At 33.5% G+C, this 144,179-nt stretch overlaps 1 pseudogene; it reads right to left on the reverse strand.

Annotated features, from left to right (window-relative positions):
• Nucleotides 1-89,384: 89,384 nt before the first annotated feature.
• Nucleotides 89,385-90,235, reverse strand: LOC112918360 (chromobox protein homolog 3 pseudogene; annotated as a pseudogene).
• Between the last annotated feature and the right edge of the window lie 53,944 nt (nucleotides 90,236-144,179).

Below are 144,179 nucleotides of genomic sequence, written 5' to 3' on the forward strand. Positions count from 1 at the left end.
TTTGTCATTTCTAATTGCTGAGTAATATTCCATTGTATACATAAACCACATCTTCTTTATCCATTCATCTTTCGATGGACACCGAGGCTCCTTCCACAGTTTGGCTATTGTGGACATTGCTGCTAGAAATATCGGGGTGCAGGTGTCCTGGCGTTTCATTGCATCTGAATCTTTGGGGTAAATCCCCAGCAGTGCACTTGCTGGGTCGTAAGGGAAGGCCTATTTTTAACTCTTTGAGGAACCTCCACACAGTTTTTGATTTAGTTATTCTGTATTTTTATATATGTTGGTGTATGTTTTCACTGGGTGAGAGACACAAATTATTTTTTTGATTTACATTGCTCTGTTAATTGCCTGTAGCTTACACTTCATAATTGTGATTATATAGATATTCACGACTGGATATTGTTTGGAATTATAAATGCTTCTAACACATTACTTTTGGTATTAAAATTACAGCTCTAGATTTTTAAAACAACTTTATTAAGGTATAACTGACTTCATGAATTAACACTGTATAATTTTCCTAAAGTTTTGTCAAATGTACACATGAAACCAGCATCATATTACATATACACAGAGAAACATACCCATAAATATACTGGGTATATACACACACACACACACACACACAACATTCTGTGTACACACACATGTTTAACTCTTATAGGCATCATAATATCTGTGTGATCTGTAATTACTGTGTGATTCCCCTAATCCTTTATGGTGATTCTTTCCTCATTCTGAGATGTTTTCCTCACAGGAGACTGATGAGTATTCTGCTGAACACCTGAGTGGCGTCTTTAGCTACTTTAGCATCCTCTCTCTGCAGTTATTGTCCCCCCTCCTCCTGTGTCCTGGGTACTTTAGCCCTTTTTCTTTTTCTCCAGATTCAGCTCCATCTCCTCAACTTCCATTGGACTCTTCCTGGGTTCCCCTTGTACTGTGTCCTGAAAACTCTCAAGGCAGTAAGGTTATGCAATGGTAGGACTTACCATATTTGCTTTCTGTCTCCCAGGAATCACTGCCCCTTGTCTGGATCTTTTCTGAGCTCTAATATCTGTGTTTCCTGATTGCCTCTGGTTTCAACATATATGCTTCATGACTATTTCTGAATGATTCTTTCATTTGATGGGCACACATTTGGTTATAGTTTTAATCTGTTCTGTAGCTTCTTTCTGGAGATGCTTTCACAAATGTCTTAAGTTTGGTTACTATTTTCCACTCTTTTCTTTTCTCTTTTGTAATTTTTTGGTTTAAGTTTGTACTAAGGTGATTATATTCACTTAAGTAATATTATATATATGTATATATATATATATAGAGAGAGAGAGAGAGAGAGAAAGAGAGAGAGAGAGAGAGTGGAAGACACTTAACTATGTAATATTGTAAAAATCAGAGATACATAAATCCAAAAACCAGAAAAGAGAATACACTTTCATGAATCTTACACTTTAGTGGTAGGAAAAAGTCAATAAAACACAAGCAATCAAATATAGTGGTGTTAGTTCTATAAAAGAAACATAATGAAGAACTAGAAGATGAAGCGTATTGTTGATATTTTGAAAATGTTTTTAGAAGAGGTGCATGAATGGCACAGTTGGTTGAACATCCACACCTTGGTTTCAGCTCAGGGTTATGATCTCCGGATTGTGAGGCTGAACCCAGCATTGGTCTCCCCCCTGGGCATGGAGTCTGCTTAAGACTCACTCTCCCTCTCCTTTACAACTCCCATGTGCTTTCACTCTTTCTCAAATAAATAAATCTTAAAAAAAAAGGAAAATGTTTTTAATAAAAAAAAAACTATCTTGTAAGTTATTTGGAGAGTACTCATGGTTATTTTCAAAAGAACGAAAGTCCCTGAGCTTATCTGTGAGAAGGGTATTACAGGAAGAGAAAACTTATATGAAGAAAGTACATTAATGGAACATGAATAACAGTTTGGGAGTAGTAAGGGAACAACTTTAGCTGACATTAGTGTTAGCAAATGAGTGTATATTGGAAGATGAAAGCATATCATTAACAATGAGAAAGACTGTATATGCATTCATAAACCAGTGTAAGAACTACACATTTTATTATTAATTAGAAGGAAAGCCATCAGAGACTTTTAAGAATAGAAATGGTGTGATTTATTTTATATTTATATTTCTGAAAGCCTTTCAAGATCAGTGGAGAAAAATAACTTGAGAAGCAAAAAAAAAAAAAAAAAAAAAAAAAAAGAAAGAAAGAAACATGTAAATATTAACAATGAAAAATTGCATGAAGGTGGCATGGGCTGAGGTGGTTATGCTATGAGTAGTGAGAATAAACTGAATTCTAGATACTATATTAAGGTAGTTCCAAACTCTTATGATGAAATGAAGGTCAGAAAAGAGAGAAGTTAAGGATGATTCCATGGTTTTTGTTCCAGTTTAACAGGAAAAAATGAGTTGCTGTTTACTGATATGAGAAAGGGTGGAGAGAACAAAGTTTTACAGTGGTGGAATTAAGAGTTTGGTTTTACAAATATAAATGTGAAATAAATTTCAGACTTCCAAGAGTGAACCATGCCTTTGGTTATAAAAATCTAGTTCTAGGGACACACAGTCTAGAAATACAAATTGGAATCATCTGAATACAGATGGTGTTCATAACTATATGACCAGAAAAGATCATATAAGAAGGGGGCACAGATTAAAAAGGAGAAATAACCCTTAGCTATTTATTTCCAAGAGTGGAGACAGCACTCTCTAGAGCCCAAAAGAATTTCTACCAATTCTCCTTGAAGTTTCATATATTTCTGGTGTGTGTGTAGTTGAGGGACTGCAGACTCTGTGGGTTTAAGCAGTTGTTTTAATATTTACTTACCTCTAAATGACAGCAAGTGGCAGTTTTGGATCTGCCCATAATTTAGTACCATTTTCCACATTTCTTCTCTAAGGATAGCCTCCTGGAAAGCCTTCTGCATGCTATATTCTGTTAAAGACCACCTCCTCTTTTATGGAATTCAGAGTAACTGTTGCCACCAGCCTCAGATGCCACTCCCATTATTGCAAACACGACACTGTTGACTTTTGGTTTTGCTCTTCATGAAGTGTCATCAATTTAGACAATGACCTTGGGCTAATTGGATACATGCAGTTGCATGTATGTTCCCTCAGCATCTTCATACACCTCAGTTAGATCTTCAGTAATGTTGACAGCCCTTCCTCATGAGTATTGATTTGCAGTGACAAATCTCTCATAGTTTTAAAGAAGTTAATTTGCAAGTCTGTTACTCATTATTCTTGCTGGTTTGGAATAATTTTAATAACCTAAAATTTCTGGAAAAGTAAGCATGGACTCTCAATGGTAAATATGTCTGAGAAAAAAAAATATTTCTTGGTTCACAATGAAAGTATTTTTCTTTAACTTTCCTGAACATGCCTGCCCTTTCTATTACCTCTCTAGCACTAAAAAAATATTAACTTGAGTTGACCTTAACAATAGCCTATAAAAGTGTACAGTTTACTAAAATTCTCTCTAACTTGACCTTTGCTAGGCTTGGTTAAGATGGATTTTTGGTCCACCTTTTAGATTTTTGGGTTTTTTTTAATATGAAATGGCCTTGTCATCCTCCATATAATTTCTCAAGAGTAACATTACCAATAGTTTCCTGAGAATGCTTTTAAAAATGGATTACCTCCAACAGATTAGTATATTTTCATTAGAATTTACAGAGACTTTGAGGTGAAAGATTTAAGCTCCACAGCACAACAGGTATTGCATTTCCTGACAATTATTTCATGCCTCAGGTTGTATGAGGCATGGAGCTAAAAGACATGTATTTTTGTTATTTTTTTCCCACGTGACAAGTTCCAGATTTTAAAAAAATTTCTCTGACTATAGAATAGTTTCTTTTTAATAAGAAGAGATTTAAATAAGGATAAGGCATGCATTTTCTCCTAGGTGAAAAAGAGTCATGACTACATAACTGTCAGATAACATGAGAACTGAGATTTTCATGTCTTAATGCAATAATCCACCAAATAATATGTATTGATTTACTTTTTGCTTTTAAACTAAACACTCTTAAAATACACCTTCCAATTTGATGCTTACAAGTGCTAGCTGCATTTTGTTGAGCTAGCTTCTTAAATCTACTTATTTTACTAATTCAAAGGGAAGCGCTGCTTTCCTTAACCTATAATTTGCGTATTTTGCATCTAATTGGTTTCAGTTGAGTAAATATATGTTTGTCCTTATAGTGTTAAACACATAAGCTGTAGTGTTTATGCTATGTAAGTGTGATTAACTTGTGAAAAATTCATCAAGTGCCCTGAGATCTGCACAGCTTATTTAAAAATTATGTATAAGGTTTTGAAGAATAAAAATGATTTGACAAGTAGGCAGCCCACAAAGAAGCTGACACATAAAGGGAAAAAGATCAAACAGGAATATAGCAGGCATATTCTCACTGTAGACTGCAGTGTCTGGTTCCACTCCAAGGGGGTTGAAAGAACAAGTAGACATGAAATATAGAGAAAGAAGACAGACATAACTCTCAAGGTGGAGAAATAAAAGGCCATTTGACATTCAAAAATGATTTTTTTAAATTTTATATTTTGACATCCAATCAATAAACTCACCTCAGTTTAACTTAGTTAACTGAACACAACTGCTGTCTTAAATCTTTGGAAAGCAATAAACAAGAGCACATCAAAAAGACATTTCTGCTAAGTATTATTAATCTCTGATTTCAGATTTTTTCAAATTTCCCATGACATAAAGGCAATGGCAAAAAATTACATATTCAAGCCCCAGAGTGCCAGTTTACAGCTTTTTAATTTTTAAACATGATTTAATATATTTTTTCAATTTTACTATGATGTCAACTCTTAGTTAAGGGTTATAGTCTAACCAAACACTGCATGTAACATTTTGACTTTTTTAGTTTTCTTTATTTGCTTATCATTCATTATTTTAAATTTCAATATTCAAGAGCAGCCCGGGTGGCTCAGTGGTGTAGCGCCACCTTCGGCCCAGGGTGTGATGCTGGAGACCCGGGGTCGAGTCCCACATCTGGCTCCTTGCATGGGGCCTGTTTCTCCCTCTGCCTGTGTCTCTGCCTCTCTCTCTCTCTCTCTCTCTCTCTCTCTGTGTCTCTCATGAATAAATAAATAAAATCTTTTAAAATATTAAAAAAATAGATTTCAATATTCAAATTCATTTTTGTTTAATTTTTAAAATATAAGCCCATTAAACACCTATGTGCCATTGACTTTATTTTTGATTTAATCATTTTGAAATGCATGTGTAAAACTATATGAAGATGACACTAGGGCAAGTAACCCATAGGCAGTGAAAACAAAATAATATTAAACTGAAAATAATAAGAACTGAGAATAGATTGCCCTTTTTAAAGATGGTATTTTTAACCACCTTTAGAATAGTGTTTTTAATGCAGTGGGATTCATACATGAAGAGATCCCTGAATTTTTATCCTTTGATATATAAATCTTAAAGAAATAATACTTTCTGGGTAAAACATCAATAATTATTAAATGACTGCAATAGGAAAAGGGATAAATATCAGAATTTCTGTATTTAAGAATATGTATGTGCTCTTTATATTCTGATAATGCTGACAAACTGCCATCCCAAAAGGCTCCAATTAGTCATATTTCTTTCACTACATATCTTGCCTCTCAAGTAGTTAGATTTTAATGTTGGTTTAATTTGCATAATCTTGATACATTTTAAGTTGATAAATATTTTCATATTTTTGTTGGCAGTTCATATTAGTGCCTGTGAATTGACTATATATTCTATATTCATTTTTTCCAATATATTTTTTGTCCTTTGTTTGGGTAATTAACATTAATTAACTGGAGAACCATCCATTTTCATCTTCAAAGATTTGCTTCAGATCATTTCTTATTCAATATCTTCTTTTGTTTTTCTCAGTTCTTCATTTTTATCAAGTTTCACAAAATGAAAACATAAAAGGCTTCGTCTGTATTGTTTATTTTGCAATCCAATAGTGTTTTGACTAAATATAAACACTCTTTTCCTACCTGAATTTTCTAAGCCCATTATAATCCATTTTCTTAGTATACTTTTGACCTTCTATTTTTTCCTTTGCGAATGATGTCACTCTCTCTTTTACAATGATGTGACCTTCTTCCTTTTTCATCCTACTTAATTTTTGCTATAATAGAATTGAAAGCTCACCAAATACTTCTATTATGAATATGAGGGGATACTTTGATTAGATTATTGAAGTTATTTTTAGTCTTTTGAGTAAAGAGATATCTGTACAGTTTTCACTTCTCTTTGGTGACCAACTATACAAGACTACTTATAAAATTAGAGAAGAAAAGCTTCTAACATTGTGTTTACTTTTTAAAATTTTCTAGTTCAAGTATAAAATCTAAAATAATATTAACACACATTTTCTTTTCTATTTTTATTTCCCCCCTTTGCAAACTATGCTTTTATTTCCCAAGATAACCTTTTTACATTTATCTATATTCAACTTTCAGGTTTCTTTTGTAGTTAATTGTCTCTGGAAGTATGATTGCATTGATTCAAGATTCTACCCAATTTCAAATTCATATCTGCTTCCAATCAGTTTTAATTTCATTTAAAAATGTCCATTCTTTAATTAGATAAGGTTTTTTTTTTAGTATTTGCTACATATCGAGCAAATGTCATATTTTAATTTTGATCAGATATTATTTTATTAGACTAAGAAATATAAATTAGTTGATTTTTTTCAGGCATCTTAAAAATATAAAAACTTGTAACATATTTCTATGAGCTTAATTATTTAAAATGTGCATTGAGCAGTTAGTATAAGGAAAGGCAATAGAACATTCCCTCTTCCTGAGAGATCTTCGCTAAAATAATCTTAGTTTATGCATTTTTTCACTTAAGATTTATTAGGATAACACATCTATTTCTCCTTTGCTATTCACCCCTGTCCTCCCCAAAGTTCAATTTTGAGATGAAATTCAAAAGTAGGCTCAATTTTCTTAGGAATCAATATTACCATGAGGAGTATGTATAGATATCCACTGGGAGAAATGATCCTTGGACTCTTTTTGTATGGTTTCTTTTCCTATGACTGGATGAGAGTAGTGAAGGTTTCCCTACTTTGGTTACCTCTTTGGCTTTCCCTTTTCTATCTATTTTGGATATCTAACAATGGAAGTAGGATTACAAAAATTGCATCTTTATGATTTTTTTAAGATTTTATTTATTTATTCATGAAAGACACAGAGAGAGAGGCAGAGACACGGGCAGAGGGAGAAGCAGGCTCCATACAGGTAGCCTGATATGGGACTCCAACCTGAGAATCTGGGATCATGCCCTGAACCAAAAGCAGATGCTCAACTGCTGAGCTACCTTAGAGTCTCAAAAATTGCATCTTTATCTAATGTCCCATTTCTGTCATTCCTATTATTATCATACAGATCAACAGATTATTGCATCTGTAACATGCTTTTCACATTGGTTGACTTTTTATTCTAACATTGTAACTCAGAAAAATATGTAGGGTTTTTGTTTAGTTTTTAACCTCCAAGATATTCTGTTCTTCAGAAGCCTTCATTTCTTAACTTATGAGGTCTGAGTGACAAATTTTCAATGGTTCCTCAAAAGAACCCATTGTGCATTTCATTCCCTCTCTAGAACTTTCTACGCAAGTCAGCCTTTGTTGGACCACTAATACTCCATGGCTTCTCCATCCTTTCACTAGTAAAAGATAAACCACCATCTCTATTTCACACTATCATTTCGGTGGGTAAAGCCAGACCTACATTCAATGTTTCAGAAATTCCTTTACTGTGTAAGTCCATATTTTAGGATATAGGTCATGTTCACACTTTCTTAGGTTCTTTTGCAGGGGAGTTTCAGGTATGTCACCTTGACTCTTATTGGCTGCAGTATATCTGGGCTAGTACTGGGAATTAGACTCAATGATTGCAAATAATAGACTTATCAATTATGGCAGTAGGAAAGAATGTTACATCCAGTTTTCAAAAGTTTCATTTTTAGCAGTAGGTTTTAATTAAGTACTAATGATGTTAACAATGAATGTGGTTATGTTAATCTTCCATAGAACAGCAACCAGGTCTTTGTGGACCCGTTTTATCATGTAACTTTGGATAATAACTGTGTAGCCTTTAATTCTGTTTTTGTTTTGTTTTGTTTTTAAGATCTCATTTATTTATTCATGAGAGATAAAGTCAGAGACATAGGCAGAGGGAGAAGCAGGCTACCCACAAGGACCCTGATGGGGGACTCCACCTCAGACCCCGGGATCATGCCCTGAGCCAAACAAAGGCAGACCCTCAACCACTGAACCACCCAGGCATCCCCCAATTCTAGTTCATTAAGTTTTGGCAAGATGCTATATGTCATCCAATATCTTTTAAGAAGATGACTTTTCTGTTAACTTAGCCAGAGTTAGTTTATATTACTTCAATTAAATTCTCTTTTGATAAAATATTGAAATTTTTATTTTTAAAATTGAAAAATTATAACATTATCAACTTTTATATTAAGGGATAGGATTTCAAAATAATTTTATTTTTAGCTTATCTTTACATGTTTATAAGAAATAATATTTATAAATATAAATATAAATATATATATATATAAAGTAGTTCTTTATACATGCTGATCAAAAACTCCTATATCCGGAAATGTAATGAATAGGTCATGAGGATAAAGATATAGCATAGAGAATAGTCAGTGATATTGTAACAGGGTTATAAAGTGACAGATGGCAGCTGTACTTGTGGTGAGTGTAGTATAACATTTAGACTTGTTGAATAACTATGTTTTATACTTGAAATTAATGTAACATTGTCTTTCACTAAACTATGCTTCAGTAAAAATTTAAAAATAAGATAAAAATAAATAAGATAAAATGTATAGAATAAAAAAAAATCTGAAAAAAAGGTCATAAATCTATCCCTGCTGGAAAAGTCTTCCAGAATTAATAAGCTAGTACAGAAGCTCAAAGATTCTGAGTCTTAATATTTGGACAAGTGGATGAAATGTACTTTACAACACAAATGGAGAACAATAGACTTAAATTTTAGTCTTGATTTTGTCACTAGTAAGCTGTATGTCCTTTGGCAAGACATTTAATTTTTCTTTTGTGTCTACTTATTTTCCTAGGAATGGATCTGGTTAGATGACATCCTCATAATAGCCCTTCATTTAAATTTCAACATGTTAATACAAATTTCTAAAATAAATTATGTAAATACAAATATCAAACATATTGAGAGTTTTAAAAGTGAATTATTAAAGTGAATTTCTATGTTAAATAATTCTTAACTTAGTGAGCTAGCCAAAGAGCCATTTGCAGAATGGTCATTAAAATGAAAAAAAAAAAAATGACCTTACGTTACTACTATAAAAACTCACGTGACTTCATTAAATTTCCAAAATTCAAAGTCCAGTTGATTTATAGACTCTTTCTTCTGCATATTTATTGCTAGAACACTGTTAATTCACCTTTAACAATACACACACACACACAGTTGAGTGTGTCTCCTAGCAACTCCTCTTGGCAGTATGAGTGGGATGGCCTGTCTCTTTACTCACTTTCACTTTTCCCATCTGCACCAGTTTCTCATGTGACAATTCCTCTCCCTGGGATTCTGGCAACCCCAATCAACATCAGTTGTTGGAAATATTATCATAAGAAGAAGGAAAAGAAAGAAAAGCTCATTTCCTTAATGTACAACAGTTAAAATTTTCAAGTTTTAGCTAATATTCAAAGACAAAATAAGATAACATGCTTTGACATAGCAATATGAGCCTTTTGGACAAGCAAGACTTCCCTTTATTGCATCAGTGAAATCTCAGCTGACTGAATACTCTTTCTTCTTTTTATTTTTCTTAGGAGAACGTAAAGTTCTTGAAATAATCACAATGATTTTTCTCCCCAAGGTTATCCTTATTTTGCTCATTTTGAGCCAGGAACCACTGAGATTCCTATTTGTGGTCCCAATTTCAATTTCACCAGCTGAAACATGAGTCATAATATGACTAACTTTCTTTAGTACATTGGGAATTTCATTTCTCCCAAATCCAATGCTTTCATATGCCCCAGTTTTGCTGTTTTCACTACCAAGAAGCAAAGTATATCACCAAACTCATGCATATAATACTAAGAAAACTCAAGCAAATCTCATACACAAACGTGACTATCATAGCAGGTTACACTAGAAATCAGTGATGTTCAGCAGTGGCGGTGTCACTAACTAGAGGGCATTTTGAACATTTGCGGGAAATCCTTGGCTTCCACCTCCTCCCCAAAAAAGTCAGTTCTCATATATACTTTTCATAACCATAGTGATTCCAAGTATAAGTCTTACAAGATTGGGCTTTCAAATGTAATTTATACTATTATATATTGCATTATAAATTGCATCCTACTGTATTAGTCCTTTCATATTACAGTATTTTTTTAAGATCTGTTTATTTAATTGAGAGAGAGAGAGAGTAAAAGTGGAGGGAGGAGCAGAGGGAGAGATTCTCAAGCAGATTCTCTTCTGAGTGCAAAGCTCAACCCCAGCCCACTCCACTATCCATGAGATGATGACCTGAGCCAAACCAAGATTGGCTTAACAAACTGAGCCACCCAGGGGCCCCAAATTATAGTAAAATTTTGAAGTCTGTTGCTATATTGTGATAAGAGAGAGAAATCTTGATTAAGCTGCTAATTAAAGCATTCATTCCTTCATCCATTCACTTATAACAATACACATCTTGTATGCAACTATGTAATAGTTGCTATTTGAGACACTGAGGATACTACAGTGATAAAAATAAAAAGGTAGCCCATGGCTATAGAACTTTCACCTTCTAGTATGGTAGACTAATAATAAAAATAAAGTTTAAAATATAAGATACTGATAAAGGCTATAAAAAAATGGAGCAGTAGCCCACACTCTACTACCTAAAACTAAGACTCAAGTATGATAAATTTTACCTAATTTATTTAATTTCTTGTTTTCTGGAGTGGTAGAGTAAGTGTGCAAACAAAACAAAACACAAAACACTTTTAATTAGAACACAAACAACAAGAAACTTTTATTCTAGTTCTATCTGCTATCCTTTGTCCTGGAAGTATAGTGGGAAGTAATACCTGTGAAATAAACAGAGACACCACATTAGGCAAGAAGAGTCATTGGATCATAATGTTGGGATTCAAATAAACATCATCAGATAGAGGAACCCCAACTTGGGCAAAAATGGCTAGGCCTAAGCATTACCATCTTGCTCAGTCATTAGCTAAGAGCCACTCTGAGAAGGCTGTGACCTTGGCTTGAATGGTGAGGTGAATTAGAAGAAGCTAATATATGGAGGTTTGTCAGGTACCCTATTTCTCATGACTAGATGATGAATCTTCCCTTGAAAGAGAATTTGAATGGAGTTCCTTATTCTGCCAAACTCATCTCCTGTAAAATTTAGAAATGTATAATGGTATGCTTACCAATCACCAGTATTTTTGTTTATTTGTTTTATCTAGGCTTTATAGTAGACTGAATGTCAATCAGTCAGACCATCAATGTCTAATGGAATGAGCCTATATTCCCTACTCTCTCATGAGCATGTTAATCTACATTTGTAACTGTTTTGTTCATTTCCCACTTTTTCAGTCTCCTACTTTTCTCTGTATTTCTCTACCCCCCATATCCTGTATACTACTGCATTTTTTCTAAATTTGCTTAGTCTCCAGCAGGTGAATTGTTACTACATATCCCTGGTAGGAAACCTCTTAATAGATACCCAAAGCAAAAATTCTATTTCCCTTACTAAATCTTGGGGCCTGGGAGGTAATTGAGAATTATATAATTATTTTCCATATTATCCACCATAAAACTTTGTTTTTCATCTTCATTTGTTTAATTTTGGCTTTGAATAAAGTTTAGAACACAGGTGACAGTGGAAACATTTCTTTCAGGCAATTCTTTCTCTACTGCAGGTGGCCCTGACCTTATTTCCTGGAATATTTTATTTTTATTTCTCTCTGCTGTTTTTTCCTTTTCAGCAGGTCAAGTTGAATTTTCAAAACTTTGATGTAGTTCTTCTCCCCTACCTTATGTAGACCTAACACAGTCTTTTGCAGCTTTTGACTGTAAGATAAAAATTCATCCCTAAGCTGACTTCATTGTTCCCAGAATTTCTGAAATCATCTTTTCTAATCTCAACTAATTTTTTTTTCCAGGACCAATCTCTGAAGGTTTTTAGCCTACTGACCATAATGTTCCCTCTCATTAAAGACTCTTGACTTCTCAAGTCAGAGCATTTGAATTATTTTTAGTAACACTCTATCTCTTTTCTTTCTTTTTCTTTTTATGAAATTGGGTCTGTAGAAGCTTGATTCAGATGTTCTTGATGTAAATCTGGGTGGCACCATTTATTTCCTATATAATACTCCCATCATTTCTTCTCTTTTTATTAATAAGTTCTACCACACTGCCAGAGAAAGAAAGAAAAGGACACTTTTTAGGGATTTTATCTTTCTTCATCTTTATCTGTCTTCATTTTACTCACAAACTTATCTAACACAGTGAATCTTCATTAAAATTTCCTAGATTCCTTATTAAACGTGCACATAACTTGTCCTTTTGCCAAACTTAATGAACTGTATCACCACAGGCAGGGCTTGAGAAGCTGTATTTTTCAAAGTATTCCATATGTTTTTGTTTGTTTTTTGTTTTTGTCCTAGTACCATCATCAAAAAAAAAAAAAAAGAAAGAAAGAAAGAAAGAAAGAAAGAAAGAAAGAAAAAAAAAAAGAAAGAAAGAAAAGAAAATAGGGCTTTGTGTTTGATTACTCCCTTTATTGCACTCTTGCTTCTGGTGCTTAGAGATGGGGTGAGGTTGGAAAGGTGTCTGAGCTCCCCTTAGAGGCCAAAGATGATAACCATACATTCCTATCTAGAATATACTCTACTGGCTCACATTTAATATAATTTAGTATTCAATAAATTATCTTATTTGGAGTCTATTAGTCCTTTATTCATAAGTGGGGCTATATCTGATTTTAGAGGAATTACATTTGACAGGTGCGCACTTTAGAGTGCTAATAATTTCACAAATCATTTGGGAAATTATCCTTCTTTGACTATATTTTGGGAGAGTTCATGTAACACAAACAAGATTTGTTCCTTTAAAATTTGAAATAATCTATAAATCTGGTCTTACTTTTCCTATAAGGAAACAAATGCAGAGAAATATAGACAGGGAGAATAAAGAGTATTTTAATATTCTCACATAGAGAGATAATTATACTTCTGCTTAGTAGATGATCAGATATATTTCTAAAAGGTAAAAACACTGACTCCTTCAAATTTTTCAAGAAAATACTAACAAATAAACTCCAACAATATATAAATGGCATTTTATACCAAGTAAACTTTTATACCAAGTGCAATTTATGTATTAATATAATACTTTATATCAACAGATTTAAAAACAAAAATCACATTTTTCCATTTGATCCAGAAAAAGCATCTGACAATATCAAACAGCCTTTCAAGAAAAATATGTTCAACAAACTGGAATAGAAGGGAAGTTTTCAACCTGATAAAGAGTATTTGACAAACACTAAACAACAAAAAACAACCCACGGGTAACATCATGCTTAATGGTGAGAGACTAGATGACTTCCCCCTAAGATTAGGAGAAAGAGAAGAATGTTTGCCTTTGCTGCTTCTATTTAACATTGACTGGAAGTTCTAGCCTAGATAATTAGACAAGAAAAATAAATAAAGGACATCCAGGTTGGAAAAGAAGTAAAAATATCTCTCTTCATAGATGACATGATCCTTTATATAAAAAGTCCTTGTAACCCACTAGAAACATATTAGAACTAATAAATTAGTCCCACAAGACTACAAGATATAAAATCAATACACAGATCAATTCTATTTCTACACATTCCAAAGAATAATCCAAAAATAAATTAATAAAACAATTTAATTCACAGTAGCATCAAAAGAATAAAATACTTATGAGTGAATCTAACCAAAGTACAAAATTTATGCTCTGAAGACCATAAGACACTGTTGAAACAAATTTTTAAAATATTTAAATAAATGGAAACATATCCCATGTTCAAGAATTGGAGACTTAAAATTGTTAAGAAAGTAATATTCTCCAAAATGAGCTACAAATTCAACATCATTCTATAATGTTGCCTTTTTTGTAGAAATTGGCAAACTGGTTCTACTATTATATGGAATTGCAAGGGACCCAGAATAGCCAAAAAAATCCTCAAGAAAGGACAAGTAGGAAGCCTCACATTGTCCATTTCAAAACTTACTGCAAAGAAATTTAGTACAAATTTTACTACAAAGCTTACTGCAAATCAAATTTTTGTAGCACTAGAAGAAGAGACACATAGATGAATGACTAGAAACGAGAGTCCAGAAATACATGCACATATGCACACACACAACTAATTTTCAAAAATGCCAGGACAATTGAATGGGAGACAGAATAGTTTTTTCAAGAAATGGTTATGGGACAACTGGAGAATCACTTGCAAAATAATGTTAGACAATGATGTCATTCCATAAACAAAAATTTACTCAAAATGTAAGAACTAAAAGTCTAAAACGCTTTGAAGAAAACATGGAATAAATCCTCACAACCATAAATTTGAAAGTGCAGAGGAGGGAAATCTATAGAGATATAAAGTAGATTGGTGGTTGCTTTAAGGTGCTGCTTAGGGATATTGAGGTTCTGAGGCACAATAGGTAAGGGGTAATAGATTTCTTTTGGATGTGACGAAGTATTCTAAAATTGTGGGTAATGTTTGCACATATTGTGAATGTACTAGGAATCACTGAATTGAACACTTTAAACAGATTCATTGCACAGTATATGAATTGTATCTAAATAAATGTATTTTAAAAAGCTAAGAAATTCTTCATGGTATGATCAACGAAATGCTGTTTTTTTCCAATGATGCCATCCTCAATTCTAAATTCTTAGTTGCTATTCTATTTAAAAATCACTGCCTTGATTCTCATTCCCAAAGTCTATTTCCCAAAGAATCTGATTTCATTTATGTACCTGGATAAAAAAAATAGATATTTATTAATTCCTTATGGTTAATTTATTATGATCATATACAGCCATAATGCAAAAAGGGATACTAAAATAAAATAAATTATGCATATCTATTTACCTTATCTTCAGGGAGTATAAAATAAAAATATAATTATGTGATTTCTCTTAAAATATTTTAATAGATTTAAGGAAAAAAAAACAGTAAACAAAAACAAGGAGCAAACAAGTCATATGACCATGTATTTCAAAAAACCAAAGCTATTATTTTTCCCAACTTAGTCCTCAAACTGATAATCTCCTTTTCATTAGTAAAATATAAATCATTTATTCAACACATCTAGATTTATGAATATTTTCAAACTCAATGTATTTGATATTATAAAACCAAGTAAATTATGAAGCCAAGTAATTTGATGCTGAATTACAATTTGTATTTTTTTTTGATATTTATACAGATACTTCATATAGATCTAGCATAAAAAGTCAGAGAAGATTCATTCATAATCCATTTTATTCCTCACTACAGTCATTGTGGCAATCAAGTATTATGCACCATCTGTGAACAAAGAGTTGTTTCTTTGATGAGGTGACAATAATTCAGTAGAGATTAATTTCAGTGGTCTAGAGACTTGGTTTGTCCTCTTTTGATAAAATTTTGAAGTACAAATAGAGAAATGTCAGTGACAAATATATATGCTCTTTGATTTTGATGAAGGTGATTTTCTTTTTCCCCATAGTCTACGCTTTCAAAATTATGCTTCTTGGAACCAAAAGACATAGACTTCCAAGAATATTATTGATATTATACTCAATGGTTCAGAACACTAAATTTAATTAACCTCCAGTATTACAAATGACTCAACTGATAAAAATACAGCTTGCATAACTTTCTTATATTAAGTGTTGTGAAACTTAATATCCCTCCTAAATTCTGAAACTATGCAGACTTAATCATCCATTGATTATCATAAAAGCAAGAGGTACACTAATATATTATGGATCAACTGTCTTCCTAGAAAATGATCAATATTGTTTTTCTATTTAGTAAAAATGGCAAGTGCAATATTTTAACCTATCAAATTTTCATATTTTTATTTTGGAATTGTAAGTTTATTTTAAAATGCTAAATGAATTAATTTCACATATTAAAGTGAATTTTCGATTTCATAATTCTTTGTTACTTCCTTTCTTGACACGTTTTTGCAAGTTCTGAAGAGATAGTTACAGATATGTATTTCTAGGGTGAGAGTTTATTTCTAGGTTAACTAAGAATACAACCCTCCCTGACTCCATTTATAATACTCATTTTGTTAGCATCTTGGAAATTCAATATCAAGAAAAAATAATTTATCTTCAGAAGAAAAAAACCTTACTAAATTGTACTGTAACTGAATAATATTTTCTTATGTTTATGACTAAATTCTAAATTGAGCTCTTGAATAAAAGAAAGAATGTTTCACCATAAGCAATATGAACTGAAACAAGTTGAAATAATTTGTTTAGATTCTGTAGAGCATCTTGGAATAAATTTTCTTCTTGTCTTGTTGCAAGAATAATTTCTATACTGTTTATTCTGTATATTTAAATTTTCAAAGTAATTGCTTTTTAAATTTTTCTAATTTATTCATTATAACACTAGTCATTTCAGTTTTACAATTAGAATTTTTAACTAAAGCATAGCAAAATTATTCCAAAGAGCATTAATCTCAGAAATATCTTTTAATTTAATTTTTAAATGTACATGCATGATTCTATTTATTTTATTATGATAAATGTATCCCCAAAAATCATATATGAATTAACTTTAAGAATAGTCATCCTAGCATTAGAGAGAGAATAATGATATATACTAAGTGGTCTCCTAATTTAATAAGATATCATAAATCTTAAAATGCAGTATAATCTGATTCTTACTGCCTGAATTCAAAGCTTGCCTCTACCACCTTATAACTTGGCAGCCTGAAGCAAATTAGTTAACTTGTCTGTTCATTTTCCTCATTTAAAAAAAAAAAAAAGGATAATAATCAGTAGGATTAGTATGAAGATTAAGTTAGATTAATATATATAAAGTGTTTTTGCAAAGTGGCTGGTATAAGTGTCTAATAAGTATTAGCTATAATTATCAAAGCAATGAGACAGATATATGAATATTAATTTTTAAACTTTGTGTAATGTAAGCTACATAAGGTTTCAATAAACTGAGAGCTCTTCTTTTCTTTCTTTTCTTTTCTTTTTTAAAAGATTTTATTTATTTATTCATGAGAGACTTAGAGAGAGAGAGAGGCAGGCAGAAGGGAGGAGCAGGCTCCATGCAGGGAATCTGATGTGGGACTTGATTCCAGGACCAGAGGATCATGCCCTGAGGTGAAGGCAGATGCTCAACCGCTAAGCCAACCAGGGGTCCCAACTGAGAGTTTTTTTAGGGGATTGTTTATCATAGTTCTAATTTGTTCTATATTAAAGAGAAAGGCAGGCCGTGTATATTAAAATACATATGATGAACAAATGGCATTTAAACTAATTATAATATTAAATGAGAAATCAAGAACCGAAAAGGGAATGATTATTTAATTTTTTTAAAAAAAGACAGAGAACTTGAACCAAATTATGCTTAAGACTCATGTTCGTTCTCATGATTTCCCAAGTGTATACCTTGAAAAAGGAATAGATATTGAGGAAATGTGTGATGTAATTATTCATTCTAAAATGTAGCTAGCTATTACATCTAAAGAAGTATTTTTGCAGAAAATGTCAGTAATGACGAGGAAGCTTGTTTACAGAAAAGTTTTCCATGATTGCAAAGAACTTGGTCAGCCTTATTAATGTGCCACAATTTGCCAGTTTGAACTTACATGTCAAATGAGAAGCACAGAAGATTTATTCAACCTGAAAAATGTATGTTGTCATTGCAGAAACCCTTCAAAAGAAAATCATAAGAGGAAGGAAAGGAAGACTGTGAGGAACAGTGTACTATATATAAATTAATAATAATAATAATAATAATAATAATAATAATAATATCATGTGTTCTGGATCAAATTATTGGGTCACTGGATTTTTGTATTTTTTTCCTCTTTAAATTGGGTTGATGATACCTATTTTGTAGCTATCTAGTGATAAGAACTGAGATGGGGGTTGGGAAGAGTGGAGAAGGGTGAAGATTATTTATACTTTGAAAATTAAAATTAATATATGAGAAAAAATTAAAACTTAATTAAAAATTATAATGGGGGAGCAGATGTGAGGAGAAATGGAGGCAAGACTTCTATTCACTTGAAAGTTGTGATTTATACTTCTATTTGTTTATTCGATTGTCACATTCCCATTTTAATTCAGGATTTCTCTGGCCCTAATTGTCATCCCTACAGAAATTTTTAAATGGTGAAAGCCATTTTTTTCCTTTATTTAATCCAACTCACATTGTTCCACTATTTATTTATTTTTTTAAAGATTTTTTTTTTTTAAAGTTATGAGACAGAGAGAGAGAGACAAGTAGAGGGAGAAGCAGGCTCCATGCAGGGAGCCCAACATGGGACTCGATCCCTGGTCTCTAGGACCAGGCCCTGGGCTGCAGGCGGCACTAAACCGCTGAGACACATGGGCTGCACTGTTCCACTTTTTAAACTACAAAGCCTAATTCTGTTTAATTATATTTCAAAGGAATTCTATGAGTGGTAAAATTTCAACAATCTCTTGAATGTTTGAAATGTTATAGTTGGTGAAGATTATTTTTGCTCTTTAATTTGAAATACATATCTATGTCTATGTATCATATTTGTGATCTATAAAATACATATGTAACATATATTAATAGAACTTATAAAACATACAGAAAGATATAATATGATGAACATCCAAGCACTCATTACCCAACTTCAATAATTATTAATATCTTAGTAATCTTTTTCATTCAGTAATTTCTCACTGACCCCACTAAAACCTCTACACAAATTTCTACTTTCTAATTTCCCCAGAGTATTTCAATGTAAATCCTGCACATTGTGTAATGTCAGCTATCATTAAACTACTCTACTTGATAAGAATATTTTTAAATATACATAATAACCTGGCCATTTTCACATCTAATAAAATTAATGATGCCTACTTAATTTTTTGTTTATGCAGTTAATATTCAAATTTCCCATCTTGTCTTAGAAGTGTCCTTTGATGTGTGATTTTTAGAATGAAAATATAAACTTGATCTAAAATATTACGTTTGGTTTTCTGTTGCTTGATTCTTTCCATTGTTTAATAATCCTCCTTCCTTTTTTGTTCTATTTATTTGCTGAGGAAACTGGATCATTTGTCCTTTGGAAAATTTGCATTCTTTTTGGTATAATTTAACATGTTCTCTTTCTGAAACTTTAATTTCCTTTAAACTGAGTTGTGTACTTCCTATTGCATCACATCGCAAAAAACATGTCTGATGGGGATCCCTGGGTGGCTCAGCGGTTTAGTGCCTGCCTTCAGCCCAGGGGTGATCCTGGAGACCCGGAATTGAGTCCCTCGTCAGGCTCCCGGCATGGAGCCTGCTTCTCCCTCTGCCTGTGTCTCTGCCTTTCTCTTTCTCCCTATGTCTGTCATGAATAAATAAATAAAATCTTAAAAAAAAATGTCTGACAACATGCATTTAGTAAAACTAAGCTCAATTTATAGGTTTAGTATTATCAGCCTAATCCTTCCACTATAAAACTAAGGGTTTTGGCATTCATTCATGATTGCAGAACTGAAAGATGGCTCTGACTCAATTGCAAATTCTGGAATAAAATTAGTTGTCTCTAATTCGGAGTCTATTGTCAATTGAATAGAAATTAATTGAATTGTCAGTCTTCTTTTTTTTTTCTTTGTACATAAGCTTTTTAAAGTATATTTTTATACTCTTGATGCTCTAAAATTCAATCACTATGTGTCAAGATGATTACATGAGTTTTTGTTTCTTGTCATCTTGACATAATCCATTTAATCCATTTCTTATATTTGGAATTTTAAAACATTATTTTTTTGTATACTATGTTATACCATTTTCTCTTTCTTTTCTTTCTAGAGTTTCTTTTTCACTGTTTCCCAATGTTATCTACTAAAATGTTTCCTCATTTTGATTTCCTGTAATTATTATTCATTGACATAACCAGTTATTATTAGTATTTGATGATAATGACGATAGCAAATATTCCTCTACCATAAGATTAACTCTTCCATTTATCTGGGCTTTCATGTTTTTTATTATCACAATATTTTATTCATAGTAATAATAGTAGCTAACATGAGAAATTCTATGATAAATGTTTTATACGTTCTTCCCTATATTTAATAAGGAATTAATTTCAGTATTATTTACTTTTGTGTTCTCAAAAAATCTATCTTATGTGTGATATTTGATAATATCTGAATAATTTTATTAAAATGCAAGGGACAAGCTCTGGACTCAAGTAATGAGACAACATTATCAATAGAGAAAGTTGAAACTGGTGAAATGGTAGGTCTATGGACGTTATTTGTGTCCTACTGCTTGAGGACAGAGTTTTCATCATGTCTATGTGGGCAGCTAAAAACCTGTTTCAGTAGGAAACTCGGAACAATTTTTCTTTCTACTTGATGTCTTTGTTTCACAAGATTGGTCTCTTTTACCAGTGAACTAGAGAAGCTGGTAAAAGGAGCTGAGTAGACTATATAAAGTAATTCAACTCCAGGGTTTAGGGGGTAAATTCCAACTTGCTCTAAGATTTTTAGGTAATGTTTGGGAAAGGGTAAGAACTGCTTCTGTTTCAAGCATTAAAAAAAATTCCTTTGCATGATGCGACTGCATCATCCATTCATCAAGGTAATGATTTATGACAAAAGTATTAATAATAAGAAAAGCAATAATAGTATATGTTTGTATGGACTTTTCTTCTAGATATTTAGGAGCTAGGTAGATAGCTGGCTGTAGTTAATACAGGTGTCTGATTAAGGATGAATTTTAGCTATATCCAAAGTCTGTCTTTCTTTCCCCTAAGCTATGACTTACATTCTATAAAGTGAGGAAGTGGAAAAACAAAATATTGCAGAGTTTGGCTTACTTGATTCCAAGCCATTTGAGGTGGACCTGGAAGAAATGAAAAATTATAATTCCTCATTGTTAGAAATATACCAATATTTGTTATCGGAAAGGAATAATCTAGCTTCACCAAGAAATATAACCAGCCTAAATTAGAAGAGAAAACTAGTCTTTTGACAATCAGAGGTTGAATCTAAGCCAGTAATAACCTGAAACCTGATTATCTGACAAAGTGATAGAGTTCTATTAGAAATATCTTATAAACTAGATATTTATTCTATAATTACTGCAAAAGTCTATAGTCATATAAGTGCCTCATTTTATATGCATTATAGTAGGGTTATATGAATTTGATTCCCTGTAGTAAAATAGCTTGTTAGTCACAATGTCTCAGAATGTATTAAAAGAAATAGATATTTTAGAATACCTGAGCACCTATACAGTATTTACTACAGGGGTTGGAGGGATGAGATTAATATACATAAAATAATTTTAAAATAAAGTATTTTGAATATTATTTAAAATAGCAATGGAACAGATAGCACCACTTAATATTCTATCATTTGGTTCAGAATGTATGGAAATTAATTACTTTAGACTATCAAAGAAGGCAAAGAACACTTTGTGACAGGAGAGTAATCTGAGTCAGCTCCTGAAATATGGTTCAGATTTGCATTGATTGAGAAGGAAATGGAGACCAGTGTGGCTCTGTTATAAGAAGACTAAAAAGCGTGTTCAGATAAAATGGTTGAAACATTTTACCTTAAGTGTATATAGTATATATTTTAGACTCAGGGCTCTGAAAAGATAATTTAGTCTTCATTTTTGAAAGCCTTGAATGTCAGGTTAGGAGGGCAATTTATCCTGTAGGCAATAGGAAATAACAACATTTCTGAGCAGGGTCATGATATGATAGAAGGTTCATTTTAGGAATATTGACATTTCAGAAGTATGAGAAATGAATTGCAAGATGGAAAGGGAATGGTTCTTGAGGAAGAATGAATGAATGGTTCTTGAGGAAGAATCTATGCCAGAGAGATTTTAGCCTGTACAGGAATTATGCAATGCCTTTTTTAAAACTGCTAAATAACCATTTAGGCTTGCAAAGATAACATAGGTAAGTGGGAAGCAGAGAATTAGGAAGTAATCCTAAAATTATAATTGGTAAGACTTAGTCACTAATTGCAATCACTAATATTAGCCTTCTAGTGACAGTAATAAAAAGTAAAAAATGGGATCATTTCATGTCCAAAATATATAATTAACCTTTAAAATAAAAACACTGTAATTTTAATAACATGTTTTATTACCTCTCAAGTTTAAATAATGTGCATATCTGGCAAAGGCATACAGATACCTTTGAATGTTCTTTTCTTTTAAGGGGTCCACATTGATTCTATATTTGATATGGATAGAGAAATCCTTTCAATAGTTTGTGTGGTTTCAAGAAAATAAACATTATAATTTTCACTGGGTTGAGGAAAGAAAAATTATCCTTTTTTCATTATGAAAAAAATACATTCTCTGATGAAGTGAAGACTATTTTGTTAAGAAAATACAATAGACTTTCTCATTTGACATAAAATACTAATAATGGAATGTAGTTTAAGTAAGTAGGAGAAAAACTCTTTTAATAGATTACCTCTTTTATGAGGTCCCCTTGAGATTGTCAGGAAATATGTAAAAGTATCTTAGTCTAGCTTTATTTACTACACAGACAAAAAAGCAAATTGCACTAAAAAATATAAGCTTCTCAGGATTCTCAGGACATTGATGTCAATGCATGTCACATGTCATTCTCTAAATCTTTCCCAGACCCATTGTCAAAAGTATCATACCACGACATCCATAATTACAGAAGAGTCTATCTAGGATTGTTAAACTGCATAATGTACTTGTTTTTTTATTTTTTTTATTTTTATTTTATTTTTATTTATTTATTTATTTTTTTGTTTTGTTTTTTTTTTTTTTTTTGCATAATGTACTTGTGAACGGTATTCTTCCAGGGGCCCACAACACACAACAAACACAACAATAATGAACCTTATATATAATATAGGAATGTCTTCCCCTGTTACAGACATTGTCCCTTCAATTGAGTCCTGTGATTGATTCATGGTCCATTTTTGCTATAGTTGTCTTTGATTTGTACTTTAACTTTGTAATTAGTTAGGTATCATTTTTTGCTAAAATATATCATACTTGGTATACTTTTTAATCTCATAAATCAACTCTCAAAATATATCCTATGCAGTCATTATGCATGATGTTTATGATCTTGGTTCAAAATAACAATTCAAGTACATACATTTATGTACATCCTCCTTTTGGAAATACACACTGAAATGAGAGAAGGAATAAAAGAGACAGGAAAATTTTTAATTGATTTTAAAGAAATATAAAAATAAGTAGTATATCATGGGATCCATAGGTTAGAGTCTTTGATATATTGTTTTTTTTCCTTTTTTAAAAAAATAATGATAAGTTTACAATGAAGATCAAAAAGTTCAGCACTTGTGTATATGAAGAAAATAACTCATAAGTGAGTTGATAGGCTCCCAGCAGAATCACAAACAAACTAATTACCTTAAAGGCAGAGGCTGCAAGTAAGGGAACCGATAGGACAATTTGTGAAAACAAGGCACTCTCAATTACATGATCACTTTTGGAAGAGCTTCAGTGCCTAACAGATGGTCACACAGGGTCTAAAGACACACTGATTCAATCCTGGTCTCTATTCAGCATGTATAAAATATAGAGGAAAGCAGGTTATTGCCACTGAATTCTCCAATAAATGACGGTTATGCTAGTTAGAGAAAGGGGGTCATAGCCCACCTAACTTCTTTTTTTTTTAAGATTTTATTTATTTTTTCATGAGAGACACACAGAGAGAGACAGAGACAGAGACAGAGACAGATACACAGGCAGAGGGAGAAGCAGGCTCCATGTAGGAAGCTCGATGTGGGACTTCGGCATCACACCCTGAGCCGAAGGCAGACACTTAACCGCTAAGCCCCCCAGATGTCCCACCCACCTAACTTCTGACTGTACAACAAATGTAGAAAAATAAATCTCTAAGATGGTGGCAAACACCCCCCATTTTCACAGGTTATTGGAATGACTTATCAAACACAGAGAGTCCTGAGATAGCTAGCTAAAGAGTACAGGATAAATTTTGATATAGTGGATAGGCAGATAGTTAAACTCTCCAAATGACTTTAAGAATGCAGCATGCCAGTTCACTTCAAGGTAAATTTAGTAAGAGCATCTTAAAGAAAGGGAAAGCATTACATGTCACCCTGGTCTTTGAAGGCACTCCTGCAAGGTCGAGAAGTGTTAGGGCAAAGGAGTGGCAAACAATAATTACAAAAAGAGTAAAAGCATAGCTTTCCACAGACATAAAACTCCCTGTATTTACCTCCCTAATCTTCACATCTAATGAACTTTCACTATAGAAAGTAAAAATCAAGGGTATAGAAATACTCAACATTTTTTCTTTGGCAAGAACTAAAGCAATGCCTATGGAAACCTACAGTGTCTCTCACTATAACATTGACATTGAACAAATATAACTGTTATGGACTGAATTGCATCCTCCCAAAATTCATCTGTTGAAACCTTAACCCATGATGTGAACGCAGTTGGAAATAAAGACTATATGGAGATAATAAGATTTAAGTGAGGTCATAAAGGTAGGATTCTAATCCCATAGGCTGTGTCCTTCTAAGAGGAAAAGACCAGATCTCTCTCTCCATGCATGCAGAATGAAAAGCAATGTGAGGACAGAAACATGAGGCAATCCAGGAATAGCAGCTTCACTAGGAACTGAATTTTCTGGTACCTTGATCTTGGACTTCTTGATCCAGAACTGTTAATACACTTCTGTTGTTTAAGCCATCAAGCCTGTGGTATTCTGTTATAGCAGCCCAAGCAGACCAATATAAGCCTCCCTCAGAAATGATAAACATTCAAAATAACTAAATAGAAATATTCAATAGAAAACAAATCTAAGAAATGAGAAAAAAAACATATGCAATGAAAAATATCTACCACAAAAAAAAAAGCAAAATGTATGAGAGAGTCTGTGTATGTGTGTATGTGTGCACGGGCACATGTGCATGTGCACATTAAGGGAAAAAATACAGTAGGAGAAAAACTAAGAAAATATAATATCTTAGAAAAAATAAGATCACTTTAGAGAAGGGCATTATTATCTATATCAAATGTTATGAAGAGTTTGAGTAACATCTGAACAGTTTGACACTAAATTTTTAACATGAAAGTTGATAAACTTTTAGCAAAAACATTTTAAATCAAGCGAGGAACATGTGGAAATACAATGAGAGAGTCTAGAAAATTATTTCAAAGCCCCTTTTCTGTAAAATATACTCTAATAATGGGATTATAGTAGGAGGAAGCCATGATGTTAGAGGATGGCAATTATTTTTTAAAAGGAGACACTGAAGCATTTTGTTGAAGTGTACGTTCCAGAAGTAGGTGAATTTGAGACTGATCATCAGCATGAATTTCTAATGTACCTTTCCGTATCACAGAGGCTGGAAAGCTAAAAATGTCATTTCCCAGTCTGTCTTGTAGACTATTCAACATGGGAATTAGGTTCTGGCGAAGATATGGGTTATTTGGGAAATCAAATTAGAGGAGGCAGAGGTCATCCTCAGGCTCTTTCAGCTATTTTCTATCCAGCCTGACCCTGGAGACAGGGTTTTTCTCCAGCAGTGTTCCATGGTCAAGGTACAAGCACCAGGAATCTAGAGAGGCAGTGGCAGGGCACTGCAGCAAATGTAGCAACTACATTTCATTTTGGTCATTGCTGAGGCTTTTTCTGGGAGTCTTCCTTACAGCCAAGACCATTATATGGTCTTCTTTAGTCTTAATTAAAATATCTTTTCTTTTTCATGCCCAGATGAAGGTTTCATGGGAACTAGGCATATATGTAAATTCAGAGACTCTTATTAAGGAAAAAAATACAAAAGTGTAAATGCAAAATTAAATATGAGATTAAATTATATAGAATAAGAAAAAATTTCAAATTATAAATTTTAAAAGCTAACAAACAACAGTCATCACAAAGTATAGAAAGAATAACATTACTTTTATTTTTTAATGATTTTATTTATTTATTTGAGAGGGAAACAGAGAGAACACAAGTGGGGGAGGGGAGGCGGGAGAAGGAGAAGCTGGTTTCCCAGTGAGCAGGGAGCCCTACACAGGGCTTTATCCCAGGACCCCAGGATTATGACCTGAGCTGAAGGCAGACACTGAACCAACTGAGCCACCTAGGTGCCCCAGAAAATATTACATTACTTTTTTAAAATTTTCAGTTGCTTCACCCACTTATTTTCTTTCCTATATTTTCAGAAGCATACATTTTGATTACTTCTTATGACAAGAACTTTGTAATACTTCCATAGAGGTAATAGAAATAATTCTTTTCTACCTTTAGCACGGTTATTTGAATATAATTTTTTTTACATTTCTGATAGTTGTATACCATTATTTCACACAAAGTCCTATCCATTGTTTGTATCACTGCTATAGTTTTGTGTCTTTCACAAGCAAAAATCCTAATATTCTATCTTAAGCAATTTGTATCAAAAATAAATGATGTGGATATATTAAGTGATGACATATGTCATATATATGCAGGCAAATGTAAACACACACATTTATAATTTTATATGTTGCATTATCAAGAAAATTTCTGAGAGAAAAGAGCTTTTACTTTGTTTACAAATCGATGGGAAACAAATATCACTCACACTTTACACACAATGGTCGAAAGATTCTCTCTCTATATATTTCAACCATTGTTTAATTCTATTGATGTAGGAACAGGGCTAGGCGGGAAAGATAAGGGAAAGACCCAAGAGTCAGGCTCCTGCCATCCCAAGAAAACAAAGGTAAGACAGTAAAAACAGAAAAAATAAACCTGGCTCCCTAGACCCAAGACGTTAGGGAGTATCCCCCTTTGATGGCTACTAAGTAGTCACAGAAACTCACTAGACTAAAAAGACACAGGTCATTAAGGTGTTATCAACCATCCCTGCTCAAACCACAGAGGCACAAGAATCTTAAGGCCATGGGCTAATGACTAGGCTCACAGAAATCCTAGATGTAGAGAAATGTCATGGAGAAAATATTAACCAGAGAGAAGGGAACACCTCCTTGGGCTCATGACATTTGCAAGAACAGTTTGTTTGTTATTATGATAATTACAAGTCCATCTTATTTGTTCTAAATATAGACATGATATTTACAAATCCACCCTGATATTGACAAAAAGTTTACCAAGTTCCCTGGTCAGTTTCCTACAAAAGACAGACCATAAAAGCCCTCAATGGCAACCCAGTCAGGACCCCTTTCACTTTTGAGAGCTTTCTCTGTTTCTCTGCTTAATTCTATTCTATTGTTTTGCTCACTTTCTATTCTCTGCAAGTTTTATTCTTTGACTCCATAAGACAAGACCCAAGCTCTCCCATATCTCACTATTACTGCATTTTCCTAGTGACAGAAGCCACGGTACTTGTTCCTATCTTGACATAAATCCTCACCTGAAGAACTACTATTCCTGTGACCTACAGTTGTGTGGTTCCAATAAACACCAGTCACATGTGACAATTTGATTTTAAATTAATTAAAGGCAATTAAAATTTAATTCTCAAATAGTTATATTTCTAATGCAATTGACACATGTGACTAATGGTTTCAATATTAGACAGTGCATATATTAAATATCCTCATCATTGCCAAAAGTCCCCCTGGACAGTGCCAGCCTAAAGGGTTCTACTAGACCTCTCCATGCTGGTTCATAGTCATCACCTTCCACCAGGCACATCTAGCTGCTGTAAGTATTGTTGATCTCCTTTCCATCCGTTATCTTTCAAATTATAACATTTCCCCCTTTTCGCTGCTATATCTAAATATTTCTTATCTGGGATGCCAGGGTGGCTCAGCGGTTGAGCTTCTGCCTTTGGCCCTGGGCGTGATCCCCGGGGTCCAGGATCGAGATCGAGTCCCACATCAGGCTCCCTGCATGGAGCCTGCTTCTCCCTCTGCCTATGTCTCTGCTTCTCTCCTTCTGTGTCTCTCATGAATAAATAAATAAAATCTTTTTAAGAAATTAAAAAATTAATATTTCTTATTTATGTATATGGTTATTTATTTGTATAGTATTTTTTTCTGTTCTTTTTGTGTATGTATACTTCTATGTGAGAGACCCACAGCATGATCTTGAATACGGCCTGGTATATATTGTATGTAGAAAAATATCTTTAAATGAGTAAAAGAATGAAAGAAAAAAAAGAATTTATTCATTATTAGCTTGTGATCCAAAAATAATAGATATTACTTCCAGATTAAAAACATGGTAACTAATAAAAATGAGGTAATGAAGCATATATCTGGTAGTAGAGAAAACTGAATCAGCTTAAATAATCAATTAAATAGGTTAAAATATGAATTATAAATTCAAACTCAAATTTTAGTTCCTTTTTTAAATACACAAAGAAGCAGAAAAAATTATTATTAATTTTATTCATCCAGAAATTGCCTTGTTGTTTTATCTGATGAGTTTTTTCTCAATGCCTATCTTTCTGTGCCCATTGCTTGGTATCCTCAGCAAACTTTTGCTATATTATTGATGTACTAAACAAAAGAAATTGCATGAATAAATAAAACAGTCATCCCTGTTCTGTTTACAAAATAATACGTACTTAAAATACTGCTAGAATAAATCATCTTTCTTAATTAGTATTTAAAAAAGAAAAACATTTCAGTTATTCTGCATCTTTAATTTGTTTTCAAATTTGGAAAGATGTTTTTATACATATCAAAGCCAGTTAATCAATCTATTTTCAGTTAGCTCACCTAAAGGGAAGAAAGAAAAAAAAGAACTTGTCCGAAGTTTTCTTTAAACTCTCATTCTATCTATGATGAGATGGCCCCTATTCAGTCTGCTATATAAGAGAGACATTGAAGTTAGGCTGTTGTTTACATCTACATTTGTTTTTCCTGTGTCCTTTCCTACATTCATCTCACAATGATTTCCTTACTCTTTCAAGGCCAAGAACAAAAAAATACTTCCCCAAACAAATCAGACAGATAAAATGAACTTTTCTTCCATCAGTACAAACAAAAAAATATTGTATCTCCATTCTGTCTCTTAAAATTTTGCTACTTGTTAGGAAACTTTACTCTAGATTGTGAAAATGGTAACGAATATGTCCTACCCATCATTTATTTCTCAGAATCTGCACTTAGCCCTTAATTACTACTACACCAAATACTAATGCTCTAGTACTATAACAAATATGTGTTCACATATTTTTAAAAGACAAAATTGTCAGAAAGACAGCTTTATATTTAATAAAAACTTCAGTACATGATAAATTTAATGATGTATTTAAATCTGCATGTGAAAACTTTCACTATTATTAAAATAATTTTCTTGCTTTGAAAATGTCTCCAAATATTGTATTTCTATGACAAACTTTAGACAAAGGACGTTATCTCTATATTTTCTATGAAGTATATTTATTCATTCATTACTAGAAAGTAGGGTGAAACTGCATTATTTCAACTCCCTATTTATGGGAATTGCTATTAAAGTAAAAACATAGGATACACTATTTGGAAAGATATTGAAGACATTGACATATTCTCCTTCTTGACTCACTGCATAAGAAACTTAGTTGCAAACAACACAGTATTTATGCCATTTGTGGTTAAGAGAACTTAGGAATTCCATTACATGAATGTATTGTATTGTTATTACTTTTATTGCTATTGAAATATAAGCTTTATTTTATTTTTAATGATCATTGATTGACAATTTTTTTTGAAATTTACTGGAGACCTAAATTTTTAATGTAGAGTTTAATCAATGTAGAGTTTAATCAAATTAAATCAATATTTATTTTTAAAACAGCAAATATATTCTAATGTTCAATATTTATCATCTTGACTATGACACATTAAATCATATGCAAGAGAAAAAATAATTTAAAAATTCAGAGGTTATTTTCACTCTTATATAATATTTACTTGTAGTGTGAATTTGTTAGAGAAGGAAGTTGCTGCTCCCCACCAGGAGTTGATATAACCAGAAATATATTTTTTTTTCATTTTTTTCTTGGTAATTCACTTTTCTTTCCTCCACAACTACTAGTTTATATTTCCTAGGTCAATTATTTGCTTGGCACACCAATATATTTTGCTACTTTCAAATCCCTCAGCACATAATTCTTCTAGAGTACCTGACATTGATAATCTACTACTGAAAGTTTTCTTTGTCACCAGCTGAAGGAGATGGATAAGGAGAAGGAAGCTGAAGCAAGACCAAACTCAAACTCATTCATCTTCCACCCTATAAGACAGAGTCATTTTCTCATGAGTGCTTTAATAAATGTGATTTTAATTAGAGTACACTGTTTCATAGAATCTGTACAATATAGAGATAAAAACTATGCCACTGTTTCTTAGTTTGATTTAAATAAGCAAAATAATAATCAAAATTATGAAATGATTGGAAAATAGAAATTTTAATTTACAGCTTAAATTTCATTTTCATAATATCTGACATAGAGTAAGACAAAATTAAATATTCAAAGGAATAAATAAAAGGAAATTTAGGGAGAAAGAAAATAAAATATGTATGTTTAAGCTAATTTCATGATATACATTGGTAATTCTATATGGAAACAGTTACTACTAATTTCTGCTTAATAATTATTAGACACAATATTGTTTTCAAAATATATATTTGTGGCTACTTCACATTTACCTGCAAATCTTTATTTATATATTCGTAGTCAGGGATGGTGAAAAAAGCAAAATAATGTGAATGGGATATTTTACATAGAGGTCGTGTAAAATGTGTCTCCACTGATTGAATTTTTTTTCTGATGCCTGAAAATTTTTTTAGTTCATCCAGATATTATCTTATCTATTTAAAATATTATGACATTTGACATAGACAAAATAATAACATATACTACTGATCCATACTTATTTACTGTGTGACACTAAAGAGTTAGGAAAACCTAATTAAGCAGATCCCATTGTGTTATCACCTAAAGTACTTGGCTGAGATTACAACTTTGCATTTAATCCATAACTTGCAAATTTCCTAACCCATTCACTGCAAGATACTTCAGCTAGATACCAAAATATTTTATATTTTATGCTTATATTTTTTGCTTTTTTAAACAATTTTTATGAACATTATTTTTAAAAAAGGTTTTCTAAAGATTTTATTTATTTGAGGGAAAGAGAGTGAGAGAGCAAGCATGTGCAGGGCGGAGGGGCAAAAGGACAAACAGACTCCCCACTGAGCAGGGAGCCCCAGATGGGGCTTGATCTCAAAACTTTGAGATCTTGACCTGAGCCAAAAGCAGACAACTGACTGAGCCACCCAGATACCCTTTTTTGAACATTCTTATAGATGTCTTCTAGAATACATGAGCAAGAATTTCTGTTAATCATAAAGCTAACATTGACACTGTATGCTAATTATGAAACCAGATGAACTCCCTAAGTGTGTGTACTAATTTATAATTCTATTAACAATGTACAAAATTTATTATGGAAATCCATATTTTTACCATTTGCTATAATGAATGTATTAATTTTTGTTATTTAATGGAATTAAAATTATATTTCCTTTTTAATCTTAATTTAATCTTTAATAAATTTAATTTCTTGAACACTAATTTTTATTTTCTTGATCAATAATAAACATTTTTTATGTTTAATTACCATGCACATTTTCTATTTGTGAAATGAATGCTCACATATTTAGCTCTTTTCGACAAGAAAACGACTTGATTAAAAGTTGAGTGAAAGATCTTAACAGATACCTCACCAAATAAAATATGCAGATGGCAAGTAAACATAGGAAGAGATGTTTCATATCATATGTCATCAGGGAAATGCAAATTAAAACAAGAATAAAATACCACTACACACTTATTAGAAATGACCAACATGTGGAACAACACTGATGAAGAAGTGAAGCAACAAGAACTCTAATTCATTGCTATTAAGAATGGTGGGCAGCCTGGGTGGTTCAGCATTTTAGTGCCACCTTCAGCCCAGCCTGTAACCCTGGAGACCCAGGATCCAGTCCCTTGTCGGGCTTCCTGCATGGAGCCTGCTTCTTCCTCTACCTCTCTCTCTCTCTGTGTGTCTCTCATGAGTAAATAAATAAAATATTAAAAAAAAAAAAAGAATGGAAAATGGTCCAGCCACTTTGGAAGATAATTTGAAAGCTTATTACCAAACTAAACGTACTGCTATCATCTAATCCAGCAATAATGCTCTTTGGTATTTACTCAAAGGAGTTGAAAATTTATGTCCACACAAAACTTGCACATGGATGTTTATAGCAGCTATATTCAAAATTGCCAAAACTTTGCTTTTCCCTCTAGCAAGGCATTAACATTAAGACAATGGGAAACTTGATGAAAAATGTCACACATATCCCACCGTGGGCGGGGGTCCTTTGTGTGTTATCAGCTTGTTCTTTGTCCTTTTAAAATCTCCTTTTTCCCTACCTCCCCCATCTCCCAGGCATACAATCAGCCACCCCTCACAACCCCAGTTCAGCAGCTCTTCCTGCCCACAGGTCCTGTCCCTGTGCTTCTGTGCTTTAATAAAACCACCATTTTGCACCAAACAAACAAAAAACCCAAAATTGCCAAAACGTGAAAATAACAAAGATGCCCTTCATCTTTTAGGTGAATGGATCTTTCATCCATTAGGTGAATGGATAAATCAATTCCAGTACTTCTAGACAATGGAATGTTGTTCGGACCTAAAAAGAAAATGAGTTATCAAGCCATGAAAAGATGCAGAGGAAACAAATGCATGTTAGCAAGTGAAAGAGACCAATTTGAAAAGACTGAATACTGTATCATTCCAACTATAGGACATTCTTTTCTTTCTTTTTTGAGATTTTTCTTTTATTTTTAAGCAGTTTAGGTCCACTGCAAAATTGAGGAAAGTACAGAGATTTTCCATATACCCTCTTTCCTCAGACATGCAGAGTCTCCTTCATTATTAACAATTTCCACCAGTGTTATATTTTTTCAAATGGATGAACCCTATTGACACATTACCATCAATCAAAGTCTATAGTTTACATTGCAGTTCACTTTTGGCATTACACATTGTAGGAATTTGGACAAATTTGTAATGAATGACATGTATTCAAAATTATACTATCATACAGAGTATTTTCATTGGTCTATAAATCCTCTGTGCTCAGTTTATTTCTCCTTTCCCAGTAACTGCTGGTGATGGCTGATCTTCAGTCTCCATAATTTTGCCTTTTCCAGAAGCTCATACAGTTGGATTTAAAAGAAAGCCAGGTATTCAGATATAAAATGTTACAGAGAAACAAAGATGAAGATGACAGCATATTTCTCATTAGAGTTGATGCAAATAAGAAGATAGTGGAGCAAGTTACTGAAAATTCAAAGGAAAAATCTTTCTACCTAGAATTCTATAATTACAGAATATGTTTCTGAAGTAATTGTTGTGCCCAAGATTGCAAATCCGAGAAACCACCAAGGAGCTGACACAGATGCAAGTACATGAGGGTTTATTAACAAGCTCGAGCTTAGGTCCAAGTATACCCATCACAGCAGAACAAGGACTTGGACCCCTAGGTTAAGAGGTGTAGCAGTCTTATAGGGGCCCGTGGCCAATGAGATTGTAACACACACAGAAAGTTGCACAGTCATGTGGGTGCACACGCAGGTGGCCAATTGATTTACAATTCACCTATAGTGACCGTTTGAACTAGCCTATCATTCTGGTCAGAATTGGCGCACAGGTTTGGCAGGCAAAAGGGGGTTTACTTACATTCTTTGGTGGCTAGGGGTTCTGCATTCCTATATGAGCTGGTTTCTGGTAAGGGTGTGCTTAGTGGCTTGACCAGGGTGGGGGAGTGCCTTAAGCAATAAGCAGGTCATGTGGGAGTTATACGTGTGATGATGGGTGTAGCACAAAATGGAGTTAATCTTGCTCTGCTTGTCTAGGGGTAGGGGAGTTTTGTTAAATACCTTGGGTCCCACAGTAATGAAAAAAAAAATCCTAGATAAATTAAATAAAAGCTGAAATAATTCATTGTTAGAAGATCCATAGTACAAATAGTGTTGAGACATTTCTTCAGGGAGAAGGGATAGGATACTAATTTCTTATTATTTACATACCTTAAAAATCATTGGCTGTACAAATGAAAACTATAACATAGTGTGGGATTTATAACATTTGTAAAAGAAAACTATAGGAAATAATAGCACAGATCTTAGGATGGGAAAAATGAAATTATATTGTGAGAGTCCCTGACTGTGCTTAAGGTGATATATCACTTGAAGGATGTTAAAAGATATATGCCATACATCCTAAAGCTATCACTAAAATAATAATCAAAGAATAATAGCAAATAAATTTCCATAGTAGATAAAATGCAATCATAAAAATACAAAATTGAAAGGAGGGCTTAAAAAGAAAATAAGAACACAAAATAAAAGAGACAAATAAAAACAAATAGCAGCATAACAGATTTACAATCAGCCGTATCAATAATCACAAAAAATATAAATGGTTTAAATTTAAATGTAGAGCTTGAAAGATTGAATGAAAAAGCAAGACACAACTAATGCAATCCATAACAAATAAATCTTAAATATAAAGAATGATGTTTAAATTTTTGCATAAAATGTCTTGCTAAATCTAAGTAAAGTGAAGCTAGTGTTACCATATTGATATTGGAAAAAATGATTTCAAAGTAAATAATATTAATAGAGATATAGATCATTTCCTAATGTTATAATCAATTTATCAAAGGACATAATAATCTTAAACTCTACCTACTAAATAAGAGATTTTCAAAAAGCATTAAACAAAGATAGATTGGTAAGCAGAAGTAGACAAAACCACGGTATAGTTGGAGATTTCAATTCTCCCAATAATCGACAAACAAGTGGACAGAAAATTAGTAATGGTATCAAAAATTTGCATGATACTACCAATCAACTTGAAGTAATTGAAATTTATAGAATAAATGTCTACTCCACAACTCGAGAATATCCTTTGTGTGTTCCAGAACAGACAGCATATTTATCAAAGCAGATCACATTCTGGACCATAAAACACAGTCAATAAGTTTAAAGGATTCAAGTGATAGAAAGGATATTCTCGCCACATACAATTAAATTATAAATATTTAAAAAGTAATAATATGCTTTTATATAACCCATGGATCAAATAACAAATCAAAAAAGAAATTAGAAATTATTTGGAGTGAATAAAAATGAAACACAATATGTCAAATCTTGTAAAATGTGACTAAAGCAGTACTTAGCAAATGTGAATACTCGCAAATAATACACAGTATTAGCAAAGGACTCAAGATCAATAGCCACATCTTCCACTTTAAGAAATTAAGAGATAAGCTTATCAAATACCAAAATAAATATAAGGAAAGTGTAAATACATATGAAACAAATAAAATACAATAGGAAAATTTAATAAAACCAAAAGCTCATTGAAGGTCAATAAATTGTGATAAACCTTTAGCCATACAGGCCAAGAAGAGAGAAACAAAACACAAATTACCAGTATAAAGAATAAGAAACATTATAGATTATACATTCATTAAAAGGATAACAAGAGAATGTTATGAACAACTTTAAGGCAATATATTCTACCACTTAGATGAAATGAAAAAAAAATTTAAAGGTTTTATTTATTTATTCATGAGAGACACACAGAGAGAGAGAGAGAGAGAGAGAGAGAGAGAGAGAGAGAGGCAGAGACACAGGCAAAGGGAGAAGCAGGCTCCATGCAGGGAGCCTGATGCAGGACTCGATCCCAGGACCCAGAATCATGCGCTGGGCTGAAGGCAGCGCTAAACCGGTGGGCGACCCAGGATGCCCTGCCCAAAAATTTTTATGAAAGACTCGAACTACCTAAACTTATGAAGAAAAAAATCTGTATCTTCGATAGCCCCATATCTATCATATGAAAGAAACTGACATTTTAACTAAATCCTTAGTTCCCTTAATATAAGGGAAGCTACAGGTACAGATGTTGTCTGCTAGTTGCTACTGCCAAGAATTTAAGAAAGAAATCCTATGAAATCCCTGCAAAGTTTTCCAGAGATGTGAAAAAGAGAGGAAGCTTTCCAAATTACTCTAAAACAGTATTACCTAACTATCTAAAGCCAACTAAATCACTGTAAGATAAGTAAACGCAGTTAATACCCTTCATAGGATTAATGCAAAGATTCTAAACAATTTTTAACATAATGAATTCCACAATGTATATACTAAAAGCAAAACACTAGAACCGACTATAGTTTTTCAAATAAATGGGATATTTTTTAATATTCAAAAACCAATAAATGCAATTCACCACACTGAAAACTTAATAAAAAGAATTATATGATCTTCTCAAGATATAGGAAGTATTTTACAAAATGCAACCTATTATAATACATTTTACATAGAGAACAGATACAGATTTGAAGACAACCTACAAGAATTACATTTTAAATATGAAGACAGGTAACTTAAATCCAACATTCATTCCTGATAAAAGATCTCAGCACAGTAGAGTCTGAAAGGACTCCAATATAAGATAAAGGACATCTCTGAGTTAAGATCATACAAAATGATGAATGACTAAATGCTTTTTTCCCAAGATCACATTACAAGAAAGATGTGAGCTCTTACCACTTCTATTCATCATTATACTGGTATTCTGGCCAATGTGATAAGGCAAGGAAAGGAAAACTACAGGCACAGAATTTGAAAGAAAGACATTAAACCATATTTATGTGTCTATTTCAATGTTCAGAAACTTAATTTCCTGATTTACAAAATTATTTTGCAGTATCTTACATGAATTTTGTTTGATCCAACATAATTCTGCTTTTTTGTCTATAAATCTTATGTGGTATAAATAATGACAAATATGGGGAACCTAAGTAGTTTAATCAATTAAGTGTCTTCCTCAACTTGGGTGATGATCCCAGAGTCCAGGGATCAAGCCCCACATCGGGCTCCCCGCTGAGAGTAGAGTCTGCTTCTCCCTCTGCCTCTGCCCTTCACCCTGCTTGTGTTCTCTATTTCTGTCAAATCAATCAATCATTTTTTTAAAAAAATGACAAATGAATGAATCATAAATAGCATGACTTTCAAGATGTGAAAAGTTCAGAAAATGTTCAACACACTTAAATATGTATGATTTACTGTATCAGTATAGAAGACACCGTCACTATTCTTTCGTAATAAAAACTGAAAACATTTTTAAGGATTTTACTAACTTTTCATGAGACACAGAGAAAGAGGCAGAGGCATAGGCAGAGGGAGAAGCAGGCTCCATGCAGGGAGACTGAGGTGGGACTTGATACCGGGACTGCGGGATCATGACCTGAGCCAAAAGCAGATGCTCAAACACTGAGCCACTCAGGTGCCCCCAAAACTGAAACTTTTAGTTAGCAAATACCTTCAAATTACTTGTAGAACTTCTCTTAAAATTTCAATAGCCTAACACTTATTTTCTGGAATATCTGAGTAGGTATAGGTAAATTTGTGTCATGACATTCTTAAGTCTGACATTAGTATTTCTATTGTTAAAATAAAATGGAAATATTTGTTTTGTTTTGGTAACTGCAATATTTATATTCAAGCATCCTTTATCTGTAGAGAAGACTATTCAGTAAATATACTAGGATGATTTGGAGGAAACACTAGGCAATCTGAAGAACTAATGGAATGTTGTTGGGAAAATGACAGCTAAAGAAACAAATTGGAGCTGTCAGCATGGTGGTGATAATGCAACTGCAAACTAAAATGGGAAAGGTCAGATAGAATAACAAATAAGGGCAGAGGATAAGTCTTACTCAGATTTAGATACAATAAAGTGTCACTTAGCACAGCTGGAAACATGCTTTGATGGAAGATTGCAAATATTACAAGGAGAGGAATAAGAGATGAAAATTCACCTGGTCATGGATGGGAAAAAAATAAAGTATTTTTTTTTAAAACTAAAAATTTGCTCTAGGTCATCTGTAGATGATTTTCATAGTGGAAGTAAAATTAAATACAGATTTAAGTGGCCGACCACTTTCAAAGAATGAGCGGTAAAACAGATGATAAAACCATGAGCAAAATTACTCAGCAATACTGGAGGAGCCATATTTTCTTTGTTGTTGTTCTTCCTTAGGTGAGGGTCCGTATGAAGATAAAAGACATAAAGTAAAAGGCCAGAAAGAATCAATATTCACATTTAATGGTAAATCTAATATTTAAAACTTTAAGGGTATGTTTCAAAAAGATCGTTATTTCAATTGGTAGGGTGATAGCTTCTTAAGTAAGTTGATGCTCTCCTCCATATTCACTGTTAAGTTCATATTCAGTTGTCTGTGGTTATATAAAGAAAAAAACATTGTAAAGACATGAATGAAAAGCTCATTTTACTTTGTCATAATGGAATACAGGGATTCTTTTTTAAATTAAAAAATATGTAACATATTCATTCAAGTTTTTAAGATATTGGCTTGGTTGTGTGTGTGTGCGTGTGTGTGTGTGTGTGTGTGTATGTGTATGTGTGTTTTGTCACCTAAAATGTTATAATCACACTCAAGAAAAGATCCTGGGAAAGTCTTTGATAATTAATTTTAGTGATAAAAGAAGACACTGCTTTTAGAAAAAAATAAAGTGCCACTAGAGAAAATGTACGTATATAGAAAAATATATTTTAAAAGACATTGTGATGCATGAGACAACTATGAAAGTAAAGATGAAAGCTGTAAATAAAAATATAATTTCTTTGAATGATGATATTTTTCCTATGGATTCTTCAATAATCAAAGCTTGCTAGGATGCCTGGGTGGTTCAGAGGTTGAGCTTCTGCCTTTGGCTCAGGGCATGATCTTGGGGTCCAGGATCAAGTCCCACATCGGGCTCCCTGCATGGAGCCTGCTTCTCCCTCTGCCTGTGCGTATCTCTCTCTGTGTCTCTCATGAATAAATAAATAAAATCGTTTTAAAAAAATGCTTGCTTAGGACTTGTTTCAATGCATAGAACCATCCCATTCTTATCAAGGAATACCCAGTAAAGTTTAGAATGATGACTTACTGTCTCTCAATAAATGGGTTTATTGGGCTATTCTGTTTCACTTGATCTGTTGAAACGCTAGAACTGTAGGCATCCCTAGGCTTGAGGGTGGGTTTAAATACTGCTCTAGGCCAGAGACCTGACTTCTTGTCAATGACCTTGTCGCATGGTTGCTTGGGATGCTTCAGAACAATAATGAATGGGTTCCAAGAAGAAACCTTCAAAAAAGGAGCATTCCAAGAGAGAGAAAATAAAGTCAGCCAGGCCAAGTAAGGGAATACATATGGCAGAGAACTTCCCAAGAGCCTGGTCATCAAAGGATACAGAGAATCTCCTATATTCACAATGACAGCATATATAGACCTAAAACAATAATTTGACAAAATCCAACTTTCATCCTTTAAAAATAGACTTAATTTTGATAAATATGAAGTTCCTGCAACCCAGATTGATGAATAAAAAAAGTGATCAATCTAAGGAATACCTCTGTTTATAAAGGGAAGGAGGACTGGCACAATGATAAAATGAAACTCATTTCTACATGGTTTTACAGAAATCTATGCAAAACATTCTGACTGACAGGTCTCTGGAGGTTTGTATGTGATCTTCCAAGGCAAATATTTTAAACTGTAACACTTCATTATTTTTTAAAAGATTTTATCTATTTATTCATGAGAGACACACACACACAGAGAGAGAGAGAGAGAGGCCAAGGCACAGGCAGAGGGAGAAGCAGGCTCAATGCAGGGAGTCCGACATGGGACTCAATCCCGGGTCTCCAGGATCACACCCTGGGCTGAAGGTGGCACTAAACTGCTGAGCCACCCCAGCTGCCCTGTAACACTTGATTAGATGTGACATTTTGATGTATATGTTTAAAACTTTTGTTTGAGAATATATGTATATAGATATGATTTGTAGTGATATGTTAAATTCAATCTATTAATATAGAAAACTTAAAACTCTATAGACAGTCAAAAATCAAGACAATATACAACACCATGCCAATTAAGCAGTATATAAAACACATCAAAAAACAAGTAGAAAGGGAAGGATCATTTAATGGGATATTAGCCAGCATTCATGGTTGAACACATTAGAAATCTGACTCATTTAAACATTAAAAGAAATGTATAGCAATGCAGAAATGCAGAAAAAACTACAGAAGTTGGCATGGAAAATAGTGCAGGAAAAAGAAGGGAGTAATAATTGGGATCCAGTGAGGGCACAGCACCTCTGCTCACAGAGACTGCAGTGCTGCCGCCCTAGGTGTTGACTCTGGCACCTCCATCATGTTTGCTGCCACAGCCTCCCTGAGGCCATGGTATTGTTTCACTGCTCATTGCACTGTGTTCTGTGTCTCTGGTTGTTACAGGCTTGATTCAAAGTCTGGTTTGCTCACCCCTACCTATGAAGTGTGGTGGCCCCTTCTTCCTAACCAAGACTTCATAAGAGAGAAATGGGGCTTTATGGCTTCTTTTCCTGTCTCTGATACCTCCTCTTTCACTGGACCCAAAAAAACAATTAAGCAAATGTACTGTGAATATTTCTCTTTTTCTGGAAATGTATATCATCAGTCTAAAATTCATTAAAAATTCTCCATAAATTCAATTACAATGAATAGCCTGGTTTCATAAGCTATTTCTTCATTTCTTTTTTTAAAGACTCTATTTATTCATGAGAGACACAAAGAGAGAGAGAGACAGAGACAGAGACAGAGACATAGGCAGAGGGAGGAGCAGGCTCCATTCAGGGAGCTGGACCTTGGACTTGATCCCCAGACCCTAGGACCACGCCCTGAGCTGAAGCAGATGCTCAACTGCTGAGCCACCCAGGCGTCTCTACAAAGGTATTTCTATTTTAGTGTGTAAGGTCAAGAAAAATTGATCAATTGGACAATCAGATTAGCTGGACATTCCTTTGTGTCTTATAATAACATTGAGGTTCTGTCTCATAACTAACTACATAGCAAAAAGTGAAATGCAATTCAGAAATACCAAGAAAGTTGAGAAAACAGAAATGCAGCCTTTATTTTCCATAGACTGGAAAACTTGATTTAAAAAACACATGGACACTAAAAACAAACAATAGCAAACACATGGGAATGCCCTTAAAATTTTAGTCATTAAGATTATTTTTAATATATCTAAATATGAGCAACTACAAAAAATTTCTCTCAACTGGAAAATTTTTTTTCCAATTAATGTGTCTCTAAAATAATGTTTTATGGTATTTTTTTTTCTCATGCATGTTTAGATGAAATGATACAACAGAATAAATATTACTGTTTTAGGTTACTTTTGAAGGCATTCAGGGCATGCACTTCAAAAAAGACCACTCTGGGGTCTTTTGGGGGTTATTTTGAACTGAAGACAGTTATGAGCTCCAGTATAATCCATGTCTGCCTGAAAGCAGAAAATAAACATTCCCCTTATGGATATTTAGCCCTTTCCTCCAATTTCAGTACTAAGAAGGTTTGACAATCTCATCCCCAGAAATTAGATGGCATCCAGAAAGTCCACACAAACAAACCTTACTAATTCTAGCTGTTATTCTCATATATTTGCTACCCTCGCTGCTCAAAATCCTTTCCTTCATCCTGTCATTTCCCTATAAAATTATTGTTCTTTCTGAAGATGTTATATAAGCCCCAAGTTCTAACTACCCTTTTGAGTACATGAGTTTTTTCCACATAATGAGCACGCTGTATGTGTTAATAAACTTGTATTTGATTTTCTCTTGATAATCTGTCTTTTGTCAGTTTATTCATAAGGTCTAGTCAGGGAACGTAGGAAGGTAGAGGGAATGAGTTTATCCTTCCCTCCAGTTTAAAGGTAGATCAGTTATAAAATCACGGAAAGGATGCATTGTAAAATGCTTTAAAATAAATAGCATCAAAATGTATGACCTTAATTTAATTATGTGGAAACATCAGACAACCAAAAACAGAGGGAAGTTACTGGCCAGTGCTATTTAGAAGTGTCAAGGTCATAAAAGAAAAAAGGACTAGGAAATGTTCCAGTATAAAGGAAACTAAGAAGATACGACAATTAAGAGCCTTTAGACACAGTAAAAAGACATTAGGGAGACAAATGACAAAATCTGCATATGATCTATGAATTACTTAATAGTTTAATATCAATGCTATCTTTCTGGTTTTTATCACTGTACTCTTGTTAAATCCATGTTAACATTTGGGGGAGCTGGATAAAAGACATGGGAATTCTTTGTACTAATTTTGCAGCTTTTCAATAGGTCTGAAACTATTTCAAAATTAAAAGTTAAATAAATCAAAGAATAAATGAACACAGTATACATATGTATGATAATTTGTAGCTGTGTACCTCTATGAACAGTTACTTTTTTCTTATAATTATGTTAAATAAATGAGTAAATTGGACTGTGCTTGACAAAAACATTCTGCATATTGATGTAAACTTTATTCTGGTGTCTCTAATTTTCAAAGAACTCCAAATCAGTAGTAGATACAATTAATGCTTTTTCTACAATCAGACAATTTCACTTATATTTGATGTGAAATACAGGTAAATATATTTTCAATAATTTCAATAATTTTTCATTCATACATTTACTTTCAGTAAATTTTTTAATGGCAATCATTATAAAAAGGTATAAAAAACTAACCATGAGCTTTTATAAAAGAAGGCAAAAAATAAAAATATTTCACTTTTAGGTCTTCATTTCCCATAAGATAAATTCCAAACCCCAAGTGAACAGAAGGCTGAAGAGAACAGAGAACGGAGACCAAAGGATAAGCATTTGTGATCTGACAGGAGAGTTTAAGAAGCCTGGACCAATGCGATGGACTATTCTGAGGATACAAACAATGGAACAAATGAGGGTACTATTTAGGATGTAAAATTTCTGAAAACTGTATTTTCCCTAGAATGGAAAAAAAGATTAAGTTTGTTTTCTATTCCTCAGTTTGTATAAGGACAGTTTGTTGTATTCCATTCTGACATCAATACTTGAATTCTGTGCCTTTTTTTTCTATTTTCAATATTGTTTATTAAAAATCTCAGGCATGAAAAATCTATATCTAGTTCACAACATAGCTAATTAAAATTCCATCCTCACATGAGTATTATTTGTCCTCTTAAAGGTTCTCCTCTGTGTCCTTTACCGTGGGTCAGAGGAAACTGAAGAAGACCACTTACTATGTAAGTAAAGGGTCAGTGCACATTTGGGCTGTGGTCCTCCTCTGTTGATTAACCTCACTGAGTTACCTTGCTGTCCTTTGTCTTGGGGAGGGCCCCCAATTGCTTGTTAAAAACCTACAGATAATCTGGTGTAGATCCTGTTTGACAGAAATCCCTCTATGATGAGGATACCCCTGGGAGATTCAGCTGCACTTTCTCTCTGACGCTATCTGAAGGGTCATGCTGTCATTCCTTTGATTGCCTCATTTCTTTGTCCCATGCTGTGGCAGTCTGGCAAACTGGCAGACCCACTGCCATGTCACTTCTGTGACTTCAGGACCAAGAAATGTTAGTATCTTGTATCACATAATTTGAGGACATAAAAGAATTTGGGGTCAAGTAAAAACTGCAACATGCCCTCTTCCATCCAGCCACACCCTCTGCCTCTCTCTCTTCTTATTATCTTCCCTCTTCCCCTCCATACATAGGGGAACAGAAGATGTGTTTGTAAAGACTCCCTTTCACTGAATTCCACTTAGAAAGGGTAAGTTAGCTCATCTTCCTTGTTGCTTGGGTATAAAATCATCTACTGGGAAAACCTTCTCATTTCCCACACAACACTCTATCTTGGTTAAAGAATGAATCTTTTTTTAAATTCTTTTTTAATGTGCAGTGAATTCCTATTTTGCATTTTATTCTCATGTGTAGAAAAAGAACTATAATAAAGTGGCATGGGTCAATTAATATTTAGTGAAAGTAATTTTTACTTTGAATAGTATTCTAGTGTTGAGGTAAAATGACAGCACTGGTTCCCCTGTGTATTTTTGAGAAGAATAGTAAATTTATCAGAATATGACTTCCTCTTTTAGCAACTTTCCATCATTCCTTCCATTGGTATTCTGATTGGATTCCCTTATCCTCTCTTCTCACACAATGATATGAAATGATCAAGGGAAATCCTATTCTTTGAGGTTCAACATCCTACTCCATTGCAACAATTGAGATTTAAATGTGGCAATCTGCTAGTATCATGGAGATGGAGCAGGATTGCTAATAGTTAACCACCCATTAGTAGGTTTATCTGGCAGGTGTTTGTTTTCACAGTAGCTGAGTTTTATTTAGTCTTGACTCATTGAGCCTGAAATGCTTAGAGACACTTCAGGGAACTTAGCTCCCTGCTGTTCAAATGACAGAGCTCAGTAAATGAGTTCCTTAGGTAGATGCTAGCATATGCTGTTTTAGATTGCATGATTACATTTTAAAGTCTTACCTCTCCCCCACCCAAAAAAAATTACAAGAATAGGCTTTAAAATGACAATGAATAACAGTAGTTGATAAGAGGACCTAATAATTTGTGAGCTTCATATTTAGGATATTTAGGAACCTTAACTATTCCAGATTTTAATATTTAGTGTCTTAATCTTTTTCTAATATCCCCACATTTGGATACTCTAGGACATACCAATTTATTCAGAATTAACAGACACAATTAGATATCATGAAATAATTAATATTTAATGTTTGATGGTAACGAATATGACCTCTCTGAGAATGAATGAATCAATATTCATGTTTTAATGCTGCTTAATTTTTTTTTAAAAAAAGGCTAACTACATAATTAAAATTAACAGAAATATGAGCCTTTATGACATGCAATAGCATAGAATTGGGAATTATATTAAGAAATCCAATTGGAAACATTTCCTTAGTAAAAATCAGAAAAGTAAAATATTTCTTTAAATCATTTTGCCTCATTGAGAGGGGAGGCTGAAGAATGTCTTTACTTGAATAAATAAGTAAAATTGTATGAATCACTTTATATATTTAATTTTTTTTTCAATCAGCATTGTTGTGGGATGACTGACATTCAATCAGCTGCATACGTTTAAAGTGTACCAGTTGATGTATGGCATCTGTACACCCCCATGAAACTAATATATTGAACATGTACATCTCACCCATGTTGCCTCATGTCCTGTGTAACCATTCTCCCCTCACATATCTCCATCCCTCCCATCTCATTCACTGGAAACCATCCCATTTTCTAAACTGTACAACAGTTTACATTTTCTGGAGTTTTATGTAAATGGAAGTAAACAGTGTGTACTTTTTGGTCTGGATACCATCATTTAAATATACTTACATTTCACATACTGAATAGCAATGTGTGACTCCCTCTTCTCCAACAATTATTGTAGTTATTCTTTAAAATTTGAGTCATTAAAGTATGTTGCAGTATCTCGTTATGATTTTAACTTGCATTTCCCTAATACCTAGTGTTGTTGACCCTCTTTTCAAGTGCTTATTTATCATCTTAATATCTTCTTTAGTGAAATACTTCAAATCATTTGCCAATTTTTAAGTTGGATAATTATTATTTTTTTTCTTATTGAGTTTTGGGAGTTATTTATATACTCTGGATATAAGTTTTGCTAGATATATGATTGTACTTTGTTTTTGTTTTATTTTGTTTTACAGTCTGTGGCTTATGTTTCATTCCCTTAACAGCATCTGTGCAAGAAAAGAAAGTGTGAATTTTGATGAAGTCAAATATTTTAATTTCTTATTTGTCTAATTCAATTTGTGGTCACAAAGGTCACTCCTATATCTCCTCAAAAGTTTTAGAAGTCTAAAGTTTAGATTTTCATTAAGTTCAATGATCCATTTTGAATTAAATTTTTTTATATGTTTGGAGGCATAGAACAACGTTTATTTTATTTCATACTTTGCATTAGAATATCCAATAGAACAATCTCTGTCTTTTAATAGGACTATTTAGGCAATTTATATTTAATGTGATTATTTATAAGATTAGGTACAAATCTATCATCTTAACTGTTTTCTATTTATCCTAAAGATAAGTAAAGACAGTTTTGTTTTCTTTTTTCCTTTTACTTCTTTCCTTTCTTCTTTTTGCTTCTTTCTTAATATTTCTCTTTTGCTTGAGGTTTGGCCTTCCTGAGTCTCTATATTTCCAGTTTTTATCATATCAATAGTATTTCCAGCTATATTATTTTAAAAATGTGCTCCTTCTCCTACAATGATTGGATATTGTAGGATGTTGAGAAATCAAATCATTTAATCAAGAGTTTCATGGGCCTGGCAGAAGTGTAACATGGAATAATTAAATAATATACCTCTTGATTAACTGGAAGAAGGAGATATGTGTTGAATGTAGTCATAAAGGGTATAGTGAAATAAAAGAAATACACTAGCTCTGGTTATACTAAATTTCAAACTCTATTCATAATGAAGGTCATCTAAATAAATAGATAGTAATATATAAGTATGAATATTTATTTACTTATTTATTTAAAAATACACACACACACTAAAACCACAATTGACTCAAGGCACTCAAACAGAATCTCATGGCTTCATGAGAAATAGTCTGTAAAAGGTAAATATGAAGGGCAGTTGGACAGGAGGATGAAAATTGGTGAAAAACTTTACGGTATACCTCACTGTTGTCTTCTTCTCATATACCTGTTCAATCCATTAGAAAATTCTTTTGATTCTGTCTTAAATATAAGCAGATTCCAGCCACTTGGATCTGTAATTTTGTAAATTATCTCCCTACTTCTGCCCCTACCTCAGTCAGTCTCTAGATTAGCACAGAAGCTAGTCTTATTTTAAATTCCAGCTAGGGGCACCTGGGTGGCTCAGTGGTTGAGTGTTCATTCACCTTTGGCTCAGATGATGATCCTGGGATCAAGTTCCACATCAGGATCCCTGCAGAAATCCTGCTTCTCCCTCTGCCTATGTCTCTGTCTTTCTGTGTCCTTCATGAATAAAGAAAATCTTTAAAATTAAACCAATAAAAAAATAAGATTCCAGTTAGATATCACTTTCCTCTAATCAACACACAATTCGTTTAGTGAGAAATGTAATATTTTTATACAAATGTATTTTTTATACAAATAAAAAAATATTTTTTATATAAAAATGTAATATTTTTATAATGGCCTATAAGGAAGGCCTTAAATTAAGCAAGTTGTAGGTCTAATCCTCCATGACCCCTTTTACCTGATATTTTGCAGCTCACTTTCTCTGTTCTTAGTATACTTGCTACCTTAATATCACTTATAAATATCCTTGCCCACATGCACCCTTTTTAAGAGGTTTATGCTGCCATTCTATTTAAAATTTGCTTAAAGGGATCCCTGGGTAGCTCAGTGGTTTAGCGCCTGCCTTCAGCCCAGGGCGTGATCCTGGAGTCCTGGGATCCAGTCCCACATCAGGCTCCCTGCAGGGAGCCTGCTTCTCCCTCTGCCTGTGTCTCTGCCTCTCTCTCTCTCTCTCTCTCTCTCTGTCTCTCATGAATAAATAAATAAAGTCTTAAAAAAGTGAAAAAATACAGTAATATAGAACCTTTATAAGAGAAAATAAAAATAATATAATGTACAGAAAGGCTATGATTGAATTTTAATAAGTTTTGATATATATGATGAATCAAATATTCAACATAGAATGAATTAAAGATGTAAAAAATAATAACGTGTATAAGAATAAAACTAAAACCTGAAAATAAAAGCTAGAGAGACTAAGAGTATTTTTGAGATTATTAATAGCTTAAAAATATATAAAAATAAAACTTTAATAATCTTATTAAAATAAGGATTTAAAGCAATAACGATAAAATAAATAAAACAAAATAAAAATTATTGGAGTTTAATAGCCCAGATTTTGGAACCAGAGATATTGTGTTAAACTCTAAGATTTTAAGTCCCCAAGCAGTAAACCTAAGTTTCTAAGACTTGGGTTCTCACATGTAAAAAAAAAAACCAATAATAATAATTTCTAATTTAGAGATTGTTAGGATTAAGTAAATAATGTATCTTACAGATATAGCACAGGATTTGGCATATAGTAAGTTTTCAATTAATGGCATCTACTATTAGAGTGAAGGATGGACTGTGGATGCCAATATTTAAATTCTGACACAATGACATCCTTGAAAATATATTAATATGTTAAACCAGTGTATATAAGTTTATGCAGTGAATATATCTATCTATATCTATCTACCTTAAAATTTAAAAATAAATGTTAAATATTAGCAATCACAGACTAGGACTACTAAAAGCTTGAAAATATAAAAATAAAGAACAGTAAAATGGAACCTGTGTCTTATTCCTTTTGCCAATGGATTCACATCACCAACTGCCAAGAGATAATCTGATGTGAACATTCAACATTCGCACTTCTCTCTCCTGTTAATAAAGAACATTCTTCATGCCTCCAGCCAGCTCCTTCCAAGTGACACAGATGCCCTCATTCTAGGTTCCCCATTGTGTCCTATTGCTTAAGCAGTCCTTTATTTCTTGCTTTTAAAATATGTGGATGTGGTTGGTCATTACAGATCATTTCCTGGGAGGACTATCATTGCATCCAGCAATCCTCTACTAGTCCTTAGCACTCTCAGAAACTTAAAATTGCCTAGGGAGCTTTAATCAATCATCCAGACAAGCAAAACAAACAAGCCACAGTTGCCAAGCTGTACCAGAGGTCAATTACATCAGAATCCCTCTGAATGAAGTTCAGGCAATGTTATACCTTAAAACTTCTCAGCTGCTTTTCAACCTCCATTGAGAATCTTCACTTTGTGTTACGTATGAGCAATCTTCATAGTCTTTTTAACATTTGACTTTAGATGAGGTTAAACTATTTCTGTTTTCATTTATTTTTCCTCTCAGAGCTTCTTTGCCCAAATATGTACACAGTGTGTGTGTGTGTGTGTGTGTGTGTGTGTATTTTTTTACTGTTTTTTACTGCTACACAGTTTCTATTTTTTAAAGTATGGCAGAAAATATTGCACATCTCAATTCAACTCTCAAAAACCCCAGCAGAGCAAATCTAATCTACTACCCATGGTGTCTCTTTCTTCCTCAAAAAGGCAGAATGAGGCATCACAAAATAGCTCCAAAATATGCCTTTGTTGATCTTTTCATTCCTCTGCCTACATTCCTGTGACCTTTGTTCCCTGAATTCAAGTAATAATTTTATTCAAGCACTACTATATAAATTTAACATATGAAAAGAAATGTATTTCTGTAGTCCAGGTGGACTTTGGCAAAGTATTTGGGGATGGAGGAGGAATTGTTTCTTTGTGGACATTTATGTCAGTCGCAGAAAATATGGCAAAACAGCTGTTTGCCGAACCACTCAATTCCTATCAAGACTTTTTTTTTTAAGATTTTTATTTATTTATTCATGAGAGACACAGAGAGAGGCAGAGACATAGGCAGAGAGAGAAGCAGGCTCCTCACAGGGAGCCCGATGCGGGACTCAATCCCAGAACTCTGGGATCACGCCCTGAGCTGAAGGCAGATGCTCAACCGCTGAGCCACCACCCAGGTGTTCCTCAAGACTTAAATATATATATGGATCTCCAATTAAATATGGCAGCTACTGATCTAACTACAGTTCTAGACCAGGCACAATAAATGAACTGCATGATTTCACCATTTCAAAAAAAATGAAACCTCTTTGATTGCATAGTCTCTCAACATAAAATGTACAGAGCTGATCAATTTTGAATAATGGTGCAACAGTCTCAATTCACCTGTTCTATGATTACCTTCTTGGCATCCTAATTTCATCTCATAGTTCTTGCCAAGGCCATTGTAAAGTTTACTTGTAGCTTTATGGAACAGATCGCAAGCCCCAGCGTGTGTGTAGTGGTTTCTAGTCTTGACTTCATATTAAATCCTGTAGGGTACTTCAAAAAGAAAATTTGGACATCATCATAGATTAAATGAGAAAATGGGAAACATTGGGGCTAGGGCATCAGCATTTAGTCCTCATTTTCTTGCTTTTTGTCTTTTTCTTTTTTCTTTTATTGTAAAGCTACTTCTATCATTCAAATGTATCTCTAGGACAAAGTCATTTAAAATAGTTAAATTACAATGAACAAGTTATGTTCCAAATATATATACATTCCAAGATAGGTATATATATATTTTTTCATATGAACAACTCACACAAGTGCTTGCCCAAGTCATTGGGAAGATTTGGATGCTTAAAGAGACCATCCCAATATTTTCTTAGTGGAGGGTAGGGGATCATAAATAAATTTCCATAATTACAGTCCAGATAGCCAGGATACATAAAGCTGAAATCATCTTTTTCTGATGATTGCTAGAAAAAGCACTAGCAATTATGAAGAAAACATCAGTAATACTGAGCATCTCTCAACAGCACTGCTAGAAAAGCCAACTTGATTTCAATTCTCATAACTATTGCAAAGGTTGACCAGGAAGTACAGGGTTATAAGAGGTATGCCATAGATTTCTTCAAAAGATTAAGATAAACTGGTACTTGTTAAAGTGGATTTCAGTAATAATACTATAAGATACTTCAAATTTACAGTTAAAAAAGAAGAAAAAAATGAAGATGAAGACTTAGTAACCCATCTCATGTATTCTATGCTCTTGTCTATTTCTAAGAATGAGTCTTTAGAAAAATTATTTCAAAGTAAAGAAAGGTCTTTTAGGAACAAAATATTTAGATTTAATATTTTCTGAGTACATGTGCAATTTATTTAAACTTAAATGTTATATATATGTGATATATATATATATATATATATATATATATATATATATTTTACAACTTTGTTCCACAAATACAGCATACATTTGCACATTTAAATATTTTAGCTGTATTGTATGTCAGGATTGTAGGACAGTAGTATGGGTAGCTTATAAAACTTATTTAGCAAGAGACTACTTGATCTATCTGCTTGATAGATCACAGGTTGATCTATCTGATAATAATAGCTTAACAAAAGAAATTTGATCTATGGATCTAATCTATATTGGTTATTATTTTATCACAGATCAAAATGCAATTCTATGATAAACTTAATAGTCACATTCAACTTGTTCATAGGCTGGGACTGGAAGAAGCTACATATTTTTTTCCTCAGCAGATAAACATTGAAATTTTGTTTCATTCAATAAGAATATCCATTGTTGGGATGCCTGGGTGGCTCAGTGGTTGAGCGTCTGACTTCAGCTCAGGTTGTGATCCTGAGGTCCAGGGATCCAGTCCATCATCGGACTTCCTGCATGAAGCCTGCTTCTCCCTCTGCCTGTGTCTCTGCCTCTCTCGTGAATAAGTAAATATAATCTTAAAAGAAAAAAGAATGTCCATTGTCCTCACTTAAAAGTTCTTACTTAAATATAATGCATGTAAAGAAAAATGACATAAATCATAACTCTATATAATATGTTGTTTTGAAAATTAATATGCCCATGTGTCCAGCATCCTCATCAACGACATGATCATATTTGCAACCCAGAAGCCTTGCTCATGTCCTCTTTAATACTCCTTACCTCTCATCATCCTTTAGAATAACCTAATTATACTAACTTTTAAAAGAATGAATGAGTTTTGTCTGCTTTTTTGTGTGTTAAAAATGAAATTGTTAAAATTGTATTATATGTTGTGTGTTTTCTTTTGTTCAACATTAAGTTTGTAAGTCACTGTACTTACTGCCTATAATTGTAAATTATTGCTGTATAGAATTCAATTCAGTAAATTACCATGATTTCCATATTTTACTAAATTTATCTATTTTACTGTGGTACATGTTGCATCATTTTTTAAAAATAACTTGAATCAAGTCAGCATTGAGGATACTCCGTATTATAATAAATTAGTATGATAGAATGATAAGTTGTGAGCCTAGGGCCAAGTATACCACCTTGAATCATCAAGTTAGAAGTTTTGGGTGCTCAATATAACTTAAGACATGAGCCAAGTTCAGAGTTTTGCAAGGTAGGTAAAGGTTGGGATCTACATATTGGAAAGGTAGAGAAACCATGTGTTAGTGTAAGTAGACTGGAAATCTTTGTTGCCATTTGTGCCATTTGTCAAGCTAAGACAGAGGTAGGAGAGAGGGTGGTGAGGAAATTCAAAATATTATTAACTAGAATTGGAATCCAGACGAGAGATCAAAAAAGGTTTCAGTGGAAAGAGAAATATCAAGTCAGATCTGGGAGTTAAAATCAAGCACTAGGGAACAAGCATGGGATAGAGTTCCCAGGTTGGTAAGAAATGGTCACGTTAGAGTTGAACTACAGGTTATAGCACTTGATTCTAGAATACAGTCTTCCTGTTTGCTATTTTGACTTTAAAACGCTTTCCTGGAGTGAGGAGACAAGATAAAGGGATTTTCGACAGTCATTTTAGTTGGCCCATCAAATCTGAACAAGACAGGTGATTTTCCCAGAGAGCTAAAATTTTGTAGAATTTTATTTTAACTTGCCTGTGCTTAGTTTCTTCTGAGACACTGTATTTTCCTTGAGAATGAGGAAATGATTATTTAAGCTAGTCTACCTCCCATGATTCCCACTAAACCCAAGTGAAAGTAATGTATACTTTCTCCCCTACTTCTGTATCCTGTGTCCACTTCTTCTCCAGAATATTGGGTAGAAAATGTTGAAAAGGAACAAATAACACTTATTTAACTGATGTCCCTTGGCTCTCATGCCTAGCTACTTGTTAATTTCTGATTTTAACATTTCTGGATGCTTCAAATACATACTTTAAAATGACACATAAGTATAAATAAAAATAGAAACATAACCGAAAAATACATATAAGTAACAGCATATAAATATAACATTTAAAATGTGCATTTCACTCCTCTGGCACTACAGTGTCATTACTTTTCTAGTATATCTCTTAAACAAAGAAACACCTACATACTTTACAATCTAAGTCATTAGCCTAGACAGCCATATTTACCAGAAGTCTGGATTATATATTTGAATACAGTTTTTTTTTAAGATTTTATTTATTTATTCATGAGAGACACAGAAAGAGAGGCAGAGACATAGGCAGAGGGAGAAGCAGGCTCCATGCAGGGAGCCCGGTGCAGGACCCCATCCCAGGACCCCAGGATCATGCCCTGGGCTGAAGGCAGACAGTTAACCACTGAGCCACCCAGGCATCCTTTGAATATAGTTTTTGTTTCGTTTACATTTTCTCCATCTGTTCTCTTTATCAGTGACTAGTTTTCTTTAATTTCTGTAGTCTTTAAATCTTTTCTTCTACATTTATTGTAATTAATTTTGATTCTTGTGTCTCTGTAATCTCACTTTAAAAATCTCATTTTATTATATTAGTAGCTTATTCTCTGCTCTTATTTTTTAAATCAATTGTGTTTATTAAATTCTTTAAAGTGTGAAATGAACATGGATTTGTTTTCCTTTTAAAATTGTGTTTTATTCTTTATCAGATTGTTAATCCCCTTTTCTACTCTCTTCTTTTTTCATTGTAGTATATATTTGCCTATTTGACATTCCGTGCCAGTGTTAACAGCATTCTTGTTTTTGGCATTTTGCTTATACTTAACTTGAAGGTTTGTGTCCAAGCACTCAATTTGCTTTGATCAAGATTGAGCACCTTTTTGTCTCCCTTCTCATCCCATCTGAGGGCTCTTACTGTTCTCCACTGGGCAACAGCTTGAGGTCTGGGCTTTGAGCCTCATTTCTTTTATAGCAGTTAGGGCTAACGAGTCAGGAGGAAGAAGAAACTTCTAGTGGTATTGCATTCAATCTTTGTCATAGAATCTAGGCTCTGTAGTTTCTTTAGAGCTTTTGTTTATCATTCATATCAGGATATTTTTCCCAAAGTGGGTTATATGCTCTATTCTGGTGTCCAGGCTGAGCTCAGCCTGTAGCTATTTACACTATTTGTTTTGAGCACTAGCCCATTGTGAGCTAACATGCTTTTTCCTTTCTGTCCTAAATCCAATAATGCAAGTGATAAAACATTGGAATGTTATTCTCAAGAATTTTAGATAGAATTTTCTCCATGTTGGCTATTCATTCTCTCAGTCTACTTCTTTTCAGATTAAAATAAGTCTGGAAGAATAATAAGGATTTTTTTCTACTCACCTGCTTTTCCCTTACAGCCTCTATGGAAAAGGGCTGCTAGTTTAGGAGCTGCTCAGTGTAAATTGTGCAGAGAAAATGTGCTACTCGACATATTCTTGCCACTTCACGCTGAAAGTTACTAATCAAAAGTCAGCACTTAAAGCCACTTAGACATCCATTTATGTATCCTTCATCAATTATGCTTTCCATTCTCCACAATTACTACTGCAAATATTCACTAGCATTTCAAACTTCCAACCCATAATTACCACTCCTGAGAAGATGGTCCTGCTTTTTATTTTACAGAAAACAATCAAAGCCATCAGAATACCTTTAACTTCTTTCTAAGTAGCTTATTTTTTTTCTACAACAAGCTCTTCTTCTATATTCCTTGTGCCAATAGAAGAGCTGATTCTCCCTTTGTTTAGAGCCTCTTTCTTCATCAACACTCTGGAGCACCTGTCCCCTTATTTATTCAAGAAACCTGAAGGTAAAGTTTTTACATACACATAAACTCTTATGTGTACACATGCTTGTTATGTTATATCATATATACGTGTGTGTGTGTATATATATATATATTTCATCTTCATGTCATTCTCCAATTTTAGTCACTTTGTTGAATCATCATCATTAAAATACCTCAGTAATGCTCATCTTTAAATATCAGAATGGCTGAAATTAACAACACAGGAAACAACAGATGTTGGTGAGGAGAAAGGACACGGAGAGGATGTTGGTGGGAATACAAACTGGTGCAGCTACTCTGGATAATGGTATGGATGTTCCTCAAAAAATTAAAAATAGGGATGCCTGGGTGACTCAGGGGTTGAGCATCTGCCTTTGGCCCAGAGCGTGATCCTGGAGTCCCAGGTTCGAGTCCCACATCAGGCTCCCTGCAAGGAGCCTGCTTCTCCCTCTGCCTATGTCTCTTCCTCTCTCTCTCTCTCTGTGTGTGTGTTTGTGTTTCATGAATAAATAAACAAAATCTTTAAAAAAATTAAAAATAGAACTACCATATGACCCAGCGATTGCACTAAAGGACACAAAAGGATACAAAAATACTAATCTGAAAAGATAACATGCATCCTGATGTTTCTAGCAGCATTATCAACAATAGCCAAGTAATGGAAAGAGTCCAAATGACCACTGACTGATAAATGGATAAAGAAGATGTGGTAATAACACAACATAGACACACACACTGGAATATTACTCGGCTATCAAAAAGAATGAAATCTTGCTGTTTGCAATGAAGTGGATGGAGCTTGAGAGTATTATGCTAGGTGAAATAGAGAAAAACAAATACTATATGACTTCACTCATATGTGAAATTTAAGAAACAAAACAGTTGAATACAGGGGAAAAGAGAGAGAGAGGCAAACCATAAAACAAAATCTGAACTATAGAAAACAAACTGAGGGTTGCGGGGACAAGTGGTGGGCTAAATGGGTGATGGGTTTAAGGAGGGCACTTGTGGTAAGTACAAGGTGTTATATGTAAGTGATGAATCAGTAAATCCTACATGTGAAACTAATATTACACTGTATATTAACTAACATTAATTTAAATAAAATAAAAACTTGGAAGAAAAAAAAGAGTATGGCGAGGAATTCTCCTCCCTCCACTTGTTCAGAGTCAAACTTGTAAAAATAGCTGTCTAGACTCTAGCTTTTATGTCCTCACTTCCTGTGGCTCCCAGTCAGCAAATGGTTCCAATCTACCACTTCCCTGGAAATTCTGTCATAGGACAAACTAATTATTCCTCCTACCCTTTCATTCAATAATTCACTAAGTAATTTTAATGCAATATCACAAATATTTCTGAGATTCATTTGATTTTCACGACTCCCATGATCTTTGTCTAGGCCACAATTAGTTTTCATGCAGAAAATTACCAGAGCTGAACTCTTTTATCATTGGGCAGGTTCACTTTAAAAATGTTACCCAAAAAACAATTGAAATGGACTTCAAATAATGCAAATCTAATAGGTCTCCCCCCTTTTAAGGATTCATTCATTCCCTATTTCCCTTAAAATGAAGTTATCAACCCTTAAACAAGGCCCTGCAAGATTTGTCTTGCTGACTTCTCTAGCCTGGACTCTCGTCCTTTCCCTTTTGCACACTATGCGCTAGCTACAATAAATATTTTCAGTGCTTTTTAAATACAGTGTATGTTATTTCCATTAAGGCTCACTCCTCCCTTTCCTCTTCTAATATGAAGGTGCCTGTGATAGCCTCCACTCCTCCTCAATAAATGTGAATTAATACCCTAACCTAAAAGCATTCTTCCTTGATCATTAATTTTGCTCTGTGTTCAAAAATTCCTATGATTCTCCCTCATATCTTTAGTTACATTTTCTTGTCATTATTTTTCTAATGTCCTTTTTTTACATTTTCTCTACTATTTTCTCTCTATTATATCCCAATAGCCACTACAATTACTGAAATTTAAAATACATTTCCTAATGAAAAGAGAGAGGTGGCCATGGGCAAAGTTGAGGTCTAGGCAGAGAACATGTTCAGCTCTGGAGCTCACCTGTCAGAAATGTGTACTACCATCTGAGATGTGAAGAATGGATGGAGAAGCAGGCAGGTCAGGTGAGCCAAGGGTATTCCTGTCAAGTCTTTCATATCCCTGCACCTGCAGCTCCCCTAGGCTTCCTCCCCCAGGCAACTTTTCTCAGTGGAGGCTGGGAACCCCTTGCATCAGAATCACATAAGATATTTGTTAAAATTCGAAATCCCCAACCTCACTATCTTCTAAGTAAGACACTCTGAACAGGACCCTCGAATCTAAACTTTAAACAAAAGCCTTGGGTGACCATTACACACTCTAGCTTTAGACCAAAAAAAGGGCTTCTGACCTTAACTTATGAGATATAGGAAAAAGAAATGGCTTCCACTTAGTTTGAAAGGAAATAATATCCTCAAAATGGCCAAGATTCTCTAAACTTTCAGAGGAATCGTTTAAATGTAATATAGTTGAGGATTACAGGGAATTCTTAAAAAATCAAGCAGCATTACAAAGAGGAGAGTGAAGGAAGATGAGAATAAAAGGAAGTGGAAGAATGAGTCAGAGGAGAAGAAACAAGAGTAAGAGCAACTGTAGAGTATTAGGAATATTTCATCCTAGGTGTTCTCTGTTTCACTTTCCCAATTACAGATATATGTTATTAATATTAAATTATGATTAACTATATTATACAATATTATATAAAATATAATATATATATACATAATCTTATCCCTTTAATTACATTTCTTTAGAATTTAACTGGCCCCCAGCTACCTTACTTGGATTTGGGCACTTATCATTTATAAAGTTAAATGAGCTAACAATTCTTTGCATCATATTTGCATCTTACTAATTATCCATATTAATCTCAAATATTTGTGCTGTATAAGTTTTTCTGAAGGTCCACAAACCAAAGACATTGGGAGCAGAATCTTTTTTTCATAGTCTTTTTTATTTCACACCACAGGCAGCAGTCCTTAGTGCCTACACATGAGATTGACCTTGCACAGAGGAAAACTAAACAAAATTAAGTGACTATTCAGGAAGGCATTTTTTTTCCCAATCACTGCAGCTTCTAAAGATCAGTATTTAAGAAGTGCCCACTAATTTCTTCAGGTCATTTCACTAAGTCAGTTCCATATTTTAACATGGCATAATCACAAAATAACACAAAATTTTATTCTTCTCTGTTTTCAATGGAAAGGGTAAGGATAGGTGAGCAGTGAATTTTCTAAAGGGAGATAGAACATTATGCTTTAAGCTTGAATAATATGCTGCTGTATTCAATCAGTTCCCAGAACCCCGAATGAGAGTCAAGTAGGGATGGGGGGCAGAGCTCTACCCACGGGGGTGACTCCTCAGCACACAGGGAAAACTGAACTGACTCATGCTTTGAGCCGGAAGATTATTACCTGAGGTGAAAACCTCTGCAGGGGATTTATTTTCCATCCTTTATGCCAATCTTAAAAATTTTCTGGTTCACGTTCTCCTTAGGACATTCACAGGTGCTGAAATTACTGCAATAGGAAGTCTTCAGTATTCATGAGAAATAAACCTTCAACTACAAAGAACTGACCAGTTATTAATATGAGCATATTAATGCAATCAGAAAAACTCAAAAAGAAATCTAAAAGTGAGAAATAGAATGATTAGATTTTACATGACCTTTTCTTTAAATAATCATAGGGAAATGTGGGTGAGAATGTATATAATTCTAACATCTATGCAAATTCATAAGTATAGAAAGATAATTTTAAACTCTTCTCTGAATTCTATAAAGTTTTAAAAGCTTTATGTATTCCTGTGTACATGTGTATTTATTTATCTATTTATTTATGTATATTTGCAGTTACTTGGGTGTTTATAAAACTTAGGCCAAAATTTTGACCTCAATTTTCTGGTAAATCACCCCTATATTCAAGTTAACTTATTTAAGTAATCAACTTTTTTAAGTTACTTTTTATTGGGATTACTATACATACTTTCTATCATCTATTTATCTATCATCTATATATCTACCTTTATTTCTACACACTCACACACATACAGACAAGCATCTTGAAATCCTAGTACCAAGTGTATTTTTTGTTAGCATTTTGATGTTTAGACTTTCTGTTTTTTACATAAAATGCTTTTAATTCTTCAAACTTATGATTGTATTTTAACTCTTTTAGAAACTTGCTTTAAAATATCAATTTCCAAATTTTATGCATTTTAAATATTCTTTAAAAAACACTTTTCGGAGAAGCCTGGGTGGCTCAGCGGTTAAGCACCTGCCTTTGGCTCAGGGCATGATCCTGGAGTCTCAGGATCAAGTCCCGTATGGGGCTCCCTGCATGGAGCCTGCTTCTCCCTCGGCCTGTGTCTCTGCCTCTCTCTCTGTGTATCTCTCATGAATAAATAAATAAAATCTTTTAAAAAATCGCTTTCAAAGTTTATTCCATATTACAATTTATTTAATTGCAATTATTTAACCATGGGGATCCCTGGGTGGCTCAGCAGTTTAGTGCCTGCCTTTGGTCCAGGGTGCGATCCTGGAGTCCCGGCATGGAGCCTGCTTCTCCCTCCTCCTGTGTTGCCTCTCTCTCTCTCTCTGTCTATCATGAATAAATAAATAAATAAATCTTTAAAAAAAAAACAATTATTTAATCAGTCTCCTTACATTGGAAATTTTTATTCTTTTCAGTTTCCATCACGTTGCTATAATATATAAATATATATTTTTATATACACACATACATAAACAAATTTGGGGACAGGTTTTCAATAATTTTCTTAGAATAATTCACTTCAGTTGGTACTCCCAGCAGCATTGTATAATTTCTTCTAGGTACTGAAGAGTAGTAAAAAGTATCCACACATAACTCAGGTACAAATCTCACTACATTGTTGAAATTGTGTCTTTCTACAAAATCATTATTTTAATTTTTGTATCTTTGCATACCAGTGATATAAAGCATTTCCTCATTATTCTCTTTATTTCTATTATTTATGTGAAATACACCTTAAAAATCTCCACCGTTATTTACTCAGTTGTTTCCAGATATTCACTCCCATTCCTTGTTTGTCTTTCAGTTTTATGTAATTATTTCCCAAACACAATTTTCCTATTTTATGTAAACAAACATCTCTGGATATTTCCCCCCTTTGACCTTTAAAATGTTCTTTTCTCCTGGAAATTGCATTGATATTAAATAAGTAACTAATAACTCTATTCAGGTCTTTGCTAATTCTATTCTTTATGATTTCATGCAGGACATAAGTTGTGAGAGAATAGAGTTAGAAATGCCATTATCTGAAAGTACTTATAGATAAACACTGATCACCATTGATGTTAGCATAATCCTCTCTAATGGTACATTCAGATATTTACAGAAATGTCAAATACTTGTCAGGGAGGGAAGCACACAGCAACCAAACAAGTTAGATTTTAGCGAAAGTCAATACAATTCTCAGAATAGATGCCATCATCTAAAAAACAAGTCTATTAATGTTATTTAGACATAGCAAGGAATTTAGGATCCAAAGGGGTTGGTAGTTCTAAATTACAGTATAGGAGCAACCATTTAACTTACCTTTTCTCATCTTACTTTGGTAAAGGTATGTACTAGGCAAAAATACCAGGATTTACAAATGGATTCAGTACACTTTTAGGAACCTAAGTACTTAGTTATGCTAACCAAGAATAGGTATTGCTCTCTTTTCAATATTTAAAGAAGTAGCTAAGCTATCTCAGAATTTTTAGGCAAGAGTGGAGGTCAGACTTACCTTCAAGTAGGCTAGTTGATGGTTCTAGCTATGGCAAATCAGAACTTCACATTATTTTTTATTATAATCATCAGGGTGAGAAGTCCCAAAACTGTAGTATTACTTGTGCTCAGATCAAGTGAATATTGGTTGGTACATGTAAGAGATATTCTGAGGTTATTTCTGGAAATAGGAACTTTGATTCCAAATTAGATAGACTGAGACTTAATCTGAACTCATAAAGATGAATTCAATACCATTCAAATAGATGAACATAGAGGAAGGGCGGGGGGAGAGAGAGGGGGAGGCAAACCGTAAGAGATTCTTAATGATAGAGAACAAACTGAGGCTTGCTGGAGGGGAGGTGTGTGGGGAGTTAGGCTAAGCAAGTAATGCGTATTAATTAGTGTAACGAGCATTCGGTGTTGCACATAAGTGATGAATCACTGGATTTTACTCCTGAAAAAATAACAATATTACACTATTATTAACTAACTAGAAGTTAAAACTTGAAAAAAATACTATATATTTAAATAATACATAGATTTTTTAAAACTATATTTCAAACCAAGAGTAGAATTGAGAAAAATCGTTCACCAAAAGTAAAGTCAGAATTTCCTTGAAGATAAAGTGTGTTTGAGTGGTCTGGAATACAAGTAGGTAGAGGACTGAACTTTGTTCTTTGGACTTGACAGTTTTTAAATAAGACATAAGTGCACTGTCCCAGTAGAGTGCATACATGAGAGATGGTGAGAATATAGGGAATGTAAATGCACAGGTCTTTTATAGAGAAACTAAAAAGAAGAAGTTAAGGCTGAGAGTAGATGATAACAAGGTGAAAGAGCATCAAAGAGTTATCTCTCTCTGAATGCAAATATACTGATGAGGTATCACTTTCATTACCTCATCGGTACTTTGCTTCACTTCCACTCAAGTTTCTTCTATCATTTCCCTTGTCCCCATGCCCTATTGTCATGCCCTGTTGTGAAAGCTCCAATCCTAAATCCACCCAATTATCTACAAATTTTTGTGCATAAAAGGGATGATGACAGTTATTGTGGAAAATAATGCATATCATGTAGAGAAATGGGATTCTAAGAAGGTTGTTGTATTAGTCAGGATTCTCCAGAGAAACAGAACAAATAGCACCTGTGTGTGTGTGTGTGTGTGTGTGTGTGTGTGTGTTTAGGGAGAGAGAAATTATCAAGAACTGGTTTATGTGATTATGAAAGCTGACAAATCCCAAAACCTTCAGTTGACAAGCTGAAAAATCAAAGAAGCTGATGGTATAGTTCTAGTCCAAAAGCCAGCAGACTGAAGACATAGGAACAACTAATGTTTTGAGTATGAAGGCAAACAAACAAACAAACAAACAAACAAAAACAATATCCAGTTCAGACACTGTGTGGAAGGCAGGCTAATCTGTAAACAGAGTAAATGTCAAGCTCACTAAGAACAAAACTATATGCCTTTCCCATGATGGAAGCAGTCCAGTATAATCAAATTGTCACCAAGTAGTTGGCTGATCACTCTACAGAATGGTGCCATATTGAGGACTCAGTGCTGATCTCTGCTCCTGGTGGACTGGGCACTCAGCAGAGGCTATATCCAGCCTGAGCTTGGTGAGTGGAAGTTAAACCCATGAATGACCTTCATTCCTGTCACAATGGACACTTTGTTCATGAGCTTACTGACTGATGATGAGTGTGGTTAGGAAACAAGACTAATTTCCATAAAATGGGCCATCTTACTGACTTTATTTATTAAAACTGTCCTCTTGGAATCATCCTTCTGTGAACATTTAGAAAGGACACAATTATCATCATTTACAAAGGATACATTATCTTGCCCATTCATAAAGAGATTTATGAACTTTCCTCTTGATAAATTTCCTTATCAACAATTTTCTAGCCATGTTCCTATCAAGTCCCTGACCAGTCAAACCGTTGGCCACAGTACGGCCACAACCGTGATCTCACAACTGTGAGATCAAGACTGGATCTAAACCAAGATTTGGACGCTTAACTGACTGAGCCATCCAGGCACCCCAATATCTCTTTAGTTTTAATACTAAAGTCACTTTATTTTGGACATCTGGCTGGCTCAGTTGGTTAAACATCTGCCTCTGGCTCAGGTCATGATCCCAGGATCCTGGGATACAGCCTCAGATCCAACTCCCTGCTGTCTGTGGGGAGCCTGCTTCTCCCTCTCCTTCTGCCTGCTACTCCCCTTGCTTATCTTCTCTCTCTGTCTCTCAAATAAATAGAATCTTTAAAAAAATGAAGTCACTTTATAATTTTTAAAGCTAAAACAAGATGTTAGCTCTCTTTTAGATAATCAGTTGAAGGTATTTTTTTTTTTTTTTAGATTTTATTTATTTATTCATGAGAGACACAGAGACAGAGACACAGGCAGAGAGAGAAGCAGGCTCCATGCAGGGAGCCTGATGTGGGACTCGATCCCTGGAACCAGGGATCATGGTCCCAGCCAAAGGCAGATCCTCAACCACTGAGCCACCCAGGCTTCCTGAAGGCAGATTTTTTTTTTTACTAACTCCTTAATATATGTCATTTTATGTCTTCATTGTACAACTATTTGAAAAATACCAGACTTGATATTAATTTATCTCTATTAAATTTTGCCTACAAAGTTTCTCTTCATGCCAAAAGATTGCCAAGGTCTTTATAAATAAGATCAGATTCGCTTTTCTAATATAATAATTGCCTTCTACAGCCTTGATATCATCTACATATTCAATAATAAAGTTTTCTAAGCCATTATCCTAGATGCCAATGAAAGTACAAGATAGAACACACTGGTTGGGTCTAAGCCCTATGTGACCTTGCCACATTCCATTTAAATCTTACTTCTGATTTTCAAAACATATTAATCATTAATCAATCACTGGATTGACAAGACACCTGCACATAACTCAATTCTACCTATGGGGAGTCTCATGACCCTTAAACTTTCACATCCATGATCCCTTCTACATCTATTTCTGTCAAAACGACATATTTCACATCTGCTGAATCTGCATTTAAAAGAGACAGCATATCTATGATCATGCACAGTGGTCTGTACTCAGAATCTGCCCATTTTAATTACAAGTTGAAATATGGATATAATTGGAAAGTGCTTCCTATTTCCTTCCTTTATGTTATACTGGTGTCACTAAGCTATGAAATCTATCAAGATCAATTATGTTATCATCCATGAGCTATATTTCAGAAAACTTTTGTTATTGCTATGATTTGTACATAAAATACCTAACTTTAAAACAATTTTATGTTCTATCTATATGCAATGATGATACCTATTGTTTGTGTTGCTTTAGATTTTATTTTTAGTATCCGTGTTCCTCATTTCATTTTTAATATTCATGTTCCTAGTTTTAATTATTTCCTTCTCATTTTGATTCATTTCATAGCTTTTATTTTTACACATTTGTATATTTTAGAATATTCTGATAACTTTTATCTTTTTCTAAATTTCATTTTATAATGAAATTATGTAAGTTTTATAAGTTTTATAAGTTTCATTTAATTAATGTTTTATTTCACTGATTTTCATCTTTCATCTTCCATAATTTTAAATCAGCTCAAATTTGTCACTGAAAATACTATCTTTACTATGTTTTTACTTCTACTTTTTCTCCCTCCTATCCTTTGTTTTAATGGTTGCCCTCAATTATTATTATAAACTTTTAAACAAACATATTTAGGCATTTTATACATAATCATTATTTGAAGTTTTTGTCTACTTGTTTCTAAATTATCCAGACTTTTAGGGGTCATCTTTCTATTTAATATTGAGTAAAATCTGAATATTTTTATGTAAACTGAAAAAAAATCTGAATTCCATATATCAGGTCACAGAACTCCCTAGTTTCCCAAGTATGTCTGAGGATGCTAGATGAACTTATATCACATTCTACAAATATACATGACATCGTATGAATCCGTCTGAGTTGGTATCAGCTGAGCACACAGATCCAAACAGGACTTTTGACATTCTGGTAACTCAGGTTTGCAACTACTCAATTGGTACTACTTATCTAAAGGGATCATTCCTTTTATTCATCAAAGCACAACTCAAGTCAGCAGTGCCACTTAAAATGTATTATGACTATCTCTTTGCCACATTGTCAAAATGTATATTTTAACCCATACAACTGATTTCTGCCATATGTATGAAATTGATTTAATCTATGTTAAAACTATATTTTAAGACAACATAGTAGTTAAAAATAGAATGAGGGGATCCCTGGGTGGCTCAGTGGTTTCGCGCCTGCCTTTGGCCCAGGGCGCGATCCTGGAGTCCCGGGATCGAGTCCCGCGTCAGGCTCTTGGCATGGAGCCTGCTTCTCCCTCTGCCTGTGTCTCTGCCTCTCTCTCTCTCTCTCTCTCTATGTCTATCATAAATAAATAAAAATAAATCTTTAAAAAAATAAATAAAATGAACAGTGTAGTTATATTTACCTGTTCTGATATCTTCTTCTGTCACTTAGTAATTCAGAGACCATATTTAATTATCCAACTTCTCAGTGCCATAATTGATTTTTCTTAAAATTCAGCTTTATTGGGGTATAGTTGACAAGTAAAATTGTAAGATATTTAAAGTGTACATCATGGTGATTTGATATTGTGAAGGAATTACCCTCATCTAGTTAATTAACATAGCTATCATTTTCTTTTCTTTTTTAAGGCAAGAACATTTAAATTCTATTCTCTTAGTAAATTTCAATTATACAATACAGTCGCTGTCACCATGTTTACATTAGATCCTCAGACTTCTATCATCTTACACATGAAAGTTTTCACCCTTTTACCTGTCTCTCCCTATTATAGTCCCCAACTCTCATGATCGCATGATCGTGACAACTATTTTCTACTCTATATCTATGACTTTTTTTTTTTTTTTTAGGTTTTGCTTATAAATAACGCCATGCAGTATTTATCTTTCTCTGTCTGGCTTATTTCACTTGGCATAATGAAAAACTGTGGCAATGCTAATAAAATTTCTCCCCCCATAGTACTGGATAGACAGTAACTATATATTGTTAATACTTTTCACAGATTCAAACTGTAGGAAATATTATTTAGTTGATAAGGATTTATTTTCCTGCATTGTAAAACTAACCTTACAGACAAGGATACTGTGCACGGAATTTCTAATAGTCACTTTGTTTTGGCCTCATTACTGCCAGAGTAGAGGTTAGGGCAGGGAAAGAGATAGAAACAGTTTTGTTCAATTATGTGTTTATAAGGACATTAAATCAAATGAAGAAAGTAAGAATATCAATAATGAATTCAGTTGCTCATGGTTTAAGTTCTATGAAATCCATGTCTTTAATAATCAGTCTTTAGTTGGTCTAAAATCTAGTGTGATAACCAAGCAAATATATGTATTTTTGAGCATTATTTGTTTGTTTAAGGTAAGATGAGATGTTCATATCTGGCCCATATGTTGCCTTTGATTTTGTAAGTAACATGGTGAATACTGTTTAATCTAATTTTGAAAAATGTAAAATTTGTATACCTCTGTAACCATTGGGTACAACATACTTTTCTGGATAATATCAATTTCCTTAGATCAAATAGATATTCCCAGATATGCTGAGATAGTATCCAGGTTGAGGACACAGCTTTGTATTTTAGAATCAAGAGCTGTTTGATACAGAGGAACTAGGCAGTTAAAACAAAACTTGAACTATTATTAACAAAATTATACATTCTTTGTTTCCTTAAAATTGTTGGGAAGAACCTGTGTATTTAAAATAGGGCATAACTACTAAGTTCTATACATTATTTGACAGCCTCAATTTTAAGTGTTTCAGGTTGAGCTAAGCTAATGATCAATGAGGAAAGATTTTCTTAAAAAAAAATTAAATCTCAAAGCAATACTGATACTCTTTCAATTATATAAATGAGAGTCACTAATTCTTTGAAAATTATTAGGCTATTCACTTAAGTTGACTTAGGCAGAGAAAAGCCTTCTAACCATCAGATCTCTTTCTGTGCGGTGTAAGACTATAGAATTACAGCCACTTTCAGAGACTTGAAATTAATTTCAATTCCATTTAAGGAATATAAATATAAATATAAATATAAATATAAATATAAATCATGAGTTCATCACAAAGTGAATTAGAACCTGAATACGTGAGGCTAACTGAAAGGGAGAGGATGATGTCCAACCAAGGGGTCACAGTGCAATCAGTGGTAGATGATGTCTTGGGAGATGTGGGTCAGGGGCTGACCTCCATAGCCCCAAGTGTGAGAGGAGGAAGCCGGGCTCCATCAGGAACTCCTGCCCTCTCCAAACAGAAAAATTCCCCTGAAGCCAAAACACGTACCAATGGCAAACCCCAGCCTGGTCTCACAACTATGGATCTTGTTAATGTTCCACCAGTTTAAGCTCCAGAACACCCAAGAAAATATTTGACTTGCTGTGCATTTCCTTAGATCATGACAGGTTTAGGTTTCTGTACCTGGACACTACAGAAATAATTATCCTTAAATACCCAAGGTCAAAACTAATTATTTGGAATCTTGAAAACCTTTTCATTTATTGTCTTGATGACACTTGTATCAAGGCTCTGCTTTCCCTTTTAGGATCAGACAAAACAGATTACTACCATTGTGGACCACTTCGATATGCATCCTTATCCATTTATGTCTCAAGGCATTGGCATTGGTCCAATATTTTAAAGACTGTACTATTCTGAACCTCTACACATAGGGGAACTTCAACTAAAATGTATCTCTTCTCTCACTCGCTTACTAAAAATAAACACTGTTTTCATAGTATGCAAGGTTTTTTATTTTTTAAGATTTTATTTATTTATTCATGAGAGACAAAGAGAGAGAGGCAGAGACACAGACAGAGACAGAAGCAGGCTCCTCGCAGGGAGCCCGAAGCAGGACTCGATCCCGGGACTCTGGGCCCCTGAGCTGAAGACAGACTCTCAAGCGTTGAGCCACCCAGGCATCCTGTTGCAAACCTTTTACAAAAGATTTAAATATATATTTAAGGCAGGAACCTTAATGCATTTAAAAATTGGGCTTCACTGTTTAGATAGTGAACATTTACTGGTGTATGATAAGCAGAAGTTATGCTTAAGAAAGTTTGCACTATCTCCAATGGGGAAGTTGAATTAAAAGAAGAAACTGCTGCAAAAAAAATTTAAATCTTTAGGTACTAGTTCCAATTCAGTTCCTGTGAATTCTAGTTTTAATCAGAACTCTAGCTTTTAATCCTCTCCCTATGGAATTTATTCTTAAGATTATTGATGAGCTCTTAGTAGCAAAATGAAGTTCATTTCTTCAGTTTTTATCCTGTTTAATATTAGCATAGCATTTGTTTTCAACGTGTTTTTCCTTCTTCCAATATCCATTTGATCACAGCTTTTCTTATGTTTCATTTTCTAGCTTTTTTTATCCTCCCTCCCAGTTGTTCTATATCTCTGCCAGCAGTTGACATGTTTATTTTTTAATTAGTAGGCTTTATTTTTTAGAAGAGTTTTTAATTTATAGAAAAATTGAGTGGGAAATAAAAAGTTCCCATACAACATCCCTCTCTCCCAGTTTCTCCTACTATTGTGATCTTGCATTAGTGTAATGTATTTCTTACAACTGGCAAGCCAATGTTGATACATTATAATGAATTATTGATACATAGTTTACATTAAGTGTCATTTTCTGGTTGTATATTCTATAGATCTTGACAAATGTATAATGGTATGTGTAGTGGTAGATACCATTACAGTATCGTACAGAATAGCTTCGCTGCCCTAAAAATCCCTGGGTTCCATTGACTCCTCCATTCCTCCCTAGTAACTTCTGGAAATCACTGATCTTTCACCATTTCCATAGTTTTGCTTTTTCCAGAATGTCACATAGTTGGAATCATACAATATTGAATCTCTTCAGACTAGCTTCTTTCATTTATATATGCATTATAGTTTCCTCCATGTCTCTTTTATGACTTAATTAATTCACTGCTGTTTATTGCTTATTAATATTCCATTGTATAGATGTATCACAATTTGTTCATCCATTCAACTACTGCAGTGCATCTTGCTTCTAAACTTTGGCAACTATGAATAAAGCTGTTGAAAAACGCTCTTTTCAATCATCAAGTCTTGATGTTCCTCGGGGTTCCAAACTGGTTTCATTTCTTTTTCAATTATTTACTTTCCCTTGATGAGATCATATATTGTATCACATTAACATGTCACAAATCCTGTATCACATGAATTAATTAATTAATTAATATTAAATACATGTCACAAAACATGCATCACAAAAAAACATGTCAGTGATTTTAAACATAAGTTGCTTTTTAAATATTTTCTCAAGTTTTGTATCCTTGATATTTCACCACCGAGGAGTCCTACAGGTATTTCAAAATCAATCTATCCAAACCAATACTCAACTTTTAGCTGAATCAGTCCCTCAGTCCTTATTTTTCAGATATACTGGATAACCAGCATTTCCCCAGTCACCTAGCAGAAAACTAGATACTTTTTGACTTTCTCCATCCCCATCACATCATCCATATTATTTCATTTACACCTTTACACCTTTCTGTTCACCCTTATAACATCAGACATAAAATTACATAATCTTCTAAGGACATACTCATGTTTCAAGTTTTGTTTTCTTAACTCTATTAATCCAATATATGTGTCACTAGATTTGTCTTCTTCTTTTTTTTTTTTTTTATAAATTTTACATTGGTGATACAGGTCCCCTTTGTTATTTGATTTCTTTTTTTTTTTTAAAGATTTTATTTATTTATTCATGAGAGACACAGAGAGAGAGGCAGAGACACAGGCAGAGGGAGAAGCAGGCTCCACACAGGGAGCCCGACGTGGGACTCGATCCTGGGACTGCAGGATTACGCCTTGGGCAGAAGGCAGGCGCTAAACCGCTGAGCCACCCAGGGATCCCCTAGATTTGTCTTCTTAAAATGCAATTATATTCATGTTGTCAGAGCGAACGCAATATTGCTGTGATGGTGTTCTTGAAAATAGGCAAAAATTCAAATTATTTATTCACTATAAGGGCCTTTATTATCAGACCTAAGTTTCAGATTTGATTCCCACAACTAGCTCACAACGACATCAAATTTCTACAAATCTACGAGGCCTAATTCTTTCTACTTTTATTTTTGCATTTGTTCCATTTTATTTCCCCTACTGGAACATCTTTCTCACTGTGTCTCCCAGCAAAATCTTACTCCTCTGTTAAGAATCATTCTTTGAAGCACTTTCTGGGAATTTCCCCTAACTCTTCAGACAGATTATTATTTTACCCTCTCTTCTCACAAAACTCTCTTTTTTTAACATATGTTTCTTTTACTTTTATCATATGCTATTAAAATTGTTTTAGAGAAATGTTTTTACCACTCTATAGCATTTAGTTCAAGAGCCAGAATCCTCATCTTTGTATCTTCTGAATTTGAAGCATATAAAAATTCAATAAATAAATATTGTCTGAATTAATAAGTGACCTAATTAGACTACTGAAATGAATAACTTAAGCCATGTATAAATAAGGGCCTATAATGGAGAAAATTTGGTTACATCCATATGTGTACACACACACACACACACACACACACACTTAATAAACTGTATATATATATATATATATACAGTTACTTGAGCATCAAGTCTCCATGTAATAAAATATAAAGTTCTTGACGGCAATGACTGTCTTGTTTATTACTGCTTTCCCAGTGCCTAAAAGAGATTATTTAATATTAATTAATTAATTAATTAATTCATTCATTCATTCTCTATGAAATTATTTATTGAACACCTACTATTTACCAGGCATAATCCCTAACTGCTCGAAGTACAGAATAGAGCAGATGATGATCCTGCCTGATGAAGCTCAGTACTTTGTAGAATAAAAGATAAATAAGTAGCATGCATGATGGTGAGAAGTTCTACAATGAAAGACAAAGTAGATTAATGAAGATAAGTACCAGGTTGATGGAGTGTGGGGTTGTTATTTTTGAGGTAAGAAAAAGCCACTCTAATAGGGGAAAAAAAAAGAGTTGAAGGATCAAGACATGTAGATATTCTAAAAAAGTATTCTAAAGGGGTCAGAAAACCCAGTGCATAGGCCCTGAGGTGAGAAAGGCTAAGAAAGCTGGAAGAAACCTCTGGAGATCAGTGTGACAGATTTAGGAGAGGGGTGGGGATGAATTCATGGTTTATGGGGTTGGGGCAGATCATTCATATTTGTTAGATGCACTTCTACCCCCCTTCACTTGTTAAAAGCAATCCCAATGATCTTAATAAAATGCAAACTGGAACATGTCAAGACATTCTTTCAAAGCCTTTGTTGGCTTCTCATTATTTAGAGAAAAGAGAAAAACTCTAAATATTTTCACAAGACTATGCATATATTATAATCTATTTACCTCCAAAAGCTTAGGAATAGCCACCCTTACTTTTACTCTCTCCTCCCAGACAGGTGAGTCACTTTTCCATGCTTCATGACATTTTTTACCCCACCTCAGGAAAATTCTCTAAGATACTTTTTCAGTCTAGAACCCTTCCTTCCCCTGGCTACTACCTATGCATCCTTTAGTTGTGACCTTAAATATTACTTCTTGGGACAAGCCTTCCTAGTCACTCAATTTATGACCACTTGTAGCAACCAGTAGCTACCTAATTATGTGTCAAATGTTAGTTTCTTTCACTAGTCCATAAACTCTGTAGAAGCAGGAAGAGCATCAGACGTAGAATATTACCCTAGTACCTAGGAAGATCAATTATACTTTTGCACAGACAGATGAATAAATGAACAAGTGATGTGTTTTTGTTAAGTAATAAACTAACAAACAAAATACAAATTTTATATAGGCTTTCAGGGTTTCTCTGGTAAGTTAATTCTCAAGTCTTGACTTCTAGAGTAAATTCTGATTTCTCTCATGCCACCCTTGTGATTCCAGTGGAAAGAGAGAATCACCCTAGTGATCTGAAGAGCACAGAGTTTAAAGATACAAATCTTAATGATAATAATAATAATAATAAATAATAGTGATAATTATAATAATATTATCATAGATTTGTTTTATTTTCCTAAGCTTGTCATTAATCAGCTGATGACTTTCCACACCTGAAAAGCACATTTTTAAAAAGATTTATTTACTTATTTTAGAGAGAGACAAACATGTTGGGAAGGGGGGTGCAGAGGAAGAGGGAGGGAGAATCTTAAGGCAGATTCCCCACTAAGCACAGAGCCCTACTCAGGTCTCAAGCTCATGACTCTGAGGTCATGACCTTATCCAAAATCAAGAGTCAGACACTTAATGGACCAAGCCACCCAGGTGTCCCTGAAAAACACACTTATTATATTCATTTACCATAGTTTATGATAAGAACAATCTATACTGCTTAATTTCCTCAGTCTATGGTCCATAAAGAAACCTTGAAGACTCTTAAAGCTCAGAAGAATGAATATAAAAATAGTGGCATGAGCAATGATTAATCTTTTCAAATGCTCTGTTTACCATTTTCTACCAAGAGCCTGAACCACACAGGTGCAAAATGAGCATCTGTAAGATAAATATTTTAAATGGGTTAATGAATTTTATAACCAATTCTTTGAATTTGGAATCCATATATGTACTTCTTTTACCTAAGACAGAGATTTATTCTGTTAAAGTAAAACCTACTTGATTCAAAATAGAAAAATCAATGCTATCTTTTATAGTTATATTAAAATGCTTAAAGAAACTGATTAAATGTAAAGCATAAACCTTCTAGGTATTTTTATTTGTGAAAGTCAGAAATCCATTGTACTCCATTTGTAAGAATTCTAAGGTCTATTTTCTGTTAGTATTTTGCAGATTTAATTTACCCAGAGTGACCCCACTAAACAGTGATTTACAGACTCACCAGTATTATAAATTTACAATAATTTCACACAGATTTACACAATAGCAATATTATCAGTCACCCCTTCCTTGAAGAACTATTTCGAAAAGTGTAAGTCAATGACTTTAATGGAAATATCTATTATCATTGAGAAAACTGTTACTGATTTCAAATAACATATACTCCAGTCCATATGTAATTCATCATTACTATCTAGAGCTTATAGATTTATAGACATAAATGATCTCCAATTATATATATCAATGGAAGACAAGATATGCCCATATTTGTATGAATTCTGGGGCAGGCAGCTGTCAAAAGTTCCCTTCTAAAATTCATTTGTCCAGCATATTTATTAGAAAGGCATATTATGGTAAAGTTTCCCCACAGCTTTTTGAAGCCAACTAGAGGCATACTTTTGTTCTCCTGACGAATTTGTACATCTGGGTAGAAAGGTGGGGAGGTTGCTACACAAATACAAAATAAACAGTATATCTATTTGCAATAAAAAGATATTGAAAGGCACTTTTCTGCTATATGTCTTCTTAGAATTTTTTTCTATACGAATAGCCCTGACTAAAATATGAATAGTTCTCATTTATGCTGAAAACAGACATGTTGTCAAAAGAACTAAATCAGTCCTTTATTTCCTTATTTCATATAAAAATTTTCATTTGCTACTTTCCTTCCCTTGAGCCTCCCAGCCTTGTCTCTAGTTGGATTAGAACAATTTCAACAGAAGAAAAAAACTTTAAATTTGGCAATAAGAAAGGTTTATGAAAGTTGCGATATTATTTTTTTCTGTTTTTCTGACTATCAATCCTCAGAACTTCTCTTGATTCTATATCTCTCTACATTTCTGAATCACAGAGGTGACTTTATTCATATATCATTTTTCCATTTGTACCATGAAATGTTCTTTTTTTTGTTTTGTTTTTTGTTTTTTTTTTTCCCTAGGCTGTCAGAGATTTTCACTTGAATCCCTGTTCATTTACTTGTTCTTTGTTTCTTAGTGATATAAATTGAATATTTCTTATTTATTTTATAATTAAATCTATAGGAAACATGAATCACTCAGCACACTTGGTTAGTATTAAGCTGTGAGTTGTTCTAACAAGTCATAATTTAACTTAAATCTGAATTGTCCATGAATTAAAATATTGTTCTAAACAAAAAGGTCTGTTTCTCCAAGATAAAGGAATCTTAATTTATATTTATATTCTCATGTCTGCTATTCTTGCGGCTTTCAAAAAGCTGTGAAACTTTCCCTGAGATATACTGACATTCTATGCCTTGTCATATCTTAGCACAAAGACCACTCTGGTAAGATGAAGATCTTGCTGCTCTAAAAATACATGACCTCAAATTTTAGGGACTAAGTCAGCATCTAGATGTGTTTTATTGGGATTAAATTGCCAATTGTATCAGGAGTTATCAAAGCCTGAAGATGCTCAGTGATAAAACACAGTGTGGATGGATGTTTAGGGAAGATATCTGGGCAATAGCAAAATGGAGATCTCTCCTTATGTGTCAGATTTAGGAGGAACTCTAAGAAATGTCTGTATTTTCTGATATATTAAAACTTTAACATATTTTACATATGCCATCATTTTATGCAGAAGCACCATATACAAAAGATGAAAATGATGCTGTCCTTCAAATTGTATACTCCCATCCATTTACATCTTTCTTGGTCTTCCTACTAGTCTTCCCACAACCCTCAGGCTTGTTTCAAAATTATTTATTTCTATCAAACCCTTCATTTTGCTGCAGAAACAGAGGGATTAAATGACACAGTTATGGTCTCACACAGAGACAAAAATATCCTTTTCCTCTCTTGTCTGTTTAAATCAAATCAAAACAATCACCAAAAAGTAATCAATGAAACAGTTAAACTTAAGAAAACCCACCAACAAACCAAACAAACAAAACCAGTCTAGTTCCTAAGCCCACAGCTCTGGAGCCAAACTGCTTGAGTCTGAATCCTTTCTCTGTTACTTACCAATGGTAGGACTTCAGACATTTACTTAAGTTCTTTATGTCTCAACTTCATAATCTGTAAAATGGGGCTAATAGAAATACTTTAAAGTGTTTCTATAAAAATTAAGGGTTAATATTTGTGACTTTTAGAATATCTAGTACCTACTGTGCATTACACAGTGCTTATTAAATACTTAAATTGTGAAATAAAATATAGAAAAGTACATACATCATATGTGTCTCATTTAATAAATAATTATAAAGAAAACATCTATGTAATATGTAAACAAAGCTATTAGAACACTGACAGGACCCCAGAAACATAGCCCTCACTCTCACCACAGATCTTCTCATGAAAAAGTTTTCCCTCTTCTTTGAAGAATTTCTTGAAAACTAGTCAAGTATCTGTTATTATGCTTTCATAATCAATTTCTTGCTTTCCCCTATATCTTTGTTACTTATGTATGCTTCCCTAAATAATATGGTCAACTTTTCCTATTCCTGAAATTTATATAAAATCAAATCATATTGCATCACACTATTTTGAATCTCACTTAGCTCTGGAAATTTCATCTTAGTGCGTTTTGTTATTCTCATTGCCATATAGCATTGAAAATATACTTTTAGTTACTTATGAATTTATTGTTATTAGGCATTTGGGTTATATCCAGTTTTGCTGTTATGTACAAGATTGCTATAAATATTTTTGTCACATGACACTGGAGTACATATAAGAATGAGTGCATTTATTAAACAATGTAGTAGGCATTTTTCTCAGTTTAGTAGGTAATACTCAGCATTTTTTTCCCAAAGTATCTATACCAATTTACCCTTTCAAAGCAGATATATGGAAGTTGCCATTACCTAATACTTACTGATTGCTGCATATAAACTTCTCTAAAACTTGAATTAAAATCACAATTGTGATTTATTATCTCTCATGTTTTCTGTAGGTAAGGTATTAAGTAGTTGGGCAGTTTGGGCTCAGGCCTTCTCCTTAGGTTACAATCAAATGTCATCTGGAACTGGAGTCTCCTAAAAGATTGCTAGCGGTGAGAAGATTCACTTCAAAACTAGTTTAGTCACATGGCAAGAGAACGGGTGCTGGATGCTAGCTTTGTGCCTCAGTTCCATGTGGGCCTTTTCACAAGACTGCTTTGAATGTCCTGGGAATGGCATGGTGACAAGAATGAGCAATCCAAGACAGCAAAGTGGAGACATCAATGCCCTTTAATACCTAGTCTCAAAAGATATAAATTACTTCTGCTATATTAGTCACATAGGTCAGCCTTGATTCAATTTGGAGAACATCACAAAAGATAATAATACTAAAAAATACCAAGATGGCTTGTTGGGGGCCATATTGTAGGCTGGGTACCACACTCCTCATTCTTCCAATACTTAGTATTGTCAGACATTTAAATATTTTTGATGTTTTAATTTGGATTTTCCCGATTCCTAATGAAAATAAGTATTTTTACATGCTTATTGGCATTCATTTTTTAAATATTTTGGGCAGTAAGTAATTTTTTGTTTATTTCTCTTCTGTGACCTTATATATCTTGTTATATATCTTGTTATGTGATGAAGTGGCTGCTTCTAAGGCAGTTCTTTAAAATAGTGTGACAAGTTCAAATCTCATTTTTTTCATTCAAAGCATGGACTGATAGACAAGGTTTTCTAAATAATTTTAATTTCTATTGTCTGCAGGGCTGAAGTAGTTGACAGCCAAGCCTAAAGCTGTTTTATACTAATCAATGAATTAAAATATCATTAAATTCCTATTTTCTACAGATTTCTTATTAAAAAGTTTAGGAACAGGGTAAAAAAGAAAGGGAACCAAAGACCTGTAATATAGATTCAAAAATACTCACAGCATTAACAAGCCCCACTGAGCATGCCTTGAAAATAGAGCAGATCCTCCTCTTGTCTTGTCTGAGAATGCTGTAACTCCTTCATCTAAGAAAATTACTTTGCAATCGACTTCAAAAACCAATTCTCCTCACTCCCCAAACCCACAACCCCTAATTTTCTGCATACCTATTTCTAGAGATAGATTTCAATGCAGTTTTTTGGGGACAGAATGCTGGATGATTATTGTGTTTCCATGTTTCCCCTTACTGGCACTATTATACTCAAGCATTCTGATTCTGGCCAGCAACAGCATAAGACTCAGAGGTATCTAGAATTTATGTCTATTCTTCTCAGGCAACTAATAATAAAGAAATATCCATGAGGCCATACATGTAGTTTGAGAAAAGGGTGATAGTGCAGTAGCAGGAAGTATACTAGTAAGGTGGATGACATTCTTATACAGCTTACATTGGCTTTCACACGTGCTAAACACATACTTAGAGACCACTTCTGCTTGTAACATTTTGATAAGTAAGTTTAATACGTAGCTAAGAATAAGTTAATGAAGGGCAGCATAGGTTTCATCATCAACTGGTGCCTTATGGTCACACTTTCAATCTCTGTGAGTGTCAAGCAATGTAACCGGAGATTCTTCTCAAAATAGGATTTCACTTCCTGAAGAGAGCATTGCAATGTTTAAAAAGTCCTAGGCACCACTGCAGCAACTCTCCCAAGGTGCGCTGGCACATATTTCAGACCTTATATAAATCTACTGTAGATATTCTAAGCATTGGATCAGATCCATTGAAACTTCAGGGCCAAGTGACAGATGATTTTTGTGCTTCTGTTTACATATATGGAGATGACAGCAACCAGCATAAAAATAAGTACAAACAAAGTGCTAAGAGATATATTTATTTATTTCAGTAAGAAGTTATATTTGTTCCAGTGTGCAGTAATTCATTGCTTTCCTATTGAACTCATCTATCTATAGCAGTGTCCAACTAGAAGATTAAGGTGAGATCACTTCTACATTTTTTAAAGCTTTCATGATGAGGTTAGTATCTGAAATATCCTGAGGAATATGGCATTTCTTTTCAATTACTTTAGTAATAGAGCTCCAGAAACTTCCATGTGATATTGCTCACCACAATATCATTTACTCAAGAGGAAAATGTAAAGTTTCTCTCAATGCTGGGGAGATATTCCAACACTACACTGGGAAACAGGAAAAATAACAGATAGATGATGTAGGGGCTATGGTCAAGCCGATTTGAATTAAAACTGTACCTTCTAATCCTTAAAATTGACACTCTGAATGGTAAGTCAATGTAAAATGCCATTTTCATAAGGAAGTTGTAACTCAGAGCTGCTGTTGAGTAATTCCTGCAAAGTCTGGGTAGCTTTCTTTTTCTAGTGCACAGTTACTCCAATAGTTGGTCACGGATGCTTTTGAGGAGAGCAAAATTAAAGATTTATAATAAATATGGCAAAACATCTCCTTAAAAACATGAGGCTTCACTTCATTGGGTTCTGAGATGTGAAATGATCCAAGTACAAGAACTGCATGACCTGTTCTTTAGAAGATCAAGTTAAAAGGTATTTATTAATTTCCATCCCAGAAATTCCATGATTGATTAAATACTACCAAAGAGTGTGGGCGTTAGATAATTCTGTCTATCACATTAGTCAACCAATTTCCCTCTCAGTTATGTTGCTTTTGTTGCCTTCCACTCGCATAGGATCCTCCCTACTAAGAGAATATTTCCATGACATTATCTCCCCTGAGGAGAAACTGTTAATAAATGGGATTATGTTAGTTTATTCCGTAAATGTGTTAAATGATTATTTTGGTTTTCAAAACTAGTTGTATACATTTTGTAGTAAAAACAAATAACCACAAATTCAGTGGCTTAAAACAATGCAAATTTATTATCTGAGATGGGTCTCACTGTGCTAGAATCAAGGTGTTTGCAGGACTGCATTCCTTTCTGGAAGTTCTAGGGGAGAATCTGTTTCCTTGCCTTTTTTTTAATGTATCTCCAGGCTGACCCCATTCCTTGGCTCATGACTCTCATCCTCTATCTTCTGACCCAGAAAAATTGTATCACTTTAAACTTATTTCCATTATCACACCTCCTTGTCTTAAGCTGACTCTGTCTCACTCATTCTCCTAAGCAAACTTGCATTTACACTAATAGGTCCTACCCAGAAATCCAAGATACTCTCCCTATTTTAAAGTCATTTCATTAGAACCTTATTTTCATCTGCTACCTCAATTCTCCTTTGCCATGTAGCTTAATGTATTCATAGTTTCCGGGACCAGGACACAGACATCTTTGTTGGGTTTGTTATTCTGTGTCCATAACTGTATTAATCAACTACTTCTGACCATTCAATAATTACATAACAATATATACTTTTAGCTTGGTGAGCATACTTGAGAAAATAAAACAATTCCATGACTAACCCCATTTTTGACATCAAGAACATCACTTACTTCTTAGTATGGTTTTGTTTTATTGCACATAGAATAGCTCCTTGAACATTTCATGTGACTGGATTGCTATTTGTTTAAAGCAGTGGACTATATTTTCACAAACACTGATATCAATTTCTGTCCCCTAAGTCAAAGACTTCCCTTTTCATTTGACATTTGCAATAAAAACTGTGGATATTATGCAATCTTACTCTTTTCCCTCTCTACCTTGTCCTTCTCTGGCCATTATAGGGCAGAGTTAAATAATCCTTTTTATGCATATCTAAATTATATTGGCCATACCTCCGTTATGTCATTAATCCACTGAATCCTATTTTATCCCCCCTTTTCTCCTGTTAATTAGTTTTTTGATCTCAGAAATGATGCATTATTCACCTATCTAGTCACATGTTCTAATATTTCAGGCTGAAGTTAACAGAGGCTTAACTTCTGCAAAAGAATAAATCAGTTATAGAATCATTTATAGTCGACACAAAAGCAGTGCTGTAAATTGAGATAGTGATACAAAATATTTATTTTTAAGAGAATGGAAGTATATGCGTTTATTGTTTTTATAGGAGTTTTTTGGAATTAGGTAAAATATGCCAAAAATAATTGAAAATAAGGAAGATAGCTGCCAAGATGGAATAATGCTCCGATTTGTACAGAGCTTTAGAAAGAAATTCTCTGTGACACCTGTTATTTCTACCTGAGATGGGTTAATATTACTTGAATGTTGGGGTTAATGCATTTGAACCTTCTTTGAGTAAAATATCATTATCTTGCAATATAGTTGAACCTTTTTGAGTTAATTATCATTATTCTGCAATTTATATAACAAGGCTTCATTTACTAATGACAATCAGAGTAATACTCATTAAAGGGAGAAATCTCTAAAATTAGAATATTATTGATCAAACTTACATTGCTATTTCTAACTAATTAACATTGATCACATTCTGGATCAAATAACATATCACAAATTGTTTCATAATGGCCCCAGAATGCAGATATAACCCATTTAATTGTTGACAGAAAACAATGATGTTTTCTAAATTCTTAATTATTTAATTGTCAACTATTTTTTGGTCATACAAATGATGCAGGAATTGCGCTTTCCCAAAAGAAAGTAAGTGATGACCATTTATGGAAGATTTTAGTGATTACTTCCAGTAGCTTAATTCAAATGCCATCTTGTAGTATATATAATATATTGTACAACCATCAGAACAAAATAAATATTTATTGACCTATTGTACTTCTGGTTTCCTCTCCAGAACGTAAAAAGCTAGAAGGAACACCCACTCTTTCAATGAAAAAAAAGTTGAACTAACTTCAAATTCATGACTTTTTTTGAATTCACCAGAAATCAGTAAGCTGACCCCAAATCAAAGGAGACACACTGCCTACAGGAGAAGAGAAGCTACTAAAATTCACCCAATAAAAGTAGACACAATCACACACCAGCAAGAAGGTGCTGAAACTGTGAAACCCTTGGGGGATGCAGAAGTTGGGAAGCATTTGGACACTCGCTTGTGTTACTTCTCCACAAAACCTGCCAGGGATTCACTGAAAAGATCAAGAGCCCTGAGCTGTGCTGATTATGGTGCAGATCTGAAGAGGGGAAGGGAAGCCATACAGTAAGAACATGTAACGCCTACTGATCCTTAGCCTTTAGCTTCACACAAAACACAGTATGTGCAAGAAAGATTGATGCGGCTGGCTTTAGTTGATGAGCACTTATTGCAGCTAAGGGAAAAGGAAGGAGTCCAGCAAGGAAGAGGGAGGGGTAAAATACTGAGCCCAAAACTCCAGGCAGGGAAGGAAAAGGAGATCTAGAAAACCATACCCTCAGTAGCTAGGGACATGGTGCATGCCTGAGACAAGAGTCTTAAAATGAAGAACAGAGACGACTTTCTCCTATACCACCACCAGGCCAGATGGTTATCTGCAAAGACAGCAGCATGCTGCTACGAGGACAGAACAACATACAAAAATACTGTCTCAGAGTTACAGCATCATAGCAGAAAAGGGAAACTTAAAATTCAAAATCAAGCAAATTTTGCTCTGCAAAGTCACCAAACACTCTTGGTACAAGGTCTCTGGAAATCAGATTATGTTGCATGAGGGAAACCATGGAAGAAAAAATCTCAAATGCAGCCAAACTCCTAAACTGGATTAATAAAATCTCCTGATCCAAAGCCTAGCAGAAGGAAAGTTGTGACTCTTTTGAGGCATATAAGGCATATTACCCCAAGGTAAACTGCTCTACATAACATGTCTGATTTTCAACAACAACAACAACAACAAAACAACAACACCATATTATAAGGCACTCAAAAGACAAGTAAAAAAGACAAACAAAACAAAACAAAATGAAGATACTCTCAAGAGTAATCATGATAAAAAAAAAGAAGAGTAATCATGATGACCACACTCAGACATAAGACAAATGCTAGATTTGACTAACAAAGAATTTAAGATAACCATGATTAATAAATGCAGACCTCTAATGGAATAGGAGGATAACATGCATGATCAGATGGGTAATTTCTGTAGAGAGATGGGACTTATAGAAGAATCAAAGGAAAATTGTAGAAATTAAAAACACATAATGGAGATAAAGAAAGCCTTCAACAAGTTCATCAGCACAATCAACGCAGCCGAGGAAAAAAATCAGTGAAGTTAATGATTATTCAATAGGAATTACCCAAGCTGAAACACAAAGAAAAATGTCAGTACAGGGAGAAAAAGCAGGACATCCAACATCTGTGAAACTATGTCAAGTGTTTTAACATATGCGTAATTGCAACTGCAGGAGCAGAAAGATGTAAATGGAGAGATGAAATATTTGGAAAAATAATGGCTGCAAATTTTCAAAATTTGTGTTGAGTCCAGCTTCTGTCTAAACATATGTGACTTTTCAGACCTGATCTTACAAAGACTTTACCTGGCAGGCTTTATAGGGTAAATCTGCTCTCTCCACATCAGATTTGATGCACTACAGTCTCTGAAAGTTTGAAGTCAGGACTCACTCAGCCTCTCTGGCTGTCCATGCTTTTATGTGTGTCTGCCTTCCTTGTCAAGGCCCCTTTATTTAAGGGTTTTATCAGGGAAACTTGAACATATTTTTCTCCACTACTTAGTACTCAGTACTTTTTTTCCACTCATGGCTCATTCCCCTATTCCTTCCCCTGCTGCCTGGGTCCAGAAGACTGTAGATTTATTTCTTCAGCACATTTATTTATTTCTTCCTCCACAGTGAGAAGAACCCCTTGTCTGGGCTGATCCACCTGACCCTCAACTGGCATACTAATCCATGGGGGAAAATGGAACAGAGTATACTAAAGAACAAGTGATTAAAGGCTTAGTTGTTATTTCCATTTTGTCTTGTTGCTTTAATCAATTACTCTAACATCTGGAAAGTCAGCTCTGTCTCCAGCTCAGCTGAATTCCAGATAAATGTCAGACATGAAAACACAGACTCAAGGAGCTGGGAAAAAACAAAACAAAACAAAACAAAACCCAAGAAGGATAACTACAATATAGCAAATAAGCAACAGGCTCAGACTGAGGCATATCATTGAAATATCCACAAACAAAAGTAAAAGAAAAAACTGAAGGCACTAAGATAAAAAAATATGTTACACCAGAGAGAAATGAAGATAATAATTATTACAGGTATCTTGGCAATAGTCACACAAGCCAGAAAACAAAGGTATGACCTCTTAAGAGTTCTTAAAGAAAAAAAAAAGTCCACTTACAATAAACCTAGTGACATTTTATTACAAAAATGAAGAAAAAAATAAATTCTCAAGCATCTAAAGGATCCATAGTAGCAGCCCTACTGCAACAATAAATGTTAAAGAAAATTCTTCTGGTAGAGAGAGTATGATACCAAACTTAAACAGATCAAAAAAAAAAAAAAAAAAAAAGAATGAATGATGCTTAAAATAAACTAAAAGAAGATAAAATTAAAATTAATTTTCTCATTTTAACTGTTCTAAAAGAAAACTGCTTAAAGCAAATGTAGGAGCAATGTATTATGTACATTTAGTACATTTATAATAACAATGTATGTTCTGTATGTATGTTCATAACATATCCAAAAGTAGAGACGATGAGAACAACAGCATGAAGGAAGAGGGGAGTAATTAGGAATATAATATAAAGTTGCTATTCTCTATGTAAAATTCTCTATCATTTAAATTTGGACCTTGGTAACTTAAAGATGTATATTCTAAACCCTAGGCAATCACTAAAAACATTTCTTAAAAGAGATAAAAATAATAAATCAATACATTTTAAAAAATAATAAAAAGCGGCACCTCGGCTCAGTGGTTGAGCATCTGCCTTTGGCTCAGGTCATGATCCCGGGGTCCTGAGGTCAAGTCCTGCATCAGGAAGTTTGTTTCTTTCTCCGCCTATGTCTCTGCCTGTCTCTCTCTGTGTCTCCCATGAATAAATAAATTTTTAAAAAATCATAAAAAAATGCTTAGCATGAGAAGACAGAAAAGAAAGAAAAAATAAACAGAAAAATAGGATAGAAAATACCTACAGAGTAATTCTTAATATAAATTTATAATCACTTTAAATATAGATGATCTAAACTCACCAATGAAAGGACAGAGCCAGTCAAGTAGGATGTAAAAGCAATACACAATATATGCTGTATACAGTAAATCCACTTTAATATGAAGACATGGGTTAAATAAAAAGATGGATTAAACTATACCAAACAATCAACAACTAAAAAAACAACAACATCAACAACAACAAAACAAACCTGGAGTAGTTATATTCTTAATATAAGAAGTTAATATAACTTCTGAATAGGCATAGTATTAAGAATAAAGTAGTACATTATGTAATGTCCCATTTCATTATGTAATGAAAAAAAAAAGGTTAATAATTCTAAAAAGACACCACAATTCTACATGGGTATGTCACTAACAATGAAGCTTCAAAAATACATGGGACAAATCTGATAAACGAAGATACATCCACAATTAGAGCTACAAAATCCACACCTCTCTCAATAATACATAATATACAGTAAATCAATAAAAATGTAGAAGCTTGTCAACAAACTAGAACAACACTGTGCCCAAAGCAGAGCACATACCCTTTTCAAGTGCATAAGGGTATTTCTCCAAAAAAAATAATATTTTGAGCCATAAAACAAACCATAACATTTAAAGAGATAGAAATCTTACAAAATATCTTCTGAGACCGTAATGGCATTAACCTAGAAATCAGTAAGAGAAAGATAGCTGAAAGATTCCCAAATGTATGAAAATTAAACAACCCACTTCTAAACACCCCTGGTGTCAAATGAGATTTCTCAAGGGAAATTAAAAACAAATATATGTAAATGAATGAGAATAAAATAAATATGAAATTTATGGGATTCAGTTGAAACAGTGCTTAGAAGGATATTTACAGTATTAAATGGCTTTAATAGAAAAACAGAAAGTGGAACTCTCTCTTGATGTGTTAAATGTGTAGTATAAAGATTTTTACAATTGGGTCCAAAATGTTTATGCATCTGTATCTCCATGATTCCTCCTCAAATCCTATCCCCAAACTTCCCATTTTCCCCCTTCCATCTCTATGGCTAACTAGCCAAACTATTTGGCACCAAGAGGAGTTCTACTCCGGGCCATTTCCTTTTTCATATGGTGTGTGACTAGATGAAATGCTTGAAGTGTTGCTCATAGAAACTCTGTTCCCTTCAGAGACCTTGGTGTGGGGCTATGGTACAGAAGTGTGTTGTCAGCCTAGACCCACATATACAGCTGACCCTTCTGTAAATCCAATCTGACACTTTTTCTCTTATAAGACTTGGCCTTCAATGATCGCTCGTGTAACTGTGAATAAGAACTAAGGGAGAAGCACAAGTGAAACACTGACAGGTGATGCAGAGATCTGGACACTTGCTCATGCAGTTTATTCTTGTCCCCTGGATACATTCATGTCTACTTTTGCATACATCATTTCATACCTTCATATCTCATGATGTATTGCTTCTGGAACTATTCAATCTTATAACCTCATAGGTATAACGTCGACTAACTCATTAAGAACATGGTCACATGATGTCCCATGGTCAAGATGTCACCTATTTTTTTCAAATGATCTACAATTTCCCGTTACAAATATCTTGTCCTCTCTTTAGAAATCTAGGGTTACATATTGTAAAATTTGTGCTGGAGCTCACCATAAGCTCTGCAGAGCAATTTTTTCCCCATGAAATATACTTCAGGACATAGTGTTTAAGGATATTCTTGGTGCACTCAAAGCTACTTGCCCACTGTGTCACATGTTAAATGTATCAAAATCATATTACTAAATGTGAAATACACAATCAAAACTCCAGAGAATATCTATTTAGCATTGTATTTCCTTCTAGGTGGTAGAAATCACAGGAAGCAATAGCATACTCTTTACTTTGGGGTAGATATCCAGAATGGTCCAGATCATAAGATTCCAAATCTTCAGAGAGTTACATAATAACTTCTGGATAGTATGTATCTTACTAAAACCTCCAGGATACTAGCAAACCTTGTTTATCTGGTATAATTAACATGATATCACCAAAAATAGTAAATAATTATGATGCTTTTTGTCATGTCCAAAGAACCTAATTCCCTTTAGTCAAGAGTGTGGTGGTAGGATGGAGTCCTGGCAGGTATAACCAAGGCTATCAGTAAACTTTCTCCTTGCCCGTATGAATGTAAACCACATTCTAGGCTCCTTTTCTAAGGATGAAAATAGTGTATTCATTAACTCTGTTGTGATCGCCCCACAAACTGGTCCAAAACCAGTTGAGAGGCCAAGACTGATGACACCAAAAATCACCAAGGGATATGCAGAGATTACCAAATTATGAAGATTTTTGAGAATAGCATTGTTCTTTTTATTTTATTTTATTTTATTTTATTTTATTTTATTTTATTTTATTTTTTATTTATTTATTTTTAAAGATTTCATTTACTCATTCATGAGAGACAGAGGGGGGTGGTGCAGAGACCCAGGCAGAGGGAGAAGCAGGCTCCCTGCAGGGAGCCCAACATGGGACTGGATCCCGAGTCTCCAAGATCAGGCCCTGGGCTGCAGACGGTGCTAAACCGCTGAGCCCCCCAGGATGCCCATTTTGTTCTTTTTTATTAGTTTAAAATCTCTTCTTAGCTCTTCATGTTTTATTATGATCTTTGTCTATTCTGTCATCCTGGGTTTTTTCCTTATTAGAATGTTTACTAATAAGTTCAGAGTTTTGTCTCAATGTTTCACTAAGAATGTGTATCATTATTAGAGGTTGCTCTCAATCTAGTTTTTAGTTTTAATAGTACAATATAAAGATTATTTCTATTTGCTGTCAATGATGGAATAACATTTTATTACATGAATATAGGTTGCCTTCCATTTCTCATATGCATGATTTCACAGATATTTATTTCTGCAAAATTATACTGTAGATACAAAAATTTGGATCCAAAATTTAAGACTTTTTTTTTCTCTAAATAAATTGAAATGCTTCAGGAAGAATATTCATAATCTTTAATTTTTTTTCATGTTTATTGTCATGTGTGAATTTAACCCCGTATATATAATGTAAATTGATTTTAAATTTTATGTAAGAATTATAAAATGTCCTCTTATGAACAACGCGTCCAACCTAAGAAGCATACATAGTTTATAAATGTAGAGCCCTCTGTGGCCTCCTTCTGTATTGCATTATCCCCTTAATTTTTTTTAATTCAATTAATTAACATATAATGTATTATTGGTTTCAGAGGTAGCAGTGATTCATCAGTCTTGTATAACGCCCAGTGCTCATTACATCACGTGCCCTCCTTAATGCCCATCACCCAGTTACCGCATTCCCCACATTTCTCTCTCCTCCAGGGACCCTCAGTTTGTTTGGATTAAGTCTCTTATAGTTTTTCTTCCTCTCTGATTTCATCTTATTTATCCCTTTTTAATTATTCATTTTTAATGCTTGAAGTAACCATTGTCCTTAATGTTCTGTTTATCTCTCCCTGAATTTAATTTATAGTTTATTACAAATGGATTTTTTTTTGGTCTGAAAATGTCATTTTTATTTAAAGCACAAAAATCGAGACATAACATATACATTTGTACATGGGGAAAAAATACCAGAAAGTTTACAAAACCTTGATCACTGCCATGTCCTTCAGTGACTCTGGGGCTGAGTGGGCTGGCAGTCCACAAGCCGTGTCGGACTTTGTTTAATTTGTACATTTTTGAACAGTAAATTAATTGAATAATACAGTGTGTATTCTTCTGTGGTTTTCATTTTTTTCACTCTATGTTATGTTTGTCAGAATTATCCTTGCTTATGCACCTAATTTCCATCTATTTTCACAGCTGTTCAGCATGGTACAAATATTCCCAAAATGTCCATACTTTTGTGACTGATGAGCATCCAAGTTCCTTACACTACTGTAATTACAAATATTATTTCCATAGCATGATTTTACATTTCTCCTATAACAAATATACAAAGATTTATTTACTCTACATACCTAAAGGGTTGATCTTAGGATCATGGACTAAGCACAGTTTCAATGTACTCAATGTACAAGATAATGCCAATTGCTTCCCAATAAGATGTATCGATTCATATTCACATCACCAGACTGCAACATTCACACTGATGCATGCTTTTGTTAATACTTGCTGTTGCCATGACTTACTATTTACAATTAAGTACTTTTCCTAATTACTAATAAAACTAAGCATCTTTGAATATGTATATTGTCATTTATGTTTCCTTTTCAGTTTTCTGTTGGCCTGCGTTTGGATCTCTTTGTCTTTAGTGTGCTGAAGATGGGCTGTGTGCTAGGAATGTCTTTTTTTTAATTATATGAAAACAGATGATGCATATGATATAAGGGTCCTGAGATTATGTTCTGTAACAAGTATATTAATAACCAACTAAATAAGACAATATCAAGTATTCATAAAAATTTTGTAGAAAATTAGAATAAGTTAAATCAGGATAATTATAGATATTACTTACTGAAAGGGAGACAGGGAATAATAATTCTGAGGGCTGAGGTAGATCATCAGTAATTCTCCATGGGCTAGTGAGTTTTAAAAATTTTTGTTTATTTAAGGAATATAAAGCTATTTACTGACCACTGTCTACCAGCATTTACAATAAATAAAACAAACAAGAGTTAAGTAACTTTCTGATTACTACAAAGTTAATGTTTTTCCTGCTTAACCAGTAGCTCAAATCCTGACAAGATTGAGCCTACATGTAAGGAATGAGTTGGGGTAAAGAAAAAATATGCAGAAGATTACAGAAGTTTTTTCACTCATTTATTCTAGCAGGTACTAAATTGGCAACATTTCTAACCATCTGATTATGATTAGGTTCACCTGAATGAAGTCTTAGATAAGCCATGGTCATGACCTTTTAGTCAATATAGCACAGGGATTTCAACTTCTTGTAAAGGAAGTTTCACTAGAAGAATGTCCATTTAACTAAGTTTTGCATATCCAATTAAAACAAATCAGAACTTGTCTAGTTTTCTCATTTGGGTGGGGAGGTTGTTGGTAGTGACAGAATTTTCATTTCACAGATCTTGCAGATTAAGTTGCATTATTTAAATGACTGTAGATATGAGGGCACCAGGGTGGCTCAGTCAGTTAAGCATCTGACTCAGTTTGGACTCAGGTCATGAATGACCTCAAGAGTCATGAGATTGAGGCCTGCATGGGGTTCCACGCTCAGTGCAGAGTCTGCTTGAGATTCTCTCCCTCTTCCTTGGCCCCTCTCCCCACTTGTGCTCTCATTCTCTCTCTAAAGTGAAATAAATGAAATCTTTAAAAAAACAATTGACTATAGATATGGATATGGGCCTGATATAGCTGCTTTTAAATTGTCCAAATTAAATTGTCCAATTAATTACAAAATTTGAAAGGCTAAGGCTTCAGGAAAAACTTCAATTTAACTTTAGATGATTTATTTCTTAGATTGCTGAAAATGACAGCATCTCAGAATCACAGATTTATCCATAGTTATAAAATGCTGTTTTTGTTTTGGTGAATGTTTAAAAAAGAAAAGAAGAAAGAAAGAAAAAGAAGGAAATAAAGAAAGAGAAAAGTATAGAAAAGGAAGGAAAAGAAAACTATTTACATATGTATTTTTATACACACACACACACACACACACACACACAAAACCAAATAAAGAAAGAAAAACACGGGAATTAAACACAATTTGATGAACAACTATGAAGATTTACCCAAACATTTATAAAAGATGTTTTCTAATGCAAGAGAGTAATACACAATGGTCTGAAACATTTTTTTCTGATAAATGAAGCAACTACAGAAAGCTTTTATTTGTTCAAAGTAACCAGTGCTATATATGCAAAAAAACCTCCAAAACTCCCCCAATACTACTTCAAAATGAACATATCAAACATGATTGTCATTAGAATGTTATTTCTTCACACTAATAATAAAAATCCAAGATGCAGATTTATATATATATATATATATATATATATGTATATGTATGTATACATACATATATATGTATATATAGCAAAGGCAAACAATTATTGAGCTTTATCTTCTGGACAAGAATGCCAGGTTAGTCTCTTTTCATAAAAAGGCAATTACAATTTAAGGACACTTCAAATATGCCTCTCTTGCTAGCACCAAGTCAACCTCATCTGAATCTCCTCATTTTCATGAGAAACATTAATTCTCCACTGCCATCTGTGGCACCAATTACTAGTTCAGGATCAAGACATTTAACAAAGCCTCTTGTTTTATCAGAAGCATCTCTTTTCTTCTTCGATTTACTATCATCAGACTCACCGTCAGATAAAGATTGTCTTTTTGTACCATCTTTTCTGTACCGTTTTTTTGAGGATTAAGAAATGCTTCAGGGCGCCTGGGTGGTGCAGTAGGTAGAGCATCCGACTCTTGATTTCAGCTCAGGTCCTAGTCTCAGGGTGGTGAAATGGAGCCCCTCCATAGCTACAAGCTCAGCATAGAGTCTGCTTGAAATTCTCTCTCCTTTTCCCTCTGCCCCTCCTGCTTGTGCTTTCTCTCTCTCTCTCAAATAAATAAATCTTTAAAAAAAAGGAAAGAAAATAAATGCTTCAGTTCACTGGACAATCTCAATTTTCTTCAGGTTCCCAAGTATTGTCAGTACCTGTAAATCTCTTCTATTTCAGGAAATACCCCACCTTACCATTCACTACATGTGAACCCACTACTGTTTCCATCACAAATTCTTCTTCTTCTATTCTTTTACTCTTTCCATTGTTTCTTTCCCACTTTTTGCAACATAGTTTTGTTGGAGGCTATTTTTGTTGTAGATTTGAAAAGCTATTCATTCACCACCTCCGTGCTGCTCCAGGTCCCTGGTCTGTGACATCTCCAGCACTGTGTTCCTCATGCTCTAGCCACTTCCCATAGTTTAGTTAAAAATGTAAGATCTTATTACTAGTGCTAGATTTTTTTAATTCTTCCTCAAACAAAAAAATGATACTTCTTGGTTCAATGTGTATTAAAAGCAAAGATTCTGCTTTTCTTACTCTATTCAGTTATTTAGTATTCAAATATCTTTCTTTAATTTAATACATATCTGAATAACAGGTTGAAAATTTCAATTACTAGCATCTAATAATGATGCATATTTAATTTTATGTGGTACTACTAGACCAACATAAGTTGTTTGTTCTTCCAAAAGTTCATGACCAAGATTTATCATAATGTAAGTAAATAAAATATAGCCTCATTTTTTTCATGTAGGTATAATACATGGAAAATTGCATTACCTAGCATGCATGGCTACAAGGTCCCTTTCTTTTTGTATTCTGGTTTCTATAATGTCATAGTGTGTTCTGTGTCCCACAAGTTATGATTTTTAGAAGTAAATACTAAAATGGGAATTTGACCTACAGAATGTTTATGGGGAATAAAGAGCACTGGGCAAAGGAAAAAGCTGAACTGCGATGCAGGCTCAACAAAGCCTTGATCAGTCATATAAGGGGAGATTTGGAGCACATATAGCCCATCACAAAAGTCTCACATTGGGCCAAAATAGTGAGTGAGGCCTTTGTGTTCCCACCTCAATTTGTCATTGAAGGTGAGATGCTCAGTTGGCATAACCTTTATATATGAGTCTCTGCAGGAAAGGTATATCCTAAAAAAGAAAAAAAAAAAGAGAAAAAAAAAGGAAAGGTATATCCTGGTGGTCAGCTAAAGGCTGTTTGCTGACAAGTAGGGTAATAATTTCCTTAAAAGAAGATCTAAGGAGTGCATTTCCATGTCCATTCCAATGTGTTGTTACAAGTGATATTCTAGGTGAAAAATTGTGCTTCAAGAATCAGTCAGTATGTGAGGACAGAACAGAATCTCAAGATAAAGGCAAAATTTTAACTATGTAATATCATTCTGGCCAATTGAATGGATACACTTCCAGTTGTTCCTGCAATAAATAATAATTTCATCATATAGAATCTTAACATCATGGTTAAATTTTTTTCTCCTTGGGATCCTTGGGTGGCTCAGCAATTTAGTGCCTGCCTTCATCCCTGAGTGTGATCCTGGAGTCCCAGGATTGAGTCCCACATCAGGCTCCCTGCATGGAGCCTGCTTCTCCCTCTGCTTGTGTCTCTGCCTCTCTCTCTCTCTCTGTGTCTCTCATGAATAAATAAATAAAACTCTTAAAAATAAATAAATTTTTTTCTCCTTTAATTTCTTTAGATTTTTGCTTCACTGTATACTTTTATTTTGTATTGCAAATGGGTATAACACCAATTTGGTTTTTTTTATTTTAACAAACTTAATAGTATGTGCCTTAAGACTTTTATTTTATTTTGCAATGATGACATGAATAAATAAATTTTTATTAATTATTCTGATTCTTGAACAGTCATTTGATATCAAGATTCCAGTTCATCTTTCATCAATGAAACGAATTTCTGAATTACTTGATTTTGTTTTTAGTCCCTTCACTTGGTTTAGTAAGTACTTCAAATGTCCTTATTTTATAGGTTTTGGATATCTTCAAACACCCCACATTAATTTAGAAAAACACACTGGAATTGAGATAGTCTCAATAATTAAAAAACATATTGGTAGGAATAAAAGGATCCAAGTCAGAAAGTGTTTAAACCTCTAAACTGAGAATGCTATCACTGATTGCTTATTCACCTAAAGCATTCAATTTAGGAACTGGACTGAACCTCATCCCCTTATCACCCTACCCTTTTATGAAACCTTCAATAGAATTTTATACCCAGCTAAAAAATATCATTCAAAATTAAAGGCAAAATAAAGATATTCATTCTTTTTCCTTCTCTCTCTCTCTCTCTCTCTCTTTTTCTCTCCCTCAACAGACAAGTACAAGCATTAGTCACCAGTAGCAAAACACTACTAAAATAGTACAAGAAGTTCTTCAGGTTGAATAAAAAATAACCTCACATGGACTGAAGGAGGCATAAGAATAATTAGGTTCGGCAAAATGGTAAGTAAATGAGTAAATATAAGATACAAAGATAAATTGCATGTTTAAAGCAATAAATCTCAAATATTAACATGCACCAACACCATATATAAGAATTCATCTACACTGCAACATTGCTAAAGATGACAGAATAGAGACACAATATTATTATCAGTAATATGTCCATTCAAATTGTGAAATTTATATATCTAAAACCAAATGGATGATTCTAATTATTAGTCTACCAATAATCCCATAAATTAAAGATATTTAGTTAAGTTAATCAGGTTTACAGAGAGTTGGTATATTTAATTTGTGTTCCATAGTCTCTTTGGATACAGCATAATTCGGCAAATCTGTTTATGGTCCATAGGTCCCTTTATGTAAGTTTAAAGAAATAATAGCATGAAAGCATCCAGGAAACACTGTTAGTTTATCTTATTAGTGTGGCACAAAACATCCATGCTCAATACTTAAATAGCTGGTATTAGGAACAATATTAATATTTAGTTTTACAAGTTACACTTCACCATACTTATATTTACTCTCCTTGTTTACTTTCTTTGAAAATAAGATTCTACTTTTTTTAAGATAGCATACTTTACAATTTTTCTAGTCCATAACTCTTTAAATAATATTTAGGACACCAAATGTATAGAATGCATGTATATTAAATATTATTAATCATTTTTCTTTATATATAGAGAGGTGAACTCTAAAACTTGAATAGATCTTTCATAATAATGATTCTTATTTGCAGTAAAGTCATCCTGATACAGACCCAGATAAAATCATTACATTCATTAAAAACAAACATAATTACAACAACAACTAAAGATAGAACTGGTAGTATTTTTTGAAACTTCAATTTTTGATGGAATTTTAAATATATTCCCAATTTAATCATATGATTAATACTATGATGTTAGTATTATTATTCTAAATATTATTATTCTAATTCTGTTCCTAAAATAATTGAGCACTAAAATGTTAAGTAAATTCTTTTGGAGCTAGGATTTATGTATGAACTTCCTATGCTTCCTCAAATGAAAAATTATTTGTAGTGAACTTTAGGACCCCTGAAATTCCATGTTATCTTTGTGAAATAATTTTCTAGATATATAAAATTATATAATTACCTAAAAATACAAATAAGACAAAATTAAAGAAAATAGATACTCTAATTTTGGGTATACCAGTATTAAATTCTGTTTTTTTTCAAGACCAAAGGGCTAAAGAAAATAAAACATATTGTACTTGAAAACATCAAAGAGCTTTCAAAAAATTAATATATAAGTTTTTATAGTGTCTTCTGTGATTAGTGGTTTCTGTCAACTTTCAATAAAGACAAGCTGCAATACAAAACAGTGAGACACTTACTGTGAATTCACACCATCTTTTCTCTAAAGAAAGTTCATAACTTGCAATACCTTTTGGGTTTGTCTGTAAGGATAGATGTCACATAAAATTTCAGTAGCAATATTTGAGATAAAAATGAAAAGAGAAATAGTTTTGAAATTAACTTTAAAAATAGTTTCTGTTATGAATATTTTATGGAAAGCAGTTCCACCAATTAGCTTCTAGGTGTGCAGAGACTTGATAGCTGGATGCTGCCTGAGGCACATATGACATTAGAAAAATAAATCAGCTCTGAAGAATTCAGAGGACAGATTCAAACATGAACATAGATTAAGTCACACAAAAATGAAAGGACTGAAGTATGGAGTTCTTTAAAATTTGCAATGAGATTGTAAACTCAATTCTCAGTTGCTCAGACTGTGTAATTGCTTGGATATACGCATATGAGAAGACTTAGAGCCAGATGTTGATCTTTTATTCTCACCCTATGGATTCTGTCCTTTCTTTGAATTTATTACTGATTCCTTCAAAGTAAATGTTCACTGGGGGTTAGATGAGAGATGAAAACCAGGCACATAATTATGTTCATGACTCTTGGTATCAGAGGATTTGGCAAATGCCTTTTTCCTATTTGAATCTTCTCAGTAGCTTTTATTGGCTTTTGTACCAATAGCTAGAGAATTGATTTTAAGTTAATCCAAAGAAGCATACCAAAATCATGTAAATATTTCAGATGTTTTATGTAATTTGCATCATTTTTTAAAATCTATGAATCTAATGATGAGTGAGTCTAGGAGATCCATTTTCTTTCCCTCTACCCCCATCCCATCATTGCACTGGTAATAGAAGAGTCAACCGTTAAATATTTCAATCTTACGTGGAATTTATTATGGTGTGTTAGAATTCTTATTCTCTGTTAACCTAGCTTTCTTTTCATTTACACTTTTTAATGTCAGTACAAATGATCACTTTGGGGCACCTGGGTGGTTCAGTGGTTGAGGGTCTGCTTATGGTTCGGATCATAATCCCAGGGTCCTGGGATTGAGTCCCACATCAGGCTCCCTGCAAGGAATCTGCTTCTCTCTATGCCTATGTCTCTGCCTCTCTCTGTGTCTCTCATGATTATATATATATATATATGTGTGTGTGTGTGTGTGTGTGTGTGTGTGTGTATTATTCTTGGTAGTTTACTCACTGCTTGCTTACCCATTTACATCATGTTGTCCAAATCCCAGGAATATCATTTATCTATGATTTAATTTCATTAACATTCTAAAGTGCAACCACAAAATAAAATGTCTCTTTTTGTGACTATTATTGGAAAGGGGCATTATAATACAACAGGTGTGGAACTATTAGAATGTTGAAATCTACCATAAGCATTTTTCAGATTCACTTGTTCAGCAATTATTTACAAAACCCTAACATGTACAGGCTAGTCCATTAGGAGCTGGAGATACACTAAGAAAATCAGACACAGTCCCTACTCTCACAAAACTTGAAGTATAATGGAAGAAGGCATTAATTCAATAATCATATTAATATATAGCTTCCTACTCTTATGATCAACGCTAAAGAGGAGAATCAGACAAATGTGACAAAGTATGATGCAAATTAATGCAATCTGATAAATAAAGCAAGGCTTTTATTTGATAAAATGGCACTTGAGTTGAAAATTAGCCAACTTAATTAAGGGGGATATTCATAGGAGGTTGCTTTTCACATACGTTGTACAAATGTCTTATGCAGGAGTGGGTTTGGAACAGTAAAAAATAAAATATTTCATGAGTAGAATTTGAAAACAAGTGAAACTAATGAGCAACAATATCCTAGAGACACACATTCCAGCTAAGTAGGGCACAGAATTGTATTAAATATTTGGACCTTTACCTGAAGAGTAATGGGAACCAATTAAGAGTTTTAAGCAGAGGTTTGAACAAAATTTAGAAAGACCAGTTTTTCTGGACCCTTCACCAAACTTTTGCTAAGCCTTTTTTTTTTTTTTTGTAATTACATGATAATCTTCTATTTTCTTATGTGACAATTTGTTTCATATATTTTTACTCATCATGAGTAAGATAAAATCTGCTAAGGCTATTCCTTATTCTTAATACCTGTTAAATTCCTTATTCTTAATAACCACTAAACTTTCATGTTCTTCAGAATAGGAGTCACAACTAACTATGAAAAGTAGGGCACATATTTTAGTTTTTTTAAATGTTTCAATCCATTTGGACAACCTCCCATAGGTCCTCCTATATCTAGTGCTCTTCTCCTAAATATCTTTATTCGTTTACACAAATCTATTTCTTTTTTTTTAAATTTTTTATTATTATTATTTATTTATGATAGTCATACAGAGAGAGAGAGAGAGGCAGAGACACAGGCAGAGGGAGAAGCAGGCTCCATGCACCGGGAGCCTGACATGGGGTTCGATCCCGGGTCTCCAGGATCGCGCCCTGGGCCAAAGGCAGGCGCCAAACCGCTGCGCCACCCAGGGATCTCCACAAATCTATTTCTTACTCCAAAATTAGTTTTCGTCTCATAAGTTAATGTACTTATTTATTTAAATCCTGTTATTTCTGGCAATTGCTGGCTCAATAACCATAGGTTTTGACAATGACCTTCAATCAGGTCAATATTCTAAATGTGTGACTCTCACTATTGAAGGAGACTTTTAAAAGGACTTCTAATCCTTCCTAGCCTACAAGTATTTCTAATATAGTACTATATGAAGAAATACTTCTTAACCCTTTCTCTCTTTTCATTATTACACAAGGCATAAGAGATAATACTGACTGGACTAATATTCTTTATGTGACTAGTGTGGATTCAGAAAAAAATTAATTAAATTATATATCCTTAAAATAATTTACTAGGCATGAATTTTAGCTATCTGTATTTCAAGAAATAAGAAATACTTTAGTATTACCATATAAAAAATTAACTCAAAATGGATCAAGTACCTAAATACAAGACCTATAAAGAATTGAACTCTTAGAAGAAACATGGGACAAAGCCTCATGACACTGGATTTGATGATGATTTATTGGATTTGATGCCAAAGGCACTTCACTATGAACAAAATGAGGTTCATGAAAATATTAAAAATTTGTGCATCAAAAGAGTAAAAAGGTAATCTACAGAATGGGAGAAAATATTTGTAAATTTTTATTTGATAAGGATTAATATCCAGAAAATAGAAAACTTAACTACAACAACAAAAACTCAATTAGAAAATAATCAAAAGATTTGAAGAGACATGTTTCCAAAGAAGGCATACGCATAGTCAATAAGTATGTTTTCAACAACACTGATAATTAGGGAAATACAAATGAAAACTGCAATAAGATGCCACATCATATCCATTAGGATTGTTCTTATCAAGAAAACAGAGAACACATATTGGAAAAGAGGTGGATAAACTTCACCCTTGTGCATTGCCGGTGCAAATGTAAAATGGTATAGCCATTGTGCAAAAATAGTACAATTTTATCAAAAAATTAAAAATAGAATTACCATATGATCCAGTAATTCCACTCTGGGGTACATACTGAAAATAATTAAAAGGCAGGTAATGAAATATTCATACTCCTATGTTCAAGTAGCATTATTCACAATGGCCAAATGAAGCATAGAAGCAACTCAAGTGCCCACAGATAAATGAATGCATAAGCAAGATGTAACATATATGTACACATTCCTCAGGGAAGGATCTAGATCAGTGTTTCTCTAAAAGTGGCCCCTGCATCATCAGTAGAAGTTAGAAACTTGTTATAAATGCAAATTTAGGAACCTTATTCTAAAGGGTTAGAAGCTATGAGGAGGTAGACCAGAAATCAGTGTTTTAACCAATCCCCTATATCATTATTTCGCATGCTAAAGTTTAAGGATCACTGATATGAGTAGACTTATGTTTCCCTTCAGCAAAACCTATTTTTATCCTTTTGCCCTTGCCTTTGATCAAAAGTATTTATTTTTTTCTTGCTGGGGGTTGGAGGTAAGTTAAATTCTATGAACTTAAATCATTTGTGGTATATAGCATTTCCTACTAGTATAAACTATACTCTATTGAAATTTACACACATATTTTACTTTCTGAAAATCAACTTGACTACCTATTAACCAAAAATACTCATATCTATTTCTCTGGAACAAACTGTAAATATAAATCATGTGATGAACATTTTCTCCTATAAGTCTCTAACTTTGAAAGACAGCAGTCAACTTACAAAATCATTCTAAACTTAATTCACTTTTTGGAACTCTTTCTAATGCAAAAATAATATAATCACCATATACTAACAAAAGAAAAAATACATTATTAACATAAAAATATTTTCTTTGGTTAAATTTTTGTCATAATTCAATTTTCAGTTTTATTCTATACATTATTCTACACTATTTGTAGTTAAATTGTTTTTGCTATTTTATCTCTACATATGGATTTTATCAGGATAATTTCCATGGCAACGAGTACAGGTTTTCAGCAAATAATAGCTTTGAAGATGCTATGGCTTTGGGTCTGTGTTTTGGGTTATTCCATTAACCCTAAGAGACTTTTTTATTTAGTTTTTCTTGGAAGGACTTAATTTGAAGAACTAAAGTAAAGATCAGATGCAAACTAGAATAGATGCATCATTTTCTTGGAGATATAATGCCTATAGAGGCATGCTTGCATCTTGTTTTACAAGATGAATAATTTAAGACTAAATCAAACCAATTATTTCCAGATATGGTTGATATTTAAAAAATATTCTCTTCCCACTGATAAATATGGATTCATTCACATTTTCCTTCACAAATGCTTATGCCATTAATAAAGCCATCTTGTTTACTCTAAAGCAAGAAAATCAGAGTATATTTACACAATAGGTGCTTTAAATTAAAATTTTTATTTTAAAATGTTTTCATTTTTATTCTCATATATAAATGTAGTATGATATAGTTATAGGTAATAATTCTTATTTTTATTTTTTCAGGAAATGTATGTTAAGTTTTTCAATATGTGGCCACAGCTGAGAAAAACACTGAACACAGAATAATAAACAAGCAGACACGGGCTCTGATTTCATGAAGTTTAAAATCTAGAGGGAGGCATTCTATTAATGTGGTATTATAATCTAATTTTACATCAGTGTATACCAGTGTGATTTTTGTCTTTTATTGTGAGAGCAGATAACTGAAGTAAATGGTAAGATTTGATAGAATTACACACAGTGAAGTAGTATAGATCCATAAATCTGTTAAAGTCTAGACAGTGCTTCAAAGACTTCATAAGCGAAATCTGTGGCATATATAACCAGTACATAAATTGCTGCCTTATTTGAGAGAATAATTTGAACAACATAAAAATAGTAACTCTTTCAAATATTCCTACATTTCTGTGTCTTTTTCTCTGCATATGCTTGATACCATGATGCAGGTCTAGACTATAGCCTTTAGATCTTCTTCCCTGTATTTTCTAGACTATTGTATCAGTTGCAGTAATCTTCATAGATACTTGGTTGATGGAATGAACCATTTCCTTGATTTCTTTGTAAATCATAGTAATTATGTCAGGTGGAGTAAAAGAATTTTAATTATTTTAATACTTATTCCCGAAAAAAACTCTACTTTTGTGTTCTTATATGCAAATTAATGACTTCTGAAAAATGATTCTTTAGTTTGAAAGAACACTGATACTAAAACCATGAACATAAATAAGAGTCCTTATCAATTAAATGCATAGTTATACCCTTGGAAGCCTTTTAAAATCCTAATTTTTATGGTCAAATATACCACTGCATATGTATACAAAACCATAAAGAAAGAAATAATGAAATGCTAACATAAAAATATTATGTAACTTTTGTCTTATCCCTAATAGTTTAGAAATCAATTACACAGAGTAGACATGAATTCATTTTGTTGAACTCTCTTGGGATCTAAACAAATGGTGTGAGATTAAACTATGATAATTACTTTAATCATATGATTTTTGAAACCCTAGCAAGACTCAGATTTTAAAATAGGAATTAAATATAAGTAGAAATTACCATTTAAAAAAGGATGCCTGGATGGCTCAGTTGGTTAAACTTTAGCCTTTGGATCAGGTCATGATCTCAGGGTCCTGGGATCAAACCTCTCATTAGGCTCCTGTTAAGTGGGGAGTCTGTCCCACCCAACCTCTCCTCATGATCTCTCTCTCTTTCAAATAAAATCTTTAAAAAAATAAAAACATATTAAAATGTTCTACTTAATTTTAATAGGGGAGATGCAAAATATTATAAGAAATACAACTTTGTATTCAGTACGTTGGTGAAATTTACAGTTTCACAGTACTAAAAACTGGCAAACAGAATATAATGGGAGATTGTAATATATTGATATTTGAAAGTAGAAGTTTCTAGAAACATTGGAGAAAATTAGACATTATCTTGGAAAGTTGAAGATGTGCAATCTCTGAGTCACTTATCCCTTATTTATGTACATTCAATAGAGACATTCATAATCACACACCAAAATTTTTGAAGCTATTGATATTAAAAGTGTTTGCAATAGCAGAAACCTAGAAACCAATCGAATGCCCATAAATGCAAGAATGCATAAATTTTAGACACAAGAATAAGGATCTTTCATGGAATGGCAGAAAGTAACCATTTGTCTTCTGGCACTTGGTATAACGAGGTATCATAACAGTTTATTGTAGCAATATAAAAAAAATTCCTTTAGTGTGTCTTGGTGGGTATGATATTGAAAATGGGAGTATTTAATGCAATTATTACAAGCATCTAGGTGAAAGATGAAAGCCTAAGAAAAGGACTAAAGAGAAAAAACATGATAGTGGATATGTTTATAGAAGGAAAGAAGGAAAATTTATAGAAATATGTAATAGCTGGTTGTGATGGGGAAAATAATAAAATGGTTATAACCCTTAGTTGTTTGAATTATGTGATCATATGTTCTACTTCTAATTATAACCTCTTCTACAGAAGGAAGATTTCTAGATAAGGCATGTGATTGTGAATTTAGATAAATTAGTACACAAATTTACTGATGAAATGGATATCTAATTTACAGATGAGTAATTCGCAATTTAATACTGGCTATCAATCAATTCCCAATGGGTTACTGACTAGAGTTTATATTAGGGAAATACAAATATCAAGGGAGGTTTAAGTAATTTGTTTATTCGACTACTTTGATCATCCTTCTTAATCTACTTTATGCTTCTAGACTCTGGAAGAATGATTTAAATGGGGACATGTTTACTTCCTTCAGAGTTTATGTGATATTAAGTTAAGAAAAGCATGATATTAAATGTATTTACTAGTTTATTCCTGGAATAGGTTTTCAAAGTTGAGAAATGGCTAGAGATAGATAAAGGCATACAATGACTGCCTTATATGACTGTTTATACCTATCTCCAGTGTTTTCCTTTTTATAAATATTTGAGATCCCTGATATTTGAAAGCTACTGAATCTCTGAACTGGAAATGTATTTTAATGATCCTTCTCCCCAATTCTACCTTTGACCTGGAACTGAGGATCATATTGTGAAAATTTTGTACAATTGGATTCACTGGTTAATTCTAGGAAGAAATTTTATTGACCCTCTATAATCTCTTTCAGAAGAAAGAAGTAAAGGTAATACTTCCTAATTCATTCTACAAGGCCCATATTACCCAATACATAAACAGACAAATAAATTACAAGAAAAGAAAAATAGAGACCAGTATATTTCGTGAACATATATGCAAAAACCCTTAACAAAATATTAGAGAATTGAATCCAAAATAGTATTTAAAAGGATATGCAATCAGGTAGGATTTATTCTAGGTATGCAATATGAGTTCAACATTCAAAAAAACAACTAATGTAATACATCACATCAAGGAACTAAAAAAGAAAAAAATCATATGATCATCTCAATATGTACAGAAAAAAACATTTGAGAAAATTCATCATCAATTTATGATAAAAACTCAGGAAACTAGTAATATGGGAAAATTTTCTCAACTTGATAAAGAGTATTTGTAAAAATCCTACAGTTAACAACATAACTAATGGTAAAAAACTTGAAGCTTTCCTACTAAAATCTGGTACAAAGCAAGGATGTCCCCTCTTACCACTCCTTTTTCAACATCTTACTGGAAGTTCTTGCTAATGCAATAGAACAAGAAAAGTAAACAAATGTATACAGAGTGGGAAGAAAGACATAATACTGTCTTTGTTCACAGATGACATGATTATCTACATAGAAAATCCAAATGAATCAACAACAACAACAAAAAACTTTTCTGGAACTAATAAATGATTATAGCAAAATTGCAGGATACAAGGTTAAAATAAAAAAGTCAATTGACTTCCTATATTTGAACAATGAACAAGTGGATTTAAAATGAAAAACAGAATTCTACTTACATGAACACTCCTCAAAAATGAAATATTTAAGTATATCTAAGAATATGCATAAGAACTATGGGATAAAACTGCAAATGTCTTATGAACAAAATGAAAAAAAAAACTAAATAAATGGGAAAATATTCCAAGCCATGGATAGGACAATTGAATATTATTAAAATGTCAATTCTTCGCAACTTGATCTATGGATTCTATGCAATCTAAATAAAAATCCCAGCAGGTTATTTTATGGATATGGACCAATTAATTCTTTTTATTTATTTATTTTTATTTTTTTGGACAAATTAATTCTACGTAAATGTGGAGATGCAAAGATTCTTAACAGCCAATACAATACTGAAGAACAAAGTTGGAGGACTGACACTACCTGACTTCAAGACTTACATAACTCTATAGTAATCAAGACTGCGCACTATTGGCAAAAGAATACACAGATAAATAGAACAGTTTAGACAGTCCAGATACAGACCCACATAAATAATATCAACTGTTCTTTGACAAAGGAGCCAAGACAATAACAAGGATTGTCTTTTCTATTAAGAGTTTCGGAGCAATTGGACATCTGCATGAAGACACATAAATCTAGACAACAATAATATACCATTTAGAAAAATTAATTGAAAATGGATCACAGACCTAACTATATAATGTGAAATTCTAAAACTCCTAGAAGATAATATAGGAGAAAATCTAGATGACCATGGATATGGTAATACCTTTTTAGATCCAATACCAAAAACATGATACCTGAAAGAAATAACTGATAAGATAGACATCATTAAAATTAAAAACTTCTGCTCCATGAGAGACAATATCAAGAGAATTAAGACAAGCTACAGCCTTGGAGAAAATATTTGCAAAAGGCATATCTGATACAGAATTTTTATTAAAAATACATACAAATAACTTTTAAAACTCAACAGTAGGAAAACAACAACCTGATTAATAATTGGGACAAAGATCTTAAGAGATACCTTTCCAGGGACTCCTGGGTGGCTCTGCAATTGAGCGTCTGTCTGCCTTTGGCTCAGGGCATGACCCCAGAGTCCCGGGATTGAGTCCCACATCCGCTCCCTGCGTGGAGCCTGCTTCTCCCTCTGCCTGTGTCTCTGCCTCTCTCTGTGTGTGTCTCTCATGAATGAATACATAAAATTGAAAAAAAAAAGAGATACTTTGGCAAAGAAGATACAAAGAAGGCAAATAAGCATAAGAGAAGGTTCTCAACATCACACGTTATCAGGGAAATGCAAATTAAAACAGTGAGATACCATCACACACCTGTTAGCATGGCTAAAATCCAGAACATTGACTGCCATATTCTTATACACTGCTGGTGGGAATGCAAAATTGTATATCCATTTTGGGGCAGCGTGGGTGGCTCAGTGGTTTAGCGCTGCCTTCAGCCCAAGGCGTGATCCTGAAGACCCAGGATCAAGTCCTGAATCGGGCTCCCTGAGTGGAGCCTTCTTCTCCTTCTGCCTCTGTCTCTGCCTCTCTGTCTCTCTCTCTGTCTTTCATGAATAAATTAAAATTCTTTTTAAAAAAGTGGTATATCCATTTTGGAAAACAATCTGATGGTTTTTGACAAAACTAAACATACTCTTACCATTTTATCCAGCAATCATGCTCTTTGGAATTTTTCTGAAGGAGTTGGAAATTTATGTCCACCTGGTGTTTATAAAACATGTTGATGTTTATCAAAATGGATGTGTAAAGCAGTTTTATCCATAATGCCGAAACTTGGAAGCAGCCAAGATACCCTTCAGTTGATTAATGGATTAATGAACCGTGGTACCATGCAGCCAATAAAATATTATTCAGTGCTAAAAAGAAGTCATGAAAAGACATAGATTAAGTAAGACACTTATTACTAAGTGAAAGAAGCCAATCTGAGAAAGTTACATACTTCATGATTCTAACTATATGATATTTTGGAAAACACACAACTATGAAGGCAATACAAAGATCAGTGGTTGGTTGTCAGAAGTGGTGGGGGGAGGAATAAACAGGCAGAGCATAGGGAATTTTCAGACATTGAAAATACTATATATGATAAGATAATGACAAATATATGTTGTTATGCAGTTGTCCAAATTCATAGAATCTTTAGGCAAACATTAAATTCAGGGTGATAATGATGTATCACTGTAGGTTCACCAACTGTAATAAATGTATCATACCAGTGAGTGATATTGATAATGGGGTGAACCCAAAATCTAGCCAACAATGCTTTGCAACTAGACATCAGAGCTCCTCGTTCTTGGGGTATCATACCCTGGTACACACATCATGGACTCTCAGGCCTTCAGACTCAGACTGCATTATACTACTGGTTTTCCTTATTCCCTAGCATGTAGTGATGGCAGACTCAGGACTTCACTGCCACCAAAACCGTGTGAGCCAATTCCTATAATAACATTCCTCATGTATTTCTCTGTGTATCCTCTTGGAACTATTTCTCTGGAGAATGCTGGCTAATACAATATGTTAGCTAGAGTGACCTACTTTTATTCATTCCTTTAATGGCCATGATTACTTCAAACTCTGGACAGGAATTCCTGTGCCTGAAAAGATATTACTTACTTCTATTGTTCCTTTATAAGTGTGCCTGCCTCAGGGCAAAGACTAATTTGGATTCTTTTATTAAATACTCCCACAGAATACCTAAGGCATCTTTTACAATAGTCATATATATATAGTATAATTTATAACTTTTTTATAAGAGTGGAAGCTTCATATTATCAGGGCATTGGTACTGGTTTTGTTCACAACTGTATTCTAATTACAGTGCTTAAAAGAACAAGGGGTAGTGGAAGGGAGGTGGGCAGGGGGACGGGGTGACTCGGTGACAGGCACTGAGGGGGGCACTTGATGGATGAGCACTGGGTGTTATGCTGTATGTTGGCAAATCGAACTCCAATAAAAAAATATACAAAAAAAAAAAAAAGTTCTAGGCATTAAGTGAAAGGTAGTTGAATAAATGAATAAACAAAAATCTAGAGAAAAAAATCTGAAGTATTTCACTGAAGTCAATATATGTGTAAATTTGATATTAAAATTTACAAAAATTTGAAGTAAAGAAGTATTATATTTTATTATTCTGAAATTAATTCTAGTAGGGTGGGGCTTGTAACCATAAAGGTAAGAAAGAATGTACAAAATTTGGAAGAAATTAAAAATATAGTAATAATACTTCCAGGGCTTACAAGGAGAATTTATTTCAAGTTCATATATTTTTCAAGTTTTACTTCTGTTATTTATTAGTATTATTTAGACTGTACCACATAAATACATTTATATATTTTTAGTTCTGTACACATAAGTAAATGTCTCTAAAATTTCTCTTTTAATAAAAATGTTTAAATAGCCATAAATAGATATATATTTCTCTTTATCAAATGACTATTTTAATTCTACGTTTACTTTCAGCAGTTATCAATATTCCTTTGCATGCCATCTCAGGCTTCATGGGCAGTGAGTTCAAGAAATTGGAATCTTATAATGAAAACTTGTGCTTACTGCCCTACACTTATTAAATACCTAATGCAGTTAAGCAATTTAATGAATTTTTATTCAACGAATGTTCCTATAAATATCCAATCCTCTAGTAAATTGTTATTTTCAAGACACATCATAAATCTGTATTTTCTAGTCTTTCATCCTTTAAAATATCTTAGCCAGTAATATCTACCCTCTATGGCCATTTGTTTAGTATATATTCAGCGATGGTGTGGGGAAACAGAAAAAGAGAAGAAAACAGAAAAATAGATCACATATTACATATATAAATGTAAAATTATTAAATATTTCCTTAATGTTGAGTTAGCTGGATAAGGGTAGACATTTTGATTTTTTCAATCTTTTCTTATGAAAGCAGTGAGTTTCATACTGCTCAACATCATACTCTATTAATTGAATGTGTAAATCTTACTGCTTAAAATGACTTGATTTTCAAGTTCTTATATGGCTTAAAATATGTTTTTTATATTAGTGTGCATCATCTACTATTTTAATGTATTTTTGTTTTACTCCTCTGGTTAATGCTGAAAAGGCTTTAAAAGACATTGATTTTATTTTATTCATTTATGTTTAAAGATTTTATTTATTTATTCATGAGAGACACAGAGAGAGAGACAGAGACACAGGTGGAAGGAGAGGCAGGCTCTCTGTGGGGAACCCGATGTGAGACTTGATCCCAGGACCCGGGGATCACGCCCTGAGCCAAAGACAGACACTCAACCACTGAGCCACCCAGGTGGCCTAACACTGTATTTTATACTGATATTTTACATATGGGCTATATATTTTTGTAATTCCTTAAAATAAGTTACAAAAATTTCTAGGAGCTTATACTTAAAAGAATGCAGTATTTGTGTGAAAAGCAGGTGATTTTAGATATATTCAGTGCTTTATGCAATAGAATGGCATTTATATTTTTACAAAAGTTAGATATGAAGACTGGAAATCAGACGGGTAACACTCCATTGCTCCCTAAAACTCCTCTGAGAATCATGAATGAGTCCCTTGTAGCTAGCTCTATAAACCTGCAAGCTTCCTTCCTTTTATTTGAGATACTTGTCATAATGAATATTTTATTTCAGCAGCCTGAATAAAATCATCTCCTCATTCTCCAGTCTATATTGACTTTAAAATTTGCGTACACTTTTACTTTTAATATTTTTATTTATGATTTATTCTGTCTTTCCAAATGTATAGTAAAATGTAAATTTACATAAATACGTATGTACCACATGCAAAAAATTACTTACTTGAAGTAAATAAAAAGTAACAAAATGATAGAAATATTAAATCATTTAGATATATCATAAACATGTATCTATACACATATGCACAAACATAGCCCCTCTTAGTTTACAGCGGCTAAATACATGAAGAAATTAAGTAAAAATAGGCAATTTCTGTTCCTTCAACTAATTGCAATTTGTAAAAGTCCAAACAGAAAGGTCTTTGAAATCTTAATAATTTTTCTTTTGGACTCAGAAAAATCTTTTAACTTTAAAATGTTAGTACCACAAAACATATCAATAAGATCCTAATGAAAAACTTAAAAGAGTAACTAGTTCAGAAATCTCTTTCTACTTCAAATTTTTTGGGTTTTGGTTTGGGGATTTTTTTTTTCCAGCTGAAGAAATATAGAAATAAAGCTCAGGGTTTGCTCAGTGACATACTGAAGTCATACTGAGGATATAAACTTCATCCTACCAAAGAGATTACAGTGAAGACATGTTGTTTCATATTCAGCTTTTGTACTCAAACTTTAAATTCTAAAAAGGAGAAATGTTGTGTCTCAGTATGCCTTCCTCTCTCCTAGCAGCAGCAGTGGAATTCAAGCTGCTAACATCCTAAAATTCTTTTAAACAGGGAGAGAACAAGATGAAGAAAAATGTTACAATGAAAATATATATGGAAACAAAATACCTATGTGTGATGAACACTGGTGCTATCTGTAAGTGCATCACTAAATTCTACTCCTGTAAAGTCGAAGTCTATATAACTACAGCCATTTAAAATGTCTGCGTGTGGGAAGTCCCAAAGATCTAATAGACTTAAAAATCAATTCCTACAATATGTTTTCAATCAAGCACAATTTGCTCTTCCCTTAATTGTATATCAAAATAATCTAAGTAATTGTTTCTTACCCATGGCAAAGCAAACTGTAAGTATAAAGAACAGCATAATGATAACTGGTACATGGAAATCACAATTATAGACAAGTTTTTGGAAAATATATTACCAACCGATTAGAGTATAAAAAAATCCCAATAATTATTGTTTATAACCAAATTAAAGAAAAAGACTTAATGTTGGAGAACTACCAAATAACACACCTAAATGAATATAAGGAAGTCATTTTCTTTGCTTCTTCCTATCAAAATACACATATTTATTGCAAAATATCACAAGTATATTGAATTTGACTAAAATAAATCACAAGAGTTACCAACCTTACAATTTTTTTAAAGTAAAAGTGGGAACATAATATTAAGGAGTACTTTTTTTTAAAAGATTTTATTTATTTATTCATGAGAGACACAAACAGTGAGGCAGAGACATAGAGAGAAGCAGGCTCCATGCAGGGAGCCCAATGCAGAACTTGATCCCAGGATCCCGGGATCACGACCTCAGCCAAAGATAGACACTCAACCACTGAGTCACCCAGGTGCCCCTAAAGAGTACACTTAAAAAATTATTAGAAATCTATCAAATACAGTCCATTGCAGCAAGCGAGAATTCCAAACAGACTTCTCGTGAGTGTGGAGCCCCTCACAGGGGCTCCATGACCCTGAGATCATGACACAAGCCAAAATCAAGAGTCAGCTGCCCCACTGACTGAACCTCCCAAGCACCTCAAACCATACAAAGTAATTTTACTATTCAATGGAAAAATTGTGGATGTTCTATGACCTTTAGCAAATTTTTGTTAAAACATTACAACCTCTCATACTGTTGATTATAAATGTATGAGGAAATGAAAAATTTACTAAAACCTAGACTTATTTAGCACATTGTAATTTAAAACATTGGAAACATAGAGGTTAAAATGTTTATTTAGGGGCACCTGGGTGGCTCAGTGGTTGTGTCTGTCTTCCGCTCAAGGCCTGATCCCAGGATTGGGGATTGAGTCTCACATGAGGCTCCCAGCAGGGAGCCTGCTTCTCCATCTCCCTATGTCTTTGCCTCTCTCTCTGTGTCTCTCATGAATAAATAAATAACATCTTTTTTAAAAATAAAATTAAAATGTTTTATTTTCTTTGTAAAAAATTATCAAGAGCAGTTCAAAGAGTGATTGCCTTATTCTTTCTGTATAAATTATAATATTAAGCATCTTTTCAATGCCTTACAGAATTTTCAGACTCATTTCTTCTTAAAAAAAGAAAAGGTTTTATTCATTTATTTCAGAGAGAGAGTGAAAGAAAGGAGGAATGAGAGGTGGGAGAGGCAGAGGAAGGGGGAGAAGCAGACGCCCCACTGAGCAGGGAGCACCATGCAGGGTTCGATCCCAGAACCCTGAGATCACAACCTGAGCCCAAGGTAGACAGACACTTAACTGACTGAATTTCCCAGGAGCCCCCAGATTCCTTTCTAAGTTTGGATCTTAGACATTTTGTCCTTTGCACTGTTCAAATTTCTTTTGTTGAGATATAACTGACATATAACATTGTGTAAGTTTAAGGCATACAAAAAGCTGATTTGATAGATCTGTAAGTTGCAATAAGCTTACCACTATAGTGTTAGCTAACACCTCTATCACTAACATTTCACATAATTATCTTGTGTACTTTTTAAAAAAAGATTTTATTCACTTATCTTAGAGAAAGAGATAAAGAGAGAGTGGGGAGAAGGCCAGAAGGGGAGGGAGGACAAGCCGACTCCCCATTGAGCATCAAGCCCGAGGTGGTGATGGGGGCTCGATCTCACAACCCAGAATTCATGATCTTGGCCAAAATCAGGAACTGGATGCTCAACCGACTGAGCTATCAAGTGCCCCATCCTTTGCACTTTTAATGTCATGAAATATTTGAGGTTTTTTAAATATGAAGTTTTTTGTAATTTTCACTTGCTCTAGGTTATCTTCACTCTTTTATCATAACCACTTTTCTCATTTATGTTGATGGGTTCACCTTCACTAAGTTCTCCAGAGCAGTATATTTAGAGTCTCTTGAGTGGTGGCACTGGCACAATATAAAGGGTTAGTGATTTCATGTATAGTATCTACCTATATTATGTACATGTGCATAAAATCTCTAAAGTATCATAAAAAACATAAATTCTATCATGTACGCCATCCATACATATGCACAAATATACATATAATATATACATTCCATATTATGTGTTTCCATCTTTGTTATGTTTACTAGGATTATTACTGGAAGGCAAAGAGGTAACACAACTATACACTTTGCAGCTGTGTATAAGTGGGTCCCAAGAACTCACGTGACTGGTCACTGATCGTGATGTATACTATTGTTTACATACAAATATGTGGGCTCAGAACCAGCAGCAAAATTGTACTTTATGTAATTATATTTAATACTTTGTGGTAATTAAAAATGGAACCATGTTGTTGGAGGTGCTATTTTATCTAAACCTTTGGAACTGAAATGTGTGCATATCAGAACCATTCAGGGTAAAGATTGTCTTACTTAAAGCTGTACATCTTTGAAAACATCAAAGCTTTATTTTTTTCAATAGAAGCTTCTATTTTAACTTGTTCCTCTTTGTGCAAGAAAGGGTTAACTCAGCAGCCCTAAGTTGTCTGAAATTTGTACATTCACAAAGAAGAACTAGTCATTCTGCTCATAGAAGCCTTTGGAATATTTTACCTTCTAAATGTGTGTTTCTATGTCTAAAGACCTTGGCTATAACAGACCGGTTTGATCAACTGGTTTATGCTAACAATATGATTTATAGTGTATGCTCTGGGGGACCGGAAACTAAGTAGCTCAGTAGTTGAGTGACAGTGTCATGCAGGTGCTACAGGCCTGTGTGGCTGACCTCCAATAAAACCATGGACAGCAAAGCTTGATTGAGCCTCCCCGACTGACAACACTGCAGCTGTGTTGTCACACGTTATTAGTGGCCAAATTAAGCATACCCTTGCAACTCCACCAGAAGATACTGGGAAGACCGTGCCTGGTTTCTCCTAGATGTTGTCTAGGAGCCCTTTCCTTCTACTAACTATTTATTTATTTATTTATTTATTTATTTATTTATTTATTTTAAAGATTTTATTTATTTATTCATGAGAGACACAGAGAGAGAGGCAGAGACACAGGCAGGGGGAGAAGCCGACCCCATGCAGGGACCCCTATGTTGGACTCGATCCAGAACCCCGGGATCATGCCCTGAGCCAAAGGCAGATGCTCAACCGCCGAGCCACCCAGGCATCCCTCTTCTACTAACTTTAGCCCATATCCTGCCACTGTAAAGAAACGCATAATATAAATATATATATTTGGATTATGTACATTATAATATATATTATTTATGCATATAATTACTAATATACCATTAGTACAACACTATTTCTAAGTCCTTCTAGTGAATCATCAAGCTTGAGGGTGGTCTTAGGGATCTTTGCCACACTGGTTTATCTTAAACTTCAAGGCATGCAAGCCTTTTTAAACAGCCTTTTTTTTTTTTCTATATAGAGATTAAATATATTTTCAAAACAAATGAATGAAGTGGTTATGATCCTTGCCTACGTGAAGCTTGATTAGAGATGGGAAAATAGATAACAAATCAAGTGAACAAAAAAATAGATTATTTTGGTTGTATTTAGTGCTGTTAAAAACAGCAAGAGATGATGCATTAGATGGGGAGATAACATTTAAGAAAGTAATATGTAAGCAGGAACTAGGATAAATCATGGGGACAATGAGGTGCAGGAATAATAACTTAAATATTCCTGAGACGAAGATATTAAGATCAGGGTAGCTTAAGTAGATATGGTGAACATAAGATTCAGAGAAAATATTTTTGGAGAGGTAGATATAGACCAATCCAAGGAGGACCTAGAAGGGTAAGAAAAAAGGTTTGTTTTATATACAGACAAAAATAACAACCTAATTTGCATTTTAAATATATTATCGTGACTGTTCTGTACAGAATGGACTAAAAAGGAAGAATAGGGGAGAAGTACAGAGATCAAAAGAGTGAAGTTTAAGTGAAAATATCAAGTAACTGTTACTTGCAGGAGTCGGTAGTTTGGGCCATAATTTATATGGTCAACAGGGATGATGTAAATGGGGAAATATTTACCATATAAATTATAAAAAAATGCACAGGATTAGTTGAAAAAGCCTCCATAGTAAGCATAAAAGATCTTGAGTAATAACTGGAGTTCTTTAACATTTATTTATTTATTTATTTATTTATTTATTTATTTATTTATGATAGACATAGAGAGAAAGAGGCAGAGACACAGGCAGAGGGAGAAGCAGGCTCCATGCTGGGATCCCGACATGGGACTCAATCCCAGGACTCCAGGATCGTGCCCTGGGCCAAAGGCAGGCTGTAAACCGCTGAGCCACCCAGGGATCCCCTCTTCAACATTTAAAAGGTAAGAAAGTAAAAGAATGGAATGGGGTGTTCCAAGTGTAAGGAGGTAAACTAGGATTGCATGGAGAAATATTTCCAAGAAAGAGACAGGCCCAAACTATACCAAATGCTTTGAGATATAAAATATGGTAAGGGCTGATAAGTATCCACTAACATTTGATTTACATGAAAATTGTTGGGAGGCTTAAAAAGAGCAGTTTCAAACAAGTAAATGGCTAACATTTGGGTTGAGAGCTGAATCATGGTGGGGGGGGAGTAGGAGAGGATAGATAAATAATTTTTCAAATTTTCCTATAATGTAGGGAAAAGGTAGTAGTTGGAGAAAGCATATGACCAAAGGAGGTTTTTCTTTTTGAACCAGAGAAACTGCCACATGTTTATACATTGACAATAATAAAACAACGAAGAAAAACTGACATTGCAAAAGAAAAAGAAATTCTAGCATGTTCATCTTGTCTTTTAATCACTTTCAACCAGATAATCTTCCCTCTCAACTTCACATTCAAGCATTTCTTTATTCATTCCATCAACAGGTACTTCCAGAGCACCTACTCTGTGCTGGACTCTATTTTAAGCACTTGTGATATACCACTGGAAAAAAAAAACAGATAAATTTTCTGGCACTTTGAAGCTTATGTTCTGACTGGGGAAGACTTACAATAAGAAGTAAACCTGTTAAATGGATAAAATATCTTATTTAAAGGGAATAACCATGTGAATAAAAAAAGAAGTAAAACAAGGTAAGGCACATCAGGACGATGAGGAAGGGGAAAATTAAATAGTGTGGTTATTTACAGGCTCCAAAAAGAGAGTAGCATTTGAACAAAGACTTGGAAGAGGTAAAGAAGTTAGCCTGAACATAAAGGATGTGGGTATTCTGGGCATGTTTCTAGTACATAGGTCATAAGTTGAAAAGTGTCTCAATTTCTGGACCAATGGTCAGCAGACAGTGTGCCTGGAGCAGACTGAAGAGATAATAGCAAGAGAGCTCACAGAGTAGATCATTTAGAAGACTCTGATACTCTCTTTGCCTTACCTGACATGGAGAACCATTGCAGGATGTGAACAGAAAAATAACAAGAGCAAGTTTAGGTCTTTTAAAAAACAGAACGGAATGCTGGAATAGAATCTGGATCTCTGAAATCAGAACAAAAGCAGAAAGACCAACTAGACTCTATTACAGCAATCCCAGTAATAGATGATAGTGGTTTGTTTCAGGGTTAGAAAAGTGGAAGAGTAAAGAAGTGGACATATTTTATGTGTGTTTTTAACATACATTCAATGCAATTTTATGATGTATTGAACTAAGTGAGGAGTCAAGGATGACTCCAATCCTTCATCACAGTGCAAAGATAAGAGTTTTGGTGGACTGAGATGAGAAAAGCTGCCAATAGAGCAGCTTTTCAGGAAAATGGTCACAAATTCAGGTGGTTTTTTTTTTCTTTTTTGCTGTTGTTGTTGCTGTTGTTGCTGTTGTTTAAGGTCGAGGTAATATAACAGACATTTAAGTAGCAAAGTTGAAAAAGTAGCTGAACATGAGTCTAGAATTTGGGAGAGAGACTTAGGCTGAAGAAAATGTCATTAATAAGCAAGAGATCCCTAATGTCCTGTAGCCATCAATCATTGGTAATAAGACCCATCCTTTTTTCCTCCTATTCTGTAGTGAGTGACATGTCCCTTCCCTGGATATAGTCTGTTCTTTCTAATATATCTGACATCTTAGTCCCACTCTTCTTTTTAGAACCATTGCTGTGCAATTTCACTTCTTCCTCAGGTAGAAGTTAAGGTTGGTAAAAGACATCTATTGTTACACTCTTATTCTTTGAATCCAAAGACAACAACAAAACAAGTAAATGGAAAAGAGGTGTGCCATCTACAACATGATTAGGAAAAATGTCACCATCCCAAATCATGGAGGGTGAAGTTTACTGAGAAAATTAATTTGTAGCTCTACTGACAAGAGGAAAGATGTTTACAGCCATTAATACATTCTCATATCTTAAACATACATATTTATATACATACAATTATTTAAATTCAATGAAGTTAACATATACTGTATTATTAGTTTCAAGGGTAGAATTTAGTGATTTATCAGTTGCATATAACACACAGTGCTCATTATATCAAGTGCCCTCCTTAATGTCCATTACCTAATTATGCCTTCCCCTACAGATCTGCCCTCCAGCCACCCTCAGTTTGTTTCCTAGAGTTCAGCGTCTCTCATGGTTTACCTCCCTCCCAATTTTCATCTTATTTTATTTTTCTTTCCCTTCCCCTATGATCATCAGTTTGCACTGTTGTTGGGAATGCAAACTAGTGCAGCCACTCTGGAAAACCGTATAAAGGCTCCTCAAAAAGTTAAAAATAGAGCTACTCTAAGACCCAGCACATATTTTTTAATATCTCAAAAATAAGATTTTTTTCTTAAAAGTATAAACACTCTTCTTAAAGGCTTCCTGTTTCACAACAGGTAAAGGTTTGTCTTTTGGTATGGAAATGTCCTGTGCATTACAGGATGTTTACCTTCCCTGGATATACACATTAAATGACAATAGTATCACCACTGCACTGTCACCACCAATGTCTCCAAGTATTCCAAAAGTCATTTGGAGAGCTGTACTCTGTGCTGCCTTCGTCATGAAATAATCTTATTTAGGCTAATTTGATTTGGGTTCACAAGTGGGCAAGTCAAAGTAGGAAATGACATTAGGTTCAAGTTTAATAAGTGGCAGGCTCAATGGAACCAAAGGAAAAACTGTGCAGACACCATCTTACGGTCAATGACTTTGACTCCTAAGTAAGTGAGATTAGAGTTACTGAAGGCTTCCTTCCTTCCTGAAGGAAGATGTGATCACAGAAAACTCTTAAAATAAAAGTCTACATATAAAGCATATCAGCAAATGGAAAAACAATAGAATGAAATATAAAAATGTTAATAGTAGTTGTTTATGAATGGTGGCATTATAGAGCATTTTAATTTTTATTTATAATTTCATGCTTTCAAAATGTCATACTGTGTACACATCATTTTATAAAAGGAAACAAAGTCTGGCATTAAAAATACAAATAAATTTACTAGATTTACATTTAAATACAATGACAATATTAACTTGAGTTATTAATTAATATTAATATTATATATTAAATTTATATAAAATAAATTAATATTAATTTGCCTTCAAAAGCAATTAATTTTAATATGTTTTGTTGTTTGAAATACACTAGTAGATTGTTTCTTGCTATTTTTAAAATTAAAAAAATTAAAGCAGACTCTAACCTTAATAACTATACTGATTTCATCTAAAAAATTGAATAGGATCCCCTGGGTGGCTCAGCGGTTGGGCATCTGCCTTCGGCCCAGGGCCTAATCCTGGAGACCCTGGATTGAGTCCTACATCAAGCTCCCTGCATGGAGCCTGCTTCTCCCTCTGCCTCTTAAGATTTTAAAATCTTAAAAAAAATAAAAGACTGAATAAATTTGTTATTAAAGTACCATAGATTACTTGATAATTATGAATAAAATGACTAAGTTTGTAGTTTTTTCCTAGAATTTAAAAAGTTTTTTTTTTAAAGATTTTATTTATTTATTCATGAGAGACACAGAGAGAGAGAGAGGCAGAGACACAGGCAGAGGGAGAAGCAGGCTCCATGCAGGGAGCCCGACGTGGGACTCGATCCAGGGTCTCTAGGATGAGGCCCTGGGCTGAAGTTGGCGCTAAACCACTGAGCTACCTGGGCTGCCCTAAAAATAGTTTCAATTAACAGACTAGCCTTGACACAAGTACTCTGAAAATTAAGTAAAGCGATACTGCAATAATTAAAGTGAAAGGTGTTTTAAATCATTTTTATTAATCATAATTTTGCTAGTATAAGTATGGTAATTTTAAATTTTTCTAAGTAAAGCCACACCAGAAATTATGTTTAATAATGTTGATAAGGAATAGGAAAATAATTGATGGATTTAACTAACTTATCATCTCAATTAATAAATATGTTGTATTAATTATCTAATCCTATAAGAGGTAATACTGAATAATCATATTGCAGATAAAGTGTTCTATAGTAACCAATATTTTATGCCACTTTTAAGAAAATAATTCCCTAAATTTATTTTTAGTGAATAAAGATATTGTCAGAATGAATATATCATTTCAATATACTTTAAATTCAATTTTTTTTTTCAGAGAAATCAATGAGACCTTATTTATGACTTTAGCATACAAGAAGCAAATTGCTGAGAAGTGAATTTGGTTTTTCTTTTGGTCAATATAGATACGACATGACTGGCAGTGTAGGAAAATGACTTTTTTATCACGGTTTGGAAGTCAGTCTCTGGGATAATAGTGTTAAAAATCTGCAGAAAAGTAAAAAAGACAATACTTTTTTACAACAATCAGAGAAGTCACATTTATTTTAATCTTAGTATTATGAAATGAGTTGAGAGTCTATTTATCCACTGCCATTCACAATTTGTGAAGCAATTTGTAAACAACAGCACCTACCTATATAGTTTATCTGTTCTGTGAGTTTCTGATACAAGAATATTTTATGGAGTATTTAAGAGATCACACATCCCTTTATTTTTGTTACCATATTCATACTTCTATTTTTACTTTTCCATTTTAATGCAGATTTTCATTTCAGGATATCTGCCACAACTAAGGAAACATGCGCTGGTCTCCCAGTATTTTTCTTTTCCATATAAAGGTTAGTAGGATAACAGCTACACTCTCAGAAGTGGGTTTATAGGGAACATAACCACCCAGTTTATCATCCAAACATAAGGACCCTTATGGGACCTCACTGCAGCAGAAATAGAGACTTTTCTCAATTTATGAGAAAACTAGGATGATTCTTCACTGTATATATATAGTGTTTTATAAAACTACGAAACAATTGCCTAGTGTCTTGTCTTCATAGGTCACAAAAGCCTTCAACTAATGTGAATCCCAAGAGTTGAGCAACAACCTATGACTTTGCTTTATATTTAGGTAAAAATATAAAATCTATGACAGGTCATTAGATATTTAAATATATACCCTAGAACAGGAAAGAAAAAGAGAATTGTGCCTCTCTAGGTGATACTAATCGTAAGTTACTAATCATGTTATCTGTGGATTAGAGTAAATAGAAAAATGGAAATATAAATTGCTCCTCATGGAAAGCACAGGAAACGCATCAAAATGTTCTGCAAACCAATGTGAGTATTCAATAGCTATATAATGGACAATATTGTTCCTTCTGTATTGTAGACACATAGAAGTGTAGGGCCCACTTGGAACCCCAGAGTCTCCATAAAGATTATTTTAAACTGAAGACATTGGAGAGTCAACAGGTGGGAAAAAAAAGTCTTGTCAGAATTTCCCTTATCTGACTAAAAGTAGCAACTTCAGTGAACTGTGAACATATAAATCCTCTTTCTAGGGGAATTTTATGGTCTTAAAGAAGACAGAAAGACTATTCATACCTGTACAAATACTGTCACAAACTTTATCTCCCATCTGTTTTCCTACAAACTCATTCCTTTTTCCTAAAGAAATCTATTTATTCTTCCCGTTATAGCCTTTTGTCCTTACTTCTTTCCTCTACTAATTTAAGTATATAAGCTTTCAACTTTAAATATTAACTATCAGTCACTTCTTTTATTAGCTCCATTATATATACAAAATAACTCCCTTTTTTTATCCCCTTTTTGATCTGTCTTTTATCAGTTTAGTTTGCTGGTCCCAACAATGAATCTAAGAGACTAGAAGAAAAGTTTTTTGCCTACTCTACAGAAGGCACCTCAAACTCATATTGAAGTTATTATAGGTATAGTGAGAGTATGGACTCCAGAAAGCCTTTTGTAAGAAGATTTTATTTATTTACTTGAGAGAGAGAGAGAGAGAGACAGAGTGCAAGTGCTGGGAGTGAGATGGACAAGAAGACTCCATGCTGAGCTCAGAGCCCAACACAAGGCTCTATCTCATGACCTTGAGATATGACCTGAGCTGAAATCAAAAGTCAAATGCTCAGCCAACTAAGCCACCCAGGTACCCTTCCAGAGAATCCTGGATTAATAACGCAAACTTTATACTATCACTGTGAATATTAAATAAATTTAAAGCACTCAAAATGGTGACAGACAGGTGGTAATCCTTGGATTATGATACCCATAATTTTAAAGTTATTACATAAAGAATTATATACACCATTTAAGTACTTTTTTCTTTAATTAAATGACAGAAATGGACATAAGGTTGGGAGATATTACTCTGAAAACTACAGTTGTCAGAGAAAAAAAATGTTTTTTTTAATATTTTATTTATTTATTTGAGAGAGAGCATGAGCAGGTGGAGGAGCAGAGGGAGAGCAGAGCTCAACAAAAGGCTAGATCCTAGAACCCTGAAATCATGACCTGAGGCAAAATCAAGAGTCAGATGCTTAACTCATGGAGCCACTCAGGTGCCCCATGAAGGAGGCCATGCATATCAGGTACACATGGAGAAATGTGTTCTAAAGTTCAAGGTATTTATCTCAGACAGAATTACCATGTTTGTTTTAAGATCAGCCTCCAGAAAGAATTAAAAATGGGAAGATAAACAAATAATTAAAGCATTTTAGTTATAAATGGAAAATAAATTTAATTAATATTTTAGGTTCTTTCCAAATCTATAGTCCTATAATTAAGAAACATTTCAGTCCCCTGGTCTTCTAAGTATCTTTCTGATGTACTTTGAAATGCAGATCCAAACAACACAAAACAAAACAAAACAAAACAACAACATATAGAGTTTTCTATGTTTACTATATTTGATTTTATCTTTTTTTCCCCATGCCTCTCACAGAGCCCAACACAGGGCTCAAACTCATCATACTGAGATCAAGATCTGAGCTGAAATCAAGAGTTGGATGCTTAACTAACTGAGCAACCCGAGTGCCCCTGATTTTATCTTTAAAAATACTGTAAATTCAGAGAAAAAAAATAGTTTCATATATAGTTAATAGTTGTGATAACTTTCAAAGGATGTTATTAATTCCTTTTTTATGCTTAAGAAATAGATTTAGATTGTAAATACAATCTAAAATAATCATACATATTTTTTAATGTTAGATCTTCTTAAAGTACTTCATCAATGTAATAATGCCTGAAGTCAACTAGTAAAATAGGAATAAATTTTAGTGATCCCATAATTCCTTTCCTGATTTGCCTTTGAAAACTTGGACACAGAAATGCTTTTATTTTGAATATTTACCTTTCATTGTTCAGGTCTAAGCCAAAGGGTGCTTCATTTGTCCAATCTTTAAGCACCCAAAGCACCCAAACTGGGCTATGATTTGTACTAGGGATTTTGAGGACTTCAGAGATAATTAAGAGCTGCCATAAGAGAAACTAGGGAGCTACTAGGCAGTAAGATAAAGCACATTGTAAAGCTTTCCTGCTTTTAACCTGGTGAACAGTGGCTAGACAGTCATTATTACAAAAATTACTTTTTTTTCACCAAATAAAGACATCATCTATCTAGAGAGTATATGCTGCCATTTGCTTTTGTCATTTAAAAAGTGCTCAGCAGAGAGAGAATTTAATATAAAACTTTTATTAAAAGGCAACTATGATTTAATATCAAAGGCAATACAGAGACTTCATTGAAAGGAGAAGAAAGAATCTTAACCCTCCTTAGGGGCAGGCCAGATATATTATACTCTTTTAATTCATTCTTTCTTTTTCATGCCTTTCTTCATTTATGCCTTTCCCCACTGGTAGGGAAGAGGATGGGACATACTTTTTTTCTATGTTCAACTAGTATTGCTGCTGTTACATTAACTGGTCTTTATCTTGCCAAGCAATGCCATTTTTTTTTCAGTCCTTTCAAAGACAATGTAATTTTATACAACTCTCCCAAAGATTTTATTTAGAAATACCACATTCACAACTGATTTATTGATTTATTGCCCTTCTGATTTTTTAAATTATTCAGTTATTTCAGTAACTATTTTTATAAAATTTGATACAATAATGCATGCTTAAAATATAAAATATTTTATATTTCAGTCACTTCTAAACTTCGTATATGTAAAATAAACCCATCATATTTATGTATGGCTAAGTCATGTTCTTTTAGACTTTTTTTTAATTCAACATTCAATCAATAAGCAGAATAATAAGGGGCATTATTTCATATTACTTTAGAAATTCATGTTATGAAAACCTCCTAATACAATGCATCTAAAGACGATATATGAATTAAAAAAAACATAGACAACTTTTAAAGGAATAAGTAAGCAGGAAAGTAAGAAAAAAATCCAGAGTCTAGAAACTCTAGGGTTTCATGAAAAAGATTATCAAATACTGGGGCTGGTGTCTACCTCTGGAGTCATCTGTCAATCTCTAATTCCTCCAACTTGGAAACAGAAGGCAAAGTCTGAGCCCCAGGCAGAATAGGACATTTGATTAGAGAGCATACATAAAGTCGGAAATTACAATTATAGGAAAAATATAATTATCTTGCAGAAGAAAATGTTGAAACTCTTGTTGCTTCTTTATTCTGAGTGGGTATGTATCATAAAATACATTCTAATAACATGTCTACCTTTCTGTGGATTTGATGATCTAAATTACAAATATCATTATTCTTGAAACAACTTCACAATGAAAGGTGTTTAAATTTAATTTAAATGAGCTCATTTGGTCATCACCCAGGAACTTAACAAACAGAATTAAAACCATTTTTAGAGAAAATTTTTTTTTAATTTAATGATTTTTACTAGATTTTAAAATTTCAAAACATATATATTATATATATCATACACATATATTATATATATAATCAGAGCCAATAGGTTATATACTTCTGTATTTATATATGTATATACATATATATGTATATATGTATACGTACATAATATACACACAAATCATACATACATAAATCATAAGAGCCTATGGTGTAAGTACCATTCCAAATCTGAAAGCAAGAGGAGACCAATGTCCTAATTCAAAGACAGTCTGGAAGAGGAAAACAATTCTGACTGAACTTTTAAAAAATTTTATTCAGGTCATCAACTGATTCAGTGAAGGCCACCCACATTACAGAACCTACTTTTCTCAGTCTACCAATTCAAATGTTAATCTCACTCAGAAACACTTTCACAGTCATATCCAAAATAACGTTTAACTAAATTATCTAGGCACTATGTGATCCAGTTAACCTGACACATAAAATTAGCCATCATATAATGCTTAATAATATTAAAGAAATAAAATGGGAACCAAAAGTATTATGGGGGAAAAACTAAAGCTATAAAAATGGTTACCATAGATTTGATGAGAAAACTTTGAATAACAGAAATGAATTGATTAAATACTATAGAGATAAATGAAATAAACGTATTCAAACATCTTGTTAAAATTTGTTGCCTATGAAAAGAAAAGGCTATGAGTATAAATAGCAAGGCTGACATTACTACGAACTAATAATTCCAATAACAACAACATAAAAGAAGATTAAGAGAGGGGACAGTGGTACAAGAGTGTTTTAAATATACTTTACTGAAGTTTATTGAAAACATGCTTTAAAAAATCAAGAAAATATAAAAAACACAAATATTGAAAAACTAGGAGAAACCAATCTCATTTTTAGGAAATAACACTGAATTATAAATAGTATACATTCAAAGGACTCCAGATTAGACCAATAAAATCAAAATTATAATATTTAAATAATAGAATATCATAAAGCAGCCAAGGAAAGAAGGTAGATTATTTACAGAGTAACAAACTGACAGCTTATTTTACAACAGCAGCATAGGAGAGAAAAGAAAATGAAATATTATTTTTAGCATGCAAGGAGAAATGGATGTCAACATAGAATTTTATATCCTCTGAAACTACTTCATTCTGACCAGAAACAGAATTATTTCACCATTTTTCCTTTAATACAAGAAATATGCCTTTTAGAAATTCTTTCTGTAGAAAACATCTATTTCTGATTAGAATGAGGTAAAGGCGCCATGTTTACTCTTTCATTTTAAACAACCAAAAATGGAAAAATAAACACAACAGCAATTTTCAAGAAACCAAATTTGAAACAATAAAGGAGAATGAATCTGAGGGGATAACAAACAATGTATTGAGCCCTACCAACATATACACATATATCCTCCATATACAAAATGAAACAGAAAGATGAATTTTTTTTAAGATTTTATTTGTTCATTCATGAGAGAGAGAGAGAGAGAGAGAGACAGAGAGACAGAGGGAGAAGCAGGCTCCATGCAGGGGGCCCGCCGTGGGACTCGATCCCGGGGCTCCAGGATCAGGCCGTGGGCTGAAGGCAGCGCTAAACCGCTGAGCCTCCTGGGCTGCCTGAGAAAGATGAATTTTTAAAATAATGATAAACAGGTAAGTAGAAAGCTATAGATCAATTTCAAAAGTCTAATTGTGTACTTTTAATTCTCAAAGAAGAGGAGAGGGGAAAGCAGAAAGAAAAAGACTTCTAAATTTGATAAAAACCATGAAACCAGAGATCCAAAAGTTCACAAGGAACCAAAGCACATATAAAAGGAGGAGAGAGAGGAGGAGGAGGAAGAGAAGGAAATTATATCAAGGCTCATCTAGTCAACCTGCTTAAAACAAGTGATAACAAATTTTGAAACAAACAAAAAAGACACCTCATACACAGGCAAAGATAAGGCTGACAGAAGATTTCCTGTCAGGAAAAGAAAAATGCAAGCAGAATTTCAATGGAACAATATAAATAATGAACTGGGGGGTAGGGGGGTGAGTCAATGTTGAATTCGGCTCCCAGCAAAAATCTATTTCAAAAGTGAAGGTTAAATAAAGACTTTTTCTGACACACAAAGCTGAAGATATCATCACCATCAGACCTTCATTACAGAAAACGTTAAGTTTTAAGACAGAAGAAAATAAAATATGATGGAAAGATGGATCTACACAAACACAAAATTAGTAGAAAAATCAGTGAAATCAAAAAAGGAACAAGACAAGGATACCCATTCTCATCGCTTTTATTCAACCTAGTATTTAAAATTCTAGCCACAGCAATTAATTAGGAAAAAGAAAGAAAAAGCATCCAAATTGAAAAGAAAGAAGTAAAAATGTCACTATTTGCAGATGACATACTATATGTAGAAAACCCTAATGACTGCATCAAAAAACTATTAGAACTAACAAATAAATTCATTAAAGGTGCAGTTTACAAAATTAACATATAGGAATTGGTTGTGTTTCTATATCTTAATAATGAGCTATCAGAATTTAAGAAAACAATCCCGCTTAAAACTTATAAAAAATAACAACAACAACAACAACAACAACAACAACAACAACACAGCAACAGCAAAGCCAAACCTGACACATGTCAGATTGGCTGTTATCAAAAAGACAAGAAATAAGTGTGGGAGAAGATGTGAAGAAAAAGGAACACTTGTGCACTATTGGTGGGAATGTAAAATAGTACAGCTGCTACAACAAACAGTATGGAGGTTCCTCAAAAAATTAAAAATACAACTGCCATATGATCCAGCTATTTTACCTCTGGATATTTATTTCAAGAAAATGAAAACATCAATTTGAAGAGATATGTACACCTGGATGTTCACTGCAGCATTATTTACAATAGCCAACATGAGGAAGCAATCTAACTGTTCATCAAGAGATAAATGGATAAAGAAGAGGTATACACACACACACACACACACACAAACACACACGTGCACACACACAGGCACACAATGGAATATCACTTAGCCATAAAAAAGAATGAGACACTGACATCTGCAACAACATGGTTGGACTAGAAGGTGTTATACTGTGTGAAATAAGATAGGCAGAGAAGGACAAATAATTTCACTTTTATGTGGAATCTAAAAAATAAAACAAGGAACAAACAAAATGAAACAGATGCATAGATACTAGAAACAAAGTGTTTGTTACTGGAGTGGAGAGGGAGGTTTAAATAAAATAAGGGCAAAATAGGTGAAGAGGATTAAGAGGTACAAACTCTGAGTTATAAAATAAATAGGTCATGGGGAATATAATGTACAGCATAGGAACACAGCCAATAATATAATAATAACTTCAGACAGTGACAGATGGTAATTAGACTTATTATGATGATCATTTCATAGTGTATAAAAAATAACAAATCACTCTGATGGACATCTAAAACTAATAAGATACGGTATGCCAATTATACTTCATTTTTTTAAAATATATTTTTGATAAGATCAATAGAATTCAAAAACCTCTATATAGACTGATGAGGAAAAAGGAAAAGAGAGAGAAGGCACAAATTACCAATATCAGAAATGATCAAAGTGAAACCACTACTTAACCACAGATACAAAAAATGCTAAAAGAATGATACAAATATTTTGTGCCAGAGAAACTGACAGCCAAAAACTGAAATGAGTCAACTTGAAAGACACAAACTCTCAAAATTCATTCAAGAAACAGATCATCCAAACAGATTCCACACATTAAAGAAGTTATTAGTTAAAACCCTTCCCAACTTAAGAAAACTCCAGGTATATAGGCCCAGGGCACCTGGGTGGCTCAGTGGTTGAGTGTCTGCCTTGGCTCAGGTCATGATCCTGGGACCCTGGGAAGGAGTCCCGCATTGGGCTCGCCACAGGGAGCCTCTTCTCCCTCTGCCTAAATCTCTGCCTGCCTCTCTGTGTCTCTCATGAAACAATAAAATCTTTTTTTTTTTAAAGAAAATTCTAGACCCAGAAGATTATGCTGAAGAATTCTGTCAAAAATTTAAATAATAAATAATAATTCCACCTAAGGTTTCCAGAAGACTGAAAATGAAGGAATAATTTCACATCCTTTCTACAAATCAGTAATAATCTGATACTGAAACCAGACATGACATCACAAGGAAAAAATATAGATCAATATTTTAAATATAATTATATGTAAAAATCTAAGCAACATGTTAGTAAATCTCATAGCAGAATATTAAAAAATGATACTACATCAAGAGTAAGGTGGGTTTATTCCAAAAATGTGAGTGTTTTAACACTAGAAAATTACACTAATTCACCATACAGGAATCTAAAAGGGAAAAATGATATATTTATCTCCATAGATACCAATAAGTACTCCATGGTTTCCAACACTCATTCTTTATAAAAACGTCAGTAAATTAATGTTTGAAGGTCACTGTTTCAACATGATAAAAGTCACCTATGAAAAGCCTACAGGTAAAAACATATTTAAGTATGAATAATAGAATATTTTCTCCCTATATCAGGATCAAAACAAAGGTGTTGCCTTCCAGCACTTCTATTCCACACTACATTAGAGGTTCTAGCCAGTACAATAACCAAGATAAGAAATAACAGGCTTTAAGACTGGAAGTGAAGAAATGAAAGTCTTTATTTCAGATTATATAACATATTGAGAAAAATAGGATAGAATACCAAAATCTACCAGAACTGTTGATTAAGTTTATGAAAGCTGTAAGAGCCAAAACCAAAACTGAATAATCAATTGCATACCAATTGTATACCAATATACAGACAACAAACGACCGAGATTTGAGATTTAAAATAGCACTGTTTAAAACAGCACCAATGAATATGAAATATTTAGGGACAAATCTTTTAAAATGTGAAAACCTATACAATGAAAAGTAAAAAATACACTGCTGAGGAAACATTCAGAAGACATAAATGGATTTAGAAGTCATAAATGTGTGTATGTACATATGTATATGCACACATTCCCATTTTCTAGTAAGCTTATTTTTTTTGCTTGAATGTTGAGTGTTCTTTATGTATTGTAGACACTAGTTCTTTACTGGATATCTGATTTGTAAATATTTCCTCCCTCTCTTTAGATTGTCTTTTCAACTTCTTCAGTGTCTTATGTAGAGCAAATTTTGTAATACTATAAAGTCCACCTTATCTTTTTTTTTTTCCCATTTAAAATTGGTGCTTTGGTTTGGCCTCTGAACCTAATCATAGATGCCAAATATTTCATGCTATTTTTTTTCTGAAAGTTTTATAGTTTTATATTTTAAATTTAATTTCATGAACTCGAGTTATTTTTTTTACAAGTTGAAAGATTTGGATTATATTAGTTATATTTTATGATCCCCACAATAATTACTTTTATTAGGATATATAGCTTCCAAGGTAGTTGAGAGAAGTAATGGATTGAAGTAAAAAACAAAAATCAACACATTAAAAACTAAAGCAAAAGAAGAGAGAAATTGTTTATATAGAATGCACAGGAGAAAAAAAAGCATAAAAAAGTCAATTAAAATAATTGCCAAAAAGCACAATAACATAGGTTCACAAACTTTAAAAAAGAAAATCAAAGCGATATGCCAGACACATACTATCAACCAGAAGGCTGATAGGGCCATAATAATAGCAGACAAAAAACTTAAGGCAAAAATATTATTAGAGATTGGGGTGCCTGGGTGGCTCAGTCAGTTAAGCATCTGCCTACCCCTCAGGTCATGATCTCAGCCCTGTGGCTGGGCTCCCTGTTCAGGGGGAAATCTGCTTTTTTCTCTCCCTCTGCCATTCTCCCCTGCTCCTATGCATGCTCTCTCTCTCTCTCTTAAATAAATAAATAAATCTTTAAAAAAGTATTATTAGAGATAAAAGTGATCATAATGTATTCATAAAGCTCCAATTCAAAAGATGTTAGGAAATACTTAAATATGCATATTCATAAAAATAAATCATTAACTGTATGTAGAAAATATAATACTTCAAGAACAAACTGTCAATTCTAACAACTTAAAATTTTTAACATCTTTCCTTAGATTGATCAAGTATATCAAAAGTATCACTAACCATGTAATTTATGTAACATATAAAAATTATGGTAAATGTTAAATGAAATATTAAATGCTAAATGAAACAAATTGTTAAAATAATCTTTCAATAAGAATAAAAACACACGTTATCCCAAAATATTGTTAGAAATAAGAAAGAAAATAAAAGAAATAAGAAAGAAATATTAAAAAAAGAAATAAGAAAGAAATATTTATTATAATGTTATAAATAACTATAAAATTAATTTGAAAATGTTTGCAAAACGAACAATATAACTATAGAAAGAAATCTAAAAAGCTAAATATTATCATACATGATGCCAAACAGGTTGTTTGCCTAAGAACTTGTGCAAAAAATCCCTCAGAAACCAGATTACTTCCAAATTACACATTTTTTCAGATTACAAAAAAAAGAGAGTTTCCCATAAATTATATGAGCCAATGGAGTCTGATAACAAAACCAGAAAAAGAAAGATTAAGATAAATTAAGATCATTTTCTAATATTAGTCAATAATATAGATAGAAAATTCTAAACCAAATAGTAACAAGTGAACTCCAGAGAAAGAATACACAATAACCTGGTTAGGTTTAATTTTAGAAATGTATAGTTCATTGCTGCAATTCTAAATAATCTGTATTCTCAGATTAAAAGAGTAAATATAAATATTTCAATCAATATAAAAAACAAAATAGATATTTGACAAGTATTCATAGAAATACTCTGGAAAATGATCAGAGATAGTAAACTTTTTAAATTCATGAACAGTATTCAATATCAAAAGGCTACCTAGAAAACAAAATTATAGACACACACACACACCACACACACACATGAACTAAGTACATTGAAATTGAGAGCAAAAAACGGCAAGATATGAACCAGGAGAAGGTTTTGGAATACAGTGTATGTAAAAGGTGTTTATAAACAGTATCAAGACTTCCAACAAATAATTAGAATAAGCCTAGAATTCCAATAGAAAAAGGCTTCTAAGAATCAAAAAATAAAATGACATGAAACATAAACAATACTCAACATAAACAGCAAAAGTATTATAAAGACTATAAATACCTTATGTAGCATCAGATAAGGGTTTGATAACAAATGTGTTAATAAAATGCTTTTGTAAAGGCATTGGAATCTTCAGAAAACAAGAAAGGAAGAATCATGCATAAATGGATGCTGGATTTTTCAAGTAATTTTTCCACATCTATGCAGGTGGTCCTATCCTTGGTCTCCTTTATTCTGTTAATATGATAAATAGCATCGCTTGATGCTCAATTCTATACCAGCCTTGCATTACTGGGATAAACTCCACTTGGTCCAGAACTATGATAATTTTTCTACATTCCTGGATTCATTCTAATCCTCTGTTAAAGATTTTTGTATCAGTGCTCCTGAGGTTTATTGATCTGTAGCTTTCTTTTCTTGTACTCTGTCTGTTTGATGATTATATAAGCATAGTGCTCATGACATGAGTTGAGAAATGCTCCTTTCTCTTCTATTATCTGATAGAGTGTTGATAGGATTGGTCTGATGATTTCCTTAAATGTTTGGTAGAAGAAACCAGTTAATACATGTGGACCTGCAGAGAGAAAGATTGTGTGTGTGTGTGTATAAAGTTTCTTAACTAAGATTTTTTTCAACCATGGTATCACAACTTATAGCATGTAGCTAATAGTATATAGCTCCTCAGTGGTTCCTTGCTCAGCCTCGTGTGCGTGCACAGTTCACTATCACTTGACAAAGTACAAGTTGTACAGATTTCTGAAACTGTTTGTCTACCTAGATCCCTTCTATTTCCTGCTCTGTTTCATAAATTCCAGCTGCCTCAACTTTACTAAATTGTAACCCCTATCTCCCAAATCGCAGAGATCATTCTGTGGGGCTTGTTTTCCATGGTTCACGTTCTTTTGGAGATGAGCCTCCTAGCAAACACCAGTGACGATCATAAGGCTCATAATATCTGTTTCCTTTTCTCAGGGATCCCATTTTTGTTGATCCATGTTATTCACCATCTAAATCTGCATCATATGTATTGACTTGTTTTCTTATTATTTATTATAGGAGGGAAATAGTATGTAATTCGTGTTTATTCATAGCTTTCTGTATTGTTGGCCCATTTCTTCACCCTGCCACTCCACAGACACATCTTCAGGAATAAAACTTTAAACATCTTCTCACTAAGGGAATAGGTTCTCTTTTCCCACTTATTTGAATTCCATCATGAGGCTTACTTAGGCCAACAGCATGAGCTGTAAGTGACAGTGTGACACTTTAGAGGCCTTCTGTATTTCTACTTGATCTCCCTTACTTCAGCTATTTCTATGAGAAGAACATGCCAGGGTAGCTTGCTGGTCCCAGAATATGCATGTAAATCATGTAGAACTAAGCCTCCAGAGTTAAAACACACCAGCTGAGTCCATCCTATTTTAGGCAACACTCAGCCAGAAATGCATGGGCATATTGTTTTATGTCACTATGCACAATTTGCATTTGAAAAGTGAGGAGTTATGCTTCACTTGCTTAAGGGTGGAGTATCTTCATAAATTATTGGAAAGTCACGCACAGGTGATGTGTCTGAGACAGTTTTCTTTGTGTATTTGCTTTTGAGCACTTCTTTGCTTTCTGGCACTGTGAATAGCTTCAAGATCACCATGTATATTTCATGTATTGGTCCAACATTTGATCAGTACCTTAAGGAGCCTTGGTCCTTTCTACTGAAACATGGTATTACAAAGATTTGGAAATTATATATGTGGGGCACCTGGGTGGTTCAGTGGTTAAGCTTCTGCCTTTGGCTCAGGTCATGATCTCGGGGGTCCTGGGATCAAGTCCCACATCAGGCTCCCCTCTGAGAGCCTGCTTCTCCCTCTGCCTATGTCTCTGGCTCTCTCTGTGTATCTCATGAATAAATAAATATTTTTTTAAAAGAAACTATGTATGTTTGTTGCTACTGAAATCTTTGATTCTAGGTCTTCTCAAGTGACAAAGCAAGAAAATAAATGTGGTATAATAGCCTGTGTATAGATACATATCTATAAATATTTCTATATGTAAATATTTGTATCTATATTAATACACATAAGCTCATACAGATGTCTCCAATTCTAATATATTGCCATATGGATCATCTAGGTCCCTCCTGGCTTATCTGTAACCAACCTTACCAAAGAGAGATGCCTGCTCATGCATGAGGTTTCAAATAGTTATTTAATATTTAGGGATGAAAATGTAGGATCATATGGTAAGACTATTTTAGCTTTGAAAAGAAATGACAAATTGTCTTCTAAAGTGTCCAGTCTCTCACCAGTAAGTATGATCTTAGCTGTAGGTTTTCTAGATGTTTTCAGGAAGTTAAAAAATTCTCCTGTTCCCAGTTGATAAGATTTTTTTCTTTGATCATGAATAGGTGTTTTTATATGTTTGTTGTCAAATACTTTTTCTGAATCACTTGATATGACCACAGAACTTTTTTCTTTAGTTATTCGATATCGTGGATTTCACTGCTTGATTTTCAAATTTTGAACAGACCTTCAAAATCTGGATACAATTGATTGTGATGTATAATTTATTTTATGCATTGTTGGATTTGATTTCTAACATTCTGCTGGAGATTTCTATGTTTACATTGATGATAGATGCTGGTCTACAGTTTTCCTTTCCGGTAATCTTTTTATCTGTTTTTATATTAGAATGCTAACCTCAAAGAATAAGATGCTAAGTTCTCTTCCTGCTTCTATTTAATAGAAGAGATAATGGAGAATTGATATTATTTTTTCTTTAACTATTTGACAGAATTCACCAGTGAAATCATCTGGGCCTGCTACACCTGGTGTGATCTTTTTTTTGGAAGCTTATCAATTAACTGATTAAAAAACTGTATATATTTATATATATATATATATATACTGTATATATATATATATATACTGTATATATATTCAAAAACTGTATATATATATACACATATATCATATATTATATATTACACACCATATCACTATATGTAATATATTATATATATGATATATATCTATAATTTCATCTAAGTTTTATCAATTTGTAAGTACAAAATTTTTCATAGTGTTCCTTTTTTTTAATCCATTAATGGCAATGGGACTAGTTGTAAAAAACTCTCCTTTCATTTTCTTTCTTTCCGTGGCTGTGTGAAGTCTACAAATGAACCCAATGAAGGTATTCTTCATTTCTATTACATCATTATTTTTTATTTTTAGCATTTCCTTTTGAAACTGTCTTAGATTTTTCCTTTCTTACTCGACAGTCCTGCCCTTGCATGTTATTGTTACTTTCTACATTAGATGTCTTAACAAATTAATCATAGTTTGTTTCCTAAATCTGTATCACGTTTGAGTCCATGTTCTGATGAATGCTTTGTGTCTTTGAACTGTGTTTTGTCCTTGCTTTCTGCAATACCTTGTAATTAAAAAACAAACAACAACAACAACAACAAAAAACCCGGACAACAGATTGAGAAAATATACTAAGGTAAATAGGCCTCCAGTGTAAGGATTACGTAATCCTGACTGGGAAACAGGCTTTGTTTAATATTTGGTATAGCTATAAGTGCCTGAGGTTTCAAATTTCTCCAGTGTCCTCGTTTTTGTCACCTTTCTGGACTTTGAACCTCCCTAAGTGCTTTCCTTTGACAAGCCGTTTCCTTGAAGCTATTTCAGCTATAATTCCCAGGTATTTTACTGTAGTTATATTAGTACTGTGGTAATGTGTGGGAGAGAGTGAACATTTTAAAAATTTCTGATTAAATGTTAGTACCTGTCTCTTGAGACCTTGATCTTCACAAGTGTTTTTCCATTGATTTTTTTTTTTTTTTTTTTTTTTTTATGATAGTCACACACACAGAGAGAGAGAGAGAGAGGGAGAGGCAGAGACATAGGCAGAGGGAGAAGCAGGCTCCATGCACCGGCCGGGAGCCCGACGTGGGACTCGATCCTGGGTCTCCAGGATCGCGCCCTGGGCCAAAGGCAGGCACCAAACCGCTGCGCCACCCAGGGATCCCCATTGATTTTTTTTTTAATGATTTTTACCCCCACCTGCTCCTTCTTGCCTTTGCTAGCTGCTATGCTCTCAACCTATTTCTTTGTAACCTTAGACTCATTGACTATTCCCCACTCCCTGCTCCACTTAGGTGAAGGATTAAGGCTAGCAGGAGTGGAGACAATGTCTTGGTGATGATGAAGGCTCTGGGGGTACACCGCATGATGATTACTCTGCTCCCCCTGACAGGATCATAAGGGGCTACTTCTTGGATCCTCAAGAGAACCTGATGGGGCTCCTGAAGATAAGTTCATGAAAGCATAGGAACACCTTTAAGACTGTGATTGCCTGGTAATTTCCCAGCTACCAGTAATTCATCAAAATACCACTTAAATATTCCTTTCATTTGATAGCGTCGGGGGCTTCTGTTCTAGGTCACTATGGTTCATTTGGGACTCTCTAGTTGCTACTATCTCTACAAATTCATGAGTTGCAGTTTGCCCTGAAACATCAGTTTTATCATTGGTCCAAGGTAAGTAATGGATTTTCAATTTGTCCACATGTGTCTTCTTGTAAGATCTTAAGTAGCTATTTTCAAACTCTTTACATGCCAGAGCTGAACTAAAACCCAAGATTCACCTTCCTACTCGTGAAAAAAGATCTCCAGTTAGATCTGATTCTCTAGCTCTAAACCGTTTCCTATGGAAAAGTTTTAAAATGAGCATAAAAGGCCAGAGAGCTCTTAAATACTCAATAACATAATTATAGATGAAAAATAAGCTCTCTTTACTGTCTATTTTTATACCTGGAATTTCACAGCTACTATTTGATTACTGAGAGACTGAGTATTCTTAGATGAAGATACATAACAGTGTAATTTCATTAAAAGTCTTTCTTAAAATATAATTAATTTAACATTTGTGATTAGCAATTAGTACAAGATCCTGGAAGACAATGAAATGATTTGAGAAATTTACATGCATATCAGTAAGTATGTTTTCTAGCATTAATGTTTTACATATTAGTACAACAGTCTTGCCCTGCCAATAAAATCTATCCATTTTATTATAGTAATTCTAGTTGTCAAATTTATTACTATATCCACCTGGTGTGTGATCCCACATTCTTAACATTCTCTTTTACTAAACAGAATTTATGATCTTCCTCTAAGTTCAGGGAAATAAACAATTTCCAACATGGTTTCTCATCAGGGTAGAGTTACTATTTTGCCAATACATGCATAGGACTTTGAGCTTTAAATGCCTTTTAAAGACTGCTATGAGAACAGGCAATTTTGGGGCATGCTGCACCTAATTCAGGTACAAGATAGCATATGGTAGCACTCTGAATTATCTGTTAGAGTTAGTAAGCAGTAACATGGGACAATATTCTATATTGAACTTACTCAGAATTATTGGAAAAGTTTTGGTTAATGCTTGGCATTAAGTGGCATTACTTAGCTTTGCTCGGATTATTATTTGATATTCTATTTCTTAGTTTGTTGCTGCAACTTGATCCTAATGAACTTGAAATTTAAGCATAGTGCCAGTCCACTGAAATATCTGCAATATTGTGACTAAATTCTATGTTTAATCCTTCCACATGTCTCTAATAAAAACTCTGTAGTCATCCAGTGCAGTCATCTCTTTAGACAATGACTGAATCTGAAAATAGACTCATATCTTTATACTGTACAAATATTACTTAAAAATTGCTGAGTGAGTCTTTTGCATAGGTAAATTTGATATTAAAGCAAAGGGCAAATTCATATTGTTAAGTGGAGAATCTCCATGTAAATTGGAGGACATTGATTTACTTAACCTGTTTTGTACTTTAAAAAAATCACCAATATATCCAGGGGCATAGACAATGATTTTTCATATGGGTTTATGCAGTGCCACTCACCTACCACTACGTTAAGCATCAAGTGAATTAACATGATTTAACAAATATGCCCAGCACTTTACATGGAATATAAAATCTACGATATTATATTGGTATACAATAAAATGAAAGGAAAAGATATACTCTTATGGAACACTTATTGAACAAGTTAATTCTGTATATATAAAATAAATGTGTATTTAGTATTATAAATAAAATAATACAGTAATTAAGGGCATTATTCATACTAAAAAGGTATAGAATTAAATTATTTACTAGTGTATCTATTCAAGTTATTTAAAAGCAACAGCAACTGTAGAAATAGCTTTCATCTTTCTGACATTCAAAATTCATTGCCGACTATGATGATCCCTACAGGTCCTCTAATTAGGTGGAACGAATTTTACCTCTAATTAGTTTGTGGAGGACTTTAAATTCCAATGCACAAATAATACAAAATTTTTTTATCCTACACACTTAACATCTCTTAAAATTGCTATCGTTGCCTATTAACTTTCCAGGCCTAAACACAATGTTGCATATTTTACCTATTACACAGCAGTCTTGTTGCAAAATTAGGAATTTTAGTCACCAAATTAGTATATAAAGTTAATTAATAATATGGGAATTTGGCAGATTGAGCTCTATAGACTTCTCTTCCTGAATATTATAATAGAATAAGTAAACTAGAAGAACATGGGAACAGAAGAAAATATATAAATATATTAAAGGATATTCACTAAAATAAACAGGGAATTTTATACTAAATTACAAATGCTGAAGCAATTTTTATCAAAATTCTACAGAAATAAACATTCCAGTTATACAAATACTGGTAACTATTACTGGAGAAAGCTAAAGTCAATGTAATAAGAAAATATTTTAATTGGCATAATTATTGGAAGAGATAAATCATTATGATTTATGAATGATATCATTATATATGATAAAAACAAGAATACCATATAAAACCTCCAGAGTTATTAAGACAATTAGTTAAGAAGATGGATAAAAAATATGGCAAAATAATTATCTCAATATATTTATAATACCCAGTTTCAAAAGGAAGTGCAGTTATTCTATTGGAAAACAGATACAAAAGTTAAAAGATACAGAAACATATATAAGAAGAATGGATGTTATATGAATCAAGTTATAATATTATTAAAGATGTAAAACAAGTCTTGGCCAAGTGGTGAAGCATAAAATACTTTCAATGAGAATACTTAGTATTGTAAAGACATTAGTCCTTTGAATATTAACATCAAAAAGATTAAAAATATAGTAACTCATGTTTAGGAAATTAATGTAAAGCAATGAGGATTATTTTGAATTAATAGAAAAGACACAATTATGTATACACATCACTGACCCTTGTATCTAAAAATAAATAACAATAAAACTAGATCCATTTATATATTTTGAGAAAAGTCATTATGAACCAAATCAAAAGAAATATGGAAAAATATTGCAACAAATGGCAGCCAAAGACTTAACATTCCTAACATATTTTAAGCTCTTACAAACTGAAATGTAGAATGCTCCAAAATAATATATTTTATCAAAATATATAAAGAAAAGGGCACCTGGGTAGCTTAGTTAGTTAAAGCATTTGGCTTTAGCTCAGGTCATGATCCAACTGTCCTGGGATTGAGCCCCACATCAGGCTCTCTGCTCCAGGGGAACCTGCTTCTTCCTCTCCCTCTGCCTGCTGTCCCCCTGTTTGTGCTCTCTCTCTTTCTCAAATAAATAAATAAAATTTAAAAATATATAAAGAAAATTACCAATTAAATCCAAAAATATATTATCTACTTCCAATAATTAGGATTTTAAATATTGAATTATGATATATTATTGTTGACCATTGGATGGCAAATATTTACATAGAAAATTAATCGCCGGGGATCCCTGGGTGGCGCAGCGGTTTGGCGCCTGCCTTTGGCCCAGGGCGCGATCCTGGAGGCCTGGGATCGAATCCCACGTCGGGCTCCTGGTGCATGGAGCCTGCTTCTCCCTCTGCCTGTGTCTCTGCCTCTCTCTCTCTCTCTCTCTCTCTCTCTGTGACTATCATAAATAAATAAAAAAAATTAAAAAAAAAAGAAAGAAAATTAATCGCCATCATTAGGCCCAAGGATAACACTCAAATGTGCCAGGAATTGGCCAATTTCTTCAACAGTTTCAGAGAGAAGTCTGGTACAATTTAAAATTGAAAGTACATTTACTCTTTGACATTACATTTTTAGAACCATATTGTCATGGTGAAAGCACTGTACTGAAATATATTTATAATGGTGTTGTTTCATTAGCAAAAATAGTAAACTTTAAATATATATATATAATATATATATATTATATATATATATATAATGATTAAAAAGCCACTTAGCATGGTCTATGCCACTAATCGATTTTGAAAGGTTGCTGGAAAGGAGGGTGTGGGGGAGTAACTGGATGATAGGCATTAAGAAGGACACATGATGCAATGAGCACTGGATGTTATATATAACTGATGAATTGCTGAGCTCTACCTCTGAAACCAATAGTACATTATATGTTAATTGAATTTAAATTTTAAAAAAGGATTTTTACAATATAGTAGTATTATTAACTATAGACACCATTTAAAAAACAAATCTCCAGAACTTATTCATCTTGAGTAACTGAAATTGTACCCATTGAACAACTCTCCATTTCCCCCTCCTACCAGCTCTGGCAACCACTAACATGCTCTCTGCTTCTACAGGTTTGACTATTTTAGATCATCTTACATAAATGGCAGTATTTGTCCTGTGACTGGTTTATTTAGCATAATGTCCTCCATTCAACGACTTTATTGCATATGGCAATATTTCCTTCTTTCCTAAGCCTGCATATTTCATTGAATGCACATATACTGCATTTTCTTTATCCAGTTATCTGTCAATGGGCATTTAAGTTGTCCCATATCTTGGCTATTATTAATAGTTTTACAAGGAACAGGGAGTGCAGATATTTCTTTGAGATCCTGATTTCAATTCTTTTGGATGTATTTTCTGAGTCAAATGGTAGTACTATCTTTAATTATTTTAGGAATGTCCATTCATTTTCTATAGTGTCTATACTATTTTACATTCCCACCAACAGTGTGTAAGGGTTCCAATTTCTGCAATCTCTCCACATCTTTGCCAGTACTTCTCTTTTTTTTAATATAATAGCTATCCTGGCAAGTATCCTGTGAGATAATATTTCATTGTGGATTTGATCTGCAAATCCTTGAAGGTTAGTGACATTAAGCACCTTTTCATGTACCTGTTGGCCATTGGTATGTCTTCTTTGGAAACTGTCTATTCAAGTTCTTAGCTCATTTTTAAATCAAGTTTTTAGGGTTTTTGGTTATTGAGTTGTAGGAGTACCTTATTTATTTTGAATATTAACTCCCTATCATACATATATATGGTTTGCAAGTATCTTCTATTTCATAGGTTGTCTTTTCATTTTCTTAATTGTATCCTTTGCTGTGTAAAAGCTTTTCAGTTCGATGTAGTGCTATTTGTCTATTTTTGGTTTTGTGGCATAGGCTTTGAGTGTCATATTTATGAAATAACTGCCAAGATCAATGTCCGAAATTATTCCCTGTTTTCTTCCAGGAGTCTTACAGATTCAGGTCTTATATTTAATTCCTTTGTCCATTTTGAGTTGGTTTTTATGTATAATGTAAGATGTACAAGATTTCATTCTTTCGTATGTGGATATTGTGCTTTTTCAACATACAACTTTCTTCCAAGAGGAGCAAAATATACACTATTTTCAAACACACATGAAATCTTCTCCAGGTTAGATCCCATATCAGGTCATAAAACAAGTCTTACAAAGTTAAGAATGAAATCATACCAAGTATCCTTTCTGACTACTATGGAATGGAACTAGAAGCCAATAGCAGAAGAAAAACTGAAATTTACAAATACATGGAAATTAAACAACACATTCACAAACAACCATTGGGTGAAAAAAACAAAACCAAACACCACCACCACCACCCCCCAAAAAACAAGAAGAAAATTTAAAAATACCTTGGGGCATCTAGTTGGCCCCAGTTGGTTAAGAGTCTGACTCTTCTTTCAGCTCAGGTCACAATGTCTCTCATGGGTCATAACCCCATGCATTGTGGGATCCTGTTAAGCTCAGCAGGGAGTCTGCTTAAAGATTCTCCCCCTCTGTTCCTTCCCCTACTCATGTGCGTGCACATACGAGTACTCACTGTTTTTCAAATAAGTAAATCTTTTTTGGAGATTTGTTTATTTGAGAGACACAGAAATAGAGCACGTGCATAGAGGGAGAGTGAGAGGGAGAAGCAGACTCTTCCCCGCCACACTCCCACACCTCTCCCCTCCTACTCACTCTTCCCCCCTCCCAGCAGAGCCCTCAATGAAGGGCTTGATCCCACGACCCCAAGATGGTGACTTGATCAAGCCTAAGACAGACGCTTAACTGACTGAACCATGCACATGCCCCTCAAATAAATAAATCTTTAAAAATAAATACCTTGACACAGACTAAACAAACCACAATTATACCAAAACTTATGAGATGTAGCAAAAGCAGTGCTAAAAGGTAAGTTTATTGCAGTAAATGCCTACATTTAATAAGAAAGGTATCAAATAAACAACCTAACTTCATACCTTAAGGATAAAAAAACAACAAACTAAATATATATTGGTTCTTTATGTGAAAGATTCACAAAAAGAGGTTAGTGGTCCACACACCTCAAATGGTATTTAAAATGTGTAATTTTTTGGTTCATTTTATCCCAGATCCATAATGCAAAACTAAGTGTGCTCTAAACACTTAGCCTGTTAATATGTTGTTAACCTGGTAATTCTTCTAAAAGTTAAAATAGTGATTTGCAGTCAAGGAAGAGTTGAAATCATTAATAGGGCATGTGTTGTTAGCTGTATCCCCCTCATGCAAACTGTTGATACATTGGTGTGCATTTTTGTAAAACCAATAAAGAATCGTCTACTTTCACTTTAATTACATACTACATACACAGATGTATTAGTGCATGCCTCTGGGATAAATTTGACTAAAACTTTCTCTTGGGCAAATGATCCCTTACAAACAGAGGTGGTCTATTCTAGTCTTTGTTTTAAATCTACCTATTGTGAGAAGGATGTGTTTGGTTATTTATTACTTTACACATAAAAAAGTGATTTCATATATATAACTTTATTTAGGTACTCATGAGTTTTTGTTGTCATTTATTTAATTTGTGGTAGATTTTTTTAAAGATTTTATTTATTTATTCATGAGAGACACAGAGAGAGAGAATGGCAGAGACACAGGCAGAGGGAGAAGCAGGCTCCATGCAGGGAGGCTGACGTGGGACTCAGTCCCGCAACTCCAGGATCAGGCCCTGGGCCGAAGGCAGGTGTTAAACCACTGAGCCCCTCAGGCTGCCCTGTGTGGTAGAATTTTAAAAAAAGATTTTATTTATTTATTCCTTAGAGACACACAGAGAGAAGCAGAGATATAGGTAGAGGGAGAAGCAGGCTCCCTGTGGGGAGCCTGATGTGAGACTTGATCCCAGGATCCTAGGATCAGGACCTGTGCCAAAGGCAGACACTCAACCACTGAGCCACCCAGGTGTCCCTGTGGTAGATTTTAAACTTTCACTACACCAATGCTATACTTCCTTTTAATATGCATGTTGTTTATATTGTAGCATGACAAAGCATCCCCATGGAAAGTGAGAAGTAATCTACAGTCAAATTTCTATTAATTTTCAGAAATAGATGTAAAGAAGAGTAAAGGTTATACATATTGAGCTGAGGGGTGCTTGAATTTTTCTACTCATTCATGCTTTTAAGGACAAATTTTCTTATAAAGTCTCCAATATAATATGAATATACAATTGTTAGAATTCTTGGTAAGGTAGGGTAAAAGCATTTTTAAGCTTAGAGGTACTGATTGTTTAAATAGGCAGTTGTATATATTTTGTAAGGACAATATCCACTTAGTACAATACTTAGTATTTTTCACGTTTGACATAAAATGATGGGGATTCTATCCTAAAGGCAGTCATCTTCCAAACAATGTAACAGTGTGAACCAAAATACTAAAAATGTCAACATTTCACACATCATTGATTCTTAATGTTTCTGAAACTGTTTTTTAGTGTCCTGTGGCTACAGGTTAAAAAAAAAAAAAAGTCACATCCTATTTGTAAGTACTTCTTAACATCTTAACATCTCATGACTCAGAGCAAGTAACAGTGTGCTATTTTTGTTTGTTGTTTTATTTTGTTTTAAAGTTCATTCCATATCTGTTAGAATTTGTCATTTGTGATTTGACAAACTCAATATAGAAAAAATGGTCAGCATTGTGATCTTAGAGCTAAAAGTAAAATTATTGAGTCAAATGATAAACACAAAAATGATTAGCTAAAAGATGTTCATTTTGGTATTGTTTATTTTAGAAAAACATATGAAACAAACAAAAAAACCTCTGTGTGAATTTATTTCATCAATGTCTGCACTATTTCATGCTCTTTGGGATGGTTCTCCCCACCCCCCACCCCCCACAATGCTCCAGATACTAAGTCTATGCTTGTCTATCTGACTTACTTTTGTCAATGTGATAGCAGCAAACTTCATGAAAGCAGAAGTGCAAGAAAGGTCTACCTTCTCTTGGATAACTTGTTGGAGATAGTTATCTCTCTTGGATTTCTGTCCTACCGTGAGAACAAGCCCTATGTAGTTTGCTGAAAGAGTAGAGACCACATGGAACAAAGCTGCACTGTTCAGCTGAGGCTATTCAAGATCAGCCAGTCCAGAGTAACCCAATCAGGTCACCACAGACACACGAACAAGCCTACCAGTGTGAATCAACCCTCCCCAAACCAGCAGAACTGTATGACTAACTTCTAGATCTATGCAAAATAGTAAATGACTATTATTTTAAGTAACTAATTTGTGGTGTATGTGTTATTCACCAAAAAATAACCCATGTAGGTCTAAATCTAAATAATTGAATAGACTTGACTGTATTTTGACCATTGAATTATATGCAGCTATTAAATATAATGTAAATATTTATATGCACATGTGTTATGTATGCTTCAGGACACATGTTGAAACAGTGAAATGATGCACAGGAAGTTAATACTGGTATTATCTCCAACTAAAGGAATTAAGGAGGATAGTCACTATCTTAGGACAGTGCCTAGCATATAGTGGTTACTTAACAAAAGTTAGCTTTTATAATGTAGTATTTAATAGTGCAGCTTGGAGGGACTGATTTGTGAGCCACTACCACAAATGATATTTTCATATGCGGACCTGGTGGGATAAGATCACTACAGAAGCATATATAGATTTATAACACTTTAAGGCCAAAAGTTAGAACTTTGAAGGTTAGAACTTTGAAGGTTATCAAAACGTAAGGACATTCAAAAGACAGATTATCAATCCAGTTACTTTATTAAGTTCTGAGATCAACCTCATCCTTAAAGATGGTATAACAGCCAGAAAGTCACTTAGTAATTTGTAAATACTAATCACTCTGTGAAAAGATTTTATTTTAAAATCTCCTCTTGCAATGCTTACAAATGCATGCACACCCTATCCAAAAGCAAGAATCCAAGATATTATGAAACTGGCTACAGGTCAGAGAGCCAGTCTGTCCTTGCCTATAGTTGCAGTATCTGAGGTTCAATGGGTCATTTGTAAGTCCCTCAGCTTGGAAAAAAGGCTAGCTGTGCGACATATGTCCAGAGTTGTTGAGTGGATATAGCAATTCCTTTGAACAGAAAAGGAGGAGCAAATTAGAGGTTTTATGCATAAATAGAAGTTCCAGCCTTGAAATAAATTTTTGTGCCCCCCAAAAGTAATTTTTAACTAAGTACCTGATACCTCAGGCTTGAGTAACATAGGAGCAGTTAAAGAATAAACCCAATTTGAATAAATGCTCATAGCAATTTCATACCCCCAAATAAAACAAAGCAAAACTTTTAAAAAGTCATATTTTAAAGAAAAACTTCTCAAGGAAATGGCAGGACACCTGCACCCCGATGTTTATAGCAACAATGTCCACAATAGCCAAACTGTGGAAGGAGCCTCGGTGTCCATCGACAGATGGCTGGATAAAGAAGATGTGGTCTATGTATACAATGGAATATTCCTCAGCCATCAGAAGAGATGAATACTCACCATTTGCTTCGACATGGATGGAACTGGAGGGGATTATGCTGAGTGAAGTAAGTCAATCGGAGAAGGACAATCATCATATGGTTTCACTCATACGGGGAATATAAGAAATAGTTAAAGGGATTCAAGGGGAAAGGAGAGAAAATGAGTGGGAAAAATTAGAGAGGGTGATAAAACAAGAGACTCCTAACTCTGGGAAGTGAACAAGGAGTGGTGGAAGGAGAGGTGTGCAGGGGAATGGGGTGACTGGGTGACAGGCACTGATGGGGGCACTTGATGGAATGAGCACTGGGTGTTATGCTATATGTTGGGAAATCGAACTGCAATAAAAAATATACAAAGAAAGAAAAACTTCTCTATCACTATAGCCAAATTAGTTTGTTTTATGCTATTTAAACAAATATGATAAAATGATTGAAATATAATTCATGAAATATTAATATATCTAATACTGTAAAGGCTATTTCTCAAGGACAGAACATAATTACCTATTCTTGTTCTTAGTGCATGTTTCTAAAACTTCATGGTGTAAGTGATGAATTCAGACAAAGTAGCACAAGAGGAGAACTTTCTGAGTGTAAAAGACCACAAGAAAAGATGGATGAACCTATGACTGTGATGTGAACTATGCAGATCCTGTATTAAATGTGCAACGCAGGAACCGCTATGAGGTAGTGCCAAAGAAAAGGTAAGATTAAGAGCAGTGAAATCAATTCCCCAAGGGAAAAAATGACTGATAAAGGGAAGTAGAAACATGGAAAGCATAAGTCTTAGGCAGCCAGTGGTTTTAATGAAAAGTTGCAAATACACACATATACTCATATATATATATATATATATATATATATATATATATATATATTCTGAAAACTTTTGATATATATTTTCTCCTGTATGGGACTGTGAGTGGCAAACAAGGCTGGCAATACATCCAGAATGAAGGCAGAGGTATGATGTTGGCATTTCTATGACAATATTTACATAAATGAAGAAGAAAGTTGGTATTGGTGAAGAAAAAGGGATGAAGACAGTGGCTCTTATCAGAAACACCATATTCTGACAGCCAAGACTAAGGTGATGATAATTGGTTTTATTGTAATCTTTGACTAATCAGAGTTGAATTAAAACTTTTTCAGATTATCTAACAAAGGGTTACATAAGTGTCCTGGGATAAAAAAGAATGCGGCATAAAAATTTTTCTCACTTATAATAGTGGTTAATAAGCAATGTGATGTCAATGGCTGTTTTTGTAAAGAGAAAATATGCGAAACCATTTTCTGACACTATTTTATCAGACATGGTTACTAGAGATTTTGCTTTGTTCATGTATTCTTTTCACAGCAGGAAGTCAAGAAATACAGAAAATGAGTGACTAGAATAATGGCCTGTGTGCAGGAAATACTGAGTTATGTTAGCAAATTGTGGGAGAAAGTTTAAATGGGGAAGCCATATATCAATGCATTATTAATCTTTTTCCATTTCATATATAAAACCATGAACAGATACACATACATACACATCTACACAACATTCTTTAAAAAGATGCCTTTTTTAGCTTGAAATTTGTCCTGATATCATAGAGAATACAATTGCATAAGTAGGTAACATGTGTGTTAAACTTCCATTTATAAAAATTTGAATAAATTCTAAATATATGTAGGCTTTAGATAGTTTTCATATCTATAGCAGTCTAAGTGAAGAGAGAATAAATGTCATAAGTTTTGGTTTAGCTGCTAGTATGTTTATAATCTAATTTTTTCAGAGGGATAGTAGCATGATATATGGATAGCTGCTGAATATTAGTTTATAAGAGAAAGCAAAGTTGATTTTTCACAGAATACAGTAACAGCTGGATTCCAATGTGCTAACAATAAAAAATTGAAAAGGTATGTGCAAACATTTTCTGTCAACTTCTATGGCTTTTCTTCCTTATTTCATCTTATATACTAATCTCTCTTAGGGTGTAAAAACAATGTTAACTACATCTATTTAGCTTATGATTGTAGTATTTTTATTTGTATTGAAATAGCTGTTATAATATTAAGAATAATAAAACAAAACTTTTTTGTTAGGTTCCGTTTTATTTGGTGTACTTCAAAAAATACTTGTGTATATTTAAAAACGCCAAACTGACTTTTTCTGTTTTCTTAGGTTT

Source organism: Vulpes vulpes, chromosome 3, assembly GCF_048418805.1.
Source record: "Vulpes vulpes isolate BD-2025 chromosome 3, VulVul3, whole genome shotgun sequence".
NCBI classification, from domain to species: domain Eukaryota; kingdom Metazoa; phylum Chordata; class Mammalia; order Carnivora; family Canidae; genus Vulpes; species Vulpes vulpes.